Consider the following 110,164-nt stretch of genomic DNA (forward strand, 5'->3'; position numbering starts at 1 on the left):
ACTGGAAAACTAGCACCCAGCATCATTCTCCTCCTCTTAGTGCAAGGACACCTGTGACGCAGCATCACGTCCCCTCACTGCCACTGTTGTCTCTGGCTTGGGGTCTTTGGGAACCACCCTGCAGTGTCCCCCTCAGCCCTCCCCCCTGCTGAGCAAAAAGGGCCAACTTCCACCATCCCAGCGGAAAATACAGCCTCTGCTTCAAAACGCAGAAGCAAACCTGGGTTCCCACCAGGAAAAGCCAAAGAGGAGCCTTTGAACTCCACAACTCTGGCAGTCTGAGCCCCAAACATGCACCCTGCTGGGCGCCTGCTGGGCACCGACGCATCTAATGTCAGCTTGGCACAAGCCGAGCATCCCCCACCGCTCCCCCGCTGCCATGGGACTGGGGGGCTACTTACGTTCAGTGACGGAGGCGTTGGACCTGGAAGAAGCGGAGGGAGAGGTCAGCTGTGGCCCGACAGCACCCCTTGCACCCACCCGCGTTTCCCTGCTTCCCGAGAATCTGCCTCCATTCGGGACCGGCGGGAAGCCCTGCTTCGTGTCCTGTGGGGATGGGGCTCAGCATGTGCCTGCGCCCCTGGCAGCCTGCACAGTGCAAAAAGCATTTTAGGTCCTGCAGATGCTGACGCTGATGTGATGATGATGGCAATTAGTATTATTGTTATAATTACGATTATTTTCTTTAATTTGGAGCAGGGAAGGGAGAAGTTTTCCAAGCTCAGAGGAACGTTCTGCTGGACAAGGCTGTGCTACCAACAGCAGCTCGTGAATCATGTAGCTCCACAGGGCGAAGGCCTGGCTTAGTCAGCACTTGGCCTTTTCCTCTTTAAGATTAATTATGGGGGAGGCGGATGCATCATCGCGCAAGCAGCCAGTGTTTGAGGTGCCGCTGGGAAAGGAGCTCTGGTCCTCCATCCCTTGTGGGGCAGGCAAGCCCTAGGGACCCCCCCAGGCACCCCCGCCACCCCCAGGCACCTACCCAGAAAAGGACAGGCAGGGTGTCAAGGTCACGCTGGCCCTGGGGTGGCCAGGCAGGACAGGCAGCACTGCATGGCCACAGGGAGATGCTGGCGGCCCTAAGAGGGAAGACAAGGAGAAAAATCCATCACCGTCAGCTTGTCTCCCCTGCCCAAGGGGGCCACCCAGTGTCCCCATCCCTGCCGATGACACCTCTGTCCCTACAACAGGGGTAAATAAATCACTTTTTTAGGGAGACTGGCAGGAAAGGTGGGTGCTGCAAAGGTGGGTAAAGCCAGACCGCCAGGAAAGGATGATCCCACGCCCAAAACCTGCAATTTCAGCAAAAGCAAGAGACCTGCACCCAGGAAGTGGGGGCACCCATCACCCTCACCCTCCAGCAATGCCTGGCACAACCACATTTCATTACTGGCCCCCGCGTCCCTCTGTGCCTCGTCCAGAGCAAGGCTAATTGATAGGGCCGAAGTGCCAGCCAGTTGCAGCCGAGGAGATCTAATTACCTGCTTGCCACGTGGCCCTAATTGACAGAGAGAGGTGGCAGCTTCCAGACGAGACCTGCCCAACTCTGCCCCGGCCCCTCGCTGCCGGCAGGCACCGTGGGGGTTCCCCTCAAACCCACCCCCCCTCCTCACTCCGCTGCGGTGATCTGCAGGACCCTGCCTGCTGAAAATTGATTTTCAGCTCTTGGAAAGTTCCTGTACAAAGCCAAAAGGCAGGCACGCATTGGATTTCTTCCTCGAGCCTCCCTCGCCCACGAAACAAAGGGGAAAAAAAAAACCCTGCCTGAGAAATCAATAGGACCATAACCCAGCTAATATCTCCATCCATCAGGGGACCCGACACAAAGCTAATAACAGAGACCGACACGCTCGGCTCCTGCGCCCGCCACCCAACTGCACTGAAACACTGCCAGGAGCGAGGGGCACTGGGGGTGGTGGTGGGGGGCACACCCCCCCAGCTGCCACCCTTAATGGGGAGAGGCTGACAGTGGGTGGCTGGAAAAAGCAAATGTTGATCTTCCCTGACCCCCCGAGAGGGACGTGCCGTGAGCTGGGCAGTGATGGATGATGCAGGCGGCCGTTCGCATCCAGAAAACTTCATTTCATGGGAGCCGTGATTTGATTTAGAGCTCGGAGAGCAGCATCCAATTAGCCAGAGGTTTGGAGCGAGCAGGCGGCCTCAGAAAACGACCCTGGGCAGGGAGGGACCGGCCCTGGGGACCCTTTGGTCACCTCCGAGAGCTGCGTGTCTGGCTGGTGCTGCCTAGTGGGCGGCTGCGCTTGCACGTGCCCCATCTCCGGTATTCCCATCCCTGGGGCTGCTGGGACCAGTCTTTCACCGGCTCTGCTCAGGAGCCGGGCTCTTCCTTATTAAAACAGTGAATGTTAAAATGAAAAAAGAAAAAAAAAAAAAAGCAAAAATTAAAACAAACCAGAAGTGAAGCGCTGCCTTTCCCTGCCTCTTTGGAGGTGATGCTTTCAGAAAGAAGGAACTTTCTACCCTTCCCCCTCCCTGAATCCTGCTCACCAGCAGCCTAGCAGCTCATCTTCTACCCAGTTTGTGCCTATAAAACAGCCCTCTCTAACCCACAGCTCCCTTCTGTAGGCACACAGAAGGGAATGGAACACCTCCCTGGGAAGGACCAAGAGCCCCAGACTCAGGACTAATTGTGGTCTTGGCAATTGGAAGGTAAATGTGCCCAGAAATGGGCAGGACAACTGCAACAGCCTTTTACAGCCCTCACACGGGCCGTGCAATGGCCCCAGCAGCCGCACCGCTGCTGCTGGGGGTCTGTCCGCATCCATTTTCCAGCTGCCCTCCCCAAGCACATCCAAACCTGCCGGGAAATGGGCATTTTGGGTTCCCCTGGCTCAGCTCCCCCAGGCTCGGGCACCGCACGGTCCCACCACCCCATCCCGCACTGTGAGCCGAGCCCCGCGGCTCCTGCAGCGGGACGGGGTGGATGCAGGGGCATCGTGGGGGGGACACACAAGCTGAACTCCCCGGGGCACAGCCCCGTGTCTCCTTCTAGCTTAAAAAGGGAGTTGAGAGATGTTTAAATATTTAGACACCCCACGCTGAGCAGATGCCTCGGCGCTCACCTGCTCCTGGGCGGCTCGGGAGAGGGGGCTACAGCCCAAGGGTGGGCCTGGGGACCCTCTGGCACATAAACTGTTGCTGAATAAAATCAGGATTTATAAGAGTGGGGCTGTATTGCCCTCCCTGCCCCTCACTGGCTTTCGGGAAGCGATCCGAGATGCTAGGCAGCGGTGTCACGCTGTCCCCAATGGAGGGAGGGTCCCCAGCTGTATCGAACTCCTCCGGGCAGGCGTGCAAAACTGCTTGCTGCAGAGATACATTTTCTTTAATTGATGTTGCCTCCCAGCGCAAAGTTACGGCCTGAAAAGTGACTCTGGGAACGGGTGGCATCTCAGGCTTCTATATTTATTCTCCTCCAATGACGTCCATAGCAGATTTGCATGGTTTGCAAGTCGGCGGTGAGGATTTTGCCAGCTGCCAGCACTCTCAGCCCAGCTGAGAAACTCCCGTCCTTCCTCACCCTGCGCGTCCCACCAGCCCCCAGCTCAGCCCCACCATCCGACCAGGGCCAGGCACCAACACCAGAGCTGGGGAGCGGGTTCTAGGCTGGGCACAGCACGGCTCTTTGCCGTCAGCATCACGCCGAACCTCGCTGGTGAGTCCTGCCCCAGCCAGGGCTCTGCTCTCCTGGTTTTGCTCTGCAGCTCACGGGCTAATTCAATGAAATGTCTGCCTGGTAAATTAGCCCAGCCGCTGCCTCACCAGAATCATCTCCCAGGGCCTAATTGGAAAAAAACAGCATCAGGGGCTGCCTTTGCAAAACAGATTACAGCAGCAAACAACAGGGCAGCTCCCGGGCGGCTGTGGCCTGCCCGGCACGGGCTCAACCCGGCAGGATTTGGGTGGATTAACCCACAGTCACAAATCTCAGCGAGGGACAAGGACATGAGCAGCACAACCCCCCCAGCCATGGGGCAGGATGGGTGCATGGGGAGGCTGAGGCCTTGCAAACTCCTTGCATGTCAGATGCTCTGCAAGGCGTAAGGGGACTGGCCAAGCTGTGGAGGAAGAGAAACAAGGAGAGCCCCCCAGCTCCGAAATGTGCCAAGCCCAGCTGAATTTTCACCCAAAGAACGATGGCAACACGGGATGTAAGAGGATGTGGAGGGCTGCACCCAGCCCTCGCCCGTGGGCTTCTTGCCCAGCTCCCAAACCACTGAGGCACCTGGAAGCCTTTAAACTTTTAATTAACGAATCCATGGGGGTCAGCAGGGGGCAGAACCCGTGCCCACCCTAGGCTCTGTAAACGTTATTTTTTGGAGTTACAAATTGTTGCTTTCATTTGCCCTCAAACATAAGCTTGCTTAAGCCCCATCATTTCAGGGAGGGGGGTGGGGGCAGGATGGGGCCAGCCCTGATTTTTGATAAGCTAATAATAGGATATTAATATGTTAATAAATAGATTGAGGAAAAAGCATCTTTAAGGCATAAAAATTGACCTTGACACCGGGTGACTGGAGCAAGCCCGTTCCCCCCCACAGCGATCCCACCGCCGGGAGTGGTGCTGAGCTCCGAGGCTGGCTCTGCCTGGTTACATTTGAGACTGGACCAGCCCAGGGACAGGAATCCCAGCAGCTCTTGGGAAAACCCTGGTTTCAGCCTGCTGCAGCGAACACCACACAAGGCTCTTACCAGCAGAAAGGGTGTTTTGTGTGACCTGTTTCCTACTCGAGGCTTTTTCACGCCACGATCCCTTTGGTGCCTTGAGACACCCGGGGTTTGGCGAGGGAGTTTTGCAGGGGAAAGCGCCGCCAGCACCCTGCTCCTGGCCACTGCAAGGACAGCCAGGTCGCGGAGGTGACACCATCCCCCAGCTGAGGCTCTGGCAATTTGCAGTCAGTCATCAAAACTGAAAACCCCGTGCCCTGCCGCAAGCCTGCCCTTGCTTTCCCTCCACCACCCGCACCAGCTCGCCGGGGCTCCCTGCCTCGCTCCTGCCCAGCTGAGAGATGGGAAGGAAGAAATACCAACAAGGTTTGGAAACCAGCTCTTGCAAAAGCTTTGTGGAAAAGGCAAGATGTTAATTGCAGTTAACAAAAAATCAAACCGCTTCAAGGGTGGAAGCTGCCAGCCAGACCCCAGCTCCTGGGCGGGCTCGAAGGGCACCGCTAACACTGTGCTCCCGACCTACCGAGCCCAGGACATCACCTCTCCTGGCCGTCAGACTCTGCCAAAAACCAGCTTCTTGCCAATCTAGCTTTGCTCCCTCCCATGCTGGGCCTCATCCTGCCCTGCATGAGCCCAGGAGACCTTCCCTGGCAGCAGCAGTTGCCTTTACAGCCACATAGGACCAGGCATCCCCCTCCGACCTCTGGCCGCGGCAGCGCTGGGTGTGTGAAGCCCCGGCACATCCTGGGACCCACAGCACATCCACATCCCTGTCCCAGGGAGACTTCCCGGCACTTCGGAGACTTTGGGAGGAAGGGCAGCCTTGCAGCTTGGGACATCTCGCGTACAGATTACACCAGTATCTCGTTACTTGGGCACTTCATCTGCCCTTTATCTCCTTAAGCGACTATTCAGATCCTGTCTCGCCTGCCTGCATGGATTAACTGGAGCCACGTGGAGGCACGGAGGGACACAGAAGGGACCGTCACCCCATCCTGTCCCTGGCCAAGCACACACATCAAGGTGATATTGCAAAGCCCACGGCACGGCCAGGGCTACACCTGGATCTAGACAAGTCCTTCTATAATTTACACCCCCTTGCCGCCCCTCCTCATCACAGGAGGGCTTAAAACACAGGGCAGGAAAATGAAAATGACACCTCCCTCCTCATCCTCCCACGTGTCTCCTACCCCCTGCATTTGCTCAGCTGGCTCCCCGACCAGCCCAGCTGGGAGCCACGGCACCCACCACGGGGAAGGCATCGGACACGGGCAGCCCACGGTGGAATGCAGGAGGGAAACGTCCCTGGTCTGACCCACATGGCTCATCGCCTGCCACTGCGCCCAGGGTCCCTCCCGAGGCTGCTCCTGCCAAAAGCCGCAGCCAAGCCCCAGGTATACGTGCCAGGGAGCTGCTCCGCTCCGGTCCCAAAATAACCAGGGACAAAACTGGCGGCATCAAGCCAAGTTGCACAGAGAAGGGCTTTTGAGATTATCCTGCACGTCAGATCCCCGCGGGCTCTCCAGAGCCAGCCAGGACCTGGCCAGCATCCCTGCTGCGGGCACCATCCCTCCCAGCACCCAAATAGCCCCTCTGACGAGCAGCTGCAGCAGCAGCAGCCGCTCCGGGAGCGCAGCGAGGCTGTGGAGAGCCAGAATGCTGGGTGTGCCCTGGGCGACACCGACCCTCGCCAAAAAGCCAGACCGTTTTGTGACACACACGTGCTCAGGACCAAGCCTATGGCCACAGCCAGCGGAGAGCCAGAGCCCAGGCGGGATCCTGCTGTACCATGGATCCCTGGGGAACACGGCCCCAGACAGCAAGGACTTGGGTCTGATTTCCACCCCATGTTGCCCCTAAATCCCTCTGCCACTGCAGCGCCTGGGTGTTTACAGCGTACAGCACAGGACAGGGATCCTTGTGAGCGTGGAAAGGAGCAGGAAAGGTTGTTTGCTTCCAGCCCAGTGTCACCCTTGGTGTCTGCATAAGCTCATCGCACCAGCGCAGGTACACCACAGCTGGTTGAACCCTGTGCTAAAAGCACCACCACGGCACAAGTATTTCCCCTGCATCCACCAGTGGCTCCCAGCAGTGGCCCAGGGAAAGGCAAAGCAAAATGCGGCAGCAGGGACCTCTTCAAAAGTGCTCAGCCTCCAGCCATTCCACACCAAGGCCTCAGGGCAGGGGAAGGTCCAGGGGATAGATCAGGATCCTGCAGATCCCGCAGCCTGGAGACCCTCCCTGGCAGCATGATGGAGCCAGCCTCCCTTCAAGTATCTCCTGCTCTTCATTCTCCAGCACCCTCGTTGCTCCAGGATGAAACCTTTACCTCCTCGGCACCCATTTATTTTCACACCAGCAGGCTCTTCCCATCAGGGCAAGGAAATGATGACCTCAGCTGGATCCTTCCGTCCTCCAGGGGCTGCAAACACACCCTGTGGAGATACAATCTTCCCAGTTTGATTTTCTTGCTGCTCCATCACAGGAAGGTGCGTGCTTCTGCTCTCAGTGGGGCTAATCCCACCAGGGGACTTGGTGACATCAAATGCATCTTCATCCCGGGTGCATATTGAAAGAGGAGGATCAATCCCAGCGGAAGCATTGTGCACCACAGTTCAGAGCATCCCCGACAAGATCCAACCGAGCACAGCAGTGAGTTTCTCACTACAGATTTTTTTTAATTTAGCCAGCTTCTCACTGGCTTTCTTTGAAACAACCCCCAGGCCAGCTTCTCCTACAAGGCACCACTTTGTTATCTACATCCTTGCCCTGGACATTGGCGCCATCTCACCCTTTCCACCTCAGTTCCATCACGCCCGTGAAGATTCTCTGCCCGGTTTCCCAATTCCCACCCGGAACTGTACTTGCTGCCCTGTCCCAGTTCCTCCCAGCCTGATGTATGAAACACGACTTGTGCAAAACCTTTCCCTGCAGCAGGCAGCTCTGCTCCCAAAAGCAAAGTGCAGAGGAAAAGCTCTGGCTGAGGTAGAGCCTCTGTAATCCCATGAGCTTCAGCACCCCCAGCATGGGACGCTTGGGCAATGCCACCCAAATTGTGCCAGGGTGGCTCTGTCATGCCTCAGCGTCACCCAATATATTTTATTTTAGTAAAGCAAATAAAAAATAAATTCTCCTGCTCAACCCCTGGTTGTAACTCGTGCCCTCCCGCAGCCTGGATAACGCGATGGGGCCGGTGGCTGAAACAGTGACTGTGTGTTTGAGGGATGCTGCTCCCTGGGGACACACAGGGGACGTCCCCCTGTGTCCTGCTGGCATCTGCCCTTCCGCCCGCTAGCGTGCCAGCAAGGCAGCCACTGTGGAGGGATTAAATTAGCAAAGACATCATTAGGGGTAACTGGACCATCTACCAGTTAGGTGGAATGAAGGAAGATAAACCTTGCCTCTGCCCATGAGTTGAGGAGCCACCAGCATTCCTCTTGGCTCCTATTTACAGCCAGGAAAACCCTATGGATGTCTGGCAGTGATGCACCGCGCTCGCCTCACGTTCATCTCCCTCCAGCCGCAGGGCCAGCTGAGATCTCCCCCAGCTGCCCATCAGATCCAGATCTGGGTTAAAAAGGACACGGCCAACAGCTGTCGGCAACTTTAACAACCCAGGAGCCAAGAACTGGGGCTAGTTACATCTCTGCCCACTTCCAGCCAGGCTGGTGCCCTCCAGCATCAGGGAGCAGACCACCCTCAGACCACCCCTTCTCCAAAAAAACCCAAAACCAACCAAAAAAACCAACCCTCGGGCTGGCTGTAATTTAACCCCACTCCCACCTGGTGCTGGTGGTTGGGGAATGTACTTTTTTCCGTGGGAAAGGGAGATGGAGGGTGTGGTGGCCCAGCCCTGGGGAGGAGGGCACGGGGAAGCGCAGCCTCTTGCTCTGCATGATGCAAGACCTGCTGCTCCGACTGTCAGCATCCCCCCGGCATGTTCGCTTGGAGTAGAAACAGAGATTTATTTTAATGACTCATTAAAGCCTAATTGCATTCAGGCAGCAATACAGAGAGAGGAGCCTCCCACGTGCGGCAGTACTACAGGCAGGAGGGCTCTCAAAGCCTCCCCGAAAGCACAAGGCAGACAGACTGTCTCTTTTCGGTGGGGCCAGACAGCAGAGCCAGGTGCTGGCTCTGGAGCGGCATGGCTTTGTGGTCGGGATCCAAAAAACAACCCGGAAAAGTCTCTGTTCTTGTCTTCATTTGCCTCTGTCTGCCCAATGCGACGGCTGCCACCAGCTGCTCATCCCTGAGCTCCAGGGAGGAGATGTGACCTATCCCTGAGCCTGATGCCCATCTGCAGGGCCTCAGGCCGGCAGCTATTTTGGGGGCAGGGGGCAATCTCCCAGGCTTAAGGACACGTGTTTTTAACTCCCCTGTGCTTTTAAAGACCCCACAGTGGGAGCAGGGGGCTCAGCAGGGTGGGATCATCGCAGGTTGCCCCAGCAGAGAGCGGGGCATGGCACAGGGAAGGGACAAGCTGCTCCTGCTGCAGGGCCAGCCAGGGTGGGGGAGAACTAAAAACCAGCCAGCTTGGAGGCAAACCAGCTAAAATCCCACCACCTGCCCTGCAGGTAAACCCCTGCTCCTGCCACCACCCACTAGGAGCTCCGGGCTCTGCCTTGTCTGCTTTTTGGGGTGCCCCAGCTGGTTCTGCCCACGTACCCCCTCCTTGCCGCTGGGATGCAGACCCAGTGACAGCCACGTCACCCATGGGGACGGAAGCTTACAGCTGCCCTGACCCCCAGGGATCCCCATCCCTGGGGCGCATGCTGGAGAGTCCATCCCACCCTTCTCACCCCCCCAGCCAGAGCAGATCAGTGGCTATCAGCCTGCAGCCTTCTCCCCCCGGAAAGCTGCCCCACACTGCGGGGGGAAGCCATGGGCCCCCTTTCCCACTCCGCGATTCGGATACCCGCGGTACCTGCAAGGATCCTGACCCCATGTTGTGGCAGAACAGCCTGCCTGGGGACAGCCACCCCGTGGGACAGGCGTGGGTCCCCACCGCAGCTCTGCTTTCCAAGCCAACGGCAATTCATCCCTGCGGGATGGCCCGTCCGGCAGGATCCTGGACCGCAGCCCACGGGCTGTGCAGATCCAGGGAAAGCTGGAGCTGCACATCGCTCCCAACCCAGGGGCACAGCGCCTACCCCTACCCTGCCACCTGGGGTAAATCCAAGCGGAGTCACTCCAGCATCAGGTCCAGGAGCGACTTTTCCATAAAGCCACGGGAAAACCTCACTCATGGTTGCTTTATGGGACCACTCACACTCCTTTCGCCCACTGCATCCCAGCCGGGGTGAGGAGGCGCAGTGCAGCCATGCACGGATGGGTCAGCTCTGCAGACCTGAACTCTTCGCTGGATTTCAGAGCAGCTATTTCATCCCTGGCTGGTTTATCACACGGTGGGGACACAGACTCTGCCGTTGTTCGAGACGCTCCACCTCACCCACCCTGTGCTGCCCGACCAGGCAGGAGCGGGGCCGGTTGGGATGGTCACGCACGCACCATTGCATGCGCCCAGCGAGAAGGAAAACCCGCTGTGAAATCTCTTAATGTCTCCTGCAAATGAAGTGTGAAACTCGCTTTCAAGAAAACAAGGGTAACGGAGCCTCAATAAATATTTCATCCTGGTGGGAAAGCAGCGATGGGGAAGGTCAGGCAGGCAGAGATGCCAGGAGGGATGGGGGGCGGCAGGGACGGGGGCTGGAGGGGGAGAAGGGGGAGGAAACCGAGGCAGGGAACAACGGGAACACCACGGCCTGACCTTATTTCTGTTCACAACTTGCCCGAGGGGCTACTGGATTTGAGGCATGACCACAAAGCGGCCCCCAGAAAGGGGAGCAGCTCTTGTTTCCCATTCTTGCCTGTGGTTAAGGTGGGTGATCCTGCTCCAGCCGGGAGCTGAGCTCCTCCGAACGCCCCATCCCAACGCTTCCCGGCAGACAGGCAGCTGCCTGCATCTCCTGTCAGTCCGTGCACCCGAATGCTCCCACGTAAAATGGCTGGAGGACGCTCAGCGCTTCTCCGGAGAGGAACGTTTGACAAGCGGAATATCCCATGTGCCTGATTCCCACCGTGTTAAGGGTCTTCCCAGCTGGAGCAGAGTGGGGCCGGGCTACCTCGCCTAAGCAGGGCTCTGGAGCCGGCTGTCCTCAGGCCTGCAGCTGGGCTGAAATCCAGTTATTTGGAAAGAGATGGGAGAAGATCTCACATCCCAGCGCAGACGGTGCTGGAATGGGATCAGACTCACTGATCTGATGTCCAGCATAACAGGGAGAATGCCAGCCTGCTGCTGCTCTCCCCTCTTGGCTTTTCAACAGGTGAAAAAACCCTTCCTAGGAAAATCCTTTTATCCCCAACCCTGGCAAAGCCCAAGTTAGAGCCCGTTGCATCCCATAGGGACAACACCGAATGCCAACCAGCAGCCCCAGTACACCCAGTACCCCACAAACAGCATCACGGGGAAACTCGACGAGGGGGTAGGCAAGGAAAGGCACAAACCCCCGAAGGGCCGGTAATACAAACCGTGGTCGGGGTGGAATATTCCACCACACCTTAGAAAATCTCTCTGCTGGAGAGACAATCGATAGCACACAACCGAAATCCAGCTGAAAACACTAAATGTTTCCACATGCCCTTTTGGAGGGAATAAAATCCTCCAGGATAACCTTAGGAGCCAACAAAAGCCAGGCAAACCACTCGAGCACAGGTCTCCTTTAATTACCGCAGCATGGCCAGAGATAAAACAGAGATCCTTCGGAAGAAACAAAAGGATTTGATTTCCTCCACTCCAGCAAAGGCAGCCACCATTCCCGCGGGGAGGTTTGCTGGCCAGGTTGGGGCTTTCTCGGGCCACCAGCGAGGGACCAGAGGCAGCGCCGCGGGCGCGGGACTCGCCGAACTCGGCCGCGGGCTTTGGTGACAGCAAACTCAGCGCGACCCACCCGCCGGCCACCAGAGTTACCGGTGACTTGAGAGCCCAGCTCAGCGCGGAGCTGGACCACGTAACCCAGGGACCCCCCGTCAGGGCCCCGCAGGGACCCCCAGCCCCGGGGCTTCGGCCGGGCGAGGCTGCGGCGCGGGGCTCGGCGCAGCCCCGGGATGTGAGCGCATCCCACCGGGCACCCCGGCCCGCAGCCCCCACCGCCCGGGACCCTTCCCTCCGCAGCCCCCAAGTCAGGCGGGCGCCTTCCTCTTCCCCGACCCCCTGCAGAGCCGCGGTGCCGGGGGGGGCGGGGGGTGCCCCGGCCCTACCTGGGTGCCCGGGCCGGGCGGCAGCGGGCAGCGGCGGAGCCGGGTCCGGCGGCAGCGGCTGGCGGGCTGGGGGCGCGGGGGGGGGCCGGGGGCGGTACCGGTGGCCACGGCGGCGGCGAGCATACAGAGCGGGAGAGAGACCGCCACCGGAGCGCGGAGCCGAGGCGGGTCCGGCCGGCCGGGGGAGGGGGGGAGGCGAGCGAGGGAGGAGTTTGCCCGGGGCCGGGGCTGCCGCCCCCAGCACCGCCCCCGGCCCGCACCGCCCCCAGCTCGCACCGAACCCGACCCCCGGCCCCCAGCCCGCACCGCCCCCGGCCCCCGCCGCTCGCTGCAGGGGGGCGCAGACGCGTCGTTGCTCCCGAAACTCCCCCGCCGAGCAGCCAGGCTGGGGGCGCCGGGCCACGGCCCCCCCTGAGTCCCCAGAAGCCTGCCCCACGGTGGGGAGCACAGGGGGGCAGCCCCCCAGCGTACACCGGGGTGGTGGGGGGGGAGGGCACACACCGGCAGCATCCCCTGCGCAACCCCAAACTCCCGGGTGCTCCCAGGGCACCCCCAAAGCGAAGTCCTGCAGCACCCCAGGCACTATCAAACCTGCAGCATCCCCAAATCCAGCCCTGCAGGCCCCCCCCAAGCCCCCCAGCCCCATCGGTGTCCCCGCCTCAGCCCCATGCTGGGGTCCGGAGGCTGTGGCTCCTGCTGGATCCATCCCACCGTGTCCCAGGTAATGACAGCTCCTGGCCGCCAGCACAGGCAGGGGTCTGGCACTGCCAACAGCCAGGGGCAAAACCCATCACACCGCTGCCAGAGGGCTGAGCAGGGGCCAGGGGGGAGATGCCAAGCCGACCCGCTATTTTTCAGACAAGTTTGCCCCCCTCCCCACAACTGTTTGTAAAACAGAGCCACCTTTGTACCTACGTCGGCTTCATCGCTGCCTGGCCCCAAGCACACGCTGACACCAGGGAGGCACAAACACAACCACACAGAAAGGTGTTGCCCCCAGTAAGTGTTTCCAGCTCTGGGAAGCTTTGAAGCTCCAAACCAAGAATTTAAGCTGGAGAAGGTACAGCTTGCAGCTGGCATCACCTTCCCAAACAAGAGAGCTGCTCTCGTCTGCGAGCTACGATAAAGATAATTGAATCTCATGCCTTGCACCACCAGCTGACTGCTGTGAGCTTGAGGGTTACTGTGCAAGGAGAATGTGTGTTCACCTGTTTTTGTCTGATTTTGGTCTCTACGGGGCACAAGAGCCGCTGCAAGGCAGCGCAGCTGGGCGGGATTAATGCAAGACCTCTGCTACAGTGACTCAGTTGAAGCCTCCTGTGCCTCAGTTTCTCCATTTCTAAGCAAGGGACACCACCAACACTTTTCCTCCCTGTAGAGCAAGCTCCAAAGCTGGGGAGAAAACACCCTCCACCTTCTCCTCCATCACCCTTGCCATCAGCCAGGGCATCCCGTTGGGCACGGATTGCTCTCCCCAGTATTCCAGCCCAGCCCTTGCAGCTGCTTGCTGCCGGTGCCAGGAGCCCGACCCGCTTTCTTCCCAGGATCCGGTGGCAGAGCTGAGCCAGGAGGAAATAAACACTCGTTTGGATGCTAACAGCTTTGTGCCTTTTGCAAAAGGGCGGGACGGATTATGAAATGCAAAGGCGAGATAAGTGGCTCCTGTCACAGCACTTACCCTCTGTGCCGCAGGATCCGAGCGCCTGCCGGCTGCACGGCGCACATGTACGGCCGCTTGCAGCCTGGGCCGGCGGGGGAAGCCTCCCTATTCCCCTGCCGATACAGAAATCCGCATTACCGACTCCAGCACATCAGAGGGCTGGTAAACATGGAGAAGCACTGAGCAAGAAAAGCGAGCACGCGGAGTATTTCTGTGGCGGGTAGTAGAGATGCGTTTTTCCTTAGGTGGGCTCCAGAGCTGCTGAAGGGATGTGAATTAGAGACATCCAGGTGAGCACGGAGGAGGAGGAGGCCAGGAGAAGTGAGAAGGTCATTTCTTGGGCTGCTCTGGGCAGGATGCGAGGAGGTGATGACAGCCCAGGATGCAGGGATTGCTGCTTCTCCCCTTGGAAAGCACTGCCAGGGCCACAGGAGGCATTATTATGGCTAATTCAGGAACTGGCATTTCACCGTTTCCATGAATGGATGTGGAAAAGAGTTTCTGTGGGATTAAGGAGTCACTTGGTAACGCTGGGCTGAGGTTGCCCAGATCCAGACTGCGCTCCCCCATCACCCCCGTGGCTCTGGCCCAAAGCAGGCAAGTGCTGCGGAAAATCCGAACAAAACAAACGTGAAGCAGCATCGCTCCGGCGAGCAAGGTTATCAGCTCATGTGATTTTGCTGCCCGTCTCATTTTTTCCCCCGAAGCCATGTTTCCTATCGTCATTGCATTAGTTTTTAAAGCAGTGCATGGGTGACCAAACAGAACACAAAAGGTGGGATTCCCGCCTTCGTGGTGGCTGGGAAAAACTCAGAAATGGGAGCGCCAGATGCTCCGCAGCAGGGAAGAAAATTAAACCCAAAGTTGTTCTTTTCAGTCAATGTGGTTTTAAATAAAATTCAGGGTTTGAGAAGCCCAGCTGGCACATTTGGAATGCTTGGGGTTAGCGCTGCTGACACATTGAGGAGCAGTTTGATCCAAAACACTTTTCCAAGTTCTTAGTTCAGTTTCTTTTGGGGCAAGGGGAACACAAAGCCCCTGCAAAGCACCCCTGCCTCACTGGCACCTCGGTGTCTGCTCTCCCTGAGGCATCACATGCAGCTCAGCCTGCTCACGCCCTGGCTGCACACCCACCCTGGCCATTCGGGATCATAAACCTGCCAGCTTCTCAGCCTCCGCTGCCCCCAGACACTGCGGTACCCATGCGTACAACTGACTTGAAAGCTTTTAAGTATTGCAGCTAAACTCCTATCAGCCTGGGAAGCTCGTGTGGGTTTTAGGAGATTCCTTCTTCCCAGCACTGAAAAGGATTTTACTGACTAGTTTTAAAACAAAACCATAAAACTCTTTTATTCCCTTCTGGTTTTCCTCTCTTGCAAAAAATCTAAGCCCACAGACTTTGCCACTGCACGCTGATACTCCGCTCTCTTAGCTGTTAGGGTGAACGTTCAGCTAAATAATGCAGTGAATCCTCGTTCAGGTCCTGCAGCAATATCCGCACATGCAAACCCTGCCAGCCTTCCACGTGCGCGCACACACAGACACAGCCATGCTGCAGAGATGTGGACAGTGCATGAAGCCTGGTGCTGACGGCTGCCCTTGTGTTATTAAACCTTACACCCCTGCACTTTGGCACATCAATAATTTCCTTCCTGTTCAGGCAATCGTTTCCACCCGCCCAAAACGCTGATGCCGGAGGATGCTCAGAGGCTGAACCCATGGCTGCTGGCATGGGGATTTATTTTGCTGTATGCTGGATCTTGCTTTTATTTTCATTTTTAGCAGAGCCTGAGGCGACTGTATCAATCAGGAAAAGCCTGACAGTGCAGAATGCCATCCCCGCCAGCGTCCAGCCTGCTCCTCATGGGTTTGAAGCTATCTAGTTGCCTTGTGCACTCAAGAACAGGCTTCCTGGGCTGTAAACGGGGGCATTAGCGCATGGAAAAGACCTTGGGAGTTAGCCAGAGCAACCTTCAGCCCTCCTGAGTTTCTGGTTGCAGGGGTAGAAGCATGCACGGAGCTGGTTACAGCATCTCAGAGTGATGCTGTGATGCCTTCATTGCACTTTCTTCCCCCAAAATGTGGCCCTGGGAACAGATCACCGCAGCCTCCCAAGCCTGCCCCCTCCCTGGGGAGGGCTCTGGGGAGCACAGGGTTAATGTGCAGCTTTCCCCTCCACAGCACACTCCCGACAGATGTGGATTAGTCATTATACACCTCCGTAGGTTCGATTTTGCCTGCACAAGCACTGGAAAACGAGCCCATCCCCACAAGGAACACTCAGCAGGAGCTGCCCAGTAGCCCTGACCTCTCCCCATTACCAAAGGGATGCAGCCAGGGATGCGCCCATCCTGCAACCCATGCATCAGTGTCACAGGAGGTCTCTGCACAGCTGTGCACCCCCAAATCTGATATGTTTAGGGGACTGCACGGACCCCCCTCATCTCAGCAAGCTGGAGGAGAGACCTGCTGCGGTGCCTGCACGCCCATTTAACAGGGTGAATGGTTGCTCTCCCGAGAGCTGGTCAAGGGAGGTTGCGCTCCCTCAAATAAAAATAAAAATAATCCTTCCTCATCACATGTGGCCACCTAGAAGCTCCCAGCTGGGAGGATGCCCTCAGTGCACAGGAGACACACAGGGCTGCCTGCCGCAATGGCATCTGTTTCTGCTCAGCCCTTTCATATTTTACATCCAGAGATGCAACGACGTTCCCCCTCTCCCTTTTTGGGGGCAGGACGGGGGGCCGTTTGCAGCCTGGGGTGCAATTAGGCAGCAGGATAGCACTCACCCGCCACGCTCCCCCAGCACCAGCCTGGGAGCCAGAGCCACTCCAGCTTCCCTCCTCCAGCCAGCTCAGTACCCCCATCCCGGCGGCACGGGACGCAGTGCCAGGACCCAGGGGGACCAAGAGGCAGCACATGAAGCTATGGAGGGGAAACGCGTGCAGCCCATGAGATGCCCAAGTCTTGCACATCCCCAGTGCCAAGGGGCCCTCGCGATGTCGGCAGCATGAGCAGCGGCACGTGCAGAGCGAGGCGCCCGGGAAGCATCACGGTGCCTGGGATTGGCGCAGCAGGCGTGAGCAGCCCCGGGCCAGGGATGCTTTTACAGATTTATGAGCCACTTAAAAGTCACATATGGAGCAGTCAGGAAAGATCTTTTTTTTCACCCCGTGCTGTGATTTATAAGTGCCCAGTTAAGGCAGTTAAGGAGCCGTTTGCTGCTCACCATCTGTCTTCGTTATTTTCCTTGTTTAGTGGCAAACATGCAACATGGAGCTTTATCCATGTGCTCCTAAGCCCTGCCAAGGGCTGTGGATGCCCTTTACTTACCCTGAGATAGTTGAGATGTGGGGAAAACGTCCCATGTCACATTTTGGACTGTTCAGCCAAAAAGTGGGATGTTTGCCCTGAGCTGGGTAAACACATCCCTCCAGGTTCATCCTCCCTGGGAGACACAGCATGAGCCATACAAAGGGAGCAGGCTTCCTTGCAGGGAGGCTGGGAAGTTTGGGATAAAAAGTGGGAAAGGGGGCAACACTGGAAGGAAGAACATCCACTGTACCCACTGGGATGGCCCTGAGAATGGCAGCATCCGTGGAAAACTTGGAGAAATTAAAAAAACACTGTTGATTTTCACCCCCCTTTGCCCAGCGCCCATGGGGAGGCAGGATTCTACCTGACCAACACTGGGGTCCCACGGGGAAAGAGCTGCTGCTCTCCCCATCACTAGCGGTGCAGCAACAAACCACATCATTCCCCTTCTGCCCTCCCACAAACATGAAGCCTGAATATCTGACGGAGCCAAGCAGGTTTTGCCAGCACTGGGAAGGAAACGCTGCACCGTGCGAGCAAACTGGGGCTCTCCAGCAAGGAGAAGCTGCCCTCGTGGGTTTCACCCTGTCCCAGTGCCCAGGGAAGAGCCCCTGGTTAGGGGAGAGGGGCTGCGGGGAGGTGATGCCCGTCGGCTCTCAGGCAAGCCCGGGACTTCCTCGGGCAGCCCGGCACATCGATCGGCGGAGGGGTCTCTGTGCCTGCCAAGCCACAGCCCTGCTTGGCAGAGGCTCATCGCTCGCTGCGGGCACAGCCGTGGCGTTGGGTTTGTAGGGAAAACATGCCCTGTGGGACCTGCGGTTCAGCCGGCTCTGAGCGGGGCCGACGCTGGGCATGGGGACAAGCCCACCCCAGTCTGTTGGTCCCAGGGTGAGTTTGGGTGATGCTCAAAGGAGTTGGAATGAAGAACAGAGCAGAAAGTTAACTCTTTCCAGCCAAGTGTGACCTTACCACGTGCACACAGATAGCTTCTCTGGGCTCATGGTAACACAAGCTCCACGGTTGGTTGGAGGATCCTCCCGGAGATCAGCCAGGGGCCATCCATGCCACACAGCAGTGGCAAACCCACGGGGACAGAGCCAGGCTCGTGTGCTGGCCAGAGAAAAGCTCAGGAGCCAGCAGCAAGGGGCAGGGGGTGCAGAGGTGCTGCCCTGACCCAACCTGCATCAGCGCCCCTACACTCCAGCACAACACAGCAATGAAGACCCCACTGTGGTGGCAGCCCCTGGCAGGTTTTCTCCTCCCTGGCTGCCCAGAAGCCTCTCAGAGTCACCCTCCAGTCACACTCAACGCAGCAGAGCCTGCCGAGCCTCGGGCAGGCAAGCCCAGCTCTCCCCTCCTCAGGCACAGCTGGCCGGGAGGTCGGGAACACCGAGATGTTACTCTGACAACCACCCGGCCAGTCCCCAGGCACCTTTAGGGCTCCGGCTCTCTGTATTCACATCTTCCCTGCCCTTCATCGTGCTCTTGTCATACATCAACTCCTTCCCACATAGCTGCAAGCCCACAGGCAGACAGGGCTGCAAAACTGCTGTTGAGCAAGCTCAGAAGAGCGACGATGAGCCGGCTGGTCCTCGGGGAGCCCCCAGCCTCCCCGCAGCCTGGAGCTCTGGCCCCCTGGAAACCCCCAGAGGTGCTCACAGACCATCAGTGGCCAACAGGGGGGATGAGCGACAGCACCTTCACCTCCCACTGCCGAGCTGCGCAGCCCATTTTGCGAGACTGGGAAGGATGCTCAGCCCCAGTTTCTGGCCCATTAGCTCCCCATCCCGCAAGTGCCTTCTCCGGCTGTTTTACCTCCCAGGGAGGCGCTGGGAGCTGCATGCGGCAGCACGGGAAGGGATGCCCGGCTGCATGCAGCGTGAACAGCCACATGTGCTGCGATGGGAGCAGGGGGAGGTCGCCAGCAGGTTACTGAAACGCAGCCACGCTCCTTGCGTGGAGAAAAGCACATGCTGAGGCTGCAGTGCCCGAAAGGTTTTCAAACACCCTCAATGCCCGGGGAACGCCACTTGGTGCCATCCCAACTCCTCTGCATCCCACTCCCAAAGCGACCAGGCCACCAAGATGAGCTGGTCTCACACCAGCTTGCAGCCCCCCCAGCAGCTGGAAGCGTTGGGGAGAGCAGTGCAGACAGCCATGGCCCCTAGACCATCCCTGCCTCCTCAGCCCCTGCCTGCTCCAGTGTAGCCCAGGCTTGTCCTCATTTCAGGCTGGGCGAGCGGCGGCCCAGCCCCAGAGGTAGCAAGATGATGCCAAACCTCCTAATGGAGCTTGACAGCAGTGGGATTAAAAGCACAAGTGAGATCGCAACCCCTCTGCAATCAGCTTCTGCTTTGGAAGAGCTGAACCAGAAAAGAAACCTCCTGGCAGTGGGGAGGGGATGAAGAACCCACAAGCAGGCAGGGTGAGGGCAGCAGGGGCTGGGGGAGTGCTGCTCGCCCCAAGTCCTCCTTGCTGGCCCTGCCAACCCATCACCGATGGAAAGGAGCCAGTCTCTCCCCACCAGCAGCAAGGGTTTCACCAGCAACAGCCCCAATTCCAACTGGTCCCTGTGGGCTGGTACTTCTACTGCCCTAAATGTTGGATGCAGAGCAGCCCACGCCACGCGCTGCTCGCCCCTTCCTCTTGCTGCCTGTGAGCTCAAGGCACCAAACAGTACCTGCAAGCCCCCCCCCCGCCCCTCCTTTGGGTCACTGCGCTTGGAGCGGTGCCACTGGTGCTGGAAACCACCCAAGCAAGCAGGTCCAAGGTGGGGAGGAGACGGGAGTCCTCATTTGGATGCGAGTGGGTGCTTAGGTGGACACCCACAGCCCCTATTTCTGTGGGAGGGGGTGTGCACAGACCCTTGCGGCCAGCACCGAGCCCCGTCCACCCCAGAGCACAGCCCCTGGTTATACTAAAAGGCTGCACTGACCCATTGCCCACCCGAGGGATGCTCCAGCAGCATTGCTGCCCCAGGTCTCCTTCCACCCTCCTTCCTGCAAGCAGGAATATCTCAGCATCTCCCCCAAACAGGCTTTTGCAGAGATGAAGTGGCAGTTAGCTTGCGTGAACCATCATTGGGGTGGCTGCTTAGTCACCCTCCAAAAAGCCAGCAACACACAAGCACCATCCTCATCTCCACTCATCTGAAGCCCAGAGGCTGTTCTCCTGCCTGGTAGTTGTTTGCTCCCAGCAAAGTGCAGAGCAAAGTGGGACTTTTTACTGCAAGAAAAAGGGAGCCACTCCAGGGACCGGTGCATGTGCTCAGGAGTGGTGGGAAGAGCTGATGGGTTTTGGCACAGTGCTCAGGCTGAAAAGCTAGCTCCAGCTCCAGACCTTGTTTTGCAGTGACCCGTACCGAGAATTGGCTTTTTCCTTTTTCTTGCCAAATGGAAAGAAAAATAAATCCTTCCAGGTCAGAGGAAAGAAAAGCATTTACTTGTGGGTCAAGTGAAGCAGTCTGATGCAGGGTTGAGTGCACTTTTATCCTCCCCAAACCAGGAAAAGATTCAATTTCCATCTGAAAAAAACATCTAAAAATAAAAAGACAAAGGTTTTTTGGGTCAGAAGCACTCGATTTTGGTTTTTAAGACCAAATGAATTACTGAATTGAACCCCACTTTGCAAAGCATGGGTCATCCCAAAAGCACAGCGGGACGGGAAGGGGACAGGCTGATGCAACGATCTGGAAAATTTCAACCACGCTGAGACAGCACCAGCCGCAGCGACAGCAGCCACCACAGGGGCCAGCCTGGGACCCCGTGTGTCCCCGGCACACAGCCCGGGTACCCCACCCCAGCTCCTGCCAAGCCCGGCCGCACACCGCAGGGATGCGTTGGGCCACTTCCACAGCGCTTGGCTCATCCAAAGCGAGCTGTCACCCCCTGGCCCCCTCCCCGCCAGCCAAACGCTTTCTGCCAGCCCGTTTACAACTCAGAGCACCTGGTTACAGCCATGGCCAGGCAGCTGCTCAGACACCCTGATAAACTCTTCCAGAAACCACCTTCCTCTCCCAAAACAAAATCCTTGCCCAGGGCACCAGTCCCTACCCTTTCCAGTCCCTCCCACACCCTGGGGGCACCAGGGTCCTTCAAGTTGGTCCAGCCTGGCTCCATTCTCACGTGCATGACCCCAGCCAAGGGGACCCCACGTTCCCACCACTGAAATGCCAGCACCCACTTCCCACCATCCCAGCAGCGGGGAGAGCCGGCTGCCCAGGCTCCATCCACCTGGCAGGGCTGACCCCAGACCCCTCACATCACCCAAGTCCATTAGCAAGTCCCCGGAGCACACACCTTGCTCTTTTTTTGCTTAACCTCAGCTTTTAGGGAGAGCTGCAGAGCTGCGTTGCCTTTCAATTTTTAATTTGCTCTAAACATTTTGGTCTTCTCTCACGGGGACTCCCAGTCGATAACCTCTGCTGGCAGAGCCACTGCCCCATAGCTATGGGGAGGGTGGAAACTGGGGGCAATGGAGAGGAAAGCGGCTCCACCCCACGCTGCTCTCCTGTGGAGGAGCGGGATGCCACTGCACGCCCACCCAGGGCCGAGGGGCACCCACACTGGGCACTCCAGTGAAAGGGCTCCCAGTGCCCCAAGGAAATGTTTCTCGAGGAGGCCTGGGGGGACCCCCAGCCGCTCCAGGAGGGATTCAACGCCTGCAGAGACAGGACTGTCACAGGGCGGAACATCTTTCTCCTCTTCATCAGACACCTCTGTGGGGTTGGACCCCTCCAAACGTCACAGTTCGCTCAGGTTTACCCTGCTGCCTGGCGCAGCCACCTCTCCTCCCCTCCTGCTCAGCACCGGCGCGCAGACAGGAACACGGCATCACTTTCCAGTCCCTGAGGTGCTTGTCTCTTTTTCCACTGCCTTAAGCAACAAAAATCTACAAACAGGGACCTGCTGGGCATGAAAAATGTGATCCAAGCTGCTCTGGGAAGGGAGATGCCACCATGCAGCTGGGAAGATCAGCCCAGGTCACCCCAGAGCAGGGGAGCAGCTCTGGGTAGTTTTCCGTCCCTCAGGTGCTGGGGGGCTCCAGGCTCAGGGTTAAGGATCAGTCCTTCACACGCCTTTGTCTTGATCGAAAGGGTGCGGAAAACTAGTCAAGCACTTGCAGACACATGAATGGCAAAAATTCATAGGAAAAAAAAAAAAATTATCCTGACCAGTTAAGCATCAGAAAAGGTACACGGGATGGCAGAAAAGCCCTGTGCCCCACCTCCGGCAGGTACCCAGGGAGAGCGTGCAGGAACGGCGATGCGCAGTGCTAACAGCCCAGAATACGCTCCCTCCCTTCAGAAACCGGCAGATTAGGGAGCTCCCAAGTCACAGCGGGCGCCTTGATACCGCTCACACTTGCTGGCTCCCTCCCACGAATTTGCCCGCTCCCCTTCTGCACACGTGTAAGCTCCTGGTGTCCACACACCCCCACTTCCAGACCCCTCAGCATCTCCCCATCCCCAGTTTCTTGGGACAGCCCACACCAAAAGCAGCGGTGGGGCCCACCCCCAAAAGCCCGCCCCCCCCCCCCGCGTTACACCTCCCTGCAGCCGTGGGACCTGTCGTGCCCCAGGCAGGGAGCAGGGGGCAGCCCCAGCCGAGCAGGAGGGTGCTGCCCACCCCGCAGGGTCTTCAGCTCCTCACCTCCCCCACCCTCCCCCGAAGAGGATTTTTAGGCTGAAGGGAGTCAAGCTGGCGAGAGCTGGCCTCGGCTGCCACCTAGCAGTGACCCGGCAGCAGGGACAGGGTGACTGCTCCTCCAGCCCATCGGCCCCCACCGCAGCCGGGGACAGGCAGGGAGGACGTGGGGGGGGTCTCCTCGGGACACCCCACCCCAGCCCCAGTTCTCACCTCCCCAAAACCAAAAGGGGATGGCGTCAGGGAGAAGCGCTGCCTCACCCAGACAGCTCTGAGCAGCCACAGTTCTGTTCCAGTTGACCCCAACGTGAGGTGACAAATGTGTGCGGTGCCACCCCCGGCCTGCACATGTGACCAGAGAAGTCAGGCACCCTCTGAGCCTCCCCGCGGGTTGTACAGCCCCTGCTCGAGCCACAGCTCCGTATCTCTGTGCCTCTGCAACGTGTAGTCATTTCCTAAAGAGCCCAAGATTTTCTTCCTCCCTCTCTCTCCGTTTTCTAGTCCTTTCACATCCAAACCCACTCCTAATTGCTGAAATTAAAATAGTCATAGAATCACTGAAAGGTTTGGGTTGGAAGAGAGCTTTAAAGACCTAGTCCAATCACACTTCTTATGGTGGGCTTTTATTCAGTCCAGTATTAATGTTAAATGCTATCTTGAGCTTTTCTTGGTGGCCTGCAGCGAAGCATACCTCTGGCACGTTTGCAGGTGGGCACAGAGCGGCCCTCGAAGCCCCCAAAGATCCGAGGGAACAGTCTAGGCACCAGCAAGCCAGCAGAATGCCAGCACTCACAACCAGGACACTTGTACTTTCACAGCTGTTCTCTGCGTTAGACTTAAGCCCAAGAGGATTTCTTGCCACAGCAAGGAGCTACATAAACAAGGCCAGCATCATGCTTCAAGCTTCCTCTCACTGGATTCTTTACAGATTTATTTAATTCAATACCTGTAACATGGGATTCCTGACACTTCATACATGTGGCATCCTAATTCACCAACAAATCAGAGCACCTTCTTGGGGAAGGAGGTTTCATTTTGCAAGTTACCAGCGCTTCCAGGGATTGAGGCCTGAGCTGGGATACAACCAGCTCTCTCTCCTAACAGCAGAGTGTGTAGAGCATCCACTGTGTTAAAAACCAAAACCATCTCCCCCACCCAATACCAAAACTTACCGAGTACTGAAGGAGGGAGGGACAGGTAGCCAGTTTCCCTCTCCTAAACTTAGAAGATATATAACACAATGTGACACTCAGGTGTTTTCCTGAACCATGACATTAAGGAGCAATAAATCAGTACAACAAAACAAAATATTTTCCTGAAAGTAAAAGTAACATCCCATGTACTGGGCACATCTATAGAAGATGTCAGACTAGGTTTTTCAAGGGATTAAATGTTCCTGAACAAAGAAAATGACAGTATGGTCATACAGAAGGCCTTTGCTGCTCGAGGCAACCTTCCCTGGCAGCTGCTTCATCTTCTCCCCTCTTTTCACACCTTCTTTCTCAGGCTGGGGAGCCACTGGAAGTAGTCACTGGAAGTGGCTAAGCGTGCAGCTGCCAACACTGCAGACAGCGTGGTAGGAGGGACATACAGTTTCCAAGACGGCCCTTGGTCATACAGCCCACGGGCAGCACACAGGCCAACTGCAAGACTCCCGGGAAGGTCTTTATTCTTCATTTTCTCTTCATCTGCATTAGGAGGGAACACAGAAAAGAAAGACGGTATCTACACTGGCAATTCTAAGAGCTCCAGTTTAAAAACCCTTTTGCCTAGGCTTCACGAGGTCATGGCAAGAGGACTTTCTACTGCACACCTATCTGATGAGCCTGGCATGGTATAATCCAAGAAAGACCCTCTCTCTCTCCTCCCAGTGCTCACCACCATTTCCCCAGAGGCAGGCAAATCAGACATGAATTGAGTAGCCCCTGCCTGGAGAACTGGGCCTCCACTCCAGACAGACGGCAGACAGCTCTGTTCCAAGGCACAAACCGGCACTGCCTTTGGCAAGTCACTTGATCTACTTCGTAAATCAAGCAGCTCTCGAATGGATGTTGTAAATACTTTCACCATTGGAAAGATGGAAGACTGACACCCACGCAGGGACCTTATGAGATTTAAAAAAATGCTTTTGCCCCTTTCAGTTGGGAGATGGAGAGACTCTCAGTATGAAATAAACACAGGCTAACTTATGGAGCAGAGAAACAAAGACTTCTGCATGAAAGCAGCAGCAGTCTTGAAAAGACAAAAAAAAAATAATCTTCAATTCATTTGTTCCCACTAAGCATTTAGAAACCCATTTTGCTGCACAAAGGTCAAACCAATGTACTGCATCCAGCTATTTGTTATTGTTGCATCTCCATCCCAAGAAACACCAACATTTTCATCTGTTCTAGCAAAGTAGCAGCACCGGTCTTAGGACAGCCAACAGTGACTGCAAAACTCATAGCACAGTAAAAGACTGCTCAGCCTGCTGCTGTGTTAACTTTTACTGACAAATCTATTCGTACCGTTACGGTTGTCCAGTATAAATGGCATTGCCATAAGCAGAACAGAGGGATGTACAGCTTCACGAAGTTGGGCCTTATTGGAAAATCTTTCTATCTGATCTGTGTCATCTTGGCTCATTTCTGCTGGTTGTCTGGCGCAGATAAAGGCCGTATAGAAGTCTTCCACTGACTTGAATAAGACAGCAGGCAGTGAAGACTCTCCAAGAACATGAGGTGCCTGCAAATGTATTCAAAAAACTCAGGAGAGGGTATGATTAGTGCACACTCCCTCTGTTCATTAGCTGCCTTAACCTTTATTATCTCTTAAAGTTCACAAAGAACTGAAATGTCAGCAACTGGATGATTTAAAAAACAATATAAGAAAAAAACCCCAAACAACCAAAAACTAGTTATTCACAACCTTGGCCAAAGGGCAGCTTTTCCTGCACAGCAAGCTGAAAAGTGACATTATTACAAGATACAAATCACCATGTCTTAGGAAAGACTAACAGCTGGCTCATCTCTCAGCAGCCCCACGCTGAAAAAATGATGAGAGGGACAGAGGGAGTTTCTGCAAGGGAGCAGGAACAGAGTCAGAGGAAGTCCCTCTGCATTTTTCCTTAAAAATACAAATGAAACTTAAGTTTCAGGGATGATCACCCATGTCTCAGCCACAGACAGGTTATGTTTGTACTAAAGCCAATGTTTGTATTTGTTAACTCAGTATGGAGGAGAAAAATTGTGAAACTACAGACAAGCAGCAATTCACCTTGCCCAACTGTAGCTGTTAAAAAATTAGGTGCTTGCTCTCTAGGTTTCTTCTGTTGTCCAGGCAGCAGAAGAAAGGCATCCATCTTCAGAAGGAGCGAATCACCATCCAGAAGTGCTTCACCCATTTGTGAGAGTGTTTAGAGGATTAGCCCAGAACAAACCAATTGGTTTTACACAAGCAGATTTAAGCAGTTTAAATTGTCCCTCACAAGGGAACCATGAGGCACTTCTGAAGCAGCGAGGACAGCTACGTGGCTGGGCAGCAGAAAGTCAGTGCTGACAGGATGCCAAGACAGAATTTGACAGGCATCACTGGAGTCTAATTAACCAGCTACTCAGCTTGATACCACCATTCCACTGAAAACCTCTGCCTAACAAGTATTAAAAAAATACTGTGTTAGGTATGTTAGGACAAGAACAAGAACAAGGTTGGAAGAGGATTATCTCCTCTTGCCACCCACGCTATCCTTGTTGGCAGACAGGCAGTGTCACTGCCACTCCAGAACAAAGCAGAAACAGACAGCGTGCAAGGGTGGACATAAAAACGTCTGCTGGCACTGGGAAAAGCTGGGATGGAAAGAATTATAACAGGAGACTGTTCAGTTTACAGAAGAAGCAAATGAGAACGGATATCCAGTATCAACTCTTCCTTCTCATTTACACAATTAAGAACACCACCATTGAAAAGGTAATCATGAGCAGTGAAAACTGAAAAGGAGGGAATACCATTTAGTGATGCTGCAAGTGCCACAAAACCCTGAGGTTAGGAGATGAGCAGGAATCAGAGAAAGGAAATCCTCCTGTCTGTCCTCATAACTAGCTGACTGGTGCCTTTTTTCTCGCCCTGACAGCTGTAGGCAGGATTATTTTTTCATCCCACAGCCTTCCTCAATAGAAATTCTTGTCACTTCTTCTAAAGACTGTAGCAGGGATCACAGCCAGGGACACAAGACTTTTCTGATCCAGCTAGGAAACTCCGGTGGTTTGAAACTCACATAGTTTAATACTTGCAGGGGAGCATTTAAGTCATCTCACAAGGACCCTATAGCTATCTACCTACTTGCTTCCATCTCATCTAATCTCATCGTACTTTAGCCCTGCACTTGCTATCAGAATCTTTCCTCTTCGCCCACTCTCTCAAAGTCCCTTTTCCCAGCTTACTTTCTCTCCACCCCTTTCAGGTAACATCCCTCAGACACACTGATTCTTCCAGTGCTGCTCTAGACTATCTGAGAACCAACTTCCCCCTCATCCTTCTAGAAAGAGTTAACTGTATAACTCTTGTAATAAGCAAGAGAAACTGTAACTCTAGAAAGGCATACTCACATTTCCAGCTCTGCACTGCCTTCTGGGTCTCAACAAATCCTGAGTGATACTGGCTCCCTGCTGAACCCAGAGCACAGTGTTTGCAAAATGCCACGCTGCAGGCCCTGCTAGACTCATCATTAACCACTACTTAAGAAGCAATCTCACAACACCAGCACCACACAATGCCTCAAAGCACAGCCTAAACCGCAGCCCTTCCAAACACACCCTCCTAACTCGGGAAGAGGAAGACTCTGCATGGCCCAGAGCAGCCCCACAATAACTCCCAGTAACCCTCTGGACTGTAAATGCAGGGGAAGTAGAGGAATGAAGAAGGGCCATGTTTGATCTATAAAGTGCTCAGTCTTGTTTCCACAACACCTTGATGTGTCAGTGAAGACCTAGTGAATCACCAATAACACCAGAAACAGGAAAGAGCAAAATGTATAGCTCTGAGTCCATGCTAACAGCCAGTTCTTTCTTTGCCAGTCACTTTAAAAAAAAACAACCAAATATGTCAAAGCAATCAAATGGTTATTCAAATAATTAAAACCAAGAACAACTCCTCTTCACAGCAATAGCTGAGAAAAATGCCCTTACCTTAACCACTGCCATAAGCTCTGTAGAAGTTTTGTTTGTATCCTCCTGTCCAAGTTCAGGGTCTTGGTCTGCTGTTCTTGGGATGCTCGCTTCATCCAAAAGTGGCCACACATCCCATATTTCATTCTTAGTAGACAGGTGTAGTTGCTAAGGAGATGGACAAACCAGGAAAAAGTATAGCTAGCATGGATAGAAGAAAGCAGGACACACTGGAGTGAATTACAGAGCCATCAGATGATAACACTTGGGAGATTAACTGAGAGAGAAATGCCAAGGAGCTTTCCTGTTCTGCTCAGAGTTTTAACATTTCTATCCGGAGAAGTCTGGGCTAAGTAGAAAGGACAGAAAGAACATGGAAGGACAGGAAATAATGTGACCAAGAAACTAACTGTGATTTTGACTCCTCTCCTCCACAGTAAAACTTATCACTTGGGAAGTACAGTTTTATTCAAGCAGTATTTTCTGGTTATTGCTTGCTGCCTTTAAGAAATTTTACCATGGATAAGTGTCTTAATGTAGCAGAGCTGATACAACACAGTGTCCAGCCATTCTGCACTTAAGGGGGGGGGAAGTCGTTAGTCCTGACTAGGCAAATCTAAGATTGGACAAGGCAAAGGGAGTTAACCACTGCTTAAAAGGAGTTACCAGGAAATGCTAGCTAAACTGTAACAAGTGTTGTATTAGACACATTTCATTCCAGTTCAAAACACTTTGAGCCATTTCATAACGGTCACCGATGTTCATGTTAGTGATGCACTCAGGAAGAGAAGGAAACATTTTTGACAGCTAAACAGAACAGCAGAGAAGGAAACATTTAGTCTTACACAATGAGATCTACAGGACCGTGGTTTCTGGAAAAGGATTCTAATAAGACTCTTGAAATCAGACATAAGAAAACCTGGAAGCATTTACACTCCTCTAGTCTCCCAATCACCAGCTACATCTGACATTTACAGAAATGGATCTTGCTACAGTTAACTAGTTAGGGTACTCTCCAGATTTTTTCCATTAAAAAAAATAAATCACAGTAAACTCAGATTTGCAGTCTTCGTCACACTAATTTCTTCCACATACCTAAAGCTGCTGGTTTGCGTCCTTCAGTTCAGATGATGTATCAACAGTGCACAGACATTAATATCCAAGATATACAGCTTATTTAGAGCTTCTCTAGCACAGAATTGCAGTTGGCTAAAACAAAACCTAGGTAAAATGACTGCTTTACAGCCTACGAACATCGCACTAGCTTTTATTTCAGAGAAATGTCAGAAAAGCAGCCTCAGAGCAGGCCCACTGCTGAACACTTCAACAGCTGACACTTACTTGAGAGGTGCTTTGGCCCCTGTAGTAAAGTGTGTCATTAAAATACTACCATTTAAATAACACAGAAAAGTAGAGCGAGAGAGTAGACAAGTGTTCCTGGCGTTTCTAACAGTATCACATTAGTTTGCCCTTAAGACCTGGGTTTTAAGGTAACAAGCCGTAGTTGTATACAGCAGCCTAACCCCCTGCAACAACCAGGATTGCAAATCGCTTACTTTCAGGTAAGTTTAGAATAAGCAAGACCTTTAATGGAAATAATATACCACTAGTTCTTCTGGTCTTTTCCCACATTGAAATGATACCCTGAGTTATTACACATCCTTTGCCAAACCCGAGATGTGAGAGGGAAAACAAACCACTTCTTGGCTCCTGGGGGTGCAAAACATGAAAGTGCTACATCAAACTGATCTAGAGCATCTGGTACTGGTCTAAGTTCTCAGAGTCCATTCTCTCTCCAACTGAAAAATTATGGTGCATGAGGGAGGTTACAGAAATCACTGAGCACAGACTCCCTGAAGCCTGCAAAGGGATCAGAGGACAAGCAGCTAGAGATGCTTTTATGGTGCACACTTTTTATATCGTGGTTCCTCTTGCTTTTTAAAGAAGTGAAAAACAAGTCTTCAAAAAAAACCCAACTCCACAAAAAACCTGCACAGGACTAAACCATTACATGTCTACTGACCCCTGGAGCCAATCTCACTGAATGATAGCTACACCACAGCTGAACTCCCACCTGGTCACACAGTTCATCCCCACCCAGCGCTGAGGTTGCTATTTCACTATCTGCAGCTAGAGATTCCTGCTGCAAGCAAATGTCTGGGTCCACCGGTTCAGCATTCTCCTGCTTTCCACTGGGCTGAACGTACAAGGCCGAAGGATTCAGTTCCTCGAACCCCTAGGAACAAACAAAAAAACCCACCCAGTACAGTCAAGAAAACCATGTTGTAACTACCACAAAGAATGAAAAGGATTCAGGAAATTCCTAGTAAGGTTTATGAGGAAGCACACCACCCACAAGTTAGGTGCAAATGCTGGCGGGAATTGTCTTAACCATAAAACCAACTCCTCTCCCTCCAGCAACAAAGTAACTCAGCAATACCCTCCTCCTCCCAAAATTGGACACACCCAAAAATACAACCCTAGGATCTAATCCTGCCAAAACATGCATTCTGCATCTATTGAATAAAACAAGATACAAGCTCCAGGCTGTAAAGCCTGACTTTCTGCTGAGATACAATATCATGGCAGTACCTTTCTAAGGGTTTTCATATCCATGTGGTTCTTACTGAAACTGAGCCGAGACATTCAGATAATAACACAGATGGGCCTAAATCGTAAATGCTCTCTGCGCTGGCTTACAACTTGAATGTCTGTCCAAGGCACAACGTGCAATCTACCATGGTTACGTTGTACTTTTCATTGGCAAAGTAAGAGACTTTTTAAACCAAGACCATTTCCATAATTCAGTTTGTTAACGGCAAAACCAATCCTCAATGCCTAGGGCAGACAAGGCCAAAATAATTTATTCAACTATCCTGTTCCTCACTCAACTGACTTAAAGTAGTGCTACATAGCGGCAGGGGCAGACAATAAAACCTAATCAACTTGCTCCCATTAATTGTTTGGATGAATCTGGGGCCTCAACTTATGACTAACAAAACTGGCTGAATTAACAATGGGTAGTGAAGTAACTGACACACCTCTTAACAGCCTCTCAATTCCAGCTCAGTTTGGCCTTATGCTCAGAACATCCATAGCTATTTTACTTTTTCATGTTATTTATACAAGCTGTGTGTCAGCTCCCGATGAATCTGTAATACTAGCAAGCTAAGGATGAAAATAATTCATTCTACTAAACCAGAACATCTCTGCTGCATCATCAGATTCCACCTTACAAAAAAGCCAGCTCTCACCATAGAGTCAGACACTGTGGGATGCAGTCACAAACCAGTAAGTTACAGGAAAGCAGGGAATACTACTATTGCTTTTCACAAAACTACTTGCTTCAAGCTAAAGATCTTCCTATTACACGTGCCCAATCGATCCTTTCCCTGTCCTCCCTTTCAGCAGCACACTCCTTCCTCCTGACCTGCGAAAGGACGTTCTCTCCGCAGACATGAGCGCATCCCCCATCCTGCAAGACACAGTGGAAGTAGACATCCTCTTCGGTGGACGTGTCACACAGGAAGAGATACAAAATGCCATTCACATACTCATCCACAATGCCCACAAGAAGCTTGGAGCTACACAGCTCCTTGAATAGCAGAGTTGCTGCACTGGACCATGTACCCTGCAGAAGAAGCAGGAAGGTAAAGTTCCTATAAACAGACCAACATCCACCGCCTGCGACTTTCCCTTGTGGGCATTTGTCAGAAAGGCAATTAAGCTATGTCTATTAGGCTAGGGAGACAAATACAGCAGTTAGGCAGACAGGCTTCGCAGCACAGAATGAAATCTAACTACCCAAAGCCCCAAAAGCCCCCCTTTCACCCTAAATACCTTTTTCCAAACATGGTTCGATGGCATTCACCAGTGATTTTATCACAATTGCCTAAAACACAGTTATTTGGGTTTTGTTTTTAATTCCTGGAATCATATGATTATAAATGTTAAAAGTGTCAGAAGTTTTTAAGGAGCTGCTAAGCCTCATTGCAATGAAAACTGTGATTCTTTAACCCTCAAAAAACTGTGGAAATAACTTTTAAAATAATGTCTTTAAAACACAGAAGCAGCAACTCTGCTCACATGCCTTACTTCAGAGACTGTATTTCTCAGGCTTCTTGACCAAGAGGTTTCCCAGCACAGAGGAACTTTCTTACGACTTCTATAATTCTTTGTCTACACTGTTGCATCAAACCATCTCACTTAAAGCTCTGTCACTGAAGAATTTTTTTAGATCAGAGAGCTGGAGCTACCAAGGCTTCAGAAGGACTCTGGAAAACTACTGGCAGGGGAAGAAACAAGTTTGTGCAGCAATACAAGCAAGAATACTCCGATCATAAGGAAAACAGTAGAAGGGAAATCATTTGCAGAGATAGAGTCTTAAGCAGTCATCCTCTGCTGAACATTAACAGCAGCAACTCTGCTGTAAACATCAATAGAACCTGAATTAATCCAAATGTTTGCTCTTTATCAGGAGAAAAAAAACAACCTCTACTTTATAGCTCTCATATATATGTCAATAAATGAAACTGCATGTGAACACATACCTCCACGGGCTTTACCCATGCCAAGGAACATGGGATTGCCTGAGCAGGGAACTTCAGGTAGCACCACCTACAATACAAAACAAAGCCATCACCATTAAAGAAAGAAAAAGAAAATTAAAAAAGGCAAAACCAGGCAGAAGAGCAGAACTTCCTCCTCTTCTGGGTTTTAAAATCAGCTTAGAACACAGGCACACATATTGGATTTTGTACTTATGACTGAAACCAAACAGCAGCTTTTGAAAACACTCCGTAGCCAGAGATTGGGCACAGCAAAACCAGCAGCAACAACTTAAGCCTTCCTTTGCCCAAGCACCTTCCCATCAAAACCCCTCATGATTACAAAGTCATGGACAGAGTACAATGACTTTTGAACCAAAGAATGCAAATGGCCAGGCATAAAAAGAGGCAAATGAGGGGGAAGAAGCAAATATGGAAAAGGTACTGAATTGCAGAGAACAACTACCTTTGACACTGCAAACACATCCCACCTGGACTAATGTTTATTCAGGATGCCTACATCCATTCACAGAACCCAGGAAGGGTCATGGAGCTTGCCCCAAAGTAGCAGAAAGAGGAAACACTGAGGAGCGACGGCAGCAATAAGAAAGGATTTAGACCAGAGTCCCTGTGAGGGAATGATAGACAAGGTTGATGAGCAAAGGGCCCAGAGCGATCAGCAAAGCAGGTCTTAAACGTCACTTCAAGCATTAGCATGTAAGCAAGGAAATGCCTGCAAGGCACCATTACGAAATAAAACCAAAGATCCTTTCTGGGAAACTACATGCTGAGATATCTTTCTGAAGAAAGACAGGCCAGCCAGCCTCATCTTGATCGCTGGGAAGGAGAACTAATCCTGGGAACCGTTTCCAGGCCCACGAAGGACAAGAAGGTGACTGGGAGTAGCCAGCATGGATTCACCAAGGTGAAGTCATGCTTAACCAGCCTGACTGCCTTCTACAATGACACAACTGGCTTGGTAGGTGAGGGGAGAGCAGTGGCTATTGTTGACCCTGACTTCTGTCAGGCTTTTGGCACTGTGTCCTGCAAGATCTCACAGAGAAGCTAATGAAGTATGGGCTGGATGAATAAACAGGGAGGTAGACAGAGAACTGACTGAAGGGCCAGGCCCAGAGAGTGATCAGTGGTTGTGATCAGTCTAGTTGGAGGCCACGAACTAGTGGTGTACCCCACCTAGTCAATGCTGCATCCAATATTGTTCAACATCTTCATTAACAATCTGGATGATGGGGGAAAAGTCTACCCTCAGCAACACTGCTGATGATACAAAACTGGGAGGAGTGACCGATACACCAGAGGGTCACACCACCATTCAGAGGGACCTCAACAGGACAGAGAAATGGGCAGACAGGAGCCTCATGAAGTTCAACAAAGACTTGCACTTGGGGAGGAACACCACCATGCACCATGATATGCTAGGGGCTGACCAGTTGGAAAGCAGAGTTTTTACCATGAGGGTGACCAAGCAGTGGGACAGGTTGGCCAGAGAGGCTGCAGTCTCCACCCTTGGAGACATTCAAAACCTGTCTCGACATGGTCCTGGGCAGTCTGCTCTGGGAGGGAGGTTGGACAGGATGACCTCCAGAGGTCTCTTCCACCCTCACCCATTCTGCAATTGTCACCTATGTGTAATTTACTTACTTGAGGAATCTCAGCCGAGACTTTTGGACAATTTTGAGGTTTCCATAATCTGGGTAGAACACCTCTACTTCTTTATCATTGACTACACAGTGGATGACAACACGGTACCACCATTCTGAGTCAGTTACGCAGCAAAGCTGTCCAGGTTGTACTGAAGATTCAGGCATGATATAACGATCAGAAACAAGTTTATTTGAGTAACACTGTCTGCAAAAGACCATAAAGAGAAACTGTGCTTGGTAGGATGCAGGAGATGAACACAAAATATACAGGGCTTCGTATAGCTCCTGATTTCTCAAAGTTCCCATGGTATTGTTATTCAGGAATTGTTTTAATGGATTCTTTACATATCTGTTCTGCGACACTTAAACTGAAATGACCATAAAAAATGCCAACCCAAACTTTTAAAGTTTGAATTATATTCTTGGGGTCACACAAAAAGATAATTAATGGGGATTAATCAGAGACTAAAGACAGTCTTTCTAGTCATTAATTTTTAACATTACCTTGACATGTCGGTACTTCTTTAAACCAGGTTCTGGAGTACTGACTCACACACACAGGATCTGTATACAGAGTCTGCAATCACTTACATGTGCCCCACAGACATCAAGCAATTACTCTGGCACACAATTAACAGCAACTGCAGAACTGTTGTGGTGGAATAGTACCCCAAATGCATAATGTAACTGACATAGACACTGATGGGGTTTTGCTTTCAAATATAGGTATGACAAAGGCCTAGTACCTGTGCTTTTTGGAAAGCACTGGAGATGGAAGTAAAAGCCTTAACTGAGCACATTAGCAACAATAGCACAGACAATACAGAGGTGCAAAGGAACGCTAATAAGTTCCTCTCCATAATCCTTCCAGGCTGTTAAAGTTTAGGACTGTCTAGGACACAGCCAAACTACCATGAATTGCTATTAACCGTACTTACTGCTTGGTAGTTAAAAGGAACAGGTAAGCATTACGACTATGTGTTTCAGTACAGCACTGGCATCTCCATTTCAAGTAATCAAGCCAGCAGTGACCATCACTAACAGCTGGGTGCCCTGCTCCCTCAGCACAAACACACACAGAGTGCATAGTAGTAGTGAATCAGCACAGCACGTCCGCACCTCATCTCAAACATCATATCCTGCAGTTTATCAGATGTTTCCCTGCTGCAGATGTGGATGTAGAATTGGCTAGGAGAGATGATGAATTCCACAGAGACTCCCACCAAGCACCTTCTCTCCAGTGGTGGTAAACTGCAAAGGCTTTTGTCCTGAACAGCATCTGGAGGGATTTCTGGAGTCATTATCAACTTGTCTAGCAGGGACTGCTCCAAATCTTGAAGCTACAAAGGGATAAGAGGAAGGTGGCACTCACATGTCTTGTCATGCACTGAATACACATAACTGGCCTTTCCATTAAGGTAAAAAAATGTTCTGCTCTCCTGGGGACCTGTGAATTACTGATTATCAGAGAATCCCAACAAACTGGCAAACTTGGATTAAAACTTTCCCTGTGATAGCAGCCTTCATTTTCATGCTCTCTCTTCCTTCCCTCCAGTGTGAAGAGGGGTACAACCAAAATACCTTGCTCGTATTCTTGCAAGGAATAAAGGAGAGGAATTGAAGCCTTGTCACACATTTAGACAAACGTATTGAATGGCTATGGCTAAAACAAAACAAAAACCCGCACCATAAAAACCCAAACCAAACCCAACCCACCTGTTTGTTGGATTTTACCCAAAAGATGCTGTTTCTATGTTCCACGACCATGAAAGGGTACATGACTGAACCAACAAAACTCTTAATCTGAAAATGTTTCAAAAGTGACAGAAGGCACAAATACATCTCACTTTCACACTAGAGCTATTTCCCCAAGGATAAACACAAACAAACCCTACAAATTCTGTTATTTTCTCACTCTACACAAATTATACAAAAGAATAATTTTGCATTATTCTTTAACTACTAAAACCATTATTTCTCTTGAACTAGTGTGGATGGGAACCTTAATCAGACATCAGCTACCTTCACTGCCTCAAGAGCTTTCTTTTGTGCCAAACCCCAGCGCTCCTTCAATGATCAGAACTCAAAATTGTTTCAGTTTTACTCATCATGAATATGCTACAAGTTATCACTGTATTAGACACCAGGCAATGTATGGGAAGTTTGTCTGCCAGCACACCCCTGTTGTTTATATGGCTAAATTCAACCACAAACAATGGGGTTTTGCAATACTGGCTCTTTTAACTGTCTTTAAAACCAGCACAGAAGAGTCTCTCCTTCCACAGACTGAGCAAGGGCTAATGCCCTTGGATTTTTTTTTTCTGAGTTAAAAATTTTGACTAAAATATTGAGTTAAACAGTGGAGTTAATATTTTTGAGTTAAAAAGCAACCGAGGGAGTTCTTGCCTGAGCAGCAGCATCACCTCTAAAACCCCCTTGTGTTTCATGGATTTCCTCTAAGAATTGCCTGTGAATAGCAGCATTTCTAAGGGCCAGTTTTGCCCTGAGAATGCTCTTCATATCAGACTGTTAAGGGCACAAATGATCTGTATCATATAGCTCAAACACTGGTGGTGACAAGTGACATTTCTTTGAAAGACATAGCAGACATCTACTTAAAAACATGTTCACAAAAGCAGCAACAAAAGGATAAACCAAGAGAACACACTATAAAACTAGGCTTACAAGAGGTATGGCTTACAAGACTGGCTAACTCCTCGCCCTAAGCTGAACTGGCAGCTGTCAGATGGTGTGGCTGACATCCTTTCCTCTGCTCAGGGCAATGAGAAAAAGCTGCTGAGAGCAGCAGCTCTATATACTTCACCCTTCTCAGGGCCGAGGAGACTGACTCAGCCCTTTTCCCTCATAACAATTCCACTATTAGTCTCTCGTAACCGGATACTTGGATACCTTGCAGCAGAGTAACGATCAGTTTGCATCTTTCCCCTCCACCTTGCGGCATCCTTACGAAAAAGTGTTCACCGTATACCCAAACTAACACATTCCAACCTGCTTTCCTCCTCTTTAGAGCATTTTTAAAATAAAATGGTAAACTTGGTGTTTCATGACAAACACTAGTTGTACAAACACCCTCCAAGACTTACCCTGCAAGGACCTTTAAACAGGCTTCCTCTGTGATAAGCAAGAACAAGTATCTGGGGCTACCTGGACCATATTCCCCCTTTCTCATCCTTCCCACAAGTTTAATCTAGGGGAATTCCCTGTGGACTTCATCACACCAAAACCAAATTTTTCTTTCAAGGATCAGAACAGCCTGCCCAAAATCTCTAAAGGGTATGTTTTATGAAGTGCCATGCAAAGCCCAGCTTGTAATCCCAGGCTTCCAAGTTCATTAGTACACAAAACACCAAAGTCAGGAAGAATTCCTAGGACCTTTTCCCTACCTATGTGCTCCAACTGTGCAGTTGCATACAGCCACGAGACAAGCTTGGCAGAGGGAATAACTCTCAGTAGGAGGATTTTCCCAAGAAGGCCTAAAGATGCTCAAAAGAAAAAAAAAAAAAAAAAAAAAAAGGAGGGGGGACAAAAAATTCTCCCAATCCAGTTTGGCAGTTCAGAGCCTCTGTACTGTTCTTCTCCATCCCTTTCTAAAAATACAGTGCTAAACAAACAAAATCAAAATTTTCAAAGTCCAACCAAACAGCAGAGCTGAGACTGCAGGAATTAAGGTTTCTGAGAACCACTGCCCAGCTCTGCTAGACACTCAAGCCCTGACTACTGCAGCAGGGGAAATTTCCACACATCTAGCCTCAGATTAAGTTATTTAAGTCCAGTTTCAAGAAAGCACACCAAAATGTATCACCACTCTTATCAGGGAGCAAGATTATACCTAATTGACCTCAGATGATGTGCAACATAGTTCTCAAGACCAGAAAGAGACCAGAAAAAGACCTAGTTTGGATGGCATATAAAGCTACATACCAGGTCAGTATGAGTCTGTCACCTCCAGACTCATCTGAAAACAGCTACAAAAATTTTTGGAAGCAGCAGTTCATCAACACCACAAATAAAAGCAGTAAAAAAGAAAAAAAATATTAACCCCTGGATTAAGACATGAAAAAGCTACAGATTGCTTGTCCAGCCGCTTACTTGTTTGAGGCCATCACCCAAATCTACCGCTTGTGTTTCCACTGGCTCAGACTTCTCTTCTGCTGTCAGGCAGAAGTTCTCTGTCCCCTGGCTGGGGGGCTTCTCAACTGCAGGTACTGCTGCAAAGACATTAATCTGGCTGTTAATTCTTTGTTGGACTAATGCAGTATTACATATTAAGTACAAAGAGAAGACATCTGAAAATGAAAGTCTGAAAGCACTGGTGCTGTTTTCCTCATCTCTTGGAGCATTCAGAGCCACCACAGGCACACAGTTTCACTTGAGAGGCTTCCTTCACTGTATTAGTAAAAGAAACCAAACCAAAACACACTTGCTCTTGTAAGCATGCTAAGGGTTAATTGCTAGAACGATGCTAAAATGAACTCCCAGGAAAGTCAGGAATTTGGCAGGAACTGTATGCGATTTTCTGCTTTCTCTCATAGCTCCCGTTAAGGGAGCACTGAGGACGTCCACAGCCTCTTCTGTTTTGTTTTGTGGAACATCGTAGCTGTGCTGTTCAGACGAGGACTAAACCTTCAGTCTCAAAAAGTGCATTGGAAAGGCTTTAGCAGCCTGCAGAACAGACATTTTTCTAGAATTACTAGAAATTCCAGTCACACACACACACACATTCAAGAAGTCCATACTCTGAACAAGCTAAACGTCCCTTCTTTCACCTCACACCAAAAAATGGCGGCAACCTGCAGAAAACTTCCAGTTAAGCTCTCTGTTACCAACACAACTGCCTTGTGACAGCTGCTTCTGCAGCACCCCACCACCCTTCTGTGCCAAAACCTAGGGGAACTGGGGCTACTACAGCAACTGGAAGCACAGTGACATTCACTTGAAACACAGCTGCTTGGCCATCGTGCTTGCGAGAGCTACATGCTTAACAACACACTCAGGAACACAGTTAAATAACACACCGCCTCACCTTGCGGTACCTCTTCTTTCTCTTTCTCACTTGCCAGGTACTTCTTCAGGGTCAGCAAGGAACCTGCTCTTGTCTGTTCAACCACAATGATATCAGACACACTTCTGAGGACATCAAACATGGATAAAAATCCATATTGTGTGTACTGGAATGCCCGGCCAAAGCGTCTGAAGAAGGCCTTATCAAAGTCCAAGAGTAAAAGCGGTGAGGAACTCAGCAGATCCTGCAGCTCAGCTTTCACTCTTGCTGGCAGGACAGGAGCTCTGCCCCTCTGAGGGAAACTCTGTGGTTTATTACAGGGAGAAGCAGCATGTGCCCTCGCAGCAACACTCTTCCGTGCCCTACCACTTTTCCTCTGTCTGGCAACCAGTCTGGCAATCGCTTTGGTGGTCTCATCTGCAATGGCTAGAACAAAAAGAAATAAAGTTGTTACACTACTGAAACAACAAATCATTAAAAGCTCTACACAGGCAAGTCTCCTTCCCTTTCTTTCTGCTTCCCTCCCTCATCCCTTTTCAGAAGCAGGTGTCTCCTTCAAAAGCAATCACGTTAAATCGTGGCTGATTTCCAGCCGGGCAACAAGTTTTCCTCTCCTTTTGCAAACTGGCCTGAACCATTTTTAACAGCCAACAATCAATTTCCACCCTCATACCTATAAATCCAGATCCAAGTAGGAAGGTAGGTCAAATTCTTGGATACAGGACAACAAGAGGAAACCCAGCTGCTGCACATTTTGTTGGTAAAACAATAAATGGCACATTGCTCCCCTCAGCTGGAATCACAGTAAACACTCACTATAGGGCACCCACCTGCCCAGGCAAGGTCTCTCTGGAGAGCAGCCCAGGTCTTTTCCTCACTTTAAAACAACTTTTTCTTGTCCTACTGTAGCACTCAATTTCACCCCTCCTAATCAACTCTTTGCACCTGTCATTTGTTTCCATAGCTCCTCCCCAAAGAAAAGGAAAGCGTTAGGTTTTTTGATACAGACTGAACCTCCCATGGGGTCAGGTAAGGAAACATTTACGGCCTTTCCTGAGGCGCCCCTTCCCTGTTTTTGGCTCCTGCAGCAGTCTGTGTTTACAGGAAAAGTGATGCTTACCATTTCTAGTGTACACATAAGAAACGTTACTGTAGTTTCTGAATGCAAAACATCAAAAAATAACTAGAAGCCTGTGTGATTCTTCAGGACAAAAGAGCAGAAAAGCATTAAAAGGCAGATCAAAATACAGGAAGAAACATCAAAGACAAGAAATTAAACAGAGCTATAGGAGAAAAAGAATAACGAGATATGTGACCAACTGCTCCGGGAATTCATCCTGCACATCCTGTTTTGGGGCATCACTTCATACCAGTATGTGGTTGCAAACAACTCCTCCATCTATAAGGAAACAAAACCTCACCTTTGAGAATAAAAGTGCCTTTCTCATAAGGACAGACTCTGACAACTTCAGGCATATTTGACACCAGCTCCAAGGTGGATTGGAAGCCCAGGTCACGGAGAGGGAGAGGTCTGCCAATCATGGCCATGTACTCCTGCTCCAGCTGCCTCGGGGTTAAGCCCTCTTTGGCAGCCACTAGCAGTGATCTCACCTCCTTCTTCAGCAACTCCATAAGCTGCACCTGCTTCGAAGTGTCCGCACTACAGGGGAGACAAAAGCAAGCAAAAGACAATTTAAAATTTTTTTTTAAATTTCAGCTCATCATTAATTTTGACTTAACCTTTATCAGATGTTTCTGCAGCTGAGGGCTGCACAAGGGTCCAACCACTGCTTGTCAGATACTCCTGCTGCAGTATCAGCAGGCTGGGGCTTCAGTCCTCTTTTTTAAAAACAAATCGTGAGTCCATTCACTTCCAAATTTCAGTACCACAGCTACTCAAATACAGGCAAAAGCCTTTTTACCACTTAGCTGGGCTGCAAGCCACATTCACCACAGCTACTGCCTACCAGCCCCTGTATTTCCTTGCCTGCACCCCTCGAGCTGCCACCCCCCAGCACCCCTGGTCCCCAGCCGACTCAGCCTGCATTTGCTGCCTGTCCCCGTGGGGTGACAGCCCTTCCAAGCACCGCACCCCCAAAGCCCAGCGCGCCTCCAGACCCCTGCCCCAGGGAGGGCCCTCCACACACCCTACCGCCCCACGGAGACCCCTGCTGCCTGAGGGAACCCCACAGGCTCACTGCTCCTCACAGGGATCCCTGCGTCCCTAAAAACCCAAACCTCTGCCTCAGCAGGATCACCACCCCCCGAGGAGACTCCCGTACCCCTCACCCCCAGCCCGGGACCCCCGCGGGCCGCCGCCGCCCTCACGCACCCCGCCATCCCGCCCCGGCAGCCCCACCGCGCCTGCGCGCCGCCTTTCCCGCCTTTCCCGAGCGCGAGGGCGGGGCCGCTCCACCCGCCCTCCCCCCTCCCCTCCCGCCGCGGCAGGGGGCCACTGTGGCGGCGGCGGCCGCGGGTCTCCCAGCGCCCTCCGCCGGGGCGGGCCGGGCCGCTGAGGGGGCCCCGGAGCTGCCGCCTCTGCCTTCTCCTCAGTAAAAGTGTTAGGGATGTTTTCCCTTCCAGCAGCCAAAGTTAGAGCGTCGTGGAAGAGCCGTGGGACAAAAAAAACAAAGGACCGATTTGAGGTAGCAATGTTTAAACCCAAATGCCAACGTTATTAAGAATAGTCTTGTGGTTTTGAGTTCCATCTGAGAGGAAAATCCACAGTGGAGACACCGAGTGACTTTCCCAAGGCCAAAGCATGTGGTAAACTGGGTTGTGATGGCCATTTCCTAAGGGTTCACAGACACTGGAGAAACGTGCTCAATAGTGTGGGTGATTTCCACACGTTTCAGTGTGGCAAGGGGGGCAAGGCAGTGGATTTTGGGATGGTAAAGATTGCAAACCATCAGCACGTGCTTTCAAAGTATTGCTCTTGTCCTGAGGTAGCGGCCAAAAACATCCCCTAGGGACAGGGGAGTTGGGATCTGCTGGTCAAATTAAATATCAGACAAACTAAGAGAGCTGCAGGTTTGTGGGTGTTAAATATGCCATGGTGCTTTTGACAAGAAATCCACCAGCATCCATGCTGCCCGGCCAAAACCAGATCCGAGCTGCTGCTTAAAATGCCACAGGCCCTTTGGCAGCTGGAGACCAGCTTCCCCTGCTTCACCTTGGCCAAATGATAAACACAAAGCGAAAAAGGGTTCTGGAGCACTTTCAAAGCAAATACAAACACTGTATGACTGTTAAATATACCTCATCTTCACCCAGCTTTTCTCTGCCACTAGCCTCTCCATCCCTCCCTTCTGCAGTGACCTGCTGACAAGGCACTCAGCATGACAGAGCAGAGAAAGCAGGGAGCTGGTGCTCCTGCCCTCCCTGCCTGCAATATCCTGACTGCGGGCAGGCCACAAGTCTCCAATAAAACAGGAATCCATGAAAAAACAAGAGCAGCACCTCCCCAGGGAGCTTCCTGGCTCCCTCAGTCGCTCCTCCACACCAGAGACCAGGCATCCCTGAGCTCAGCGCTGTCCCATTGACAGGGAAGTCACTCCTTTATGTTCCAGCCTTGTGTTGCTGTAGTTCGATTTCTAGCCAGGTGCTGGTTTCCTTAGTATGGTCAGTTACTTTAAAAGACTTAAAAAGTGTTTTTTTGCAGATGTTTCTGCAGATGTCACCACAGACTGAGTGGTATGAGAAGAAAAAGCTCCTATGTTTGCTCTGCCATGCTCCTGCTGCAGAAAACTAGGGAGGCATTCAGACACAAACACTGACAATTTAGATGCAACAGCTCTAACCCTGCAATGGCCTCCACACTTTGCACCCATTCAGGAAAGTTCATGGCTGAACTGAGACTAGCTAATCTCCCTCCCTGGTAAAATGTGAAGTAACCCTAGACAGCAGGTTTGCTGCCAATGTCCCTCTGCTGTGCCAGCCAGAGGGTGTCTAGAGAGCAGACCAGTGTGAGATGCTATGCACCCAGCCATTCTCTGCAACACCCCCTCCAAACACTCCTGAGTAAGCCACTGGTCTCCCCAGTAAAAGTTTTTCACCCTGGTGTTTATTGTTCTGGGCCACTTTCACCATTGGAGATCTTTGGAGCCACATGTCTGGCAGTAACTTTTAGGTTGCTTTTCAACAGCTTTGCTGAAACCATCTACATGATTTTTATCATCTGAGGGCTTCTGATGGTATTTTATTTCTAAAGGCAGGAAAATGCACACAGAATGTCCTCCTGGAGTCCACCCTGTCCAGGTCCACCCTTCCTTCCCATCTCCACAGCAGTGTGTAATGAGAGCAGAGCAGCTGGGAAACAGCTTGCTCACTTCACTGTCCATTGTGTCTGACAAGCCTGTGGTAAACTTGAAACAAGTCTCATTGATCTGACACCTCCCCTTCTCTCCTCCCCTGCCTGGTTTTCCTGCCTGCAGCAATAAATTCAAGCGCGAATTCATCCTACTCCCACAGGCAGCTGCAAGCTCCTCGACATAGATGAGGATGGATAAGAGGTCTCGAAGCTCTTCCAGGGAGTCTCATAGGAGACGGAGAGAGTCCTCCGCTACACCAAGCAAACGAGAGAAGAGGGAGAGCAGCAGAGAAGCTGGCAAAGGAAGGGGAGACATAAAGCAGGAGAAAGCAAAGGAGATCAAGAGCACCACAGGGACCGATGGTAGGGTGCACACGTCCACAGTGGTGGACGTGGATGATGTGATATCTGATGAAGAAATGGAAGCAATGGCGTTGCTGGACAGCGAGCAGCAACAGGAAGGTATGGCTTATAGAAGGGAAGGGGCCGGAAAGCTATGGACTTTTTGACCCTGCGTGGGTCACAGTATAACTCCGCTTTCTGCGTGGTCTCATCACACCTACCTTGCACAGTCATGGTTTTCCTTAGGACAGGATATGGGAGACTCCAGCCAGCCTCCCAGCCAGCTGCTGCAGTCAGTACTGCAGGCTGAGCAGCACTGTTTAGCACAGCAATGAACTTTGCAATACCCAGTTACATCCCCAGTATCCTTCACGCTTCAGCTTGCTACTCCCCAGTTCTGTTCATGTTCTATTCTCTTCCTTTTCTCGCTTGCCCTTCTGTAGGTGGATGGAGTTAGCCCTCATGCCAGTTCATAGCCCAAAGGACTGCACTGCAGTGTATCTATTTTGATCTATCTATTTGCATGCCATACCTGAAGATTTTCCCTCAGGCAGGAGCACAACAAAGGGCACCCAGAGCAAGATGACCCACACTCACTTTGGGGGAGATGTAGCAGGTAATATTCACCTGGGGCTGACCACCTCAGTTGGCCTCTGGCACTTTGGTGTGACCGCTGTAGAGCACAAGGAGATTTCAGCAGCACCGGTGGCTTGGTCACACTGCGTTGGGGGGCTGGGATGTGACTAAAATCCTATTCCAAAACGACCTGAGATACTCTGACAGGGAAAGGCACTTCAGACTGTGCATGCTGAAAGCTACCTCTTATTTAGAATCTTTCTCTTTGCCATTAGCTTATCTTTCCAGATAAGCTTCTGGGATCCCAGCTCAGCCAAGCAAGCTGGTCATTCCAAGCCTTTCAACATGGCTTGGTAGCCACAGGCCTTCAAGCTAAAGGCTGCTCTCTAGTCAAAGCACTATGGAGAAGCATGGCTCAGTTTCTGCCAGTAAAGCAGAGACAGACTCTATCGGTCTATCCTAGCACCTCCTGGTCACCTGGGGCAGGGAGGTGTTCTTTAACCCAGCTCCAGAGAGAGCCAAATGGGTCACATACACCGGGTCTAGGCAAAGGACAACAATGAAGCTTATCTGTGCAGGCACTTGTCAGGCCATCAGTATTTTGGGAGCAGTCCTCTCCTAACACAGTCATGTTCGATTTTTCCCTAGGTGCAAAGTCTCCTGGTCTGGGCATCTGTGAGTGGCTTCTGACGATCTTGTCTTTCCTGTTCATCATAATGACCTTCCCCATTTCTATCTGGTTCTGCCTGAAGGTGAGAATAGTCGTGGGCCCTCTCTAGATATAATATTTGCTGTCTGATGTGGATGTAACTCACTGGTTCAGCCTGCGTCAGGCATGAGCATAAAGCTGTTTTGGTCTAAGGTCCTGTTTACACTTTTTCAGCTCATCATTAATTTTGACTTATCCTTTATCAAGTTGCTGCAGCTGAGGGCTGCACAAGGGTCCAGCCACTGCTTGTCAGATACTCCTGCTGCAGTATCAACAGGCTGGGGCTTCAGTTCCTCTTTTTTTTAAAACAAATTGTGAATCCATTCACTTTCAAACACAACCCTTAGCCTACTCAGCCCAGAGATGGCTGCATTGCAGCAGCAGGGTAAATAGGTTTTGAATTAAAAATGTTACGAGAGATCGATCTCTCAGTTAATAGTGCATTTTCCCTCTTCCTCCCCTTTTCTCAGATTTATAGCATGGCTACAAGTAGGCATATTTTGATTTCACTTCTCAGGAAATTTCATGTACATATTGTTATCAACAAGAGCATCAGTATTATGGCCCAGATCTTACACATGTGTGCGTATACATACACGGTTCCCTTGCAGGAAAACAACCAACATGGAAAATTTTAGCTCAGGGTGTTCACATCTGGCCAGGCTATAAGGAAGCAGGCTGCTGGCTGGCTTCATCCCAGGAAACCCTGGGCAGCTCTCACACAGGCTGCTCTTGACAAATCTCGGGCCGTCGCAGGGCTGCTTGTGGGCTGCTCACACACTAGGCCAGCCAGCAGTTCTGGGCAGGTTCTTTGCTAGGGTAAAGGGACTCAGTAACAGGTGATGCCACCAGCTCATACCTGCTGAAATCCTCACTTTGCAGGGCTTTCCCAGAACAGACTTCCTCCATGCTGGAGAGTCCCCCTTTCCCCAGCCCTACACCTTCCTCTCCAGCCTAGCTTTTGTTTCCCTCTGCAGGTAGTGCCGGAGTATGAAAGAGCCATCGTTTTCCGACTTGGGCATCTCCTTCCCGGCAGAGCCAAAGGGCCTGGTAAGGTGTTTACTGAGCTCCCCACAACCATGTTGCTCCTCTTCCTCATGCTCTACCAGAGCTTGCATGCCAATGCCCTTCAAGCAGGCATGGCCAGATAGCAGATGGGATGTCTTTGCTCCCTTCCTCTTAAGGGCCTAATGGCTTTTCCCATCACAGAAGCAGACTCAGAATTTGAGCCCATATGAGTTCCTTTGTAGTTCTGCATGCCAAACCCTCCCCTGTTCTCCAAAGCAGGAGAGGCAATTTCTGTGGTTCTGATGATCACTAGCTGCCTTTCTCTTCCTCCCACAGGCCTTTTCTTTTTCCTTCCCTGTCTGGATACATATCACAAGATAGACCTCCGCCTCAAAACCCTGGAGATCCCCTTCCATCAGGTATGGCTGACACCCCCTCTCTCTATTAATTTTTGGATGTCTCTAACATTATTATACCTTATGCTTCTAGCCTTCATTTCTAGGTAGAAAAGTCTGGAAAAACATCTCAAACACCTCAGAAAGGGAAGGCTAAAAATTCAGAGTGAATTTTCTTCTCTTTTAAAACTACTGCTTTTAATCCCATTCAGTTTGACATGCTGTAGTGGTAATACAGACCAACAGAGAGTTGCTGGGCCAGAGATACAGTACCTGATTCTTTTACTTACCACACTGAGGAGTGTCTGCAGCAGGGACAGAAGCTCAGACTAAGATCTTACAACAATGTAAGGGTGGTACTCTGCTCCTGTATAAGCCTGGGAGGAAGAAAGGGCTGAACCCTTGTTTCTAACCCTTGCACCTGCAACGTCCCTAGCCACAGCCCCTCCTCTCCTTTTGGGATGTGTTGTTTGTTCTGCTGTGTTGCCAGTGGGACAGTCCTTGTGGGATAGCATCTCCAGGCTCACCCCCGTGGTGTGCAGCAAATCCTTCTGGAGCTGCACACACCGAGCACACACCTCAGGACACAGCCTATGCTCTCGGAACAGGAATGGACCAGGCAGCTGCGTGCAGGGAAACGCAGTGTTATGACCTACTCACAGTCTCTAGCTCAGCAGCTGTACTGAGGAGACAGACACAAAGATGCTGCTCAGGAAACTGAGATCTAGAGGTTATATCCTTTGCCCAAGGTCAGTCAGTAGCAGAGGTGGAAACTACAAAGACTTAACTGTCTGGATAGGCTTCACTGTCTTGTGTGCTTTCCGTGCTACCTTAGAGTTGTCAGAATCAGCTCCATCTCCCCTAATGTCTTCTGCTTAGGTGGTGACCAAAGACATGGTTACCTTGGAGATAGATGCTGTCTGCTACTACCGGTTGGAGAATGCCTCTCTTCTCCTCACCACCCTGACCAGCATCTCCAGTGCCATCCAGCTGCTGGTGCAGACAACCACAAAACGCCTCCTGGCACATCGAGCTTTTTCTGAACTTCTCTTGGAGAGGAAAAGCATCAGCCAGGAGATAAAGGTGCTTCTGCAGGGGGGAGGCATCAGAGCAAGGGGTGAAATGAGGCTCCACAAAGCAGCTCAGGTCATCAGCCCCTCAAAATCACAGACACCAGTTTGCAGAAGGGTGCAGTAACAACATGTGTTTCCTTCACAGAAAAATGGGAAATTTTCCTTCTGTTTATTTTTTTGACGCTGATCGCTTTAGGTGAAGGATACACAGTATGGGCCCCCACATGTGGCTATGGTGAGCAGCAGACAGAATATATTCTGCAGCCCGAGTGAGTTGCCATAAACCCAGTACACATGGGATGTCCAGTAGCAGTTCTTTGTGGCCATGACACACATACAAGATGATACCAGTCAGGAACTGAATGATTCCTATGGAGCTGAATTGGTGCCACACTTGAACCTATATGGGCTAGTTAAATTGTGCTAAATCCCTGAGGCAAACACAAATCAGAAGTAAGGGAAGTAATTTTATTTCTGAGGACCTCACATAATAGCACACAAAAACTAATAAATCTGCCTTACAGTCCTGCAGTTAAATTCCTTAAATTAATGTCCCTGCACTGTCTTACTCCCTGTAAGGGGCCTAGGCCAGGGCTGGTGTTCTCCCCATGCTCTAAAATTATTCCTCTTCACAGGTGGCTTTGGATGCGGTCACAGGCTGCTGGGGGATCAAAGTGGAGAGAACAGAAATGTAGGTAGGAACTGCTGGTAGAGGGGACTTCCCTGGCCCTTTGCAAGTACCTGTTCTGCTGCCTGCTCCTCTTCCTGCTTTGCCTCTGGCTCTCTCCCTGCAGCTATTCTGCAGAAGGCATAGCCTCACCTCTCGCCTTCCTATTTTCCCTGTCCTGTATTTCCCTTTCAGCCTCTGCCTCACGTAGAACTTCCACATGAGGGCTGTGCTTGCTCCTGCACTAACAGCCAGGGCAGGATCCTTAGCCGGGATCTCATCATGATTTCATTGCTGCTGCAGGCAGAGTTTGCACCCAGTTCTGCCAGCCCAAGAGGTGCAGCAGGCACCAAACTCTCTGTGCCCCACCCTAGATCAAAGGCCTCGGGGTGCTAGCACTGGTAGGGACGGGCTCATCACTCGGAAGCCCATGCAGAAAGGTGGGACTGGCTCGTCCCATAGAGGGCCATGGAAGAGAGAGCCAAGCAGCGCATGAGTAAATCTATGAACAGAAGGAAATTCCTGTGCCTGTCTTGAGAGCAGTCTACCCAGCGGATTCTCTGCTGTCTCACAAAGAGTGAGCTTAGACTTCAGGCCTCAGAGGCACAAAGAGATGTCTCTGCTGCCTAGTGTTCATGCAAGCATGATCATTAGAACACGAGGCTGGAAAAGAAGAATGGGAATGGCAGTACAAGGCTAAAATGAGATGCATGGAGAGGGACACCCAGGGAACAAAGAGCATGTGTGAACTGCTCTGCAGAGAGTGACTGATGAGCCCATTCCAAGCCCCAGATTGACCATCCAGTGCTGCCAGGAGAGCCTAGAGTCCAGCTAATCCCTGTCCTTTACTACCACAGCAACAACGTGCAGCTGCCTGCTGAAGTCCGGCAATCCCTGGCTGTGGAAGCGGAGGCCCAGAGACAGGCCAAAGTGCGGGTATGCCAACTCTGAATACTTCTCATCTCCTTCTAAAGCCCCCCTCTTTCCTTTCCCACCTCTGGTTTGAGGTCCCTGGGGCATGCCCCACAAGGATACAGCTCTGGTGAGATATGTTTCCTTTAATTCCTGTTCAAGAGCTGTGTCTAGCAAAGGGAGATGCAGCAAGAGCCTGGGCCAGCCCAGTGGAATTCCAGATCTGGTATCTGGTCTCCAGGTAGGACACAGACACACACAGAGGTCTGGAGTTATCCCCAGGCCCACTGTGACTCCCATAGGGATCTCTTCCTCAGGGTTTCACTCTTCCCTAGAAGCCCAGTGCCGGGCTGTCACCACTGTCATGTTCCCTGCACCCTGCTCAGCCCAGGCTGGTCTCCATCCCTTGCACTGAGCTGTGCAAGAGCCTGGATAAGGTTGGTGTCCAGCACCCCTCCCACAATGCTAGCCCAGGGGCTGCCCTCTCCTATGCGTTTGCAGCAAAGGTATGCCCAACTATGAGCCCTGATGGGCCTAGTAAAAAACAAGTTAGACATGAATTCCCAAACTCTTGGGGGTACCAAGAGGTCTAGTACATACCATGGTCTTCAGAGAGCAGAACTGTTATAATCACACTGGCTCTGGGAATTTCATGCCCCTTAAGTCCATGCTCCTTACTCCCAGCTTCACAGAAACCCTTATTCTTCTGCTTGGCAGGTGATTGCTGCTGAGGGGGAAAAGGCTGCTTCTGAGTCCCTGCGGATGGCAGCTGAGATCCTGTCCAGCACCCCTGCTGCTGCTCAGCTCCGTTACCTCCATGCACTGCACTCCCTTACTGCAGAGAAACCTGCTGCTTTCATCTTGCCCTTGCCTTTGGATGCCATGAACCTGGTCTCTCCGGCTACCCACAGTCCTCTGGCAGCGAGCAGCCGCCTCACAGGCACCACAAATCTCCCAGAAAGCCCCAAAGACAAGAAGGACTCACCCATGCTCTAAGGGCTGTCCCAGAAATGGTTGCCACACTGCCCCTGGTCAGTCCTGCTCAGAGAGGCGCAAGAAGGGTGGACTATTGGCAGCCCACCAGCAGGTCCTGGTCTGGAGGCAGGAGGGAAGACAGCCCAGGCCTGTAATATAAAGTGGGATGTACATGGAAGAAGCCTCTTCTTGTTTTGGAAAGGGAAAAATATGGAGTAAAAGGATCAGGGCTGGCATGTGTGTGAGCAGGGGGTTGAAGGAAGTGGGGTATCATCCCTTCCCCTTCACAGGGCCAGAGGCACTTGGGGCCTGGGCCCTGCGCTCTGATCATCTTGCCCCATCACCTCGGCAGGAAGGACAGGCTAGCCCCTAGGTACTTAAATGCTCCCCTGTCCCCCCGAAGAGCCAGGCAGGTGAGGGTGGGAGCCCGACAGTCGGTGGGGGAACAGGAAGCGGCTCAGCACGCAGGCAGGTTGGTGGGTGCTGCCAGCCTAGTGGTTCTGCAACAAGGGAGCGAGCTGAGTCCCGTGGACTAAGTCCTGGATGTGGGGTTTCAGTCACCACCCGTGCGCGCCTACGTGCACACACAGGCAGCCAAGGTGTTTAGCCCTAGTTCTAAAATAGGAGGAAAAGGAAGAGGAGGACAAGGCAGCCTTTAAGTCTTGACACTTCCCTGCAAGGCACGTCAGCTGAGCTGAGGAAAGGCAGGCTGTGCTGCTGCTCAGTTCCACTGGGGGGTGAGGCAGGACAAGGTCTGAACTTGTGGGCATTTAAACATTTTAGCGGTGATCCCTTTAACCAACTCCCATTGAGCTGACAAGGGGGAATCCAGCAGCACTGGGGAAAAGCCAGCCAAGAGCCTCGAGAACAGTAATACTTTTGCCTGCTGCAGCTGCCTTGGTAATCTCCGTACCCAGGGAAGGAACAGAGAAAGTCCTCCAAACTCCTATGTATCTTTCCTGCCAAAAGCTATTTGAAATGGCCGGGAACCTACAGATACTGCAATCCTTTCCCTTAGCAAAGATATGGAGCACTGTCAAAAGAACTACCACTGCGCTCGGTTTCTCTGATGCTGCTGCCCTTTGGCTGGCTGTCAGCTCTGCTTCTGCCCTTTTACTTGACCTGCAGCATTTCCTCGCACTTCAGCACAGACCTCCCCTGCACAGCCATTCCCAGGACATACCTTCTGCTGGTGGTGGCCTGTAGAGGCCAAGATAGAGGGCACTTGGTGGCCCTTCTCTTAACTGCCTACACAGTAGTTGGCCATCATGCACAAGCCTAGCAGGGGTTACCCAGCCAGTTGCTCACTCTTGTGTTTTCACTCATTTGTTCAGTCCCTCTTTGCCTGCTGGCAAACACTCACGCACATTGGCATATATCAGTAGCATTTCTGTTAAATGCCGCTGTGTCACAAGGATGGCCTGTACATGCAGGCTTAATGCTGCTACAAAGGACAAGGATCCCACTTCTAGTAAGTACCATGCATTCTGTATTTAATCGGCCCCTTCAGCTCCCTGGAGTCCCCTCCTCAACACTCAGTGCTCTACAAGTATTTGCTGGTCTTTTTACAGCAAGGACACCCAGCAAACCAGTCCTCTTACAAGTGGCTGGGGAGTGGGAACAACCCACCTGTGAACTTCTCAGTGATCACACAAGAATCTGAGGCATACCCTCCCATCTGAGTCATTCTGCCACTGCAGGAAGGGTGGCACAATGGCCATGGCTCCTGCTCGTGTGTCTGTAATAGGTCTCAGCAGCGATCCACTCATGGAAAACTAGCTCTGGGAGGTGGAACAGCTCTAATCTTCCACTGGCGAACATGAGCTGTGTAGTTACTTCTCTAAAGCTGGTCCTGGTTATTTCTCATGCTGCTGGAACAGGCCCCTGTTTCCCAACCTAGGGCAAAAGGATGTAATGCTACACAGACTGAGCTGCAGATGATTCTTTCTCTGAACACTTCTCTGGCTGCATTTCTAACTCGGTGTAAAACGATCCATCCAGACCAAGATTCCTTGGCACATCGAGGACCAACATCTCCACAGATAATGTCTCAAAGGAGCAACACTTAATCTGAGAAATGAGTGTCAAGAGACATACAGTGCAAATTATAGCTAAGAGCATCAGTTCTAAAGAACACGCCTTGTTCCAGCAGGATCTTCTCTCTCTTACATATACAGAGCTGGCAGAAACTTGTCATTTTACCTACATTCAAAAACCTTGCAGAAGGAAAACATCATTTAAAAATGTACTTCACGATTAGTGATATATGGTGTTTCCAAAATAGAATTTACTCTGAGGGAGTTGGCAGGGGTTGTCTGAACTGATGTAATTCCTGACAGTTTCACTGCCTGCTCTTCCAAGCTGAGACTGGGTCAAATTGCAGAGCCCTGCCGAACCCAGGCAGCTCTGCTGGCCTTGCAGAGGTTTAGGACTATACAGACTGCCCCAGGCTGGGGACATGACAGAGGTAGAAGTCCTGGGTGGCCACCTCACTGGGCAGTTTGGCCTGTTGAGGCTGTAGGGGTACTGTGGATGGGCAGCCAGGGGGCTCAGATGCCAAACACAGAAACCACAAGTAGATGAAGTGTATAAATGCCATCCCAGTGCACTAAGCAGGTATCTGGCATCATCTGAAGTCTGGTTTTGTGACCCTGGTTAGAGGCACTTCTCCTGTAGCAGCAATTTAAGAAAAGCCTTTAGGATCATGCACAGCTTCAGGCTTTCTGAAAAAGGACAAAACCTTCAAAAGAAGATTCAAAGACTAACAAAAATCTGTCCATACACTTCTGTACAATTTCTTCTTGACCATTCAGCTGGTAACTGGATCACCTGAAGCCCAGAGGATGAAGGAAGTACCCATTATCAGACACACAACCAGACCATGCTGGCACTGAGAAAAACAAGCCTTGATAACCAGAGGAAAGAGGTGCAAATGACTGACTTGCATGATCCAAGAGGGGTGAGGCAGAATGAGATACAGCAGCAAGAAGAGACTGACGAACACAGGAGGCAAGCACCAGGGAAGGGGAGGGCAGGAGGATGCACAGGCAGGAGAGATGTGGGTAGAGAAAGCTGAGGCAGCAATGGTATTACAAGGAAGACATGCTATAAAGAGCTGTGGGAGGAGGTAAAGGACAAGCAAGACAGATCTGGAAGCAGTAAAAGCCAGCTAGAAGAACAGCATAAATGCTGGGATGGCACAGAAATGCTGGGGTAGTAGGTAAGGAGTAACAGCAGTGGATCGGGGTGAAACGTTACTATGAATGGGCACTAAGAAACTACTAAAGCATTGCTGTTCTTTAATGCTTGCTTTTTCTGGATGTCTCAGACTGGCCAGAGGTAGAAACTTTGGGACTTGAGCAGGCCCTGACTTCTAAGACACTTTCTTGGAAACATTTTTCTGAAAGAAAAACAAAACAACAAACCATAGCTAATAAAAACACCAGAGTTAAAATCTTCCCAGGGCATCACATCCTTAACAAACAAATTAGCCTCTCCTCTAGCTTCGATGTCAAAGAGACAAGACACAATGAAGGACTAAGGAAAGAAGTTTTAATTCCAATTCTTTCTCCTTCTTCATATCTTATATCTGTGTGGATCCAGTTGAGAAAGGACACAAGGAAATGCTTTCATCCAAAACAAACACACAACCTAAGGAACTCACTGCCACATCATAAGGGCGAGATCAGTAGGTCAGCAGTGTTCACATACCTCCTGGAGACAGCAAGAGTGTCCGGTGCTATAAACACAAAAGATTTGTGGCCTCTGAGAGTGAAGGGACCTCAAACATTATTTCTTTTCTACCACAAAATCAGTGATCCTAAACACAGGGAACACTCACAAGGAAGATGAAGTCAATTACAGTGTTCTCCTACATATAGACCCTGTGTCATATGTCAAAATCAAACAAAATTACTTCCTCTCAAAAAACTGACCATGTTCAGCAGTTCTTTCTGCCCTGATCTAGAACCATGTTAAAAGCCTCCTTGCTTGACAACAATCCTAGGATGTGCCCAGGAGGAGAGGGTCCTGTACTAAGCAGGAGACAAATGAGGTGTCCTCAAAGACTGCTTCCCTCTCTGAGCCTGGGAGAGTGTTCAGAATACTGATTCTCCTGACCTTGTCCTTCTTGGTGTGCTGCTTCTGGGATGACTTTCCCCTCTTTCTCCAGCTCACACTCTAGCTCTTTGATTCTCTGCAGAGCTTCTTCCAGCTTTTCTTCAAGACCTTCAGATCTCTCCTCTGCATTCTGAGCATGGATCTCTGTTTCTCTGAAACACAGAAGCATAGATAATGCTGAAACCTGAAATCTAAGCAGCTGCAGGCAGGATACCTAAAAAAAGATTTAGATATCTGAAGCACTCAGTGGGGTTGACTGACTCTGTAAAACACATTTATGGTTTCAGAGAAGGACATTGTTAAAAGATCTATAAAGGACTTCATGGCACATCTATGTAAATCCTGCAAAGTGAATTAATTTTAAAACTCAGTGTTTGCCAGCAAAGGGCGAGATGCTGATCTTCACTGTGCAAGGTTATATACAGAACACAGTCAAATCTACTGGCAAGGCTAATGAGATGGGGTTACCCTGGATAATGCAAGCTCACAGACGAAAAAAGAAATGTAAGGGAATGTAATTCAGAGCGTCCGAGCCTGCTTAGGCATGGAAGAAGTCATTACCAAAGACAAACCTCGATGTGATTCTGCATGGAGACACTTGGATGTCCCTTCATTGGGTTCCCCACATGTAGGCACAACATTGCATGGCTCTACCTGCCAAGCTCCTGGACACTAGCAGGCCCTGGAAGGGCTAACTGCATTCGCATAACACTCTGCAAGTGCTAACAGGACCCGAAGTATTAACAAGTCTTGCAGAAAACCATCATGAGTACCTCTGCAATGGACCTCGTGTACACAAAACTGAAAATCTGCACACAGATGAAGGAGAGCTGATGTGGGTCATGCCTTCAGCTAATGTAAAACACACACTCAATGGCCTGAGACAATCAGAATGGAAGGAATCACAAAACTAAGCCAATAGATATTGGATGAAGCAGAACCTTATCAGAGAGCAGAACAGGCACTTGCCTGGGATGAAACCTTGCCTGCCCATACCTCTAGCACAGGCCCAGTACTCACAGGAGCTGCACTTGCAGATGTTCCAGCACTGCCAGGGCCTCAAACTCTTTCTGAGAAAAGGGAGACGATGACCTGGTGGCAGCTATCTCTGTCTGGTTGGGAACAGCAAAACCTTCTATAAGTGAATGTGAAACCAACAATGCCACATTTCATCTGCAGCATGTGCCTGGTTTGGTGCTGGTGTCTTAGTGCACAACTTGATCTTGGCATTAAAAATAGACTAAAATTCTTTTCTGGCTCTGACATGAAACTCTCACTGGTTCATAGTCTTGAGTTGGCTGGTGCATTCACTAGCTTAAAGAGGTTGGAGATGGCTGTGGCCTGACCAGGAGCAAAAACCCCCCCAAAATGATGTTCAGAAAACAGAAAGAGGTAGCTCCTCACAGGGTCCAACAGGCATAAGTCAGTTTTCTTCATCTGAAGAATACAAACAGGGTTTTTCTGTAAAAGTAACCATGGAAAAGCTCCTTCTCTAAGCTTTGGAACATAATCGTGATTTCCAGTGATTTATTTCTGTAAAACAAATCAAAGTTCATAAAGAAATGCTCCTGCATCTCCCACTGGCACTCTGAACTAAAGCATGAAGGGCAAGGCACATGCAGCAATGCAGCACACTTCAGGAGTAGGACCATCCAGTGACAGTTTGCTAAAGATTCACAATTCCTGTACCTCTGGGCTTCACTCTGGATGACTGACTGGCCAGGGGATGACTGCAGAAGGCAGGCCCTATGACTTCTGATGAGCAACTTTATCAAAGAGCACCATCCCACAGGCAAATGGAGAAAATAAGGACCTAGGAGGCCAACACAACCTGAATTTCTTGCTTCCCTGTTGTTGTGAGATCTCCCTTGAATCTCTGAAGCCTCTCCAGGTTCTCCCATGTGCTTAGCACCAAAACATTTTCACCATCCCAGTTTCTGCAGATAGTCCTGGTTCAGACTACACACATCACCTGTTACTGGTTTCATGAAAGTCCTGGGGCCATGGCAGTAATATCATGAGGACAAATTTCAGCTGTGCTAATGATTATTTAAAAGTTGCAAGAACAGAGGAATCTGAGAGAACACAGCACCTTGCACTGCCCCAGCAGGTCTGACAAGTGTTAAACGGGGTCTCATTAACAGAGTCTGAGTAGACAGGTAAAACCCAGCTCCAAATCTCTGCCAACAGGCTAAAGCCATTGCTGTGGTGGAGATTCCTACCCCTGTAACTGAAACGATGTCTGATTTCAGAGATTTCAGGTGGATGTTGGAGTCACGCCCCATGTATCATGTCTGCAGTGGCTTCATTGTCTTCAATCAGATACTCCATACCAGCACCTGGCTGCTGATGAGAAGAAAGAAACAAGAAATAGGAGATCCTGCTAGCCTAGTGGCATGCAAGGCAGCTGTAAGGCCATGTTTCACATTGCATACACTGAGCAATAAATAAAAAGGCCCTGCTAGAAAGTAGTGTATTGCAGCTACTACAGTCACCTGCATAATAGCAATCTCCTCCTTTACTTCTAATGGTTCTTCCTCTGTTACGGGTTTCCTATTGCTGTTGGCATCGTCAGCTTCAAGCTCACTCTTAGTTGAAGAAATGACAGTGTCCTTATGCTTCAACTGCAATTCCTGCAAGGCACCCTAAGGATCGGGTTAGTAGCGTGCTCCCTTTAACCATCCAAATAACCTAGGCAAAGCCAGCTGGTCTGTGACTTTCTCTTGCATATATTTAGACTTGGAGTCCAGCCACCCAGGAGGGTCCTGAGTATGAATATAATTCAAATCACAAGTGAATATGCTAATTACTGAACATTACATAAGCAGGATCCCCTGTGGCATATCTGCTTTCCATAGGCCACGGCAGGGAGAAAAAGAGGAGCAGCACATGAGCTACAGCACTGGCTGTACACAAGTCACGAACAGCATTGCTTTCCTTGGAGGTTGAGCTCAGAACTGATGCAAACAAATTGCTCGAGACAATAATTCTAAAGCCCTTTCCTCGTCATCTGAATTCAACCTGTTTTTTATGAAAGCAGACCAATGCCAGGCCAACAGTAACACAACACATGTAATTGTCACAGGCAGTCTCAGACATCCATCTAGTCACTAAAAGTTCAGCCTGATCTCCTGGACAATGCAACCACCAAGATTCTAGCCAAAATCCACCCCAATGGGAGAAACAAAAGCAATCATGCACCATTGGGAACTGATCTACCAGTGGGGTAAAATCTCTTAGCTCCACTGAAGCTCTGGTTTTGCCTTAGACCTGCCCTCACAAGCAGCACTGTCATTTTTGACCAGTTTACAGTCATAACACCTCACAGTTCTAACTACAGCTTTGAGTGTGTGCAGGTCTCCATGTGAAACCTTCCCTCAAACAAAACTGTAGCTCCTTCCTTTTGAAAGTTTTGAAGCAGACCTTCATCCAAACAGGTCCGACCTAGAGCAGCAAATGCAGTCTGCATATACCTCTGATCTGAAGAGGTTTCTCAGTTCTTCTAAATCCAGAAAGGAGACTGGAAAGCCTTTGACTTCTGAAAGGAGGAGACTACATGCTTCAATCCAATTACAGCACTCAGTCTGGGAAAACATAACAGAAAATGATTATCCAGGGATTATTTAGCACAAAAAAATAGCTGTTACCATATTCATTCAGTCAGTTAAATAATTCCACCTTTCTGTCTATTTAAGGGAAGGGGCCTACCTGGACCGTTCCATCCTCACCATACAAAGGAAAAGGAAGACACATTTCACCAAGCTTTCAGATACAGCATCTGTCACCAGCTAATCACTCCCATCAACTATGTCCTTCAACAAGCTCCCTCTCAGGCCAGTGCAGAACATGTCTATCATAGCCATCGCCCCAACCCACGTGGGGAGAAATGAGTGTAAATCCCAGGGGCCAATTTTTCCACTCACTAAGGTAACACAGAACAGAAACACAAGTATTTTCAATCCCTGCAGAGAGGCTTCTTAAATTCCTTGAAGTAGCACCACTTGCCCTGTGCTCAGGGAAGCCTTGGGCTTCAGGAAGGGTCTACCTTTCACATTCCTAAAGCGCATGTGAAGCTCAGCTAAACACTGGTGATGACAGTGGTAGCGATTAAGAGCTTTACATGCAAGTGTAGAATAAGGAGATGGCAGGTAGGTCAGTTGACTGCAAAAATTTTCAGCCATGTCTGTATAAAAGTATATTGCACCAAGCACCTCCAGGAGCTCCTAAGCACCACTCAAGTCTGGATGTACATGGCTCTGACAAGCTTTGAACCAGAGGTGAATCTACTGCCACTCATATGGAATAAATCTCGCAGGAGAGCCTTTACATATGTACCCTGAAACAGGGCAACAAAAATATTAAAGCTGAACATGACCTGACCCAGGTTTATCTGCTTTCCGGGACTGTGGAGTCAGTAGGGAACTTGGGGGAGCAGGGTAATCCATTGGAGTAGCAAGAGTCTTCCTCCTCTTTAAAACCCTGACATACGTTTTTCTCTACCTCTTACAAAGTAAATACAGTTTAATCTACCACCAGACCTAGACAGCTGGAGACACAGGCACCTTTCACCTTGATCTTATTCAGCTCCTCCAGCTCAAAATCAGCTTCTAAATCTGCCTCTGACCGTTTCTTTCGAACAATTGCATTGACAATCTCGTGACAGCAGCTGCAAAGATGCAGAATGTCATCAGCTTTGCAGGAGTGCCCTCAAACGCTTAGAATCCTAGAATCATTTATGCTGGAGAAGATCCTTCAGTCAGGAGCCCATTGCTGTCAGCAAGGCACAGGAGCTATCTGTAGACCTGTGCACTAGAGAAGCCTTCAGAAGAGCAATCCTCACCTGCCCCACTCACACAGTGACAGCTTGTCCACACCAGTGCTGTTTTAACCCACAGAGGATGTGTGAGCACAGATCCTGCATCAGGTGGAGGCTTTGCTCCAGGTGACCTGGGCTGCAGACTCTGCCTGTACTGCCTGTGCATCCTCTGCCAGGCAGCCTCAGAGGCCTGGGCAGAGTCCATGCAGTCACCGATGCTAGTGTATTTTATAGCAGTACTAGGTATAAAGCAGGAACTGCCATTGTCTTTAGGTGTTCCTATCTTACTAGGCTCCCTAAAAATTCCACTAAGGCCACTAGGATGATCCAAGGACAACCAAATTGATGGGATCTGTTGCCGTGATCAATCTCTCGGCACACTATACATTTTTTCTTGAGAAAACTCTGTCTGGGTTTCAGCTGGGATAGAGTTAATTTTCTTCTCAGTAGCTGGTACGATGCTGTGTTTTGGATTTGGTATGAAAATAATGTTGATAACACACTGATGTTTTAGTTGTTGCCAAGTAGTGCTTACTCTAAATCAAGGACTGTTCAAGTTTCCCATGCTCTGCCAGCGAGACACAGGGCACGAGAAGCCGAGAAGGAGCAGAGCCAGCCCAGCTGACCTGCACTAGCCAAAGGGCTATTCCATACCACAGAACATCACGCTCGGTATATAAACCGGGAGGAGCTGGCTGGGGGCCACTGATTGCTGATCAGGGACTGGCTGGGCATCAGTCAGCAGGTGGTGAGCAACTGTATTGTGCATCACTTGGGTTTTTTTTCCTTTGGGTTTTATTCCTTTCCCTTTCTCCCTCCTTTTCATTACAATTTTTACATATTTCATTTCATTTCAACTATTAAATTGTTCTTAACCCACAACTTTTACCCGATTCTCCTCACCATCCTGCTGAGGGGGGGGGGAGAAGTGAGCGAGCAGCTGTGTGGTACTTAGTTGCCAGTTGGGGTTAAACCACGACAAAACCCCTTAGATTAAATTGAAAATGTCTGTTGCTACCTGATTATAGAACCAGCCAGTCTGCCATGTCCACAACCAGCTCTTCAGCTCAATGCTGAAGCTTATGAGCCCTCAGAAGTCTGAGCTTCTCATCTGTCTCAGTGTCTGAGTCTTCTGGCTGGGGACACTCACAGGACAAGCATTCTGCTGTCATGTGTCTCAGCCAATCCACCAGCCACAGGGTCAGGTTTCTGTGCAGTTCGATCACCTGCACAAAATATCAGAGCAAATGTAATAAATGACTGGTCTTGCCAAGCAGTCTGAAGTCAGTGTATTTCATGTAAGTCAATGTCCTCCCTAATTCAATTTGCAAACTGACCTAAAGACAGAAACACTTATTTGTACCATTTTTTCTCTCATATTGATTCCCGTTATGAACACATCTTTTTCTACTATGGATCTATCCTTCTCCCAGTTCTTGTTTAGGATCATATGCTGCGTGGCACACTCTCGTGTCCAGAATTCAGTGACAAACCACAAATCGCACACCACGCTTAAGGAACGTATAAAAAAAATGCATAGTGAGAGCTTTTAGTCTACAGTCCTGGGAGAAAGAACTAAAACCCGAGAGCCAGCAGCCACAGCCAGCTCTCTGAACAGGAAATATCACTGTTATTCCAGAGGAAATGCTTGCTAAAGATGAAACAACAAAATGGTGTTCATAGACTGTATGGAGACCTTACAGCTATATTTAGAGGAGTTCTCCTCTGCTCTGTTGGCTAGAAGACAAAAGCCACAACTCAAACAGGAAAGAAGGTGTCAAAAGAGAAAGAAGCGTTCCTCACAACTGTGTTTTGGTGAGGTGGAAATTAAAGGGAAAGACTGAATACTAGATATAGTGCTTTTATCCCCAGCAGTTTCAGGCTTGTGCTTACGTTTTCATTAAGATGCATGATGTTCTTCTCAACCACATTATTCATGGACAGAACCCATTGCTGAATCATCTGAAAAAGTCCTCCAGGTACCACCCTGAAAAGAAAAACAAATCCAGAAACAGTGACCTCTAGTGCATCAGACCCGAGGATCTCCTGTCTCAAAGACATCTTTTGCTTCCCAGCTCGAGGAAAACAATATATTTTGGTACACCGTATGCTGGAAACCTGATGCAGGCTTGTTTGTTAATGCTGCAGTTGTGGGCAAATTTGGCATTTGCAAGTCATCTCTTATACATTATGCATGTGCTCTGCAAATGATTTATGTCTTGATGATATTTACCAAAGACAATGGAGCACCATGAAAAGGAACACACCCCCACAAATCTGACTGTAAATGAATCACATATTTTGGGTTTTCTTCAAATGTCAAGATTTCCCAAGCAGGTGACAGTTCTGAGGGGACAGTGATGTTCCAGGAGCGATACTGAAGCCACCAACTGTTTCCACAGATATTGCCAAATCAAAGCAAATGAAAGGCAGTCACCAAGCATTTTTACACTTCAGATGATCGTATTTATCCCACTGCCAGTTTCCCATGCCAGAGTCCCCACAAAAGGATGTTTCTCTTTTTTTATGAGTGTAGTTTAATGTACAAGGCCAGCCCAGACACAATTAACACCTCTGTCCTTACAAGAAATGCAATTTCTTATCACGCTGAGCTTCACGCAACTGGCTGGAGCCTATACAGCTCATCACTGCATCCACCTGGGCCAGCCACGCAGGGATCTTGTGATAAAATGCCTGCAGCTCAGCTTCGTGCGTGCCAGAACCTCGCTTCAGCTTTTGCACCTTGAATAACCAATCTTCCATACTTCTCACCAAAGCTGTCAAAAACCTAGCTGTGCCTGCAGGGAAAGAAAATACAAACCTTTAATTATCGTTCTTTCAGCCAACTAAAACAGAGCTGGATCCAAAGAGGGATGCCAAGAGGGATGAACAGCCTACATGGGAAGTGGCTACACTTAGGACTAAGAATGAGCTGTTTAGTAAGCACTGAATTCAAAGCAAGCTGAAAGAAAATGAGTTTGATTTGAAGCCCTGATTTTCCTTCTTGTCTCTGCAGATTTGGATCTCTCATTGCGTAAAGGCTTAATATAACTCTTTTAAAAATGGCTTTGCAGTTACAATCCTGTTCTTCAAAGACGCAGGTGGTGCAGTATGCACAGATGTGCCAGGTGCCTGGACAAGGTAGTAAATTACTTGTTCATTCACTCCTCTGGCACATGCTGATGGATATTCTCCATTTGTTGGGGAATATGCTTGAAATGTAACAATGCTTGCTCTTGATATCCAATGTTTAAATTTTCTTTAAATCCTGCTGAGGTCCTGGCCTCCATGACATCTTCTAGCAAGGATGGCATGTTAAGACCATGGTGGTGGTGATGATTTTTTTTACTATTTCAATGATTTTGATGCATGGCTCCGTTTGAAGTGCAATGAAGCAGTGTTGGATTGTCCAGCCTGGTAAGAAGAGGAGGAGGTTACCCTCTGCAGGGTGAAGTCTTTTAGGGCACATGATGGGAGCTCCACAACCAGGCATTTGTTTTTAGCAACCAGGAGGGCAAGGACAAGTGACAGGAATGATATTAAATTTTCCTGCCATGTAGCATCAGCTTCAGAGGAAAGAAGAGGCCTCAGGAGGGCATGGGATGAAGGAGAACAGCCACTTCTCATCACTTATATGTCGTTTGGCTGTGTTAGCCTTTAGAGTATTCTGGATCATTATTAAATGGCAGCTTGCTTTGGGAAGGTTGGCTGTGTCATTGCCTTTATCTTACAAACATCATCAAATCCCCAGCAAAAGAGAAGACCTAACTGGAGCTCACTGGAGAAGTTGCTCTAGTCTCATGTGCCAATTTCAGAGTCAAAACCATCTTGCTCTCACAAAAAAGTGAGTGCTTCACACTGTGAAGGCTTTAAGAAGTGATCAAGACAGACTGAATAGCAAAGGCTTAAGCCAGACCTTATAAATCGCATATAAGTCCTTTCTTTTACCTCCTATCTAAAACAATCTCACATATTGTTCTCTCTCCATCTCTAATCCTTGTCATCAAATACCAAACCCTTTGTATTTCTGGCATACGCTTCTTGAGACCAGGTAATCAGATCTTAGAAGATAATAAATACTTCAGGTAACTGAATGCCATTGCCTTACAGGATAAAATTACCATGTTCTCAGTATTGTCTCTTACCTATTCATTATAATCTCTTTTATTTCCACTGTTTCTAACCAAAAATGCAATGTAAAGAGAATGTCTTTTCTACTGAAAGGCCATTACATCACAATACAAAAATGAATCCAAGCCATTCAAAATACGCTGCCTTGTATGGATCAAGGGAATACTTTTCCCATGCTCCAGTTCCCAAAGCCTTTGTTAAAATAATCTAAAATCGCTTTTTCTGGACTTTACTGGCTGAAGCAATTCTGGATCAGATGTCTGCTGTGCTGCCTAGCCCTCTGTTCTGATCACGATTATTGAGGCTTCTGACATCTGCTGTGAACTTTTTGCCATGCTGATGTCTGGCCAGTTATGGCCCCGCTCCTTCTTTCTCTCACTTCCTAATGAGAGCTACTGGGAATACTAATTTCCTTTAGCTGTCTTTTAAGGATGAACAGACTTATTCTATCTCAGCTGCTTCAGTAGGCTGAAATACAATATGTAGCATAAGAAAAGGTAGGGAAAAGCACAGAATAACCCCAAGTGAAAGAATAAAAGGACAGTGTGAGAAGCAGCTTAGCAAACATGAGTAGCAGTTCTGGACAGCACGTTTGGCTTAGTTTTAGTCTGCTAAAAGGAAATAAGCTGATCAAAAAAAATCAGAGATGAAACAATTCTGAAATCAGAAATTAGTCAAGGTCTTGCAGAGGCAAAGGTTGAGAAGGCTAGTTGCAAATTACCCAACAATTATTTGTTATCTTACACAGGACATGGTAACTTTATATCAGCACAGAAAACACTTGTTTACATATTTCATTATCAGGATAATTCGATATCTAGATTAAGATAACTTTGCATTAGTGATAAGGTAATAAAAACAAGTATTACCCTCTGAGACAGTGTTATCTGGTTAATGATCTTCGAAATGGTTTTACGTTACATTTTCAACACCCATTCTTTCCTTTTACATTTATTTTCTTTTCCATAAATTATCCACATAATCACAAACTGCCCACACTCCCTCTGAACATAACATATGACTTCCCTGTGTCATATCTGCATTGTGTGTTCTTTGCACTGTATTACATTTAAAATTTCAGATATTCTTTTTATGTGTGACTGTGAGTTGAGTTGCTTGGAGTTTATCCCTTGAACGCTCTTGATTCCCAGCACATATCTAGGGGTCAGACTTTAGCTTTGGAAAAGCCCAGTACAGATTATGTCAACTGGTCCTTTACTACCTGCTACTTTCCTGGCATCCCCAAGGAAAGACTGAACTGCAAAATCAGTGATTCCTTACCATTATCCCCATTTATCCTTATCTTGTACTGCTGGTAGTTCACATGCCCTTTGGTTTATTTCTTGCAGGGCAGTGTGCTGTGGAGGCAGTGCTCCAGCCAAGTCCCGGTGGCGATTCCGCATTGTCTGTCCCAGCTCCGTCCAGTGTTCCTGCAGGCTGGCAGCGCTCCTCAGACTTTCAGTCTTTCTTAGGTACGCCTCCCCTCCGTACTGCTCTAGGTCTCCTTTGAGCATCTGAAAGAAAAGGAGCAAACTTGCCCTGCCCCCAGAAGTTGGACCACCCCTTGGCTGTGACAGAAAGGTGATGGAAATCAAGTAAGAGAAGCGTGAGGAATCCATAAGCACAGAGATATCACAGTGAGTAGACAGCACAATAAATTTGAAACTTACTGGTGACAATTCTGAGCACTTCTATGGATTAATATGATTTATCAGTCACCAGAGCTGTTGGGCAGATGGTGCTCAAATGCATGACTATGTTTAATGCACTGGCTGAACGATGGTATCTGTCAACGATAACTTCTCATGTGTAGACTCATAGCTTAAGCTTCAGCACAAATAATTTGAGCTCTTGCGTTTCTGTTCACATTTGAGATGGGCATAGCTGCCCACTGGGGCTCAGCTAACACATGGTAATCTGCTAAGCAGATACCACTCAATAATATGTCCAACACCCCAAAATCTTACATTTATCAAGTTCTTGTTGTCTTGTAGGATTTCATCCAGTAGCTTTTCACTCATGAGAGAGGAGCTAAAGCAGAGGGAAAGAAGGGATGAGAGCTGAGAGAAAAAACTCCTTTAGTAGCCAAGGTAAAACTAAGAGTCAAGATACATACTCTAGGCATACCAAGTTTGTGATACAAATTGTAACTTGAAGTAAAAACCACAAGGCCCTACTCAGCCAGGGATTCTTGTTCTCTCATGCAATGTAACATGAACACTGGGCATCAGTTAAGAAAGTATGTTACTTCTAGCACATGAAAATCAAATTCAAGCACATATAGAAAATTCAGACATTATTAACTCTATGACTGAAATCTATAAAGTGATGTCTTCTGTTAATGGACACACTGTATATTTTCTGCGTTTTGTGTTTGTATTTATGCTTTGTTTTATTTAACATATCACAATGAACCAACAAAAACACCTTAACACGGAGAAAGACCTAGTCTGAGCCTCATGTGCCTCAGAGTCTTGTATCTGTACATGAAAGAAACTGTGTAACATTCAAGTTTAACTTGAATGCTCTGTGTCTGTGCATTCAAGTTAAAAGGAACCAAACAGAGGAATTCTGTTATGGCAATGACAGCTGCAAAAAGGACACTCTGGTTTGCAGCAGGAGGGGACAATCCCTGCTCCACTGAATTCAACCACAAAGCCACAGCATCACTTTAGAGTTGCTGTTGGGGACCTGATTACCAAAATAAACACGTCAAGCAGAAAAGTAGAGCAGCGAGGGGCATGCAAATTGCAGATCCTACCAAAACTCACTACACTTGGGAGCCAATGTGCACTTTGCATTGGTCCAGTCAGACCTACTGTCACAAGGCAAAGGTTGAGGGTATTAACTGCTCCCTTTGGAGCCACTCACATGTCACTGCTATGGAAGTATTGAAGCTGCCTGTTGAAGCTACTGCAGACTATTTGCAGTTTTCCCTGGCTGGACTTCTCTGAACACTCTGTTTCTGCTCTGACGTGACCCAACCTCTCCCTGAACTGCTCGGTCTCTTCCTACAGATCAGCCAGGTCTCCCGTGTCCTGCAGGCGTTGGGCAAGAGGGTGGGAAAAGGGAACTGTTGTTGTGATTCTTTTGATCTGAGTCAGAGGAATTCTCCCTTTGCCCCAGCTATTTTGAGATACGTACATATCGGAGATCTGGGAAACATCTGTAGTTCCACAGCACAGCCCTCACAAACCCTTTGAGACAGGACTAGGGTGGCTCAGTGCCCCCGTGGACATGCCAGAACTGAGCACTCAACTCCTTGTTGCTTGGTTGCTACTGAGAGACCACGCAGGCAGCCCCATACCTATGAGGCCAAAATTACACTAGCCTGGACCTGTTTTGGTTTTGTGGGCATGGAATGGGGAGAGGGAAGAAAGCCATAGACAAAAAAAGGGAAACACAGGGAAAAAAGTAGTTTGAGGTAAAGGGGACATGGAGTAAAGAGAGAAAAGCAGAGAGAGAGTGAAGGGGAGTATCTGGGCAGCATCCTCAGCCTCTTGTCACTTTATCTCTCCACTCTGAACAGCTGAGGAGAAACCCTTCTATGCCAGAAATCCCTCACCCATCGAAGTACTTCAGGGGCAAAACTCCCCTGTTCTTCACGATGTGAAATTCCTCAGGAACCAGCCTACCTGCTAAGGTTGCTCATTGGGGGTGGAAAAGAGGGAGAGCACCAAACACCAAAGTGAAAGATGTGCGCAGACTCTTGGTTCCTTCCCACAGAGGACACAGGTTTGGCAGCCAGGAGAGCGAAGCTCACGTAGCAGCTTTTCATGTTGCTCTTCCCTTTCCCGCTCCATGCATCCAGAGCCCGATGGAAACAATTTACATCCAAAAGCAGACTGAAACAACTAACACCAAACTGGGGCGGCGGGCTGGAGCCACAAGGAGAGCCGATGAGTTTGAGGGTCAGGGTAACACCGGGACACGTGTATGAGGACCTCCCTTCTCCAAACCAGTGATACACAGAGAAACACCTGAATGGCAGCACTCACAGGAGCATGTGGGACTCTACCGCGGCTGCTCCTCTGGTCCTGACGACCCTCAGAAAAAGAGCTTCTGCCAGTCATTGCTGTCTTAGCTTCTTGGCCAACTGCAATGTCACACAGGTAAAAGACATCTCTGAAACGGAGAAGAGCTCGTTCACTGACCCACCGCACAGGCAACCTGCTGTTCCCTTACTGCCAACTAAACTACGCGTGGGTTTGCTCTGCTCAGCCTGCGGCCAGGCTCACGGCCAGGCCTCCTGCCTCTGGGCCAAAACAGACAGAGCAGATCATGCGTTTTAGGCAGATCAACCTTGTGTTGCCTGTCCCTGGCCAAAGATCATTTTTCACATCTGCTGCCAACACCCTATCACGTACGTATCCAACGTCCGATAAAGAACAAAACATGTTTTGCTTCCTAGTGCCATTAAATGTTGTTTATTTACAACGAAGCATAAGTCTATTCCCTGCTAAGTCCATTAAAGCCAGAAGAGCTTCTTTTCTTAATCGTGGATCACAGAGCATCCCTGTGAGCCTGGCATCCTTTGGAAGGATGGCTCCAAGCACTGCTCATTTAGCAACTCTTCTATTTGTTATTCCCAAAATGTCTTTCCCTTGAACCTCTCCATCCCGAACTTGGATGGGACAGCCTGTCCATCCATCCAGCCGCATTATGCAGCACAGGGAGAGATCTCACTCTATGTTCCCAGCTCTAACATCTTTCCATCGCCCTGGGCTCCTTATCCCTCCTTTGCTTACCTTCCAGCACCCGTCAAACTGACAGGGTGGTCTGTCAGGTGTCAGAACTTGCTCTGACGATTAGGATAATGCCAAAGCCGATCTGGGGTTTGCAGGCAGCCCTGAAGACAAGGCACACGTGGCCATCACCGCTTAATGAGAAATGTGCCAGGGGTGGGAGAGGTCAGGGTGGCTGCCTAAACAAGCTCCGCATCATTATTTTTGTCTGGAGGCTAAAGAAACCGGTGTGGACAAAGCAGCCTGGGCGAGGGCTCCGCAGCAGCCCCAGGGTGCAGGCACGTTTTGTTGGGACTGCAACGCAGCACTTTGGATCTGCACCAAATGGCGTGATCAAAAAGGTGATGCAATATAAGATTAAATTTATCTCAGCAGGCTAGCAAACCTCCCTTTTGCCCAGGGAATGAGCACGTGCCTCCAAGGAAGAGATGATTCTGGACGGAAAAAGGCAGGAGATGGAAACACACTCACCCTGCAGCCCATTGAGGTTTTGGTGGTTTGTGGGGACCGTAAGCGCTCTGGGCTGTAGAGAGAACTGCTGGTACAGGTCAGGCTTTGGAAAACCTCTTCTGGAACAAAACTATGCTCCAGGGAGGAAGAACCAGGCCTGATGGGGCCAAGCATCCTCGAGGTGCCCCTCACTTGGGGATCCCTGGAAAAGAGCCTGACACAACTGTTTCAACAGCATTTAGTCTGTTGGTGAAGGAGAAAGCAAACCTGAGGATGAAATACAGGGGTGAGAAAACCCATGACTAGGTGTCTGCTTCCCTACCTGACCACCGGATCTAAACCACGGGCAGCTAATCCCACTTTGAGCCGCTGTTAGATCTGCGGCGAAGGCCAGGACACGTCGCTTTCCACTGATGGGAGATAAAGCACTGGCTGCACGACTGCGCCAAGCTGCCAGGCACAGACACCGAGGGATGCTGTGAACAACTGCAGTCTGCCTGTTTCTGTGAAGCCATTTTCCTTCCCGCGGGTCGCTAGCAGTCTGCTTCCTACAATGATGTGAACGCCCTAAAATACCCGCCACCACTAAATAAAGGCAAAACGTAACCAGAGAAGCATCCTGGTGTTAGGGGGAAGCTGGAAGGACAGACAGTGAGAAGTTCAGCCCCCCAGCCCCCAGCCCCACCTGCCAGGCACCGCTCCGCTTCCTTCCACCAGCTTTTGGTCCAGGAACCTGCACTCCGGTTGTGGGCACGGTGAACACTTATTTTATTGTAACGGTCAGCCAAGGAAGTCTGCAGTAATGGTCTAGAAACAGAATTAAACCTGCATTTGTACTTCACAGGGTTAACAGGGTTTTTTGTTATTATTTATAGGGAAAAACCCCTTGCACCTGGCAGCAGGTACATCTGTTAGGAAGAAGCCCCCAGCGCTTTGCTCACCCTCCATAGGGTGCTCTGTTTTCCACCTACAAACTGCATTAGGAACAATTGCTTCTTTTATACATCTAACTGGGCCAGAGATTTATTTGTATCAGTCTCCAATTATTAATCTTCCTGCTTTTCCTTCTTTGCAATATCTTACCAATAATAAAAAAAAAAATCATATTGCCATTAGTTTTGTAATCTCCATGAATCCTCTTCTGAAGCCTTCCCCCCTGCCCAAGCCTTGCCAATATCTATTGTCCTTTATAAATGCTTTTGTTATTAAACCTCCTTATCAGCCATACCCTTGTGTACTGCGGTTCCTAATTAGTTTATCTACATTTCTTTGCCTCGAGACACACGTTTGTGGGTGTAGGTATAACGCAGGAGTAGTCTTGCCAGGTAGCTTCTTGCCTTGCTGTGCAAAATGGTTTCTTGGAAAGAAAATAAAAAAAAAGTTTGCTAAAAATTTCTGACAGAAGAAAACTTTTTTTTTCCTCTTTAACAGCTCTGTTTGGCAGTACATGCTATTCCCACCAGAAAGGATGGGAAGATTAATGGCACCGTTCTGCAGCAGCTACAGTTTAAGGACACAGTCAAGACTTGACTTTAGAGCGTGTGGTACACAGCTGGAAAGTATCACATTCAGTTCTTGGCAGGCAAAGACTTTTCAGGCCCAAAATAAAGGCAGAAATCATTGACGTGATACGCATTTGTCAGTTGCTGCAATTTAACGTGCATTAAGGAGGGAGAGGTTAGACACTCTGGTCTGTTCCAAGAGCCACCAACTCCCTCCCCATGCTCCTCGCCAGCACTTCCAAGGACATCCTTTCCTCTTGCTGGGTTGCCACAGCCAATACGCAGGTTATAAAACCCCAACTACCCCTCTCAGCTGGCATTTCACACCGGCATTTTCTGCTGCTTTTTAGGACCTGAAGAAGGGCTTGCGTAGGAGCTCCTGGGGAAGGGTTCCTTCCTACGCACCCAGCCAAGGAGACACCCTCCCTGCCCACCACCTCCAGGCTCGGGCCCTCCCTCCCCCCCTCTCCCCTCCCCCTGAGCCTCACGGCCCCTGCCCAGGGGTGGCTCTGCCAGGGGCTGCCCAGAGCTGCGGGCACAGGCACCTTCGGGCCGCTCCACACATGCTGGCAGGCGGCCCCAGCCCCCCAAGGCAGGCCAGCTCCCCCCGCCCCAGAGCAGAGGAGGTGGCCCCCATACCTGCCAGCGCCCCCAGCTCCATCGCCATGGAAACAAAGGGCTCTCCACGCACCCCCCCCACCCCCACATCCACCCCTCCACACCCATCCCCCCCCCATCCCCAACCCCCCCATCCCCCCCCCCCCCCCCCCCCGATCTGGAAGAAGTCCCCCCTCCCCAGCTGTACAAGGCTCTGACCCACATCATCTCCCCACAGCAGCCACCTTCCCCTGAGGGCAACCCCACAGATCTTGCTCTGCCCCCAACCCTGCTCCCCTCCACCCTCTTGCAACTCCCCCCAAAATCAGGAGCCTCAGAGAAGAAACAGGCCAAGGCGATTTTTTTTCTTCCCCTAATAGCAAAATATATTTCAACTGCTGTAATACAGTAGATTATGAACAGCTCTTCTGCCTGACAGAACACGGTACAGGTTGCGTACGCGGGACCGCTGGTGCCAGGGCACATATGGCCCCATCCTCCCCCCTGCCACCACTGGTGAGGGGCAGCAACGGCTTCCCTGCTCAAGCGCGGGGAGGAGAGGAGGGGAGGCTGAACGCGCCGGCTCCGAGGTGCCGCGGGCAGCCAGCTCGTAACCCTGGTGCCGCAGAGCATGTGGGCTCGCTCAGGCCCGCGCTGCTGTTCTTCCAGCCCATCGACACTGAAGGTGGGAGCTCAAAGCGTTCGGTTTGCCTTTAGCGGGTGGGCCAATGCGTGTAACCCGTGCTGTTCCTTATTAAGAAAAAACATCAGGATTTCCACCCCCTCCCACCACAGCACTTAGCACGTGCCTTACTGGGACGGCTGTCCCGGGACAGGAGACGGCAGCTCAGGTGCAGGACTGCTTCGCCTCTGAAGGCTGCAAGCAAAATTCCCCAACAGAAAGGACACACTGGGCACAGAGACTCTGTGGAGGTTCAGTCTTCCTGAGAACAAACCGTCACCAGCCTGACAAGTGGGACACACACCGTATTAACACTGATTCTTGTGATGTTACCGAGCAAGGAGCTGCAGCCGTACTGGCTGCCACTCCAAAGCTGGAGGCTTCCTGCCACAAAAATCAAGGGAGCCACCCTGGAAGCAAGCCGCACAAACCTCATGTAGCAGAGCGCCACAGAAACCAGTACAGATCATTATTAAGAACCTGGAAAGGGCAGGCGGTGAACCTTAGCGCCCTCATGATTGCTCAGACCACCATACTGCTATCTCTGGCCCTCACAACCTAAGGAAACTCCAACAAACATGGTATAATTGACTAATTAAACAAGCAATGTGCAAAAGACTTAGCATTTCCCCTCCGGTCCTCTTGAGAAAAAAACGGAAATAAGCCCACATTCAAAAGCAATTTTAAACCCCCGTGAAATCAAAAGTAATCCCAATTGTCAATGCCCTGACAGCACGGTTGCCAGATGCCTTGATCTACAAGGCTAAAAACCTCAACCTGTCAAAACCTAAGACTAATTCCAACAGTTGAGTGTCCCTTTCTGGTTGCGTTTTGCTTGCCAGATGCTCAAGCCCTCAGGCTTCAAACAGCGGGGACGCTGACACAGTAAACACAGATACTCTTTATTAGGAATAGGCCAGCGCCAGCTGCGAGGGGAACACCAAAACTTGGCACGAAGCACCATGATTTTAGCTCCTTTTTTTTGATTTCCTTTTGAGAACACTGAGACAGTGGCAAGACCCAACACAGGCACTGAAGTGACAAATCCGGTCCCTAACCCATCATACCCTATTTGAGTGCAGTTACAGCCGTACGTAAGTTTTGAGCACCACAACCGAGAAGTACTGGGCTGAATTGCATCCTACACTAAGCAGGTGACAAAGCTGTTTGGCCAAAGGGTGGGAGGTTTTGTTTGTTTTTCTTCAAAAAGGAAGCTGAGTCACTCCAGCACTACTGTCCCTTCCTCCTACAAAAGGCATGGCTAAAGATTTAGGATTAAATCAAACTGAATGAGGATAAGGTAATCTATTCTCAGGATTTTATACACGAATACTGCCGCGTTTGAGTACATACGTGAGCCCCTTCCGCTGCAGTTACCCCAACTGCTTCAGCAGACAAGTTCCAATAGCAGGTCTGTTAAGAGGAGAGCCACACACGCAAACACTGGATTTGGCAAATCTGACCTGACACAATGTCCTTTCTGAGGGGCGGGGTTCCTTCCTACAGAAAACTGAAAGCCTGCAAGAGTTTCCGTATCACCTACCTTTCCCGAAATTACTTTTGACTCAGGTTAGTAAAAACAAAAGCTCAAAAGTCACCTTAAGTGGGTTGGGAGACAAGTCAATAGACAGTCCCAACACTGCTGGTATCAAATACCCAGCCTGCAGGTCAGCAAGGAAAAGCTGTTACCAGAAAGTGCCAATGAAGAACTTTTGAGTAACTCAGAAATCCCTGTGACCAAAGTTAAGGTACCTCCACCAGGTTTCTCTCTCTCCCCAGTACCAGGAGGTGCAGTTCCAGTAAAACTGGAGAGAGATGTACCCAGCTACCATGGAAATTCACTTTTGTGCTTAACATCTGACAGAACAAGGAAACCGACGGGGCTCTGCCCAAACGATAGATGTTGGAACACCAGATTCACGTAACGCTTCTGCCTTTATCACTGGGCATGGGAGGACGTCATACCTCTTCAGAAAGGAGGGGGCAGCCCCCAGGAAACCGACCTTCCCCCGAAGCCCCCACTGACGGAAGAGCAGGCACAGGCAGATGGAAAAGCAGCTCCAACTCCAGATGCTGGCCAGCCCTCACCACCCACCGCCACGGCAGAAGATGCTGCAGCACACGTTGGCAAGCGGCACCAAGGCGCGCTGGCATACTGAAATGGACGAGCCGTTTCAAATGGGAACGCGCTACGTACCTGTAAAGTTGCTTGTGTTTTCTTACAGTTGGGTCATAGTATTTCAAATTTTCCCTCACTAAAGAAAGCCTTAACTTGTATACCTTAAAGCACCTGCCAAATTACAGCAAGTTAATTGTGTTAAAAGAATTGATTATCTGGAGCAAGAGAAAGGAAGAGCTAGAAGAAAAACTATTCCTCAAGTCGCGAGGGCCTTCAAAGAACAAAAATGCTGTAAGTCAGCTAAACTAAATGAATACAGAGGAAACATAAATTTTCAGTCTAAAAAGACATATAAAGACTGCAAACACTGTGCCCTGTGTTTGAACCTGATTCTTCAATGCAGCCACAAGTAAACCGACAATCCTCTCCTTCCTCTGCCCATTTTAACTCTGCAGGCAGCCAACATCCACAGAATGAGGTTCAGAGCCATCCAGGAATACTTTGGCTATCTTCAGAGCAAGGAGGCAGATATCCTGGTGCTCCGCTGCTTGTCCACATCATAGCAGCAGCCAGGATCACAAAGAACAGAAGTTTTGCAGACATCCCATTACCGAAAGGGAGAAAAAACATTGCAAAGGGATGGCTAAGGAAGATGGACGGATGCCAGCAACGAGCTACTAGCAAATCTGACTAGCCTATCTATCATCCAGAAGAGCAGCAACTTGGGGGAACCCCTGGATGAGTAGGATTCCAGTAGACTCCACCTTCAGCTCAATGTTTTGCCAGCATGGAAATGGCTCAAAGTGGGACAGCACCTGGTAGATGCTGCCTATGAAGCCTGTTGCAATCCAGGTCAACTGGTTTGCCTCAGTAATGTTTAAAAAAATTACAGTTTCTCCCCAATAACCAGGAGGCACAACTTCCCTTAGAAAAAGTCCATAGCAAGCTAGGTCATTGGTCCAAATACTTGGAGGACAGCTCTGATTTTCTGCGAGGACACAGCCAGAATGTACCGTTTTCACATCTTCATATGACACGACCATGAGCGTGGTTTTAAGTAGTCCAGGAATGTAAGCTGCAAAACAAGGAGAGGCAGTAAGTTAGTTACAGGCCAACAGTACCAGCTGTGGTGTGGTCTCCTGAAGTCAAATTTTCCCTCACAGAAAAGAATGGGCAAACCACATTCCTACACCCTGCAACCCTAGTCTCATCCTCACTAAACACTTTGTGCAAGTGTAGCTACAGCCGCAACAAGCCGTTTGCCTCCCACCCACCTTACATTCAGGTCTTATACATCAGGTGAATGCCGCATCTAGTAGCATATTATATCAAGAAGCCAGTCATTTACAACGTAAACTCTTAACTAAGGAGGATCAAACTTACAGAGTTTGTCTGAGAATACCTTTGGTTAAAGCTGAAATCAACTAGGACAGCAAGAAGTTTTGTATCGAACAGAATCTGCTGCCAAGAAAATAAGTTACAAGTCACAGAAAGTAACACCAACAAAACTCCAGACTGGCCATTTACAGCAACCAGTTCTCACTGCCACGCGGCCTAGCCTGGGAGAGGCACAACTGGCTCAGTTTTTGCGAGCCTCATAGAAGTTTCTCCTGACCTCGCTGGCCAAGGGCTGCGGTTCCATGCACGCAGCCTGAATGGCCTAGCGTACTCTTAAGTCGTGGCTTATGGCTGCAGAAGTGTGGGAAGAACACCCTCGGCTTCCAGTCATGAAATACCATCAGCATAGTAAGCACTAATGAAAGCAGTTTTATTAAGCAGTTTCTAAGCCTAACCCCTAATGAATGAGGCTCAGGCCACTGAACTTCTGCGCTGTCCCCAAAGCAAGAAAGGACAAGCTTCCCGCAGGGTCCGTTACCCCCTAGGAAAGGCCAGTCACTCACATTTTCCATAGGACAATACTGGCGGGCATACCACTCCTGGCTATAGAGGCAAATGATGACACCTTGGCCCAGGAAGAGGGAAGTCCACATGATCACATTCCAGATGGGCCCTTTCCGACTGTCATTAAGGATGAAGTTGAAGACCACTGGGGAAGAGGTGAAATGAGAAGCATCCTTCAGAAATGAGTCAGGATTCAAGAATCAAAGATCAACTGATTTCACTGGCTCCTTCCCTCCCTTCACTTCATCTCTAGAGCAACAAGACTGCTCTGTGAGTTCAATATAGTGCAAGAAAATCTGATTGTGCTTGGCAGCAGAGCAAATACTATGAGCCAGTGCTGACATTTACCTCCAGTAAGTGTGCCGACAAGCTGGCCCGGCTGTATGCCTCTGGGGATCAATATTGTTCGTGTTACACTGTTGACCAAGACGTGCTGCCAGAGGAGGCTTAGTTTATTAGAGCTTTCTAACTCAAAATCCAAAATGAAACAATAGAGCTCTGCCTTCTAAATAGGCTCTCTTCTTCACTGCAGTAGCAAAGCCATACTTGCCTTACACTATGACTTTAAAGAAGACTTCCAAACTGCTGACATACAGCAATTCAACTAAGGCTCAGCAAAGAGGAAGCAGTGCTATTAAAGCATGTACCATGTCACATAAACAGCAGTGTATCATATACAGCTCTCTTCCTCTCCATCAATACCTTGCTTGCTTAAGTCCTAAGCCTGCAAACCCAGTGTGCACGTATATATACATATATACCTAACTACCTGGCTGCAAAAATCCATTCATAAATTTTGGACTCACAGTTGCAACTCTTGGACAAAAAACAGTTCTGTGTGTTAGTGCCTAAAGAATAACTGGCATCATTAACAAAAGGGCAAAAGCATGCTTGTTTAAAAAAAAAAAAAAAAGCCATAAAACCCACAAGCCACTCACATACTCTCTCCCTGGAACTTACTTCCAAAGCACATAAACAGGCAGAAGAGAACCGGATAGAAGTAGCCAAAGCAGACGCTCAGAACATATTCATGCACAGCAGCTGATACTGCAAAGACAGACAGCATAGCTGCTGCTTTGAACTTCTTACCAAAAAACTGGAAGAGAGAAGAATACCAAGTATTATAACCTGCTCTGCTGTGGGTTTAGTTCAGTTTTCTCATTTATTTATTTTTAATTTTTTTTAACCTTAGCTAGAAAGGGCTTCCTCCAGCCAAGAAACATATGTGAAATGTTAAGTGCTTTACAGAGCAGCTTGGATTTTTGGTGGTTTTCTTCAGGCATATTTCTGGTCTCCTGCGTAAGTACTCAGGTTGGACCTACTCATGAAATATCTACCATAACTCATCAAAATAGTGCAACATGAGTTCACTGTTGAGTCAACCTTTACACTCAGACCCACATTTTGTACACATTAAGGTCTTGGAAATGAGCAACAAATCTCTAAAAAGCACAGTTTTCTACCCGCAACAGCTGAGGCAAGACATTTTTGTGCTTCTCAACACACAGTGATGCCGCATCTTTACAAACGTACTGTCTTGCCCAGCAGTTAAATGTTTAAATAACAAAACAGAAGAATATATCTGCTTGTTACTCACCCAAAGGAAGTCCCTGTAGGCATAGTAATAAAGCCAGTCGTGTACTACCACATTCCAGGTTCGGTAGTAGTTTGCATAGGAAGTGGAATTCCACCAGTCCTGAAAGCACAAGTGAAAGACTGTAAATCTAATTAAGCATAAAACGTTCTGTAGGCCTTTCCTGGGATATCAAGTTGAAAAATATCGATCAGAATAATAACCAAGCTAACATAAGTTATAACAAGCTGCACCATGAAATAATGCTTCCCATTGTATTTTCAACGTTCTACTCTGTATACCAAAGTCTGGGTTTGACCCAAACTGCAGTGACTGAGATGATAGAGGAATTAAATAGAGTGTTAACAGAGCTAACGGGTAGCTCTGATGGCTAGTTCTCTTTGTGCACAGGGTATACTACTTTAAAACAATTCAGACTGCCAAGTAGAACAGATCCAATTTCTACAGCACAGCAACAATCTTAAACCCTAACAGCGTAACACAAACAAAACCCTGTGGATGCTTTATTTGATAAGAATCTTCAGTTTCCTTCTCTTTCCTTTTCATTATATATAACTTTAAATATATATATATTCCTTTATAAACTATAACTCCTGCTTCTTACCTTGTAGAACATCCTGTCTGCAAAGCGTAGCATCTCAGCAAATGCGTTGAGCCAACAGTGAAGGAACGCAAAGAAAACCAGGAATAGAATCAGTACACCTAGAAATAAGGTAGATTCAGACCAGTTTTGTAGCATTTTGTCTCAGCTATAGGCAAGAGCCTGTAACGCAGTCAAGACTTATAGGCATGGACACAGATGAGCTTTGTCCTACCTACACGAAAATGTCAAAGTATTTCAGTTTCTCACCACACCAGGTCATGCTTACCCCAGAAGGCAGTAGCAAGGCTGTCACACAGCCTAGGACTTGATTTTGAACACTGTTACATTTAAACCCAGGCTTTTTTGTGCTGCCGATTCTAAAGTTTAACAACATAATGCTGAAGACTGCCCACAAGACCTCCTTGGCTAGTACTTGCCTGTCATGAATGCTTCTCATATGAAGCACTTCCCCTCCCTCCTCCCTCTTCCATGAGGATAACAGTTACTCATGAATCCAGGTCTTACCTGGCAGAATGGAGTTGAAGATGCAGAGGACCAGCCCTCGAAGATTGAAGGTTTCTTGGCTGCTGTTGTGAAACAGAGGAATGCAGAGTCTCACGAAAATGTAGTAGGCATAGAAAAGTGAACCAAGCACCTGGAAAAAAAAAAAGAAAAGTCTGACTCCATATGAGAAATGCACAATTAACACATCACCACTTGACAGCTCTAGGAGAGCAATAGCAGCTGCCAACACTAGTCAAAATTTATTTTACATTGCTGCCAATAAACTTCCCTAAGGGTCCAGGCAAAAAGTAAGCTACAGCCATCTGTGTAGCATGTTGACATTGAGGAGCAAAATCAACTTGTCTTTTCTACTACAGCAGCTCTAAGTTTCTCCTAGTCCTATCAACTCAGAAGTTATGACAAATGATTTGTGCCAATGCCAAAGTGAGTGGGGAAAGTACCCTGTGATCTAGGTCCAAGACAAGGGCAGAAATAAGAAATACTGTAGTTAAAGCTACTATTAAAGCTTAAGTTTCTTTTATCCCAAAAAAGAGCTATTTACAGGCCAAATCACCTCAGGCCTTCTTTGGCTCCTGAACCCACATTCTGGAAGTTTCAAAATGCAGGTCACTGCTTTACTGCAGTCACTCCAACTGCTGTAAGCCAGGTGTGGGCTTTGTCACCCTCTTTTGTCAGAGAGCAAGCAGCCAAAGGTCTTTTCATACTTCATTTTTAATTTGGTTGGGTTTTTGGTTTGTTTTGTTGTTTGTTTTTTTTTTAATTGGCTGGTTTTTAAACCATGCATTGTGTGACAGTATAAGTTTCAATCATGCAAAGCCACTACTCAGAAACAAAGCCATAAGAAGCTACTGAAGCTCACATCCAGAGACACAAAGATCAGGTCAACTTTCAGCTCAAATAAGTACTGAAGAGCCGGACTTCAGGCCTCACTATTTCAAAATCAGTCTGAATATCTGAAGACAGGTAGCTGTGCCAGTGCATAACAGAGCATCAGTGTAAAGAAAAGTGTCAGAGCATGGATATTGCTCTCCCCATACACACATGCAGCTTTTGTACAGAACAGAGTCTAAAGGCTTCTTTAAGCAAGGATTTATTTTTTTTATTTTGACACAGTCATCAGTGCAGCAAGATCACTGTGGTTTTTTTTAGTTCACTAAAAAGCATTCTTCACTTGGTGTAGGCTTACCAGGAAAAGAGTGATTTAACGCCAAAGGGAGAACTGTTCAGCAATACAGATCCCTGAAAGCATGTTCTTCAGAAAGCTGCACTACTCACCTGTGCAAATTTGGTAGCCACATAGCCCCATCTTATCATGGGGTTCCTAGGAAAAAGAACACATGATGTCATATCCAAATAGGACCTCAAAGCGGCAAAACCCTCCCTTCAATTATTGATTTTATTGACCTATACTCTGAAAAAAATGGGTTTTTAATTCCAGAGTTCTTAATCTCCTGACATCCAAGAGACATCTGCCCAAATTGCTGTTCCTCACTTCCAACTGCAGCAGGGCAACTACAGCAATTCCATAAATGGAAAAGTATCTGGAGAGCAGCATTATGCAATTACGTAGGAGGTGGTGATCTGCCCGATAGTCACGTAAAGGACTGCTGACTTGACACTGTCAAAGTGCAACCCAGTAAAGTACAGAAAAGTTTGGCAGTTCCCAGTTTTAAAGGCTTCAGCCTGCCTCCTCAAACTCAAGAGACAGGGCTGCTTATTAGCACCACATAAACCACCACACAAGCCTACCGCAGGAGCTGTGTACCACTAGATATTCAGTAGCAAGTTCTTTATTTGTTTCACTTCCAAAGAAATAAAATCAGAACTGTAAAATCAAAATACTACTAGCATTAGAGTGAGTTTTCATGATCAAGTCCTGCCTTTTTTATCAACCAAGTTTCTGATTTAACCAGATCTTTACGACAGCTCTAACTCATGAATTGAACAGAACACATCTAGGGATGCTTAACATTGGCTTCAGCTTTTAGACTCATGTTCTATTGGTGTTGCTCACATTACCTGGGATAGTTGTCTCTGTAGATGAGGGTGGGAGCAAAGAGGAAGTACAGGTACTGAGAAATTCTGGGAATAGGTACTGTGCCTGGAAGAAGCGGGGAGGGGGGAAAAAAAACACTCTGAAATCTCTTTGCTTACTGATGGTTCAGTTTCCCCAGTACCCTTTCACGACACAGAACACAGCAAAAAAACTCACTTGAACTAAAAAGTATGGGATTTGCAGAGAATTACATAAACTAGACCTATCATATGCAATTGCCCCACCACGAAGCATAGTTAACAAGTGAGGGTGACTAACAGGTAGCGCAGTGCTAACACCCTGACAGCACATTCCCTTTTCTCCCAGGGAAGATGAAGCTGTAAGGCCTGTATCAACATGTGGGTTCATGTTCAGCTCTGGCATGCCTTGCTGAAACGGCTTCTATGCTTTTATGATTGCTGTCATTTCAGCTAGAGCACTGGAAGCATGCAGGCAGATTCTGAACACCTTTTGCTCTTAAAAGCAGAAATAAGGAGTCCTGTTGAAGAAAGATCTAAGATACAGAGATGACTTAGACCTGAATAACAGTCTAGCTCATTGCTAATACCAGATGAAAAGGTTCAGGCTGAAATTATGATGCAGAAGGCCAGCCTAAGAGCCTCGTGACCTCCCCCATCAAAAAACATCTATTCAAATCCTACCTCTCCAATTCACGAGGGCAGCTGAAAGCAATGGAGGGAAAACAAGAGTTGGTTACGCACTGCTGTCAAAATAGGCAAGTTACTCACTGGACTTGTCCTTTACAGAGGACAGGACTCTGGGTACGTTCTCCCGGATGAAGGAATAAGCCTTCATAACAAGACGAACCTGTAAAACCATGAGAATGTCAGTTTAACATTCTCAGTTTCCCAACTTTCCAGCAAAGACTGGATCAAGCATTTTAAGGCAACACCTTCAACATCTTGGGCTCTCTCCAATTTATCCCTTTTACAAGGAAAGGGCTGCTTCTGCCCACAAGCCTGTTTAACGGACATGAATTTAAGACACTGCAGGGTGAAACATACCATAACAATCATGGCTCAGGAGTGCCAAAACACATCTCATTCACATTCACAGGACCACAGCACACACGAGGACTCCAAATAACACCAGCAAGTCACTAACCAATTAACATTAACTTAAAATTGAAGGAAAAAAGCCCTATTCAATAGGCCAGTATGTTTCAAAGCCTTGAAACTGACTCCTTGAAGTTAGGCATGTTGACAGCAAGTATCACTACTTTGGAATAAGGTGGTGACCCACAAATAGTCCACAGCTACCCAGCAGGGTTTTTTGGGTTTTAATACTGAAAGACCAAAAGGAAGGCTAGCCCAAAGTTAATTCTTCAGGCTCACACTCACCTCTGACCATCCTTGTTTTAATTTGATGGTCTGACCAGTCCCCCACACTCTTGCTCTTTTCTCCCTCTACCCCCAAAAAAGAAAATTCCACTTTCACTAAAGACTACAGGACAAAGATGGTTGCTTCTTAGGGACAAAAAGGGAAACAGGAACCACTTGTTGACTACCTACTTTCTCCTTTTAAAAAAAAAAAGCATGTTACAGCTTCCTTGTGAAGTATGGCACAACAGCTTCTTAAAACTGGTTTTAACCATTTAACATCCACAAGACAACTAGAAGTAAATGGAATTTCAGCCTTGAAGTACGTTCAGAAAAAACCCACAGTAAAATCTTAAAAGGGCAAAACCTTAAAAAGGCAAAAAACCCCAAGTGGTTTCCAGGTCAAACTGAAGTTTACTATCTACTTTTTCTCATTAGAGTTGCTGCATATAAGTCTGTCGTCAAGTCAAAAGACAAACTCCATTCACAGCCCCGACTTAACTTAATGAATAAAAGCAACACATGACTCCTTATGAAAAAGGACCCTTTCCATTTTGAAAACAAGATTCATATCCAAAGATACCAAGTAGGGACCTACCTGTTCCAGTATTACAATAAAACGGGAAGCCGGGGGCAGGGCATATGATACAGCAACATAGGTTGGTCCAAATCCAAGCCCAGCTGTTTGGAACAGTGTGAACAACATCCCATAGAAGAGAGTGTGGATTACGCGATGGGAAGAACTGCAATAGCCTTGGGCCCACCAGACAAAAAGGTTGTAGGGAATGATAACTGTGGCACAGAACATGCACAGCCAAGTACAGAAGACAACCGGGAACTTTCCAAAAACAAAGACCAAGAGATCAAATCCCAGGACCAGCCTAGAACGCACAAGGAAAGAGACAATACTCAGCGTCCATTGTTTCATTAGAAATACTTCTACTCCACTAAGTGGATACAAAATGCAAAGCTTCCAGATTATAACTGACAACCCAGCTAGAAGCGACTGTGGCAATTTTCAGCTCAGAAACAGAGGGCTGTCTGTGGCAGATTTAAGTGACCACCCACAAACACATCAGAAAATAAAGAGATGAAGGACTCATGCCACCAACGCTGTCAGGCACAGCTTACCTTCAAATCCCAAAGGGCTTAAGCACATCTTTAAGATCAGCATGTGCTTTAAGAGCACGCTCAAGATCATCCCTGCTAAGAACAAGCATGTGACTAAACGATCTACTGCTGAACCAGGATCCAAAAGAGCTTTTGGAGAACACTCCCAAGACATCACCACTATCACATAAAGAATCAGTTCTTCCCAGGAGTTTAACACCTAAAGAGGCTTCTTCCCTACCTCTATAGTCACGAGGTATTTTAATATCTGACACTCAAACCTAATTTAATTTCTGCTTTCTGAAATCTATAGGCATTCCACATAGATTCAGTTTAGAAGTCACCCAAAAGGCTTCGGGTCATTGTATGGTCAGTCCAAGTATGTCCAACTGGTGTGCGCCAGGTACTTAGTTCACTAATCAAGCTTAAAACGTAACGACATAAATAAAAGGATGTTCAGCCTTACCGGCTATCAAAGTCACCAAAGCTTACTCCTACACATAAGCAGCTCTTCTGAACTAAGGTCAGAAGAAGGTGGTACAGAGTATACCAATTTATTTGTTCTCATGTGGAGGCTCACTTGTAAGCTGCATCCAAGTTATCAGATCTAGCTCAGAACACAGCAATGATTTTTTTTTTTAAGTAATCTGATAATTCTGCTCCTATTAGTTAATTTTAGAGGTAAATGCCTATTCTCCTTCAATTTCCATACACTATTAAGTCAGGATCAGCTAAACAATATTCAATAGCGCACGAGCCTCTTATACTCTTGGACAAGAAGGACAATGATTATTATCAAGATACAGCTCCAGTTTTGCACACTGAAAATCAGATAATTGGCAAGATAAACATGTAATCCTACTTGTGTACATGGGATACAGCTTGCCAAGATACTATTTATAGCAACAAGCAAGTGTGAGGAAAGCAGTCTTTCACAATCTTGTTCACAACTGGCTACCTGCAAAGCACAACCTTAACAGAGGCTGTGCCAATCCCCTTGACATTTTTTCCCCCCAGGAAAACCAAAAAGTTCTACTTTTATTTAAGCACGAGTACAGCATTCCAGGACCGCCATTTTTAAACAGTGGAAGTACTGCTCAAGTATTTAAAGTTTTTCTAAACACAGATCCCCTTCAAACAACGCAAGCAGCTGAAAGCTACCATTTCATTAAAGATATTCAACTAAAGCAGTCTACATTCAATGATGACCCCTCCCTTTTGCCAGCCTTGTGATGAACTAAGCACGTGCTGGCCATAATTCTCACAGAACACACCAATCTGTATTTTTTTTCCTAATATCTAGCTATCAGATTTGAAGGGACCATATCCCCCCTCAAGGGATTTGACGGGATCATTTCCCCCCCTTCAATGGACTTCATCACATATTTTAAGTATGCCCAATTGAAAACCCTCGCTTCCAACAACATCCCAAGGAAGGATTCCCCCTCCTTTCCGCACCATTCTGCGGTTTCATGTACCTCTGGTGCTTTGGAAGTGAGTATTTCCCAGACCTGATCCCTGTCTTTCCAAAGCATTCTTACCTTCCTTCATCAATGAAGTCTACTAAAAGTGTGCTGAGGATGAAGACAATGAGAAGAGCGATGAACATGTGGTAGATCGTCCTGATGTGACTCACTTCAAACAGCTCACTGAGGGAGAGATCCAAATGCTATCAGGCCATTCACACAGCACATCACACCCCCAGTACTTGGCTTTCAACGTGTTTCACAGTAAGGCAAGATGACATCACTGCCACCCCAATTCAAGAGGCTGAAGTTAATGTGTACACTGGCACCTAGACTGTACAAGACATTTCCCCCATTTATCTTCAGACAAAGGATAATTAGCCATTATCTCAGTGGTACTGAGAAGACTGTAATTAAGGTTTACATTTGGGGAAGCCTGCAAACTGCACTAGAGATGTTTTCGGAAGAAACAGAGAAGCTTAAACAGATTAGCCCACATGGGTTTGAACATAAGACCACAGGTGGTGGTGGGGAGAGTACCTCAAAGCAAAGGCTAGTTAGTATTTTCAATCAATTTAATGGAAAATCTGAAGTTAACTCACTCCAAAAGGGACCTGCGGGCAGTAAAGATCTTCCCATGTTCTGGAGGAGCCCTCAAGGTCCTGCAAACACAGATGAGAACATTTGAGACAAGAACGGAAATAAGGCTTCCGTATAACAAGGTTATGTTTCCTGAACAGCTTAAAACTGACTTACTTGGCTTTGTGCAGTTCCTTCTCTGCACAGGCAGCTGGGAAGAGGGAGGCTGAAGATGAGGAGTCCAGGAGTGCTGATTTAGCCACTAAACTGTTCACAAACTCTGTGAAGTGACTGTCCACTTCCTTCATGAAAGCTGGTTTCAATTGCTGACAGTAAAAACAGTAGAAGATTGTTTAATTCCCTGGATACATTTTCATAACATATTTATATTCCCTTTTATTCCAGAGCAGAACAGTGAAAGGCATCAAGAAGACATCCCTGTACCATCTGCCTACAGTTGGCGCCAACTTGGGCAAGATGAGGGGCTTATCCTGGCCTGTTCATGTACCTCGGGCCAGAGGACTTTGAATAACATTCATCATCTCCATCAGACAAAACACTGAGGAGCAAAGTAAACATACTGCTCTTGGTATGCTTTTGGTCTGGAGTGGCAGGTATTTCACATTTTTCATGGTGCCAAGAAGGTTCAACTAAATTTAATACATGAGCCCCAGAAAAATTTCTCAATTTTAACTGGTTACATCCTTAGCATATGAAACAAGCACGAACAAGATTTACTTTTTAGTCCATATAGTATTATTAAGGGGAAAACAGATCTTTTCAGGCTTGTGGCTAAACAATCATCTTTGATGTTCTCATGCATTAATGCAGAAGTGATCTCAATGACATGACTGCAGGAAGAAGGACCAAATTTACCCTTCCACTGCTACCACTGTTTGGATGAAAACTTTCACATACGACTGAAGTTACAGAATGTACAGAAAATTTTCATGAAAGCAAAATACTAGGTAACTGTTAAGTGTTAAGACTGAGCAGTGAGAGACACAAAACTGGTAGGCAGCAAGACTGAAGTTCAAGAACTCATGGGGTCAAATATCCCACTTGAATCTCCTACACTCCCTTTTCTTCGGATAACTTTATACAAGTTATCTTCTCCATTAACAGCCAGTTGTGACAAGATTTCACCATTTTTAGCCTATTCATATTTTTCTTCTCTCATTTTAATAGACAAAGGCAACTTCTGAAGCATCTGGTTTACTAAAGACCTTGACTTCTAGAGGGTTCATGAAAAATCAGAGATGAGCATTCCCCTCTACCATATTTTTGGAAAAATGCATTGATAGGGTGCAAAACAGGAGGTAATGAGTTGTGGATAAAGCATAGGTGACCCTAGTCAAAGACTGCTTGTTTCATCTGATAAAGTTTCTTTTCTAGAAAGGAAAACATTGCTTAACCCTCCCAATAATAAGTTATCCAGACAAGGGCTGTAATTCACCTGCAAAAGGCAGACTAAAATGCTATGATGTTTCCATATCCTTTTTGTCTTGCCTTAAGACTAGCATGTGTAATTCATTCCTGTATTTTCCTGTCTGCAATACAGTTGGATCTGCTATTCAGTCTCATAACATGAAATTTCAAAAACTTGATTTCCCACCCCCCAGGCAGTTTTAAGAAGTAGATACATTTAGAAGAAACTTGATGATAAAATGTTTCAAGTTACTTGTTTCTGCAGAAAGTGCTACACTGAGCTCTGGATAGCATTATGTTGTGGTGCAATTTCTCTTACTCTTTATATGCAGAGAGGATCCTGAGATTTGCACAGTGGCTTTTTATTCTTACGACTAGAAAAAAAGCATTCAAAATTCCCTCAAGCAAAGAAAAATGCATCATGTGTTTACTGTATTTCAGTGAGAACTTTGGGAATCTAAAGATCCTAAGACCTCTTAAGATCTCTACCACTTTAGAAGACAGTGATTTATGATACTTCTGAGAATACAGTTCCTTAACGTCAGGTCCTCAGACACCAAAAGGTTTCCCCAACACTTGAGCCTAGTGATGAAGCATGGCTAAGGGCTAACCCCTCAGTTCCTAAACTATAACCCTTTTGAGAATGCTCTGCCAGATAGCCACCATCTTCAGCACAGGAGACAGGCAAGTTTCCAGAAACTACTTCAGATCTAATTGCATACTGTGCTAACAACATTTGTCTGACCATCCTTTTGCCTGGGACTTTTCGTTTGCCTCCAGATTCAAGGTTCAAGTTTTCCTCCATGATATCTACATATTTCACTAGTCTTCCTACTGATACCTGCTTAAGAAGCATTTCTGTTTCCCCAATAACCTTCAGAATTCCTGACTGCTACCTACTTTCTAATCTTTAAGGCTGACAAGTAACAAAACCAATAAATCAGTTTTTGAGGAGGGAAGGAAAGAGTCGGGAAGTTAGGCACAAAAATGATGCTTCCTCAAAAAGGCATTTGTGATGCTTGAGCTTATTTGTTAGTACATGTTTAAGTTTCAGTGCCTAACTATCATACCACAGCAAGCTGCAGCAGCATTGGTTTTGCTAAAAAAGAATAGGTACAAGGTATAAGAAGGAAAAGCCAGATAACCAAAAGAAAATGTTAGCTAAAAGCTGCAGCAGTGATATATTTGCCTCTTACATAGACCTCCTTCCACAGCTATGTTTTAAGGAGTCTGTTTCCACTGATGGACACTTGTCATCCATGGTTATCTCCTTCATTTTCCAAGCATGCTTGAATTGATTTTATACGACAGATCACCCAAAAAACTAAGCTAAAAAGTCTTCTCTAGAAGCAAGACTTGTAGACTAACAAAATATATTAATAGAGGATATATTCTTAGAAAATGCTACTGTCTCGTGTGACAACAGCCAAGTAAGCAAGTTTAACTCTCTGGCAGAACATACAAGACAATGTGAAGTGAGATCACATAAAAACAGAAGACCCTGAAGTCAAGGTGTCTCAGAACTTTACATTCCTCCTGTTTTGTAGCAGTCAGATCCAGAGAGATCTCTTGAAACAGAAGTTGCACTAGGAGGAGCAGATTAATATTTAACTTAAAAAATTTTTCCCCCTATTTAGCAGTGGTCAGTGCAAAATAAACAAACTTCAACAGTGCTTAATGAAACAGAAGCTCTTAGGAGCTGGCTACTTTTCAATAGTGCTTTTCTGGGAGGCAGAGAAGATAGCCTCTGCAAGAAATGGAGACTTGTTAATTCAAGAACAGGATTAAAAAAACACCCCGCTGAGTGCTTTAGAACTAGAACCTGTAACCGAAGACACTGGTGCTCTCTGGCATGCACATATCGCTACTAAAAAAGTCAAGCAGAAATTCCTGCTCCTCTTGGAGCACTCAAATTTCCATGCCAAACAAAGCACTATTAATTCCCACCAAAACTCTTTTTTGGTTGTGGTTTGGTTTTGTATTATTATTTTTTTTTTTTAGTTTCTCCCCTTTTTTCAACCTAATCTCTCAGCATGAGTTCAACAGAAATTATTGCCTTAAACTACCTTTTCTCTGTAGTTAGCACTCTGCTGAGATTGCCTCCCCCTCATACAACCCCCCAAGGCTGATAGAAACATATGCATGTGTTTGGATTGGAAGAGCACGGCATGAGTTCTCATTAGATTAAGTAAAATACAACCAGAGCATAGACCTTACAGTAACTGTAATTCTGTACAACAAAACTGCACAATATATCGCACTGTATTATCAACTATTACTACAACCATTCAAAGAGCAATCTAGTTGAGCAATTGACAAAGTAACTCTTAGTGCTTAGCAAGCCAAGCACCCTCCACCCAGTCACCAGAGAAATAAAAGTTATTAAGAGAAGCACCTCCCACCAGCCTTCACTATGACAGGGCATGGATACACAAACAGCCTCATTGTAGCTTCCCCCAATGGAGAGCACTTAACCAAGAGCTTCCTAAAGCATGCTTGGAGCCTCAGACAAGGAACTGGACAGATGCACTCAGCTGTCACCATTCAGTTTAAAAAAAAAGAATCAGGTCATTACAAAACCACGAAGGGGGGCAAGTATGAAAAGAATGCTATGCTGTAAAAGGCAGAAGCTGACCAATAATTGATGAGAAGTCAGAAAGTTGAGGGAAGTAACCCTGTAGCTTGCTTATAAAGAGAAAGTTGCAAAAGTTCTCCAGCATTTTACTCATTAAAACAGATCAGCTAATTGCAGTCACTGAAACATGACAAAACCCAGCCCTGACCAAGTGACTTAACACACCATTCTCAACTGAGTTTAGGATGAACAAAAGGACTAGATTTTCAGACTGGACTGCAGATGCACAAAGGCAGCCTACGCATGACTTAACACCTAGCACCTACAAACCCCTTTTAATCAGTTTAAATCAGTGGGAAGTGTCAGTGACCAGCACTCTGCAGAAGTCAAACTACTGTCTAGACCTCAGATACCTATCACCTAAAACATAAAACTGCAATCCAAGCTTTGTTCAGTGGTTCACACAACAAAAGGGTCAAGTATCCAGGAATTCTCAGGAGCTTTGCAGTAGATTGAGGTTTTTACTTAGCTTTATAGCTATTACTGTAGCTTTGAGGCACCTTAAACAAACTTGCCAGCTGCCTAACTTAAGGTTTAAAACCTGAACTCCCCATGGTTTGGGAGAAACTTCAGTAATTAAAGTGCCATTGACTTCGCTGGTTTTCTTCAATTCTCTTTGCAGATAAGATATTACTTTGTCTACAGACTAGCATGTCTCAAAGCCAGTGGCCAGGAAAACAAAATAAATTAGAAACAAGAGACATTCCTGAAGAAACAAATCCAAGATCAAGTTGTTCCCTTGAAACCAACTAGTATTCCCTGGAACTTACAAAGCTCCATGTGCTTAATAGTCAGAGTGTTCTCTCTGGCATTTATTGCCAACACAGTGATTTGCAGTAGCTGTTTTGTTTGCAGAGTAAAGATAACAGGCTTGTTCTATCATGTCCTCACTAAGAATTATTCAGAGAAGGCAACGTATGAAAAAATTCAGAGCTGAATTTTAGGAGTTTCAGCACAAAAAGCAGTATGCCCTTTGCAAAAGACATTTAAATACACTTTAGTTAAATCTGTTGTAAGTTACACACCACCTATAGAGGTAAAAAAAAAAAAAAAAAAAGACTTGAACAGGAAAACATCTCAAAGGTGCAAGATATTTTTCTCTACCTTGTAAGTATATACTCCCTAATATTCACATAAGGCTGGCACAATTAGATTACTTCATCTTTACTATGGAATTAATTTTCTGCAATAAAATGAAGCAAGAGTGCAGAACGATTTGCCCTGAAGAACATGGACGCTACAAAACAATGGTTAACGAGGAGGGTGCAGTTCATTGTTAGCTAACTTCATTTAATTTAGGCATAAATCACCTTAACATAATTCAAAACAATGGCAGCTCAGACAGAGATTACATTAAAAATACTCAGTGCTGTTTTCTTTGACGATATTGCTCACTGACAGAAAGAATGGGTCAAAGGCTCAGGAAGGTCATCTCTACAGCCAGAGCGACAGAAGCTGTGGGATACAGGCTACACGCTACCCTTTATTCGATGGATAGCAGGACGCAGAGCATTTTAAAAACCAAATATGCCAGCATGCTAGCTGATAATCACACTGCCAAAAGTTAGGTAAGGGAAGTTCCATTTTATTTACAGGCCTCAAAGTTCATTCTTATCTTTGGACTTCAACCTATTGGGGTCAAGTGCAACAGAACGTATTTGATAATACTACCCCTCTCATGCAAAGTAGAAGAGAAGGCAAGGAGAGAAAGAGGGCCGTATAAGAGTCACTGCACTCAAGCTATAACTGAATAGGGATTTGTGCTCCAAATACACCACTCTCCAAAAGACCTTCAGGGTCAATTATCCCACTTCCCCCCACAAGCAAGCATTAGAGTGTACTTACCTCAGCTTCTGCTATTAGCTGCATTTTCCTTGTTATCACATGGTCAACATCAACCCGGCCTAAGGAAAGAAAGCAAATATGTTAACACTTGCATTTTCAGCAATGTGAGCTGCATGTCTGAAAACACAGAGAGCATAACATACAGTAGCTCAGTCACTGATTTTTCATTAGTGCTTCTGGCTTCTAATAAGGGAGGTTCAAAACAAAGAAAGAAATTCATAAGCTATGATGAAGTATTTTCAACATTTAGGATCCCAGCATAAGGCAGTCAACAGCTGATAACATGTTGGATTTTCGAAAGCTTTGTTTTCCATCAGCAACTCTGCAAATCTTCCCAAGGTCCCTAAACATATTCAGCCTTGAAACAGCAATTAGAACAACCCTTGGATATGACCTTCTAAGTGTGCTGATCTTTTATCAGAGCTTTATCTTATGCACAGTGAACTAGATGTTGTCTGTAGCTCTCTACATTGCCAATAGATGAGGCAGTCAAGTCACAACTACCTGTAAAATACCATAACCAGCTCTGAAGAAACACTAAATGGCAAGTTGGAAGGTTCAAACCTGGCTATTCCCACTCCTTTCACCCCCCAGAAGTGCTAGATATCAGTCTGAGTGTATTCTTCAATGTGTTTCATTGCTTAAGCAAACAGTCAGGTATAACCATGCCGTGAACATCATCTGACTTTCACCATTACTAATACCGCTGGCTAATATGTAAAGCCTCAAATATCACCTTTCTTTTGCATAAAGCACTACATACATCTGAGATGCCTCTGACATCAAGAGAAACAACATATACAAGTCAGACTTCAGACTAGTTGAGTTTTAAGACAAGGTTTGTCTGCAATGGTTACAGGGTGCTGGCAAGCCAGCTGGTGTTTCACTTCTTCGATAAGAACACCCCAAGATACTTTAAACAGACTCTTGCACGTGAAGGAAAAGCAAGATTAAAGCAGCAGTATCCACCCCCCAAAATACTAGTCAGGTTTAAAGACAGCAACAAACGTTGTGCTTGTCGTTTGGCAACTACAGCTACAACAGTACCTTACACATTAACACACGGTTAGCATTACAACTTGCACGCTCAGTTTCTAAGACAACATTACCACTTTTAGAAAAAGAAGGTTCTGAACTGATTCCCTAGTAACATTTCCAGGGAAGCATGAGCTAATGGATTTGCCATAGAAGTGCCAGTGTTGTGCTGCTGTGTGACAAGAAAAACAGATTTATAGCAATATCGCAGTTTATAATGCAGCCTCCTTGTCTTGTCCTCCTTTTATGTGCACAGCCTATGTACACAAAACGTAGTATGTTGCTCTAATAGAAGCAAGTGCTTCTATGATGCACACCAGTATGAAGGTGCTCTCATGAGCAGTTATTAGAAGTTTGGGTAGATCTGCTTCAGAGATGACTCCAATTCCAATATTGGGGAAGAGTTAAATGAAACAAGAAAAGAAGAGACTATCTTCAATGAAACTACACTCAGTTGTTCAAATTAATTCCTCCCCCCCCCCCCCCGCCCCAGGAAGAAGATTGGGTTTTTTGTCCATAAAAACTGCTACACAAGCTATAGACTTAAGAACAGGCCAGCAACAACAGCCTATTACTTAGCAGCCTTGCAATGCAACAACAAACAAGGAAACTGCTTAACACTATGAATTTTTGGCTGCCTGCAAAGATCCATTTTTACAAAAATAGAATTCCTGGTTGCTAAGCATCTCACCTCCAAGACAAATAAATTACCTCAGCACTTAAATTCATCATGCTGTTACACTTGCTGAACAGCAGCAGTTTGGAAAACAGTTTGAGTATAAAACACCGCTAGAGGGTCCCTCGTCCCACTCAGTCCCACTCAGCTCGTCTCAGATTCTCCCCCAATAAATTAAAAAAAAATTTTTAAATCAGGTTTTTCCAGAAGCAGCAGAACTGTATCCTGTCTGTATCATCTCAATGGCTCTAATCCCTCACTGTGCCACTCCACAACTGTATTCACAGCTCCCTCTCCTACACCGAGAACCACTTTGCGCTTACCTGTTAGAAAGCAGACCAGACAGAGCTACTGAGCTCAAAGCACAACCAACCTTTTCCTGTAGAAAGGTAAGAATTTGTGTCTTTTATCCAGCTGTGAGCCTTCAAGACACTATCAAGTTTGCTTGAAGCTGTTCAACATGGCCAAAGAGGACAGGACACATGAAACTTAAGGGGTTACACTATTTCCTTTGTAAGCTAAGCTAAAAATAAATAACGACTGCTCTGACCATTTATTTCCTGTCAGATCTTGCATTCAAAGCCTCAGTTATAATAACTACCCAGGAGTGGCTCACTTTGGAAATGAAACAACCTTTTTGATTTAAAATGCCTTAATGATGGATATACCAGTTTTACAGATACCTAATGGACAGCCCTAATGGTTGGAGGAAATGAGACCAGTCTCTGACCTGCTGACACTGCAATTGCTAAATGGTATGCAGTGTCCCTCCTATCACTTTATTCACCCACACGCCAGTGTGTATGCACAGCATCTTTCAAAAGGCTTTAAAATCAAGATCTCCGTGTCTTCAGTATACACATCACCTATAACAAAATAAAAGCACCTGCAAGCTTGTTGCTTCTTTCCCAGAACAGAGAGTCCCGTGTAGAAGAAAATCCACCCCAAAACAACAACTCATTCTGCTGTGTTGCATTGCCCCATAAACTCAAGCTGCTTCACAAGGCAGATACCAGAGAACACAAACTCATCATCTTCTTGCATCACTCATCTTCTGTTGTGCAAGCTGCTACTAATATTCTGTGAGGTCATTCACGAAAAGAACCATCACGTGATTTTGAGTCTAAAAGGAATTATGCACTGCTGAGAAGTCCAAATCCTCATTTTTCTTTGACACTGAAAATGAAGTCTGGATCCCTCTGTGTCACTTTGGGATTGCAAAGGCAACACCATTACAAAAATGGACTCAAGGCTTCACAACACAAGCAATGTTATTAAAATACACATCTTAGCATTTAAAACAAGATGGGATACAACTTAAGAAAATGGGAAATATATTTAAAGTGATAAGGAAGAAAATCTTCTTTGAAGACTAGTATGAAATACTAGCAAGTTTCACAGGAGACTGTTTCACAGGCTTTGCTTTGGAAGAGCTTTACTCACAGGGAGAAGTTCTAGCTTAATGGGAGTCATGTTCCTTTCCCAAAGACATTGATAAGATCTTTCGCTGACCACTTGTTTTGGGCTTGTAGAAACGGATCTTGTAGGATGCAATAGCCCTGCACAGCCCAAATTCCAAGCAGGTTCAACAGGCAGAAGGGGGGTGGGGGGAGCGGGGGAGAAAAGAAAAGAAAAAGAAAGAGCAATTTAAGTGTAAGCTTTGTTTCCATAGGAAACCAGGATAACAAGAGATCACTTGAAGATTGAGAACCAACACTTATTGCTGAAAACTTGAGCATCTTAGGTTTCACAAAAGACTTACACACTATCTTTCTTAAAGGATCCCATTGTCCTTTTTTCAGCCTACTCTAGCATATGTTACAGATAAGTGACATTTGAGATGACTAGAGAAGTGTCCCATTCGTATGATCTGATAGTGCCGCAGCTGGGGATCCAACAAAACCAGCTTCTACATGAGACACTAACCAGCACTCTACTAAGCAAGCTCTCAAAAACTAACTGTGTTTAAAAGCATTCATTTTATTTAACCGCTACACTCTGCAATTACCACTGAGGGCACAAGTGGGAATAAGTCATTTGAGTAATGCTGTGGCTTGCGTGCAGTGTTACAGTTCCAGCCTGCAGCCCAGCACTCAAACCTGTTGCCACTCAAACTGTTCCTGCATTGTGGCAGTAAGCTCATTACTGAGCAGTCAGAACCACGCAGGGAGACTACTGCTATCTAAATCCCTGCACAGCATTCAAGACAAAAATGCCCTTCACAGAGAGGCTAGGAAAAGCACACAAACAGGCTTTAGTTTATTGACACTTAAAAAAAAACTAACAAACAAAAAAAAAAAAATCAAAAAAAGACATGCTTCTCAAAACAACCAAGCACACCACCCAGTTCAGAAGCATTTTCCCCTAAGGATGTCCGGATCTGTTTAGCTTCAGGATCTTCATGGAAAATCACAGATACAAACTGTACCAACACTGTCCTTCTCTACAACAGTTTGAAAATACTATCTTCATTATTTCTTGATCAGACAACTTGCCATTCAAGATGTTAAATCAACATAGGCAGAAAGATTTCATTACTGTCAGATACCTGGATTGAACGGCTCCCTCCAAAAACACTGAAGATGTTATCTGAAGGAAAGCAATGCTAAAGCCAACCTAGTGTGTGGCTACAGCACGAAGAGGGAGTCTTCCATATACAACATATGCTAATAATTTAATGCTAATAAGCCTTATTCTTACTTACAGTTATTTATTTGGCCATTCAGCAGATAAGATGCAAGTTATGACTAGATTGCTTCCAGAGCTCAGCTGATCTGCCTCAAGAATGCACAGGCCATAGGTCACTGCACCACAGTTGGGCAACAAATTCAGTTTAAAGTCATTTCTGCAGGGACATGGGACCCAAACAGCCTCTTCACTAGCAGGAAGAAACACCAGCGTTGTCTTAGGTCATGCCACCATGTCCACAGGCACTTCAGAAGTAACTGCTCAGCCTTCACCAAACCCCCAGGTTGCAAAACGTGAGATCACCTAGAATTACCAGAACCTAGCTAGTCTCAGACAAGACAGCTCTGTTTGATCCATCAGCCAGAAACACATCCAAGATACTCAATTCAAGTGGCTTTATGCCAAATTCACTAATCTGTAAGAAATAGCCCGTTGATACAATGAACAATTACTGCTGTGAGTCAGACTGCAAACCCTAAAGCTTCCAAATTGCTCCCGGTTTCAGGGCTCCCTCCTCCTCCATCTATCACCAGGCACACACACAATTCATGCAGCGACATGAACTTTTGCACTGCAAATGATCAAAAGTAACCTCTTCACTGGAAGATAACAACCCCTTTCTAAGATCAGCATTACCAAACAGGCTTACTCACACCAAAGATGCCACACAGACTGTTTGCAGATTACTCTTCAGAGACACTTTTAATCCTTTTCTGATTTCTGAGGAAACAAGGGCAGACTCCAAAGGCAACAGTTCACTGTTTTGGATAGTCTCACCTTAGCATTTTGGAGGCACTCAGAAGCACACTCAAGAGCCACATCCTCTCTAACTTTAGAAGGTCTGCCCATGCAGTTTCTATTATGCTCGTTCCAGGTACTTTTTCCTGAAACTGGTACTGCCTGATACCAATATCCCATTAAGCAGAAAAGTCTTATATTTTTTATGTATCTCCAGCTGAAAACGTATAAGCCTGATTTTTTTTTTTTTGACAGGGGATTATTGCTGCCTAGATCACCTGTTGACTCTATGCCAGGACCAAATTAGTTGTTTAATTATGACACTGGAGACAATTCAAGAAGTGATATATGAGACCTGTCAAAGTGAAATTACAGAGTGAATAATTAGAAGATACAAACACACCAAGAGACAGAATTCTTCTGGCAATCTCAAAGCTATGAATATTTCCACATCGCTATAAAATTTTGGGGTACCAGAGTACAAACTATTCAGTCATAGAACTCAAGAAATGAGACAGCTTTCAGAAGCACTGATGAGGCAAGAAAAACAATAACCTAACCTATACAAAGAGTCAGACCTAATGTAGCTCTGAAGCCAATACATGCATTAAAATTACTCCTCTAAGCAGATCAGCCAATGCACTTGAGTTTTAATGAAGAAAGGATTAATGGCCTAGAAGTTTCTGTAGAATGTTCACACTTCTGGAAACAATTGGCCCTTGACACATTAACTCTTAAATTAAAAAGCAGATTGCATTTGCTAATCGGGGAGGATTAAGGGTGGGAAATCACATTAGTCATTTAGTTTTCCTGCAGAAATAATACTTGCATACAGGAGACCGTCTTGACCTGGTTAGAATCCCTTGACTGCAATACACATGCATCTTGTCTAAAATTCTACACAACACCCAGTGTTAAGATGCTATGGTATAAAAAGGAAGTTGCCAGACAGCAGATCATTAGCCTTATGCGGCCTTTGTACACATCAGGAGTAATGCCTTAGAAAGAGCTATTCAGAAGTGAATAACTAGGACAAAAGAAAGTGAGGAAAGTCTATGGCTACTGCTTTTGAGAAATTCTTCCACCTCAGCTGTGCTTTCACAGAAAGCCCTACCAAGTTATGCAAGCACACTGGACTACAACAAGAGGCCACTATCTGGAACATGGGAACACTTCAACTTTATAAGGCTTCAACCTTTGTTTCACAGAGGTCCTGATCTAACCCCCCTATACGGAGGAATTCCTGACCATCTTCCTCCTGGGCCTATAATGTGGTCAGGCAGGCTCATGCCTCCCACCTCCCTGCAGTATTCCTGTTGTGCCCATCACTGTGCTGAGCAAAAAGTCTGCAAAAACTTAACGCTTCAGTCCTTCTGACACTTCTGTTGAATTGGCAGCAACCCTGGAAGATAAGAGGGTACCTCATCTTCATTAATCAGGATTCCTCCCCACTGTCCTTGCTGTCCTTCACTGTAGTTTGTACTGTATTAAAACAAGACTGCACTGATCTGAGCCAACCCACCAGGCACGTGTACATGCATGAAAGCTCGGTACACTTTCAAGAGATGTTTACTTGCTGTGCACGCACAGTATCTTACCTGCAGTGACATTATGCCACATCTCTGAGGTATTACAATGAAAGGCTCTTAAAGACAAGCACACCCACCTATCAAGTCCTAATTAGCACAGCTATATTTGCTCTTTACCCACGAGCCTGAAAGAACTCAAACTCATGCAGAAAAGTTAAAGTGTTTCCATATGTAGAAAGGTAGAAGTCTGCTTCAAAACTCATCATAACTGTTTCCCAGTAGCCCTCAACTCCGTGCAATTTTCTAAAAGCAGCATTAATGGAACAGTCCCATTCGATTCAATTAAAATGATCATACCACCAACAGCTTAAAATCCCAGTTCTCTAAGCAGTTTGTGGGATGGCTTTCTCTCCAACGTGTTTTTTTTGCAAGAAAAAATCTGACTTGTACCAAACTTAAATTTGCCCCAACTCCCATTTCAGCTGAAGGAAGTACTATGAAATAGCGACAGTATTCTGAAGCATACCAGTAAGAGTTACCTCCCTGAGTCACTGGCACTTTGGAACTTATACTCATGTGGCACATGGTGATAAACCAGTTAAGCTTTTTACTTATTCTGTCTCCCAAAGAGACAGGAAACAAGCTGTATTTCATCACTAACCTCCTTATCACTGGCTGGAATGTGGTATAGCATAACCTAGGAATTAGAGACAGTCACAATGTCCACAGGCAAACCCACGCATACTGCCACAACCATCCCTGCAGCTCAAGGGACAGGACAGAGGCAGCAGTGACCCTTCCACAAAGCCAACTATAAGCCACATATTTTTTTAAGGTAACCACAACAGACATGAATACAAACCTAAATGTTTTATTGTTCTATTTTATGGCATCCAACGTTGAGACTGGATAGAAGGGAGCTGTTCTGACATTAACAGGGCCCACAGGAGCACAGAATCATCCTTTGTGCCATTCTACCTCCATCTGTCTGCCAGGACAGATACACCAGCTTAGCCTGGTATGTTAAAGACCATTTTATTCAATCTTGAAGGAGCCACATACTTTAAGCTTGTAAAGGAACAAAGATGAACTCCCCAGAAAAAGTGTTTGTCAGGATGACTCAGAATTGTTTTCAAGATGCATTTGCACCATTTAGGGCATTAAAGCATCTCCTCCTCATGACACACATTTGTCCTGTGACAATCACTTTCTTTAATCTAGATCCCTGTAAGCACTGCAGTGTGCAGCCCTGAGGGGAAGTTCTGCAGGACAGCACTCCAAACAACCTAAACCTGCTGAAGAGGTGCAGCTGGTACACAGGGAGCTCCACCTTGGCAGCCTTTCTATGAGCAGAAAAGCTGAAATGAAAGAGCAAAGAGGCAAGAGCCATAAGCTAGAGAGCACACCTTAGAGGAGATCACATGCCAGAGATGCAACTAATCCTGAGCAAAAAAGTCTCACCGTTGCTTGAGCTTTGAAATGATCTTTCAGTCTCAGGTCTCCTCTGTGTTTCTTCATTCTCAGGGGTCTTGCAGGTTGTACTGGAGCCAGACTGGCGTTTTCTTACACAGTCTTCACCTGCCATTGTTGCCTAGCTAGACCAGAAAAGGACAGCAAATAATTAATGAAAAAAATATTTACTCTTTACATTGTTCAAGAGTAAATTTACACAGCCTTCTAACACTGAAGTCAGACTTTCTTCCCTCCACATGACTTCAGAGCAAGGGTAAGGGAAATAAAGCACTTGTATTAGTCATTTACTGTAGATCACACTTCCTCTCCCTTACTACAAGCAGTAAAGGAACAAAGTAACCAGGCAAGATCCCCCACCACTACCAAAGTGACTCTCCACAGCTCCCTCTGTTACCTACAGACCCTCCAAGTATTTAAAATAACATAAGTCTTTGTGAAATCTTTAAAAGGCCCTCACAAATCCTTTCTGACAGTCAGCTGGACAGCAAAATTTGTCTTTGGAGAGATCTGGTAGCTTTGCTTTGCAGAATCACCCGCATTATTTTGTCTGAGCCAAGCCCCTTCCTGTCAAGTTTTCAATTCTTACTGAAAGAGCAGCTTCCTCGTACTCTGCTTAGCCAGACAACAATTGCATTGCAAACCATGGAAAAACAGGAAGAGAATCAGGTTTGAACTACGCCTGATTCAATGACAAAGGTCACTGCTGGGGACAGAGCTGCTAGTAGGGAACACCTGAAGCACCACAGCCAGGCTGAAAGAAAAAAATTCTCTGTTAATGGAAAGGGGAGAAGACCAGAACTTGGTCACAAAGTGACATTCCAACATGCTCTCCATGAAGTTCAATAAGATCTCAGAGATGTAGCTACAACCAGGGACAATTTTCAGAACCAGACTTCCAGAAAATCACACAGGCATGTATGTAACCACATTTGCAAACTAACACTTTTCCTTTTTGATATATTTTTTCACCTTAGCACAAACTCTTAAATACATGTTTTGTGCTAGTGAACAGAATACATGCACCAGCACAGATAAACTATTAGAGTAGGCAAGGAAAATTCACGCGCTTTTAGAGAAACTAAGAAAGCAGAACAATTATTTAAGGATGGATTTCCTCAGAATACTGAGACTGGCACTTCTGCAAAAGGGAAGTAAGACTATGATCAGGCATTTTCCTGAGTCTTCTTGTGCTTGTCCTTCTAGTAGAACAGTCTCCCATTCTCCTTTCAGGCACCACAGCACATAGGTGGGGAAAAACCTTCTGCAACACCAAACAACAAATCACCAATTCAATCACCAACACCATTTCTTGCAGCATTGCCTCTTGGCTCTGTCTCAAGAGATCACAGCAGGTCTACAATCTATTGAACAAAAAGACCACAAGTCACAAAGTTCTCAGCTGGCCTTGTGCAACACCTGATAGCTCATTCTGTCAGAGTTTACATAATGCAAAAAGCATTCACGTGAATAAGAGAAAGAACCAGGGAAGAATATGGTAAATCTTCCTACAGTAACTACACTCAGCAGCACAGAAAGGTAGCTGGTGGGACATAGCTACTTCCTACCAGCTCTGTATACAGTTATTGCTGCAACCCTCTTGCCTTTAAACACAAATCAGTCACTGTCATGGACACATTACTCCTTCCACCTCTCAGCCTTCCCACAAGCTTCTAGGTACAGACACAGCTGCATCATGCTAGAGCAAAGGATCATTTTGCCCACCAGGGTCTTACAACTACATAGAGATCCTGGACAGGCAAACATTTCAATCTTTCTGCTCTTACACAAGAGAGATGCCCAAAACCCTATCAAAGGATAAGAATGGATCACACAGTACGGTTTATGGAACAGCGGAGGGGGAAACTGAGCTGCCTTATAAAATCATGCACTAACAAGCTATTCCTCAGGTCACTAGTGAGCCTCTCCACTGCCTCCTGATCCAAGTTAAGCTGTTCTTGTGGGCCACATCTGTCCTTAAAGGTGCAGTTTTTCCAACTCTTAACAGAGTTTAACTCCTAGTACACTTTTCAACTTCTTCAAGAGGTGAAGGCGGCACTCCCTCTCCAGTGCAGAGTGGTTAAGCGTATCTCACTGAAGGGCTAACAGAAAGGAATTAAAAATAAAGTTTCAGGATGAGGGAAAGAAAAATCATGTGTGTGAGAAAAAAAAAGTTAAAAGCAATTAACTTAAAGACTTACTCAATTCAGATAGGCTAAATGATCACAACAAAGCATTTTCCACACTGAAACCAGAACTGTGCTAGGGGAAATCTTATGAAAACAAGCATTTTTCTAGTCTACTTCCCATATGAAGAGAGGTATAAGTTACAGTACCTAAGCAACTATCAGCACATCAGTGCACAGAAGGCATTAGACCCTCCCTCTAATCTCTGTTATAACTAAACCAATCACGACACAATGCCAGGGTAACTCCAAAATGCTCATCATCCCCTTCAAAAAAAGGAAATCGCTCCTTACAATTAATGAACAGTCATTCTGCTCACCCCACTCCAAGCACTTGGAGGACATCTGGAACCATAAACACATCCTGTTATCAGATTTCCCAGCAGAAACGCCCTGGTCCTATAGGCATGACTGCATTACGGTACTCATAAAATGTCTCAGAAACCTTGAATTTCTCTGTCTTCACTTTTGAAACATTGGTAATTATAAGCATGCCTTAGGAGAAAAGCAATATCCTATAGGAAGTACACCGCATTTCAAAAGGCTTGGAAGCACCGTGAGGGCACACTTTCTACCTCCAATACCGCTTACACTAAATAATAACTTATCCCAAACACCTTTCCCATCTCCAAGGTTTTTCTTCAGCTCTTGGGGGTAACATTAAATAGCAAACTCTGCGGGCTACATCCTCGGTATCAGCAGAGCTCTTCACGAACTAGGCTGGTACCAAAACAAAGTTAAGGTCATTGCACAGCTCAACCGCAACGCGCCAAACACTCCGCAGGAAAAAAAAAAAAAAAAGAAAAAAAAGACGGAAAGCTGCAGATAACAACGGAAGCTGCTTAAAGCACTGCCGAGGCTCCAGCACACCCGAGACCACGAAGTCGGTTCCCTTCCTCACTAACTCCCTGGAAACAAGCACGGAAGTGTTACGCGGTGGTGGCCGCTGTCAGCAGAGAGACACCCCCCCTCCCCCCCAGCCCAGGCCCTGAGGGCGGCCGGTGGCCTGCGGAGCGCTGCCCGCCCCCCTCCAGCCGCCCGGCCCTCCGAAGGGCGCCGGGCACAGCCGCCCCCCCGCTGCCTCCCCGCGCCGGGGGGACGCCGGTGCCGCTGGGGGCGGGCCGGGCCTAAAGCCGGCGGCGGGACGGAGCGGAGCCGCTGCCGCGGAGCCGGGCGAACCGGTGCCGGTGCCGTAGGGGGAAGTGGCGGCCGCCCTCGCCCCGCGGGAGCGTCACCTCAGGGCGACCGAGCCGCTGCCTCCGCGCGCGCCGGCTCCCCGCGACCGCTTCCCGCCTCCGCCGCGCGCCCGCGCGCCAGGGCCTCTTCCCGGGGCTCGCGGACGTCACCGCGCAGGGGGGAGGGGGGAGGGGAGGGGAGGGGGGAGAGAAAGCGGCGCCGCCGCCGCCTATTGGCTGGGAGGCGTTCCGCGGGGGAGGGGGCGCGCGGCGCGGGGGCGGCGGGAAGCCGGGTGGGAGGGCGCACGTGAGGCGCACGTGGGGCGCGCACCCCACCCTCCCTTCCCCCCCTCCCCACTTTCCTGTCAGGCGGCCGCCTCCTTATCCCGCTCCTCCAGAGATGGAAGGTAAAGCGGCGGGAAGGTTGTGCCTCATCCCCGGGGGCGTGGGGGGGTCTCCACCCCCAGCCCAAGGTCCTGGGTGGGCTCCCTCGGCACCCACAGGCAGGCCTGCCCTCGCCCTGAGGAACCCACACCCCCCCCAGCCCAAGGAAAACTTATTTCAAGGAACCCGGAGGACACCGAAGTCAAGGCTGGGAGGCCCGGAGGCTTTATCTGTCCTCGTCCTTCAGAGGGAACACAAGGGTTGCTCAACACGCGCTTCCTCCAGGCTTCGGTACGGGAGCGAGGGCAAATATTTGTAAAGGGAAATAAAAATGGGGAGCCTCCAGCCTTAGTAGCACCCCCTGTCCCCCCAAGAGTGGGGTCTTGTGGCAAGGGGGTGTTCACCCTCACAGGTTGTACCCCAGAGAGCACAAGCTGCAGCTCACCAGTAAGGCAAGGAGCTGAGAAGGGGCCTGGCTGGAGAGGTCTCCTGCTCTCCTTCCAGCCCCAGCCCGTACTTCCAGGGTCAAAAACTAGCAAAAGGCTGGGGTTTGTACCCTGGCTTTCTCTTTTTCTCGAGGCAGACACAGGCTCGTGACAGACGGTGAGTCACAGGAACACGTCACCACCAGCAAACAAACTCCAGTAACCTCTTGGTAGCTGCATTTCAGTGTAAATGGGAAAGTTTTCCCAAACTCGGGACAACTAAGCCACTAATTTCCTACTAGCAAGTATGCGTCAGGGCTATGTCTTCATGTGACTTCATGACAGGTACCCAGACCTTGAAAGCTCATCCCAAACCAAGGTACAAAGCTACGATGGGATATTAAAACATTTCTATTACATTACACCTTATCAGACCTGTTAATAAAACAGATTTATTTTGACCAACATACACCCAAGACATACTCTTTTTACATGTGTAACTCTGTTGGAACTGTTCAGAAGTTGTTTTAAATAATCTGTGGGGACTCTGAGCAGAGCCACTCAGTGAGAAAATCTGAAACTGATGTAGTTTGCAAAGCGTGTTCACTCTATTATCCCATCACCCATCTTTCATGCTGCTTAATAGGAAAACTGTGGAAAAAATTAAGAGATAGAATAAAAAAGCTCTCATTGCTGAAATGCAAATAGCTGCATGGGTGATAGCACCAGGAATTTTCAGTTAACTTTGCCCCTGTTCTTAAGAAGTAGATTTTAACAATGCTGCTCAAGTCAGGCTATACATGATCACTGGTGCCCTCATGCTGAAAGTGCTGTGCTAGCTATTTACACTGAAGTGTCTTGTGGTGCCAGCATTGGCTCGGTGAGCAATTGGAAAAGCAGAAAAATAATAATTAAAAAAAGGACAAAAGACCCACGTTCAAAAGTTTCCTCAGGTTCAGCAAATTGTTGAGTTTACTATTTCATCAAATTAGTAAAACCCTAACTCTGGGTGGTAGAAAAATGAGATACCTTTAACAGAAAGCAAAGTGCACCTAACCTTCAGAGTGAGTCAGTTTGCTTTTCTTCTTAAAGAGGCTGTAGGTAGGTGCTACCAGACTTTATCAGCACCTCTTGACAATCTCCCAGGCCAAAGCAGCACAGCGTGACGGGCACTGAGCTCCCTCCCTGCTCTCTCTGCTTCTCCCTAGCAGAGCTGTTTCACAGCCTACCTTACCTTCTGTTTAGAAGCTATTTATCTGCAGCTCACTGAGTGTGAAAAGCAAAGTGGCTGCTCTTGTTACCTTTCTTCCCACCGTTTACACAAGAAATGGGAAGAAGGCATTGCCGCCTCTGCTTCCTGCCACTCACGCCCATCACCTGCTGTTGTCTTTGCTGGTCCAAATCGCTGTGCTGTTTCATCAGATACATCATTTACTGTGCTTGTCACCACGGTGCTTGCAATCTTCTTTTTTCTAGAGTGTTGTACCTTAATCCTACAGGTTGCATTGCTCAACAATTGCCTAACCACAACTGTTCCTGAGCACTCCTGGCTGAATCACTGTGTGGTCGTTCCCATTTGTTGACGACGGAACCTGTGGCCCTGGCATCCCAACTTTTTGCTTCAGCTTCACTTGCTCTCAGCTACCGAGTGCCAGGCAGAAACTTGACTTCTGCAGCAGTGGTTGTTTTCTTCCTTCCTTCCTTCCTTCCTTCCTTCCTTCCTTCCTTCCTTTCCTCCTTCCTTCCTTGCTTCTTTCCTTCTTCTTTCTTCTTTCTTGCTTTCTCTCTTTCTTTTTCTCTCTTTCTCTTTCTTTCTCTCACTCTTTCTTTCTTTCTTTCTCTTTCTCTCTTTCTCTCTCTCTTTCTTTCTCTCTCTCTCTTCCTTTCCTTCCTTTTCCTCCCTTCCTTCCTTCTTTTCCTTCCTTCCTCCCTCTTTTCCTTCCTCCTTTCCTCCTTCCCTTTCCTCCCTTCCTTTTTCTTCCTTTTTCTTCTTTCCTCCCTTCCCTCCTCCTCCACTCCACGCTCCCCCCCAGCAGTCTGCATTACACTGCACGGCCCTGGTGTGCACATTCCGTGTCATCACATGGGCTGGTGGCTGTAGGTAGGCTTGATGAAGCGGCTGGTGGCTGAGCCTGCCTCACACCTGTCATGATGCCCAGGGGAGCATAAAGAAAAGCCTGTGCTGATAAGGCTGATGCACTGCCAGGGCAGACCAACACCTGCATGGTGCCTGAGAGGCTTGAGCAGCCCAGGGGAGGCACTGGGTAGGCAGCAGCAGGGCCTGTACCCGGCAGGTTAGGGAGAGGTGGGGACAGCAAGGGGGGTGAGGCAGAGGGTTGAGGCTTTCACAACCCCTCTGTAAAATCCATGGCTGGTCCTGTTCCTTTCTGTCATTTTTGGTAGTGCTGTAACTAGATGTGATTAATGCCTACTTTTAATCCTGTGTAACTCTGATTTATTTTCTATTTTAAGATTTTTGGTGTCAGTCAGCCTGGGGAGTAAGTAGCTATGGCTGCTTCTGATGCCTGCATTTATTGACCAGCATGATTAATTCCTTTAAAACTTCTATCTGGGATTTAAATTCAGTCACCCTAGCACCTCAGTACTTCCATGTATTACAGTAAAGTGTAGTATGTCCTATAATAAGCTGTTTAAAGGTAGGGGGTTTAATTTCCCAGTATGTATGCACAGTACCAAAATCCTAATGTGTAAATGAAAGAGCTCCCTCAAGTGGTTAAAAATATGGTTATGTTTCACTTATTTTTTTCCTTTAAAAAAAACCAAATGACTGTAATGTTAGATCTACAATGTAAAGCTGGTTCTAAATGTAGTAATGTAGGATCTTCCATTTTTGCATAATGAGAAAAAATGGTGTGGGTGTAAGAGGCCAAAACTCAGTCAGGCAAGTGCTGCAGCTAAAAAAAAAAAATATATTTAGGAAACTGTAGAGGACTTCAGCCTGATCTGATAACGGATGATTGAATTTTGGCAGGAAAACAAAAAACTAGCTCCAGCAGATATCACGTTGTTGAGGATTCCTGAAGTGTTTATAAATCATAAAGATTGTTTTTTAAAAACTCCGGTTCAAGTTTTCACAGTTCCTGCTATCATCATGTCAAGATTTTCTGTGTAATCACCCTTGCTCCTCTTTACTTAAATGAGGCATAGAGTTTTCAAAATATTTGGTGAAAGAGATTCAGATCAGCAAACTTCAAAGGAAATACAGAAGCAGCCGGAATTAAACTCTGACTTCAGCGAGCAATCCCTCATGGAGTTACTTTCCAAGCAATGAAGTTGCTGGTTTCACTGGCAGATGACAGTTGGAAAGAAACAATTGCATCTCTCTCGGCAGAGGGCAGTGGTATCCTTACCCAAACATCACATCACTTTTTGCTACTGAACTGAAATCATCCTTTTAAAAAAATGAAGCTCTACTGCCAACCAGCAGGTTGCTGGCTTCCTCTCCAAGCTCAGAAATTCAAGTGTTGAGCTTCTTGCCACGACCAAGCAGGAGGCATGACAGCCAGTGTAATTGCTGTGATTCCATTCCTGAAAAGGGAAACTCACATTATTTTTTGAGAAGCAAATAATTCTTCCTTTCCCTGCCATTTTGAAGTAATGGCACGAATCTTGCCAGTTGGGCTGGTGTAATAGTTGGGGGTTTGTTTGTTTAAAATGAGAAGGTTATTTCTTCAGTATATTTTAAAAGGAAAAGATCCTTCTCATCTGGCTAAACATCAAATCATGAAAGGTATTGAATCTGTATAGGTATAACTACTGTCTAACCCTGCTAGGCTGAGCTGTGTTTTCTGAAACTGTTCTTTACCCTCTGCAACGTACCAGTTTTCTCATTCTGTTAGGCACAGAAACCATTTCGCCTGGGTCCCAACCACATTATATGTGACCATCATTCTTCCTGTGACACCAGCTCAAACCAATCTCAGATTTATTTTGCAGCATATTCTGCTGCTTATTAAAATTGCATGAAAATATTGAACTGCCTCAATGAGAGGGTTTCTGAAGTTGTTTCAGCAGGAACACATGGCATTAAATGTGCAGCCAGCCCTGGAAGAGTGACTTCAGAGAGATTAGTTCCAGAACAAACAGGTCTAATTACTAGTATTGACTCTCCTGCACGTAAGGACTTTCTAAATATTTTTGTGGAAACGCAGCACTGAACTTGGCCAGTGTCTCCTTCCCTTTCCTACACCAGCAACTGTACATGTTCCTTGTGACTCCACAAATTGCCAGCTGTTTTAGAGAGCTGGCACCATTCCTCGTGAAGGTAAGACACAGCAGGTGGAAAAGTAGACATTTTACATCTAGTTTAATGACTGCTTGCTACTCTGTAGTAGTAATCTCTTCCTCTCCATATTTCATAAAAATGCACATCCTTTCTCTTTTCCCTAAGTAAATACGAAATGGTTTGCTGTTGCTCTCTCCATAGCTTCTAAGGTGCTTAGATGGAGGAAACAGTGCAAGCCAGTATTTTCTACTATTTCATTGTCTGCTATTTATCTGTTACAGTATAAACATGCTGACTGCTGACAGATGTGGAAGAGAGTGCTCATGGAATGACTGATCCAGGATGATTCCCAGGACAGTTGTTTGCAGGTAATCATACACCCCTACCTATTCCACACTTTGCAAAGTGCAGGTTATAGAGACTAGTAACTTTCTACTGCAGTAATCAATTTTTCCACTTGTCTAATGTGGGAGACTTCCACGGTTTTCTCTACTCTCCAGCTATAAAAACAGAAGCATGTTCTTAGCACAGAGCTTTCGTACACAAGCTGTAATATATATGTTTTTTGTAATCTTTTAGACTGTCTTCAAAAATAACATTATGAGGCTGTGGGAAAGGTATTTGACTTGAAAGGTGTGGGGAAAAACAACATTGAGGTGCTATGGTGAGAACAGATCAGCCTTTCCAGGGAGTATAAGATCCTTAGAGTCATCAAGGAGAGATCTTACAGAGAAATATCATGTAGGTAGCCAGTGTGCTTGTCCGACACACGGGGAGCACCATGGAGAAGTCTAGAAGCATCAAAACAGCAGCTATAATTATAATGCCAAAAGTGTAACGATCTCTGTAATGAAAGACACCCCCCCCCCCCCCCCCCCCCCAAATAAGAGGACATGTGGAAAAATAACCCCTATCAAAACCAGGCCATATTTCTCAGAGACGAAAAAGTATCTTCATAAAGCCATGGAATATTGACTCTCCATTGTAAACCAAGAAAGAAAACACGTTTTCAGCTTTCAGTGTCGGACAGTTCCTCTTTTCACTCTTGTTTTTTAATTTCTGCAAAGACAGATGACATCTACCAAAAGCAGTCCCAAGCAGGAGACATCTCTGAATCTTTCCAGGCAGCTCTTTGGCTGTTTCCATGGCAATGAGGCAGCTCGATCTGCTGCTCTCACTTCTGCGAGAGCCTTTCCCGAGCTTGATATGGACCGACAACGCCATGCCTTTGCAGCTCCCTTGCCAAAAACTTCCCTCTTCTCTGCTCAAGGCCTTTCCCATCTGTTCCATTCTGCTTCTCCCTGATTTTGGAAATACCTGGCTAGAGAGGGAATCTATCCATGTGCTCCCTTCTCTGCTGCAATGATTCAGGCCAAGGAGAGACTGCTGCTGGTAATACAAGTTGAGAGACTGGAGAGGGCAGTGGCTTCCAGCCTTCCTGCCTTGGAAAGAGGTTTTGGGTGATAGTAACGGAGAACACTGCAGGGGCCAGGCGCATAAACAAAGCAGAGAGAAAGAAAATCCAGATTTCTGTCTAGTCTCCCAAAAGAATTGGACTGAAACTTGGCATTTCTGGCCATAGCAACAAGTAGAGCAGTAAAGAATGTACAGACAGTACAATGCAGTGCTTGCTTATTGAAGGAGATGACAAGCGTGAAGGAACACTTCCAAAACCCTGAATTCAGAGAGATCTATGTCACAGCTGAGTCTGCAGCAGCTCTCAACAGCATTTCTCTGAAAGTGGAAACAATAAAAGTTAAAGTTACAAAGCTGAAAGAAGAGCTTTTGCTATCAGCTGAGGACTAGCAAAAATGGGAGATTATAATGGAACTACACTGGGAGGTGAAGCAATCTGCAGGGTTTGCTGCAGTTGATCTGCATGGGGCTGAGTTGATGTGGTTACAAAAACATCTTTGTGCTCAGCACTATTCCGTTGTTGGCCTAGTGCCTTGAGGCTTACATGCTTTGGGAATATGGATGAGGAGATGAAAACTTGAGCTTGTTTAAAGGATTTAAATCTGAAGATGGCAGGCCCAGGAGAGGGATCCTGAGTTCAGGCATGTAGGTCATGCAAGAGAGGTATTGTCTTCACTAGCAAGTTAATATGAATTATAGTAAAAGTGTTCCTGTTAGTTCAACCCTTGCTCACACAAAAAAAATCCCTCATTGCATAAAGTGGCTGGAGACCCATGCATTGACAAACCAATCAGAGAACAGGCTAAACCTCCTGTGCATTCACTTCATCCTTTACTGCTGCCATTTCTCTCCAGTAGGGACCCACATTAGCACCACCAAAACAAACAGCAGTGCTCACTCCCCACAGTTTTTTCCACTTGTGCTTTCCTCACCAACCGCTTGCTCCTTACTTCCTATTTGTGAGCTTATTTACCCAGCTGCAACAGGCTTCCAGCGCCCACAACAATCACCTATCTTCAGCACAGGAATCTTTTGTTTTATTATTTTGAAATTGTGTCTAACAAGACCTCATGTTACTGTTGCCTGCTGATCAGACACCAAGTTATGGGAGAATCACTGGCATGATGCTACTGTAGTCTATGATTTTAGGAGGAAGGATCCAGGCTGAAAGCTTCCTGGTGATATTCCAGTTAAGGTGTCATGAGAAGAGAATCCAATGCACAAGACCTCAGTGCTGAGGGAAAATCAGAGGGTTTCATCTACTCAGAGGAAAAGTGTAGAACTATAAATGCTAACTCAGTAACTCCCCAGGAATGAGCATGTGCCATGCTGAGACTGAATGCATCATTAGCAAATCCCTGAGGCTGGATCTCTATTTCAGACTGCGCAGTATAACAGCTCCAGGGAACATACAAACAGAAGATGCTGATAATTTCACAGTTTCTGCTTCCCTGTGAGGCAGAAAATAGAAGTGCTCTGAAGCTCTTTCCCGAGAGCACAGAAGTAATGTTTTCCAGGGCCACCAAAAGCAGAGGAAGATAGGTGTGTTCTCTGCAAACTGGGAGAAAAGGAAACAAAATAATCTGCTGCCATGGCTGCTAAAGGAGTCTCTCAGCTGATCAGGCAAGCTTTGTGGATTGAAGCTATACAACTCATCCCTTGCAGCAGAGAGGCTAGGGAGGGATGTGAACTCGGCTTAGGTAGACGGAAATCTCAGAAGCACATACAATCCACAGGGGATTCTCACCCTATCAGCATCTCCCCTAGCAGCACAGATCATTAATGTGCCTAGTACATCTGCCCTTTATCACAAGCAACCCATGGGAAAAACTTCCAGGACAGATGACTCAAGGTAATTTTGTAGTGTGACTGCATGCTAAGAAAGAGTAGACAAAAAGGGAAAGGCAGACAGCCAGGCGGTCTCTAGCACGCTGAGGTCAAATTCCCCTTTCTGTCACTCTCGGGTATGAGAAAGTTGAGGACAACACAGAGAGGTAACAGACACACTCCTTTGTCTGCTGGTAGAGACCGACAAGGCACCAGGCAGACTTAAACATACGCTTGTGTGAGCACAATGATATAA

General features: G+C 47.7%; 4 protein-coding genes across 8 annotated transcripts in view; 1 reads left to right on the forward strand and 3 right to left on the reverse strand.

The window, feature by feature from the left end:
- Positions 1 to 12,048, reverse strand: part of FAM163A (family with sequence similarity 163 member A) — a 16,021-nt gene extending 3,973 nt beyond the window's left edge. Inside the window, exons 1-3 of one of the 3 annotated variants that reach the window (XM_080407488.1) lie at positions 11,950 to 12,048; positions 983 to 1,079; positions 402 to 424 (exon numbers count right to left, since the gene is read on the reverse strand). The gene's annotated coding sequence lies outside the window, so the exon portion shown is untranslated. Of the gene's footprint in view, positions 1,080 to 11,949 lie in introns of all 3 variants that reach the window. The other 2 variants (XM_080407487.1, XM_080407486.1) reach the window with 2 other exon arrangements.
- Positions 12,049 to 19,617: 7,569 nt separating this feature from the next.
- On the reverse strand, positions 19,618 to 64,331 carry TDRD5 (tudor domain containing 5). The gene is made up of 15 exons (XM_080407484.1): positions 61,430 to 64,331; positions 60,739 to 60,832; positions 54,030 to 54,181; positions 40,366 to 40,604; positions 38,966 to 39,370; positions 38,032 to 38,150; positions 35,041 to 35,261; positions 33,920 to 34,126; positions 32,261 to 32,327; positions 31,141 to 31,341; positions 29,785 to 29,946; positions 27,732 to 27,878; positions 27,153 to 27,209; positions 25,077 to 25,293; positions 19,618 to 24,257 (listed from the first exon to the last, which is right to left on the reverse strand). Exons 4-15 carry the CDS (start codon positions 40,574 to 40,576, stop codon positions 24,058 to 24,060), a joined length of 2,214 nt encoding a protein of 737 aa, XP_080263610.1. The 5' UTR covers positions 40,577 to 40,604; positions 54,030 to 54,181; positions 60,739 to 60,832; positions 61,430 to 64,331; the 3' UTR covers positions 19,618 to 24,057.
- Positions 43,431 to 53,962, forward strand: NPHS2 (NPHS2 stomatin family member, podocin). Its single transcript, XM_080407485.1, has 8 exons — positions 43,431 to 43,715; positions 44,820 to 44,923; positions 45,858 to 45,930; positions 46,225 to 46,307; positions 47,163 to 47,366; positions 47,992 to 48,047; positions 48,881 to 48,959; positions 49,653 to 53,962. Exons 1-8 carry the CDS (start codon positions 43,439 to 43,441, stop codon positions 49,929 to 49,931), a joined length of 1,155 nt encoding a protein of 384 aa, XP_080263611.1. The 5' UTR covers positions 43,431 to 43,438; the 3' UTR covers positions 49,932 to 53,962.
- Positions 64,332 to 71,833: 7,502 nt separating the features above from the next.
- SOAT1 (sterol O-acyltransferase 1) lies at positions 71,834 to 101,799 on the reverse strand. 3 transcript variants are annotated; one of them, XM_080406597.1, is made up of 16 exons: positions 101,671 to 101,799; positions 98,241 to 98,370; positions 90,114 to 90,172; positions 84,383 to 84,531; positions 84,229 to 84,288; positions 83,702 to 83,809; positions 81,649 to 81,931; positions 80,460 to 80,538; positions 79,695 to 79,776; positions 78,951 to 78,996; positions 77,676 to 77,805; positions 77,172 to 77,269; positions 76,571 to 76,669; positions 75,934 to 76,069; positions 74,973 to 75,118; positions 71,834 to 74,146 (listed from the first exon to the last, which is right to left on the reverse strand). In XM_080406597.1, exons 2-16 carry the CDS (start codon positions 98,362 to 98,364, stop codon positions 74,090 to 74,092), a joined length of 1,656 nt encoding a protein of 551 aa, XP_080262723.1. In that variant the 5' UTR covers positions 98,365 to 98,370; positions 101,671 to 101,799; the 3' UTR covers positions 71,834 to 74,089. The 3 variants fall into 3 exon arrangements, 2 of the variants coding, with proteins under 2 accessions (XP_080262723.1, XP_080262722.1); XM_080406596.1 differs by having other exon boundaries at positions 98,241 to 98,374; positions 101,671 to 101,792; XR_013931084.1 differs by lacking the exon at positions 75,934 to 76,069 and having other exon boundaries at positions 98,241 to 98,374; positions 101,671 to 101,792.
- Between the last annotated feature and the right edge of the window lie 8,365 nt (positions 101,800 to 110,164).

The sequence above is a fragment of the Falco punctatus genome, assembly GCF_963210335.1.
Source record: "Falco punctatus genome assembly, chromosome: 11".
Lineage (NCBI taxonomy): Eukaryota > Metazoa > Chordata > Aves > Falconiformes > Falconidae > Falco > Falco punctatus.

Coding starts and splice junctions, on each gene's coding strand:
- NPHS2 (XM_080407485.1), top strand. CDS start 43,439: ATGAGGATGGATAAGAGGTCTCGAAGCTCTTCCAGGGAGTCTCATAGG. Junction 44,924..45,857: donor CTATCTGGTTCTGCCTGAAG/GTGAGAATAGTC, acceptor TTCCCTCTGCAG/GTAGTGCCGGAGTATGAAAG. Junction 45,931..46,224: donor CGGCAGAGCCAAAGGGCCTG/GTAAGGTGTTTA, acceptor TTCCTCCCACAG/GCCTTTTCTTTTTCCTTCCC.
- TDRD5 (XM_080407484.1), bottom strand. CDS start 40,576: ATGGAGTTGCTGAAGAAGGAGGTGAGATCACTGCTAGTGGCTGCCAAA. Junction 34,127..35,040: donor GATATGATGTTTGAGATGAG/GTGCGGACGTGC, acceptor GGTCTTTTGCAG/ACAGTGTTACTCAAATAAAC. Junction 29,947..31,140: donor GAGAGAACGTCCTTTCGCAG/GTCAGGAGGAAG, acceptor GTTTGTTCCTAG/GGGTTCGAGGAACTGAATCC.
- SOAT1 (XM_080406597.1), bottom strand. CDS start 98,364: ATGGCAGGTGAAGACTGTGTAAGAAAACGCCAGTCTGGCTCCAGTACA. Junction 84,532..90,113: donor AGCTAATAGCAGAAGCTGAG/GTAAGTACACTC, acceptor TTTTACTGTCAG/CAATTGAAACCAGCTTTCAT. Junction 77,806..78,950: donor TGGCTACCAAATTTGCACAG/GTGAGTAGTGCA, acceptor TTTTTTTTCCAG/GTGCTTGGTTCACTTTTCTA.